At 50.1% G+C, this 121896-nt stretch overlaps 1 protein-coding gene across 2 annotated transcripts; it reads left to right on the forward strand.

Moving 5' to 3' along the window:
- The first annotated feature begins 59035 nt into the window (after positions 1-59035).
- On the forward strand, positions 59036-121588 carry NR3C1 (nuclear receptor subfamily 3 group C member 1). Of its 2 annotated transcripts, none has more exons than XM_021541285.2 (9): positions 59036-59137; positions 60765-61953; positions 95599-95762; positions 99594-99710; positions 104968-105246; positions 107679-107823; positions 113214-113344; positions 116424-116581; positions 117434-121588. In XM_021541285.2, exons 2-9 carry the CDS (start codon positions 60779-60781, stop codon positions 117584-117586), a joined length of 2322 nt encoding a protein of 773 aa, XP_021396960.1. In that variant the 5' UTR covers positions 59036-59137; positions 60765-60778; the 3' UTR covers positions 117587-121588. The 2 variants fall into 2 exon arrangements, with proteins under 2 accessions (XP_021396960.1, XP_021396961.1); XM_021541286.2 differs by lacking the exon at positions 59036-59137 and adding an exon at positions 60009-60025.
- The last annotated feature ends 308 nt before the right edge of the window (positions 121589-121896 follow it).

Raw genomic sequence — 121896 nt, forward strand, 5'->3', positions numbered from 1 at the left:
TCCTGCTCCTGCTCCTGCTCCTGCTCCTGCTCCTTCTCCTTCTCCTGCTCCTGCTCCTTCTCCTGCTCCTGTTCCTGCCCCTGCTCCTGCTCCTGTTCCTGCTCCTTCTCCTGCTCCTGTTCCTGTTCCTGCTCCTCCTGTTCCTGATCCTGCTCCTGCTCCTGCTCCTGTTCCTGCTCCTGCTCCTTCTCCTGCTCCTTCTCCTGCTCCTGTTCCTTCTCCTTCTCCTGCTCCTGTTCCTGCTCCTGCTCCTGCTCCTGCTCCTTCTCCTGCTCCTGTTCCTGCTCCTGCTACTGCTCCTGCTCCTGCTCCTGCTCCTGCTCCTGCTCCTGCTCCTGCTCCTGCTCCTGCTCCTGCTCCTTCTCCTGCTCCTGTCCCTATTCCTGCTCCTTATCCTGCCCCTACTCCTGCTCCTGCTCCTGCTCCTCTCCTGCTCCTGGACACTGGGAGCTGCTGGGGTGGGACAGCCCTGCCCCGCTGGAGCCCTGCACAGCTCCTGCCACCCAAAGGCAGCTCTTGAATGAAACTTTGCATTTTGTGCCGCTCATACTTGAGAGGGATCAACATTATCGAGGCTAATTAGAATTCAGAGAGAACTGATTGTTCACCAGAGAGGGGGGAAAATGTTCCGCGGAGCCCCGGGTTCGGTAGAACTATTTCACATAATTAAGCAATTCCGCATCTTGGCATTTTATTGCTCTTGTTATCGTCGCACTTTGTTAATAAGTTTTTAATTGCAAATCATCTCTGTGACACAAATTACACTGTGTTTACTGATCAGCAAAAATGCCATGAAAACCAGCCTGGGGGCCAAGCCTTCCGAAGGATTGGCTGCCAGGGCCTCTCTCTTACATGGTCTGGCATCAAAATCTCTTCAGGCTACCTAAAAGAAGTCGATTCCTGGTTTCAAGTGTTCTGAGCAGCACAGATCCTTGGCTAAGGCTCTGGGAGCAGGGGAAGAAAGGCTCCCAAGGCCAAAAGGAGTTTATTTGTGCGCTGTAGAGCAGTTTATCTGTGTCCTGCAGATGCTGTTTATATCCTGCCCTGCTGTGTGTACCTCAGGCTGGGGAAAGGTGGCTCTTCATGCCATTATTTAGGAGTTAAAGTCACAATTGCCTGTGCAGAATTCATGTCAGGCTGAGCGATAACCATATATCCTAAAATTGATATTATTTGTTTGTCTTCAATGGAGTGTCCAGGATGAACTTCTGAAAAACATCTGCTTTGTGCTGACAAGGCTCAAAAAGCTGAAGTGGGAAAGGTCCTTCCTTGCTTTTAAAATCCCTAATTATCGCCCTCCAAGACAAATGGACAAGCCTAAATGAATTTTTTACTGATTTCTTCTATAATATATGAAGGATATATGTGAATATCTATTAAATTTCAAGTGGGAAGTTCCTATTCAAGAGAATAAAACCTGTTTGGGACTTAAGCTAGCAATTATTTTCATTTTTAAAAAAGGGGGATAAAACTTTCAGAAAACCTCAATGAGGCTTTTATTTGTTTTAGAGAGGGGTTTAGCATTTGAGATTTAAAAAGATGCAGAAATATATTTGAAAATTGTTTATTTCCAGAGTTTATATGGATTTAGCTATCAATCAGCACCTGAAAAGAAAAATCCAACATTTGATGTCAAATGAAGTATTTCATTCAAATGAAAATAAAATTCATTACCCAGTAGTGGTAGGAATTCCAAAGGCAGGAAAGCAGAGGTGCCCCTGTGTCAGATTATAGGATTACAGTTATATTTTGTAGATATATATATTTTGTATACCTGTGTCAGTGTCCAGGTGGGGGGTCCCTGCCTTTCTGAGATCGATCCAGCACAGCCCAAACCTGGGAGCTGGGAGCAGCAGCCCGGGCTGGGATCACTCTGATCCCAGAGCTGACCACAGGGCAGTCAGGGAGACCTGGATCTTTGTCCTGAGCTCTCGACTTTTTCCTGAGATCCGGAGCAAACATTTATCCCTCCTGGCTAAGTGACTGCAGCTGTGCAATGTTCAACACCGCTCCACCAGCCACGGACAGGCTTTGGTGGCTCTTCTCCAGGTTCATCTTCCTCTTCTGCTCGTGGCTGGGTTAGACGGGCACCCTCTGATACCTCCCCTTTAACTTGTACCTCGCCTTTAAAGCCTTTAAAAGCAAATGAAATCACTCCAGCTTTAGGTAACCTTAACGTGCCTCTTTCTGTCAGGTTTGGAAACACTTCTTGTGCTTCTTTTTACCATTTGTGCTTCTTTTTACTGTGGCCATTGTGCTCCAAGTGCCCCCTCAGCCCCTGGGGTGCACTGCAGCCCCTGAAGTCATTTCCAGCTGTGCTTGGCTGCACAGCTCCTCTACCTGAAGCTGCCTTATCAGCAATCTCTTGGCTCCAAGAGAGAGCAGATACAAAAACTCTGCACCACTCCTTGTCCATTCTGTGCCTTCTCCCTGGGCTCTGAGGCTGGGTGGTCCCAGGGGTGCTCCCAGGGGATGTGGCTGTGGGTGATCCCAGGGGTGCTCCCAGGGGATGTGGCTGTGGGTGCTCCCAGGGGTGCTCCCAGGGGTGATCCCAGGGGATGTGGCTGTCCCCTCCTGCCCACAGGGACACCCTTTCCTCTGGCCCAAGGACAGACTGCCCCAGCAGCCTCCCTCAAGCCCTTCCGTGAGAGTGGAGGGTGAGCCAAGCTCTGAACACGCAGGGCTTGGCTCCAGCTGGGGCTCAGTTTGGTTGGGAGCTTGTTTCAAACACTCCTCCCTGCTAGAACTCCCCCAGATCCCCCTTTTGGGGCTGGTTCCTCTGGAGAACACCCAGGTCACTGAGCTCTGGTCCCACATGCCCATTTCACTCCTCCTCATCCTTCAGCAGCTTTTCTGCTGCCCTGGTTCAGAGGAAACTGCTCTGTCCATTTGGGCTTTGCTGCACTTTCCCAGTTCACAGCTGCTCAAAAGCACGTGAAAAGAAGCACTGGAGTTACCTGAGCCCTGCAGAGGCCGAGTGTGCTTTGGCTCTGATACCCAGGCAGCAGGGAGAGCTCCACAAGGCACCACTGCCTCCATGTCACCCCAAATTTCCTCTGGGTCACTGCACAGAGGGGTTTCCCTGGTCAGGGCTGAAAACTTCCCCTTAGGAAATGTCATTTCCCAAAGATGTGTGCATGTAAACTGAGCACAGATTGTTCCAAAATCTAATTGTAATCCATTGAACACCAGGGGCAACAAAATGAATACAGATACAGTATCACCTCACTTACAAATAAATAATGTCTCTGAGTCCTCAGGCTGCAATTATTCCCCACGGGTAATTCCTTTGAAATCCAGACTTTGAAATCCCAACCACAGCTCCATGGCAGGTACAGACAACCAGCTTAACATTCCTAGAAGGCAGAATAACTAAAAAGTACTGCTACGGGGTTTGAGGTCCATTTAACTGGGTGTAGCTAATTGGACCAGAAGTGAGAACAGTGACTGAAGCCCGGGCTGTGGAGGAGGGAGAACTCCCCAGGCCATCAGCACTGCCCATGAGAATTCCTGAGCAGTGTCCCTGTAAGAGCTGTCAGCAGTGCGAGTGACACATCAGTCACTGCTGCTCAGAAATTCTGTGTTTGCAGCAGCAGAGGACACTGTCCATAACCCATCTTAGAGGACAGCCTTGATCTCTCTGTTCTGGGGGGAGCAGGAGGAAAGCAAAGGGAATGAAACAGCAAAAACCTTTAGAGAGTCAAAACTGGGGAATGTGACTGTTCAGAGGAGAGGAGAGGAGAGGAGAGGAGAGGAGAGGAGAGGAGAGGAGAGGAGAGGAGAGGAGAGGAGAGGAGAGGAGAGGAGAGGAGAGGAGAGGAGAGGAGAGGAGAGGAGAGGAGAGGAGAGGAGAGGAGAGGAGAGGAGAGGAGAGGAGAGGAGAGGAGAGGAGAGGAGAGGAGAGGAGAGGAGAGGAGAGGAGAGGAGAGGAGAGGAGAGGAGGATCAAAATGTCTTTCTTGGGGGCTGTGTTGTACCCCTGGAGTACAAATAACGTGACTTCTGCAAACGTATCTCCTTGCACTGGTAACTCAGCTTAGAACAAGTGTAGCAGACAAAGCTTCTGCAGGGCACCTCTCTTAGGAGAAGGTGAAGGTCTGCATTTCCCAGCATGAATGGCAGCGTTCTTTTGCCTGTGTTAACAGAGACAGCAATTATTGTTGGCACCAGGCTTGTTGTAGTTCCTGCAGGATTTTCCTCGCTGCCCTGGATGGATTGTCAGCTGGGAGGCAGCGAACAGAACAGAGGCTGGAGCATAAAGCGTGGCAGCAGAGGTGCTCAGAACAGAGCTCCTGGGGCAGCTTTGGTGGCTGCTCAGCACTCAGAGAGGTTTCCAGCAGAAATTCCCTGCGTGGTCACTGCCGTGGGACCCTCTGGCCCGGGACCCTCCCCGAGGGCTGGAGGGGTGCCAGCTCCCCCAGGAGCCACTTTCTCCTGGAGGCAGGGCAAAGCTCATGCCTTGGCTGCAGATGCTGTATTTTCTCTGGATCCATTGGCTTGCCGAGGCATGGAAATTTCAGAATGTTTCACCGCGATGCAGTTGAAAGGAAAACGTTTTCTGCCTGCTCAGGCACAAGGATACAGGTACAGGGTGTTTCTTCAAGGAATGTTCTGGACTGAAATATTGAGTGAGTACAGGCTCCCAGAGCCTTCCACTGCTCAGGCTCTTGATTTTTTTGAATCTGCAGAATTTTTCTGCCCAGTCCGACTGCGAATGGAGCAGCACAAGCAGATGGTTCCATATGTGAATCAGGGCTGTTGCAATGCAAAATCTTGCTCCATGCAGAGAGGAGAAGAGCTAACTTCAAATGGAAGTTAATAGCAACAATACGTGGAAAGAATTTATTAATTAGTATTTAATGATGCATTAGTATTTATTTAAAATTTTGCATAGGGATTGTAACCATAAACTGAAGCTTTAAATAACTGTGCTGTAACGAGAAGTGGAAGAAAAGCAGCAGTAGAGAGATTAAAAAATTAATGTCATGCAAAAGGAAATGAGTTCACCTGAGAAAGTCTCTTAAATAAAATATTTTCTGTTATTTTTCATGCACTAGCACCTTATCTCCATCCAAGGCACGTAGCCATTGTGATAATGAAAGCTGCTGCCATTTATGCGTGAGAACCACGGGGAGCTGCACTTCTATTCCTGCTCTTCCTGAGAGAGCAGAGCTGTGCACAAAGCCCAGGTCCTGTTTCATTTCGTGCACACTCAGCTTGGTTTCCCCCTTGATTTCCCAGCTCATTTCACTCAGCTTGTTTAAGCATGACACAATTATGAAGGCCTTGGAAAGCCCTCAATCCTTCCCTCCAGTCCCTGCTTTCCCTGCGTTTGGAGGACCCCCCTGCAGGGCCACCCACCCTGAAACATCCCCGATTTTCAGTGAACGGACACCAGGAGCTGCTCACCAGAGGCTGGGAGCACTGATCAAACCGAGCCTTAGCATGAAATGCAAAATCTTCATTAATTTTCAAAGGAGTGAAGCCATTTCTTCTAACTTCTCTCATAAAATTCTGAGGCTCCAGCTTCAAAGGCAGTTCCTGGAGCTGGAGGGTGCCCGTGCAGGATTCAGTGAGAATGAGATGCAGATGTACCTCGTGCTCACCACAGGCTGCTGTTCGGAGAGCTTGCCAGGGAGAGGTGACAAACCCGGGCCAGAGCCGCTGGTGGCACTGCCCCTTCTGCCCCCAAACGGTGCCACGGGGAGGAGATGCCCCTCTGCACCCAAAACAAGGCTGAGGGACCCTGCAGGGGACAGAGGGAAGGCTTTGGGTGGTTTAAATGAAGCTGCACCACGTGGGGCTGCACAGAGCAGCGCATTAGATCATCCCTCCTTCTGCAAAATTGATGCTGTGCCCATTTATCACCTCCTACATTCACACTCAGCTCGTTCCATTTGCCTTTTCTTATTCTTCAGATGTGCATTTTGCACCATTCAAGAGATGCAGCGCTGGGGAAAATGAATAAACATTTCAGTAAATCCCAAGGGTTTAACTCACAGCCCTGAAGCCAGGGGATGAAAGAGGAGAAGGAAAATGGGGCTCAAACCCTCTGGCTGTGTAAATTGACATCTCTGGAGTTGGACGTGCTCCATTTTCCTCTTTCCTAAGAATGCAGGGATTTCTCTGCAGAAACCAATGGAGCTTGGTCAAAGTAAAAATGGAAACAGCCTGTCTGAGTTATAAATGGCACTTGCTGCCAGCAGGATAAAAATCGTGAGGAATGGAGCTCCTGCCATGGGGAGCCAGGAGAGAGGAGCCTGTGACGTGAGAATGGGGAACAGCAATGGCTCTGCCATCACACAGATGTGACCTACGGCATGTTTATCGAACAATAATCCATTTCTGATCACTTCCCAAAATGCCAGCGGGGCTTTATGAGAAGACCATTTCCAGCCCTGGCACACGTGGGCAGGGGACGCCTCTGGGGTGGCCCTGGGTGGGTGAGTGTGGCCCGGGGCTGCTCCTGGGTGCTGCAGCTCAGGGGAGACCTTGGGTGCCCTCTCCTGAGGACTGGCACCGCGGTGTGCAGAGCTGAAGGACAGGTCCCAGGGGCCCAGGGCAGCGGGACCAAGCTGCTCCTTCTTCCTCCTCTTCCTCCTCCTCCTCCTGCCACTGCAAGGGAAATGATCAGCCCTCTGGAAGTATCTAAGGGCTGTCCTGACTGCATTTCCATGATGTAGGAATGGCTTCTTTTGCCTGCTCAAAGAAGAAATCTGCACAAGCTGGCACTGAAAGGCTTTTAGGGAAGAAATGCATTTAGAAAAGACAAGTTCTGACTTTGACAGAGCTTCAAGTTAACAAAAAATAGCTGTTTACTTTTTTTTGGAGAAAAGCCTGTTTCATTTGTACTTCAATTACCTCCCCTCCTGTGAACATGCACAATTAAGATCTTAAAGTCCATTCCCTACCACACTGGTTAATTATGGATGGAAGGTGTTAAGCTAATTAAAGAACAATTGTAGTTAGCTGCCAGATCTGCCTCAGCAGCTGAACATGTCCCGTTCCTTCAGCACGGCGTGGGCAGGGTAGGGCAGGGCAGGGCAGGTGGCAGTGCTGGCCATGGTGGCCGTGGTGGCCGTGGTGGCCCTTCAGGCTCTTGAGCACGTGTCCTGCCTATTAGTCCCAAATAAATGGAAGCAGTAGTGAAAGGAAAAGTGGAATTCCTGGGATGGTTTGAAAGCTGCAGCCTCCAGGGCTCTGGCACAGCGTGGGCTGAGGGGCTCTGCAGGGCTGGAACCCCTGGGGTGCTCTGGGTCCCAGACCACAGGCTGCACCCCAGTGCCCAGCAAATAAAGAGTTGGAACCACTGCAGGAAATAATATTTTGCTGTCATATATCTAAGTTCAGGTATAAGGGAGTGGAACAAGATGATCTTTAAGGTCCCTTCCAACCCAAACCACTTGGGATTCTAAGAGGTGCCTCAAATGAGGAAACCTTTAGGGAAGGGTTAAAGGGATGGTCCCGTCCCCGCTGAGCTCCGGGCTGGGGCTGGAGCCCTGCTGGGCTCCACTGGTGGTGACTGGAGTGAAAGTCCCTGTGAGATGTGAGGGAGCCTCTGTTGTAGCAGCAGCTCTTAGCAACAGCCTCTCCAGGAGGGTTTATTTGAAGTTTTAGAGGTGGTTTAGTGAAGCCACATGAGGGGCAGCGATGCTGGTATATTTGCATCCATGTGGGATGTCTCCTGTTTTTAAAACTGCTGACATTTCCGTGGCTCCAGAACACTCAGTGTAAATGGAAACTCCATTTCCAGGGCTGACTGGAACTAACACCAGGCCGTGACCAGACATTTGCCTGCTAGAAAAGCACGTTTTACCCAGCCTGCAGTGAAAACCCTTCCAAACGGCCCAGATATGGTTATCAGACATGAAAACAGAGCAAGAAGTTGCTAAGATAAAATAGACCTGAGGGGGCCCACAAAGCTGTTCTGTTTTGGGAAAAAGCCTCCATTTCATCATCCTGTGGCAGTAAAAGTGGCATTTTTCAGTAATAGCTCTGAGCTGTGGTCTCCCTCCTCTGAAGGGAGGCAGAGCCTGCCCAGTGTGAGCCTGCCTGCAGAACCCAGCACAGTTGTTGTTCAGAGCTCTGGTTAATGCAGAGCTGTTAATTGTCTGACCATTAAATTACTTGGCTTCTACTTAGTCCCCACTGGGGACTAATTTTAAATTCAATTAGCACAGAATTTAAGGGATATAGTTGAGGGATTCCAGAAAGCTGTGGAGATATGAAATCGTGTTTGATAAGATGCAGCCGGGAAAGGGAAGCTTTAATCTCCATTTCAAGCTTTTAAACCAGGAGAAACTCCAAAAGAGAAATTAAATTCTCTTTGAATACATGTGCACAAGTGACATTCCTTTATGTTAACGTGCTATAATTTCTACTTATTTTGTTCTTTCTGTCCAACTGTAAATCAGCCAGAATGTGAACCAGCCAAGGAAGCCTTTGGGAATTGAAGCCACAGGGGAGTATTTGTAAGCTCACACCTTGTTGGATTCTTTAGGTACTGGCTGGGACTTCAAAGTGTCAAACACCATTCCATTATTTTCACTCCATCAAAATCAAGAGGGATGAGAAATCCCACTTGGTGCTTGGGCTGTGGGTGCTGTGCTGGCCATGGGCTGTGGGTGCTGGCCATGGGGTGTGGGTGCTGTAGGGCAGCAGGGACCCCACCTCAGCCCATCCCATGGGACCCCAGAGAAGGCCCCAGGGCTCTCCAGCCTCTCCCTCCAAACCTTTCTGGTCCTGGGGGCAGTGCTGTGCCCGGGCTCTGGGTCCCTGCAGTGCCAGGGCTCCGAGGAGGAGGAAGGAGCCTTCCTCCTGCTGCAGCAGCTCCCCAGCTGCAGGGAGGGAGCCACAGCTGGGGTGGCACAGCCGGGGTGGCACAGATGGAGCACACCCAGAGCACACCCTGGCACTGCCCAAGGCAAGCAGAGCTCCCTGGGTGCCCTGCATGGGGACTCAGTCCCTGCCCTGCTGCTCTGGCAGGACTCTGGGCATTCCCATTGTAGGGTAAATGTTGGCACAGAGCTGCCCTGCTCAGAGCTGTGTGCTGGGATGGCTTTCCTGGGATGGAGCCTGTGCCCGGGCGGACAGCAGGGACAGTCCCCGCCCTGTGCCAGGGCAGCTCCTCAGGGATGGGCCTCATTCTCCTGCCTTTATTCTCCTTAACTCCTCTCCATTCCATATTACTTGTGCTGTCCACTTTTTTTTCCTATTTTGATGTCTGCGTATATTTTTGGGAATAGAGCCCTATATAAAAATAGCTTTAATCAAAAATAAATAGTTTTTAATAGTACATTAAAAAAAATCAAAAACCAAACCGCAGAATAATTAAAATTCAATTTAAAACTTTTTAAAGGATGGCAAGTTTATTTTTCTTCACTTTTCCGGCACAAATCCATTCAGAAACAGAGCCTGACAACCCATCTTAATTTTGGATAATTACATTTTTGCAATTTCTAATTTGCTAATCTATAGTAATTCTCCTGTGATTTTTCAAAGGCAGAAGGGGGAGTATGGAAAGCTGATTTCTGATCAGAGTTCTCCCTGCTATAATTAACTCCATCTAAAAAACCATAATTGATGCCTATATAGCTCCCCAACAGCATCTCTTGAATTGGAACACGCTGCATTGTAAACTGTGCTTTCTGCTCTGAAAAGATTGATTTGCAGCCACTACCAATCTGTTGCTAAGCACTCGGTGACGGCACACGCCGAAGTCCTCAAGGACAATACAGAACAGCCAGAATGTTTTTCTCAGTATCAAACCATTTCCCCCCGTCTCCCGAAATATTGCATCAGTTGCTCCTTAATCAAAGCATGAGAAACGTTGCCAAGGCGATGCCAGAGCCGCAGCCGGGCCGGGCTGGCAGCGGCACAGCCGGGCTGGGGCACGGCAGAGAGCAGGGGCTGGCCCTGGGCCGGGGCCCAGCTGGGGTGGGATGTGGGGTGGGAGCTGGGCTGGGCCCTGCTGGGCTGCACTTCCTCAGCTGAGGCTGGAGACCAGAGCTCGAGAGCCAGGCAGGCTCCTTGGGAATGATCAGGCAGGTTGCTTGGAGAGCCGGGGAGGTTCCTTGGGAATGATCAGGCAGGTTCCTTGGAGAGCCAGGCAGGCTCCTTGGGAATGATCAGGCAGGTTCCTTGGAGAGCCAGGCAGGCTCCTTGGGAATGATCAGGCAGGTTCCTCCAGAAGGACCTGGCGGGTTCCTTTGGAGGCCAGGCAGGTTCCTCCAGAAGGACCTGGCGGGTTCCTTTGGAGGCCAGGCAGGTTCCTCCAGAAGGACCAGGCAGGTTTCTCCAGGAGTGTCTGTGCTCAGCAGCAATATCCATTTCAAACAGCCCAGAAACACAGAATTCTCCCCCAGTCCTGCTGTTCCTTTGGGTCCATGGGGGAGAGACAGTGGCAATGTGCATCTGCAGCAGAGAAGTGATTCCTGCACACCAAAAACCCAAATAATGCCCCAAACCAAATCACAGTGCCCATCCATCTGTGCAATTTATTTATGTACAGATGCAAATTGAAAAGCAGTCCTTAAAAAGAGATCCTAAACATCCGGTCAGGAAGGGTTCCAAATGCTGAACTCTCTGCTTGCCTGTTCTACTTTGTTACGAGATTTTAATAAAAAGGCAGAGAAGAATGCCAACTGAGCTGGCACATCTGACATTTTGATAACCTCGTCAATAAAAGTTATTTTATTTTAAGCAGCTGCAGAACTCTGCCTTATTGTTTAGCTGTCTGTTCATTCTATTCCTGTCTTGTTGATAACAGTAAAAGGATGATGAGTAACGGTGGCAATCAATAGAAAGGCATGTTTCTTCCTCTATGACCATGAACCCAACTCTCCAAATTGCATCTTCAGATTCCAGGGTCTCTATTTCATCATAAAGAGATACACAGGGGGAAAACATCTGAGTTTCTAGATGGTTTTATGAATGTTTGTTCCCAGGTCTTCACTCTTCTGCACAACTTGAATTCTTTCAAAAGCAAAGCACAATGTTTGTTCCAAGTGGGGGAGAAGCTTTGGAGCTGCATTACAAACATCTGATGGTGGGCACGGAGTGGGCTCCCAGCAGTGCTCCAGCCCCAGCCAGGCTCTGCCCCTCTCTGCCTCTTCTGCTCAGTCCTGCCAGGACAGCTGAGGGAGCGGCTCTGGGTAAAACCATTACAGCTGCAAAAGTCCAAAGGAACTGAATGCTGCTCTCATCAACGCTTAATGGCAGCCTGAGTGCTGAGTGTGTGAAAGTGCAGCTGGGACCACAGAAATGGAGGTTCCTGAGCCACAGCAGATCTCAGCTTGGAGCAGCTCCTCCTCGGGCATACATGGTTGGATGTATTTCATGGGTATACACGTGGAAACTCTAACACCAGAACAAAATTTGAATTATTGTTTTAAAGCACTACCTTCTGCCTTATGAAAATAATTTTAATAAAGTTTAGAGCCCCCACAACATCATCAGAGATGGATAAATAATGCAGAGCTGGGGGAGCTGGGGCTGGCAACAGCAAACGGGGAAAAGCTCGTGAATGGTTCCTTTGCAAAAGTCTCCGTGCCCCTGGAGCCCTTCCCTATCCAGGAACAGACTCGGGAGCCAGAGCTGGCTGGGCAGGGGGCAGCAGGAATGCCACCTGGTGGGCAGCACCAGCTCTGGGCACACCTGGGTGAATAACTGAGGAGAGCTCTGGGCACACCTGGGGTGAATAACTGAGCGAGGCCATCCCTGGGCACAGCCAGCCCTGGGCACAGCAGGGCTCTGAGCTGCCCTGGTGCTGCCCTGTGGCTCTGGGGGCACCTCTCAGGTCCTGTGGTGGCAGAGGAGCTCCAGCACCACCTGGGTCCCTCCTTTCACCCAGCTCTTACCCTTTGAGGGACCAAGCTTCCCTGTGGGCTGCTGAAAACGACGGTTTCTGAGAAAAGATGATCATGATGCATCTCCACAGGAACATAATCTTTCAGCTCATCCTTGGGGGAATTTTTTGTCCCTGTTTGTGTGTAATTAGAAACTGAAAATACAGGCAGAAGGCTTGTTGTACATAAATTGACGTGCTCAGCTTTGGAGGCACATTTGAGTAGAACAAAAGGGACAGAAAAGATTGAAAACCGTTCACCTTGTATGGAATAGAAGCAGAATGTACTCAGTGAAGGGAGAACCTACCAAACCAGTGGGAAAGAAACCAACTGTTCCAACCTGCACTTCTGGGCCCTTTGGACTTTAACACTCTGGAAAGTGTCTTCTAGAATTAACCTATAGAACTTGATCTCTGTTGCTCTAATTTTTCCAGTTTACTCTATTTTCCTCCTCCTGTAATACCAGGATAATATTTTTTCCCTATTTTTATTTCCTTGAGTTAATTCTGAGTATTTTTCCGTGGTTATTTAATATTTGCTATTCAGACTGTGACAGTCCTGCCTGTAGTTGAAAAAGCTCATGTTGTGTTGCCAAAAGCAGCAAGAGAAGCCAGGCTGCTTGTGTTAATATTTGCATTTGAAAGTGCAAAACTGAATTTTCTCTAGTACCAGACACTTCTCTCCTGGTAAAAGTGCTGGAGAAAAACATTTGCCGGGTAGAGGGAAAGATGCAAAAAATACTTATGGAAAATACCACTTATTGAAAGGTATTTTCAAAATACAGAGTCCTTGGAAATGTCAGCAATCTGTGGAGCAGCTGAAGAAGTTATGTTGTGGTTCAATCCCCTAGCACAGTTTCCTGTTTGCCTTTAATGCCACATTCAGCTCTTAGGGAGGAAATCCCCAGCCCCACAATGGCTCTGGGGCTCGGGCCACTCGTTCCTTGGGTCTGGCTCTCAGTTTGCAGCCTTGCCGGGGGTTCGGTGATGACATTTGGTGTTTTGTCCCTGTGTCACCCTGGCTGTGCCTGGCTGTGGCTGTGTCACCTTGGCTGTGCCTGGTTGTGTCTGTGTCACCCTGGCTGTGTCTGTGTCACCCTGGCTGTCCCTGTACACCCTGGCTGTGTCTGTGTCTGTGTCACCCTGGCTGTGTCTGTGTCACCCTGTCTATCCCTGTGTCACCCTGGCTGTGCCTGTTCACCCTGACTGTGGCTGTGTCTGTGTCACCCTGGCTGTGCCTGTGTCACCCTGGCTGTGTCTGTGTCACCCTGGCTGTCCCTGTGTCACCCTGGCTGTGCCTGTGTCACCCTGGCTGTGTCTGTGTCTGTGTCTGTGTCACCCTGGCTGTCCCTGCTCACCCTGGCTGTCCCAGTGTCACTGCAGGGTCCCCTCCAGCCCCTCAGTGGCCTCTCCACCAGGTCTCACCATGGCAAAGGGGCTCTGCTGGCCTGCTCAGGGCCGAGATGTCCCTCTGAGCCTGGCCAGGGTGTCCTCTGCTGCCTGGGACACTCCTCCTGCTCTGGCTGGTTCTGGGGGATCCCTGCCACAAACAGAGCCCAGGGAGTCGGGCAGGGTCTGATGGAGAGCACCAGATCCTCCCCAGGCTGTCTCCACATCCATCATAATTGCCCCGAGTGTTTCTCACTGGGACTGCTAACATAATAATTGTTGCATGATTTGCTGAAATCCACGTTCTTTTTTAAAGGTGTCATTTATTTGACAAATGCTTCTTTGCACGCTGTCACAATAACGAGAAGAAGAGACTTGCAGGGTGAAGCTGTGCTCTGAGCAGCATTGATTTAGTGATTAGTGTCATGTTCGTCTTGGATTTTGTAATTCAGACTCATTAACCTGAAAATATTCTTGCAATTTTCTTCTCCTAGACTGGTTTGAAAGTACAAAAGCAGCCTCTATTCATTTCCAAGGAATCCAAGAGCAACTGTCTCTTGTGAGGCACTGAACAAGGAGGGGGCAGGCTGAGAGTCACAAAATGGTATTTAAAGCATTACTTCCAGCATTTGTTTCAAATCTTGATCAAAACAGTATTTATGTGCTTTGCTTCAGCAGTGAGACTAAATCACAGAGCTGGAGGAACCCAAACCCCTCTGCACTGCCTGACTGCTGGGGTCCCCACGGGGTCCTGCTGTGCCTGGGCTGTCCCAGTCCCACTGACAAACTGCTCTGTGCTTTACAGGGCTCTGGGGAAAATTCCAACGTGCTTTGCTCTCCCTCCCAACCCCTTTTGGGGCCAGGTTGTGAGCCTGTCTGTGCAAAGAGCACCCCAGAATATTCCAGAACGTGGGCTGGATCCCTCCATGTGCCACTCACGGCAGAGCAGAGTTTGACTCTCCTGTTGCTCTGGCATCACTGGTGCAGCTCCTTGGTTTTGCACCGAGCAGCTGTGAACGCTTTTCCTGATGGAACAATTTCCTACAAACGAAATCCTTAATTTGTGTGTGCAGATCCCTTTTAATATAATCAGGCTCTTTGTTCAAAGAGCAGATCTGATGAAACATCCCATTTCAGCGAGGGCAGTTTAGGCCAGACATCAGGAAAACCTTGCTAATGATTAAAATGGTGAGGCACGGCCTGGGCTGCCAGCAGAGCTTAAGGAAACTCCATCATGGGAAGTCTTTAAGAATAATTTTGGCAGTTATTATGAGGAATGATTTAAGTATAATTGATCTTGACTTGGAGCAAGAGAATGGACTGCATGATTTCTTCTTTCTTGTTTTGCATGATTTCCAAGAAATTCTCAAAAAATAGAGTTGAATTTAGATGGTTCAGTATTTCCAAATGTTCCTTCCCCTCTTTCTAGGGGAATTTTTTACTACATTTCAACTGAGCATGCAAATAGTTGGACACAATTTGTAATTTCGCACATGTCAAGGTCTGAACCTCTTGGGGATGTAGCTCCACCTCTCTAAATAAATATTTAAATATTTTTCCTTCTCCTGTCGCTTGGTGGGTTTGTTGTGTTCCAGAGTGGCCTTGAGTTGGGTTTCCCCAGAGAAGCCAAACGTGGGGCTGGGGTTGGAAGGAAGAGCTGCAGCCACTGTGCAGAGCCAGGCTGGGCCAAACCCTCAGCTCCACACAGCAGAATTAGAATAGAGAGGGCTTTAAGCAAATTCTGCTTGAGTTAAGTTAAAGGAAGAGCTGAGCATTCAGAAAATGACTCAGAGAGCAGTGAGGAGGGGGCTCTGCCTTGAGTCCTGTCTCAGGGCTGCTTTATCAACTCCTGGAGTGAAGTGACTAACAGCAGGACTGATGCACAACCTGATATGTGCTTGACCTTAAAAGCCTCCATGAAAGATATCATTTGCTCATTTTCTAATTTAAAAAAAGCAGTTCTATTATCTATTAGTCACCCTTTACATTTGCTCCTCCAGACTGTGGAGATAGATAGATACAGATACAGATACAGATACAGATACAGATACAGATACAGATACAGATACAGATGGAGATGCAGATGCAGATGGAGATGCAGATGCAGATGCAGATGCAGATGCAGATGCAGATTCACACTTCTACACTCAGAATGGGTGCTTCAGCTCTGTGTAAGGTGACGTCCCACCCTGCTGGGGCTGCCTGCCTTGTGCCTGCCTGCAGGGTGGGCAGGGGCACGCAGAGCCTGGGAGCAGCTCCCTCCCACCCAAAGCCCCTGCAGGGCACTGCCAGGGCCAGACACAGCGACCACTGCTCTGTCTCAGACACGCTGGGACTCCTCTCACACATTTCCTTCAGTCAGGCTGGAACCTCACAGTGACAGATCTGCAGCCCTGACAGCAGATACCCCAGCTCATATTCCCTGACAGAGCTGGAGCTACTTTCAAAATCCCCGTGACTTTGCAAGTTGGAATTAGAATATTTAGGCAAACCACACAAGTGATTTTGGCTTCAGGATGTGCAAAACTTGCTTGGTGAGCTTTAGCCAAATAAAACCACGCTGGGTTTTATTTCCCGGCAGCTTTTCCAGGCAAGGATGCTTTTCAGAAAATGAAACCCATTGAGCCAGGCCAGGCCAAGCAAAGAGGGAAGGGTGTGCAAAGGTTATAACCGTGGAGCACTGCAAGGGTTTTGCTCCAGGCCTCTGTGCTTTCACTGAGTCCAGCAGAACTCACTCCTGGCACTCAGGTGCAGCCAGGAACACCCGAGAGCTCATTTCCACCTCAGACTGTCTCAGCTCTGAAACACCTGAATGAGCTAAAATGTTCTGTACAAAACCATGTTGTCCTTTGTCAGTGAATGGCTGTGTACAGGTATTGCCATCCCTGGGCTGCTCCAGGGAGCAGGGGGACACGGCTGGTACCTACAAATCAGATTTCCAGAGATGTTTGTTGTCCATGGAGCTCTGTGGTTATCCAGCCAAAGCCAGGTTGGAGGGGACAGGGGAAGGTGTCCCTGCCATGGCAGGGGGTGGCACTGGGTGGACTTTAGGTCCCCTCCCACCCAAACCACTCTGGGATTCTGGGGTTTTCTGTATTCGCTTCACAACACAGGTTAGGCATGGGGAAACAGCTGATGAGGAAGCAGCTCTGCCCATGTCTGATTCAGGTGTTTAATTCAGTATTTCTGGCCAAATCAGCCTGGTTTTGGCATCAAGTGTCCCAGCCCGTCCTCCCCCAGCTTCAGAGCGTCGGAGAGTCCATCTTTGGAGAAAACCAAAGAATTGGCATCTCCTGTTGTTTCTAATTTATTATTTGCACACAGGCGACTCCCACTTCCCCAGCTGCCCTGGAGCATCTGTGTCCTGGCAGGAGGAGCTGAGCTCTGAGGCACAGCAGCACTGCCTGGTGCCTCCTCTCGAGGCTCTGTGAGCATCTCCTGAGCAGCCCAGCAGGAGAGGCTGTGCCAGGGTCACCCAGGAGCTCTGCTCCTGCCCTGGGAGAGGTGCTGGGGACCACTCTGGGTGCCTCTGCTCCCGTGGTTTGCAGAATGAGGCTTCGGCCACTCCTTCTCTTGCCAGCTGCACACAACTTCAATGTGCTATAAAAGCTTTCTGTCCCTTTGACTTCTGAACAAAAAAGGAAAGGGGACTGGACTGGACATTTCAGTCCCCCTTTCGCACTGCCGGGTGGAATGAGCAGGGGATGGCCCAGGAGCTCAGGGCAGCTCAGTGCCCTGCCTCTCGAGATGGGCCCTGGCACCCCAGCAGAGCTCAGGCACTCAGGTACGGGCAGAGAAACGCTGGCAGCAGAGGTGAGGGGGATTGAAAACTCTCCCGACTCCCACTGCTGATGGGTCCCTGCTGTCCAGCACTGTGCTTCCCTCCTGGAATCCATCCTGCTCCGTGTGTGTGGCACCTCAGCTCCAGCTGTGGGAACGATTGTGCCACTGAACCGCGTGGCTCTGGGTGAGAAATGGGCACGGGAACAAAGGGAGTCTTAAAGGACAGGTTTCAGTTCTCCCGCAGTGATCAGGGGAGAGGCAAGGAGTGAGACCCTTCGGAATCACGGACTGGCCTCAGCTGGGAGGGCCCTGGTCCCTCCTGCTCTGCGGGATCAGCTCCTGCAGGGCTTTGCCCAGAGCCAGTCCTGCCCCTGGGCTCTGTGAGCCTCCAGCAGCTCCCTGGGACACTGAGCTGCAGGGAAGAGAAGAGAGGCTCTGGAGAAGTGCTGAGCTATTCCTCCCCCCTCCTGGGCTCAGCACTGCCCAGGCAGGCAGCATCCTGCAGGAATTCTCTCTCATATGGCTTAGCTTGGCTGAAAACTTCACGAGCCTGAGCGGAGTTTGGGTTTGCAATCCCATCCAAAGTGGGAGATGTTTTGCCAGGGGGTTGCTATGAAAATTGCTCCCAGCTCCATTGACTGCCTGGGCTGCTCTGCAGCATCAATTCTATCCCTGGCTGACACCTTTGATTTTGGAATTGTCTCCATTTTCCAGAGAAAAGTATGTACATCAGCTATTTTTGGATAGCGTATATTTAATCTCCTGCAAGAAATGGAGCAAGTCTCTTGTTCCTTATTTCCAGAGCCATTACATTTCTCTTGGTGACAGCTCCAAGGAGCAGAAATCCTTATCTTGTCTAATGTCTTCATTTGGGTGATCCAAAGGCACTAAACCAAAGATTCCCTCCTGTGCCACTGTGGGGTAAATCCTCTGCAGCAGCACCCAGGTAAGGCAGCTCCTCCCTCACGCTGCTGAAAGGGAATATTCAAAAGCAGCCAGGCTCTGGATGGTTCTTGTGTCTGCCTGGAAGCCAATTGAAAATGCTGTGGCTGTTCATCATCTTCTCTGGTCATTCTTTTCTTTTCTGCCTAGCTGAGGATAAGCTGTGGTCTTTGCACCATGTAAAGTGTGTTTGGACTCTGTGCTGGAGTGAAAAACGAGCTGTTATCTGTGCCAGCAGTGAGGAGAGAGGGAGAAATCTGGGACAGTCACAGGGGCTGCCAACGGAAACAAGTGTGGAAGATGTGACTGGTTTAATAGAAAACACAGAGCAGAGGCGCTCACTGCGGGCTGCTCGCGTGGAAACGCGCCCCAAAGTCCCAGCAGCCTCACAGGGGCTGGAGGACACGGCCTGGGGGAGTCTCTGGGCTGGCTGAGTAAATTTTGGCTAATTTTACTCACATAACTTCTCCTGCAGCCTCCCTGCAGCTGTCCCAACGTGGTGGTGGTGAGGCAGGAGCAGATCCTGCTCAGAGAATCAGTTGGATCACAGACACTTTAATTGGTGCTTTGCCAGAGGGCCATGGAGGGGTTCCACGGCCACTCTGACCTTCAAGTGAAGAATTTTGGCCCAGCAATGAACGTTAAGCAGGAGGAAAGGCTGGCTCTGAAGTAGGGGTGATCTGCACAGGAGGCGAGGTCTGCCCCTGCCTGGAATGGTGATTTCTGATTTCTGGGGTGCAGAGAAGAGCAGTGCCCAGCCTGAGGGAGATCAGTGCAGGGAAAGGGCCAGCCTGGCTCAGAGCTGCTCTGCTCTGCTGTGGAGGGCACAGGCTTCTCTCTCTCAGGATTTTTCATAGAGCAGCACAGAGGGAAGAAAGAGAAAACAATTTCTATTTCTGCACCTTGTTTTTCCCATGTGGAATGTGTGTGGAGAATAGTTCACCTGGGGTGATGCTTGGCTGGATTCTGGTGAGGATTGTTTGAGCTGGTGGCCAATCCAACCCAGCTGGGGCTGGGCTCTCAGAGAGGGGCACGAGCTGTGAGTCAGATATGGGAGTTAGAACAAGTAGGTTTGTAGTTTGAGTATCTCCTTTCAATAGCATATTAATGTATTACAGCATAGTTCTAATAAAGAAATCATTCAGCCTCTGAGCTGGAGTCAGACACCATCAATTCTTCCCACTGATTCACCTGATTTCCAATTCTCTGCCCCCAGCAGCTCGGGGTGCCAGAGATGTCCTGCTCCTCCCTGGGCACCACCTGGGCACCAAGGCAGCACCTGGAACACGCAGCCATGGTTCCATCCTCTGCAACTGCTGCCATTCATACACAAAGGTCAAATTAACAGCACCAGCATCTCCCAGCCTCTGCTTCTACTTAATTAAAAAGAATCAGATACTAATTAGCATTCTTAATTGGGCTTGTCAGTCCCAAATGAACCCAATGGAAACCAACAAAATCTCAGTTCAGGCCTTCATTACCACAATGAGAAGCTGTTTATTTTTCTTACAAAATAAAGCAGCTCCTCAGAATTTCCATCTGCCTTTGCTGGAAGGAAGAGCTGTCTGTGAATCCTCCCTGATGGTTTTGGGAACCTTTAGCTGTTTTCTCCTCAAGAGTCTGAACTGGCACTTTTGGGTGCTTTTGGGGTTTGCTTTCCCATCCTCTTTTATTAGCAAATACATATTTCATATCTTTGCTGAAAAATTACTTCACAAGCGACTTCCTTGTCATTTTTGACATCGAACAATATTTGTTTCTCAGGAAAAGCTGTTCTGCTTGTCCAGACAATGTTCAGGTTCTTAAATAGATGTTTTATTCCCAAATCAATGCTTCTACCTGTTCTTGTGTGGCATAGCATAAGAGGCATGGCATAATGCTTCTACCTTTGTTGTGTGGCATGTGCAACTGGGGGACAGAGGTTCCCTTGTGTAACTATTAATCTTTAGCATGGCAAATGTCTTTTATGCCAGCAAGGCCAAGCCCTGAGCCAGCTGTCTGTCCTAGGCACCACTGGGCACTCGTGCTCAGGTGTGCTGTGGGGCAGCTGGGAGGAACCTCCCTTGGTGTTTGACCTTCATAAAGCCCTGCAGAAGCCCTTTGTTCCTGGGCCCTGCAATTCAACAGGAATTGCAAAAAAGTGGCTGTGACTGCAGGGGGGTTTGGAATGCTGCTGGGTTCAGCAGGTGCCAGGAGGGTGCTGGGCCAAGGCAAGCTGTGCCCTGTGCTCTCTGTGAGCTGCAGCAGCCCGGGGACCAGCTCCCCTCCCTGCCAGCACCTCCCCGTGCCCCCAGCCCCACGGCTGTGGGCAGCAGGACAGGGATGCCCCTCTCTGTGCCAGGCAGGGCTGGCACGGGCTGCAGCGTGGGGAAGAGCACAGAGATGTGCAGAGGAGGAAAATGCCTGCACCCTGAGCACCCTGCCAGGGAGCTTCGGGTGCCAGAGCTCTGGGGGCTCGGGCACAGCCAGGGGGCAGAGCCAAGGTCCTCACTGCCCCCACAGAAACCTGGAGCTGCTGGAAGTCACCTTTCCCTCCAGCCACATCTGCAAGTCCTGGGGAGTAAGGGAAGAGGAAAAGATTAACTGACTGTTGAATAAGGGTTTCTGTTCACCCTTTCTACTTCAGACTCACACTCAAGGCTCAGGTGAGCTCTGCGGGCACCCCAAACACACAGAAACCCCTGGGCAGGGCTCTGGGCCAGGCTGGCACAGGGCTGGTGGCCCAGGCTCTCTCCCCAGCAGAGCTGGCCTAGCAGGAGCAGGGGTTTTTGAAAATATGGAAGAAGGAATTGACTTTTATTTTCATTGGAATCCCCTAAGTGTCTTTGACAAGCATGGCCATAATGTTGTTTATACAAGCAGAGGTACCAATATCTGAAGTATGGAAATATTGCCACAGTATAAACACAGGGCTGGGCTGAGCTGAGATCTCTCCAGTATCGATGGGACGCTGCCATCCTCCTGACATATGGTAATGGTTTCTCCCAATCATCTCCTGCAGAAGGAGTTCTGGGCCAACCACTCATACGTTCAAATTCCATAAAATATATAGCAGAGTTTATAAAGTTATTAGAACAGAAACGGGTTTGGAGCTCTCATTTCATTGTACAATGTGCGGCTTCAGCAGAAGAAATCTGTAAACAGCTATTTTAGCTGAATGCAAAATTCTCTTTAATATTTACTCTGACAATCTTAATGGTGGAGCTCAGCCAACGTGTTTATGCAGCCCCATGCCTGAAGGTTCTGCCTCAGCTTCACAGCTGAATGTTTTCCTGTGTGTGGACGATGATTTCAAACTGCTGCTCTCCCAGCCTTCAAATGCAAGAGAGTTTTTGTTGTCATTTCAGTGTGGAGGCAGATTCCACACGGATTTCGTGTCAGTGTTTGTACATGAGGAGCAGAGCTTGGAGGTTCCCTCTGCAAAAGTACCAGAGGAACAGGATCAGGTCCTCCAGGGCTCAGTTAAAGGGTAATAAATAACATTGATGTGCATCCTCGAAATAATTATGTTTGCTAAACAAGCAAACAGAACACTATACCAGTATCTTTATGGCAGTTACAATTCAACATTAAAATTGCTTTTTACAGTTGTTGCCTGGACACCCAGCACTGGGTCAAGCCTGGGTAAAAGTCAAATGCAAACAGCTTTGGTTGGCTCTGAGTACTTGTTACTGTCTCCCAAACCCAAGGGATGCTTCAGGAGAGAGACACAAACAATTCCCCAGTAACTGGCTCGTCGATGCAGAGCTAATCAATGCAATTAGCTGGACTTGGCTGAGTGATTAGTCTCAGCTTTGAGCAAACCCCTGTCACAGGCTGTGTTTGCAGCCCTGTGCCATCAGCAAAGTCATAACACCCACAGCTCTTGCCCAACCTTTGATGCCAGTATTAAATTACCTTCCCTTCCATCTGCACAAGCCAGGCTCATATAAAATGATGTGAGAAGTGTGCAAAGAAATAGGTTTGTAAAGGTAATTTAAACAGAGTACCCTGTGAAAGGCCTAAGGAAATGCTACTGAGCAGTGGGGAGCAGTGGTGTGATAATGGAATAGAGGCAAAATTATGGAAATTGCACTTCATTGAGCATTTATTCTGAATATAAGCCAGCACTCTGCCCATCTGTAAGAGGTGTAATGCAGAGTTCAGAGTGGCTGGAGCACCTGTACTGCTCCAGTTGCTTTAGTGACTGATGGTGAATTTATACTGAGGCTGGAATTTCAAAAGGGCTCTCTTCCATTTCCTTGTTTATATTTAGTGTAAATCTAAATAGAGAAGCAATCAAATGATGAGATTAATACAAATTTTGGTGTACTTTTACTGATTGCCACTGTATGACCTTCTAATTATTCTGTGCCTCCAGCTTAGGCACCCTGGAAAATCCATGGTTTTATTTATGGGGATTCTTCTCCTTTCAGAACATCATTCCCTGAACTCCTCCTCAGTTTCCTCCCAGTTCTCCAGCCCTTGGTGCTTGGCAGCTTGTGCTCAGTGCCAGTAAAGGTGACATGAGGGACAGCAAGGGCACTACATGGGAAATGATGGCCTGGGGAGGAGACCCTCAGGGGAGTCACACACCCCTCTGTGCAGAGCCTGCAGAAATCAGGAGGGAATAAAAAACCCAATTATGTCACGAATTCTCAGCTCTGCAACTCAAATGTCAGTAGCTGCAATTTGACTGTAAGCATCAAACTGCTCTGCATGGAGTTTTGCCTCCATGCCATTGTAGGGCTGCTGTAATTTTGGGCATTTGGACTGGACAAGTGAAGGGCTCAGGTGGGCACAGGTGGTCCTGGTGCCTGGGCTGGCCGAGGGGGTGGCACAGGGCTGAGGGCTTGGGAAAGGTGTCAGGAGAATGGGGCTCCAGGGGCTTTTCCCTGCCACGACTGAACACACTTTGTGTTCAGTAAATATCTTCATGTGCTTTATTCCAGCCTCTGTAACCAAACCTCAGCTAAATCAATGTGACCTTGCCCAAGAACATGTATTTTGGTTTGGTGCCTAATTTTAACTTCTAGATAAAACTGAAGAGATTTGGCTTTTCCCATGGCTCCTCATTCCGAGCTGGCATCTACCCTCAGTGAGTGAGAGCAGCCTGGCTGCTCTCCAGGAGCTCCCTGAGCTGGGCCAGGCTGAAACATCTGATTATTATTATGTGGCCTTATTGCCACTCCGCTTCCAGAGCCCCTGAACTGAATTGGAAGAGACAGCTTTAATATCCTCTGCAGGAAGATTTTCCAGGAACAGAGGTGTGTGTTTGGCACAGGGAGGCTCTGCACATCACCCTGCAGGAGGCTGCCAGGCTGAGCCCAGGGCAGTCCTTGCTGAGCAGAGTGCTCCGTGCCCCGGGGCACAACCCTGGGGGAGCCGTGGGCTCCTGCCAGGGCTGGCGTGGGCACGGCAGCTGCCCTGAGCTCCAGCCCACAGCTCCTGTGCTCGCCTGCCCGTGTCCCTCTGGGGACGGGGCTGGGGGCAGCAGCAGCCCGTGTGCACTGTGAAACGCAGCTCGTGGCTCCAGACATCTGAGCTGGAAATGTATTCACTCATGATATCCTGGCTTTCCTAAGTCTGAGGCTTTCTGATGTTTTGGGGCTGTTGTCATCTTGATTTATTTTCTGGGCTTGAAAGGCTTGAACTTGGATATCCATCTTTAGGTTTGTGCCTGTCTGCTCAGCACTTCCCTGAGCTGCTCTGGTATTTTATCGTCCTAGAAGATTACTCTGCTGGAGTAAATGTAAGGATGGCAAAACCCTCTGGAGGCAGTTTGGGCTGGTTTATTTAGAAAGAAAAATGTGGCAGATTTTCAAAAACGCTGCTGTGGGAAAGAAGGGAACAGTCTCTTTTGGAAACCTCCTGCTCAGGTTGTCTGAAGGATCCCGTGGTGCCCTGCTCCCCTGGACCTGCCCTGAGGACAGGCTGGCTGTGGAGGTCAGGCACTGGCAGTGAGCTGGTTTTAAAGGCGGGGAGGGACCCGTGCACTCCATTTCCACATCTGTTTTCTCCATTTCCGAATGGTTTGCTCTGGAAACAGGCCAGGAGCGGTGACACGAGGGGGACACGGCCCCGTGGGGACAGGGCCTGCAGCTGGACACGTCCCTGTGCAGCCTCCCCCAGCCCCAGCTCAGCCTGCCCGCCCTGCTCGGGGCACACAGAAGGTTCTGGAAGATGAGGGCTGTGAAGGTTCTGGAAGCTCTGGGCCATGAGGGCTGTGAAGGTTCTGGAAGCTGAGGGCTGTGAAGGTTCTGGAAGCTCTGGGCCACGAGGGCTGTGAAGGTTCTGGAAGCTCTGGGCCATGAGGGCTGGCCCAGTGCCGACGTGCTGCCGCTGCCATCACTGGCAGGGCAAGTTTTAAGCACAGACCTTGGGGCCTGGTTTGAATCTTTTGCAACTGTCAGATTTGCTTTAATCCCCATCTCCTCTGAGCAGCAAGGACTGTAGAAAAGAATTTCTTTCCTAGTCTCTTCGCGCCGTGGTTGCGATGCTGCTCCAGCACGGAGCGACTCAGAGCCGGGCTGGGCGGGGAGAGCCGCGTGTCCCTCCTCGTCTTTGCGGGCGCGATTCGGGGTCAGCTCCTCCGCCTGCAGAAACCAGCTCAGGAGCTCTGCCCGTTCCTCCTGCCAGCACAGCTTTGTGGCAGCCGCTTCAGAGAGCTGAGGGAACTTTTTTCTGAGATAAATCACCACCACCTCTTTGACAGCAAATATCCATCTTCAGCCCGGAGCGCTTAATGGCCATGAGCTAATCTTCGTCATAAATACCAGTTCCAATTTTGCTTCCAACAGGTGGAATGGCAAATGGAGAGTGTTGGCCAGCTGAAATTAGCTTGATCTTGATCAGAACTACAGTGGGAGCTCTGGCTCTGAGGGCAAACACAAAGATTAAGTGTCACCCTGCAGAAAAATGATGGATTTGCTGTGGGGGAAGAAAGAAACCGAACTCCTCATTTCCAAGCCCCCTTGCTGGAATTGTTCCAAGCAAACTTTGCCTGCTCTGTGCTCCAAGCACACAGGTTCTGAGGTGTGAAATTCAGACAGATGAGAGAGGGACTGGCAGCTGCAGGGAGGCAGAGTGGGTGCCCAGCTCCTTGGCCCAGCCCTGGAGCCGCCGCTGGCTCTGTGGGCACAGGCTGGGCACGGCTGTCCGGCACTCAGGGTGCTCAGTGCCACCAGCAGCCCCTCTGCTCTGCCCCCCACCCAAAGGAGACATAGCTCCTGCTGCCCACCCTCAGGCACTCCCTTGGCTGCTGCCTCAGTTTCCCAGCTGTGCCAGCAGCACAAGGAGGCCGGGGCAGCTTCTCAGGGCTCCCATTCCAGCATGGGGGGAGCAGAGGCTCCCCTGCCCACGGAGCTCACGGGGCACAGCCGGGGTCCCCAGGGCTGTGCTGGGCAGGGGCTGTGGATGTGGGGACAGAAATCCCCTGTGCCACCCGGCTGGGGAGGTGCTGCAGCTCCCCCAGCTCAGCTCCAGCTCTGTGCCATTCCATCTTTTATATCCTTTGCCCAGTTCCCTGTGAACTCCTCCAAAATTAACGGGCTCTGTGTTTCCCAGCCTTTACCAGCTATCAGAATGGCTTTCTTTGATTACTAAAAGAGACTTCCGAGCTTCCCAAGCATCATCAGGCACTAAAAGCAGAAAGGAAGGTGCAGGCTGTGCTAGGGGGACTTCACAGGCTGATGTCTTTGTAGCAGTGAAACGCTTTGAATCGAGCTGTGATTGAGCAGTGACTAATACTGAGCGCAGACATTTCTTCTCTTATTTAGATCTCGTGCATCACTTTTATAACAATGCTGAATAAAATCACCAGTGCTGTGTTGCGGCTTCTCCAAGGATTTCAGTTCGTTTATTAAAATTGCTGCACCGATCTGTACGGGCTCTTAGGAAGGCAGAATGCTTTGGGAGATCAGCGTTCAGATCGGGATTAAACCGTGTAAGGGAGAGACAGCGGGACAGAGGGACAGGGAGAGAGAGGGACAGAGGGACAGCAGGACAGGGGGACAGAGGGAAAGCAGGACAGAGGGACAGGGGGACAGAGGGATGCTAGCCGGACAGGCAGCTGTGCCCCTCCCCTGCCTGCTGTGCCCAGGTGCGCACCCCCAGCACCCCGGGCAAGCCCCCCGAGCCCCTGGGAAGGGAAGGGGGGCAGAGAGGGGAGCGGGGGGCCAGAGCGGGAGAGGAGGGCTCCCGAGACCTCCTCAGCAGAGCGAGGGGGCTCTGCTTCCTGCAGCTGTGTTGTTTAGAAATACGTGCTGTACTTAGGAAAGTGCCGCTCAATTTACCAATAGCGCCGGGTTTCTTTTCCCCAGTTGTCTCCAGTCGCTGAGCCGGAGCCGCGCAGCGCATTGGCCGCCTGCGATGGTTTCTCAGGAAACTGGCAATTAAGGAGCAGGAAAATCGTCCGTGAGCCACGGACACTCAGCAACGGGCCGGGGGATTGATTGGGCTGCGGCGGGGCCGCGGCAGGGCTCGGGGCGCGCAGCACCGCTGGCACCGCTGGCACCGCTGGCACCGCTGGCACCGCTGGCACCGCTGGCACCGCTGGCACAGCTGGCACCACTGGCACAGCTGGCGCAGCTGCACCGCTGGCACCGCTGGCACCGCTGGCACAGCCCGGGCAGCCCTGGCACACCATCCCTGGCTCCAGGCACGCCTTCTCCTCCCTCCAGCCTGCTCGGTCCCCAGGGAGGGCAGGAGCAAAGCCGGGGCCTGGCAGCAAATGCCAAAGGAGAGGGCACAAACAGAGGGGAGACCCGTGCGGAGCCTGCCAGGGCCATGGTGGGCAGCCCACTGCTGCGGTGCCCACTGCTGCGGTGCCCACTGCCACCTGGCCGGGGTGGCCACAGGCACCCGCTGGGTGGGACCTTTGGCACCACTGGTGGTGGCCACCGGGGCCGTGGGGTGGCCACTGGCACTGGTGGGGCTGCGCTGGGCCCGTGGCACCCTGCGAGCACGAGGCTCTGCAGAGGTGACAGCCAGCCAGGGCTGCTCACAGCTCCTCTGCTATTTATTCCCTAGCCACTGGAAAAGCGACTGTGTCCTGAAATAATTCCCCTGCTGTCATACGGGGAGTTGATGATAGAACCAGAAATAGCTTCCCCCACGGTAATGCCTCGTGGTGTGCTGCAGCACAGCCCTGCTCTCTTTTCTCCTCTCTTATCCCCCAGAAATATTCTGAAATTTCTCCTTTTTCCCAGAAATATTGGGAAATTTCTCCTTTTCGTTCTGAGCCTGTCTCTCAGAGCCACACAAAACTCCTGGCAGGGCTCCCGTTATCGGTTTCGTACATTCTGACATACATTAGTCTGGAATATAAAAATCTTCTTTCGTATTAAAGCTAATCTAGAATTTTGATTTAATAAATTGGATCATGCTCAAGGAAATCAGAGTGAAATATCAGCTTGTTAAGTTTCATATCACCAGCTCTCTGATAGGTATAATACGGCAATTTCTGGCGAATAAATTATCAAAAAGTTTTATGTGCTGTGTCTAATCTCAATTTCCATCAGAGAGAAATTACCACCTACCTCTCAAAGGATTTTTTATTATTATTCTTCTGTACAACAGCAAAATTAATTATGCTGTTTGGGGTGGGAGTTTAGGAAAAAGACACAGAGGGTGGTTCTTAGGGAATTATCTTATTAATGTTACTTCAGCCATGCAAATAAACACGAGGGATCCACTTGAGAGGGAGGCAGAGTCATCAACTGCTTCGATTCAGTGGATCAACTCTGCCCCACTTCAAAGTCTTACCTTCATTATTTGGCACCGGCTCTCAGCTTTATCAGTTTTTAAATGCCCTCCTCTGCTCAGCACTTTGGAGATATTTTCCTGAGCGGGTTGTTTTTTCCACAGCCCTGCTTGAGCTGCATCATTATTCCACATCTTAACGGCACTCTAATCTTCCTCCTAATTACATGTAATGAGTATTTTGGAGTTGACAGAAGTACATCAAGACATAATAATAAAGAAAATTACTAAATTGAGTCTTCCAATTACATTCTATTAGCTCAGATGGTTGGCATCTAGTAGAAATAAAAATAGACATTATTAAAACCCCTGCATTTCCCCTTGGTATTTTATCCCGGCCCCACATGGTGCTTCCACAGTCACAGCAACAGCAGGTTCTGTGCCCAAGCCAAAGCCCTGCAGAGGCAGAGCAGGGCAGGGCAGGCTCCTGGCTGTGCTGCAGAGGCCAGAGCACAGCTGGCTGCCCTGGGAGCAGCCCCATCCCTCAGCTGGGAAGCCCCGGGGCCAAGAAATGCCCCCAGCGTCTGAGGCTGCTCTAAGTGGTGCCCTTGGCACGGGAGCAGTGAGGGCACTCTGCCCCTCTTAGGATAAACTCCACTTTTTTCCTGTTGCTTATTGGAGGAAGCAAATTTTGTTCATTCTCTGACTGAAGGGTGGAGGCTTTGCTCTTGTTTTCTTACCACATCTCGTATTATTTACGGCCTCTTTCCACAGTGCTGATTTTAGCATAAATAAAGGAAATGTCTTAATTACCACAGCCCTTCCATCCACGGAGCCCACTGAGTTTTGTCACCTGGTGGTGCAGCCGTGGGTGATGCAGGGTGAGCACTGCAGCATCTGCCACTGGGGCCTGGACAAACTCTGCAGCACCTTCATCTCCTGCCTTTGATCTGGTGTCCAGGCACAGCAGCTGCACCCAAACCCTCTCAGGGTCGGTGGTTTGTGTTGAAGCTCCTCTGCCTTTGGGATGTAAATGCAGACATTGTTCCCAGGGTCTGTGTCACCCCAGGGTTACCTTGTCCTCACCTTTTTCTTCTCTTTTTGCTTCTCTTTTGTGCATCCCACAAGACAGCCTTTTGTTTCTCTTCATGTGTATCCCACTACAGAGGGGTTGAAGTTTCAGAAAAGCCCCTCCCAACAAAGAGAACAGCTGGAGAAGAAGATTTAAATATTTGATCATGTCCACAGCTGTCTTCAGGGAGTCTCAGGGTCTCTAGTCCCTTCCTAGGCAGGGGAAAGTCCTGCCAGGCTGCTTTCCCTGCTCCCCCCTCAGTGTGGCCTCAGCTCCGGCTTGGAAGGGAATTTTAAACTCAGAATTCAGCACGAGTCAGGCGCAGCTCTCTGTGTCTCCTGGGCCAGCAAACCACGCAGACGTGCCGAGGTCTGACCCCCTCCGCTGCCTGCGCTGCTCCCACCAGGAGCTGCCAGCTGAGCAGCTGAGCCCACCTTGTTTTCTTGGCTCCCAGCTGTTTGCCACAGAGAGCCACGGGCTGTGCTTGCCATTGCCAGCACCCAGGAGTGCCAGCCACGGGCTGTGCTTGCCATTGCCCTCACTCAGGAGTGGAACAAGAAGAAAAAATGTGCCTTCAGAGCTACAGGTGTTTCAATGCAATGGGATCAGAGTCATTTGCCACTTCCCGGTGCCAGCGGTGCCATCCTCCCCCTCCCTCTGCCCACCCAGCACTAACCCTGTCCCCCAGCCCCATTTTCTGCATTCCCAGCCACCTCTCAGCCTGGACTTGGCGTGGCCTTACGGGATGAGGTGGCTTTGCCTCTCCACCTCCGCAGGGCAGGGGCAGTGAAATGCCACCGAGGCAGTGAAATGCCACCGAGGCAGTGAAATGCCACCGTTTGTGGCCATTGTCAGGAGCTGGGTGTGGAAGCCAGACCTGAAGGGGCAGCGTGTGAGTGACTCCTCTGCTGCTGCAGAAAACCACGGCCCCCCCAGAGCCATCCCTGGCCTTTGGCAGTGGCCATCCTCCCTCCTCCTCCTCCTCCTCCTCCTCCTCCCCAGCCCTGGGGCCGGCAGCCAGGCCAGGGCTGGGGCTGAGCGCTGCCTCAGCCTCGGAGCTAGCCACATCAGGCAGGCCGTGATTTACACATCCTGTCCCGAGAAATGGCTCCAGCAGAAGAAAAGCACCGACTGAAATTGCTGCTGTCACTTCTGCTTCCTGTTGATGGGCAGGATTGGGTTACGCAGATGTCGGCGGTGGCACCCGAGCGCCGCATCTGCCCTGGCTCAGGTACGGGAAGAGAAGGGAACATGAGCTCTCAAATCACATTTTGGTGCCAATATCTTCCTTAGCAATAAGGGAAAGAAGGAAAACAATTTCAGCAGAAGGCAGTATATAAGGCACGGTGGCTGCTGGAGCAGAACAATTATTGCTGCTATAAAGGAACCTGTGATGCATCATCTGCTCCTTAACAACCCCTGCGAGAGAGGAGGGTTAGCGGGGGACTCGGGGGCAAATCTCTAACCCCAGTCTTTAATAAAGAGCTGGAAAGAAATCAGGAAATTATACACTTGTAGGCTTGATCTCAATGGTAAATGCGAGTCTACAGAAATTAATAAAGGATGAGGTCACCCAACAGCTGGAGGAGTTCGTGTTGGTTTGAAAAAAGTACTCCAGATGGCTTTTCTAATTTATTTTTTAAAGGAATAAGGCCTTACCTGACAAAGCTGTAAGAATGCTCTCAGCAGCAGACAGAGGAAGCAAGCTGAGATGGGCAGTGAGAGCACCTGGATGCAAAGATACCTCAATATTCCTGCAGGCTCGGGCAGAGGGGGCATCCCCACGGGAGGGGCACAGCTCAGAGTCAGGGTGCCCTGCTCGAGCACTGCCACGGAGGTTCAACCAGCCAGGGGCCAGTTACACACGAGGAAAAACCCTTCAGCCATGCTTGTGGGGAGAAACCCTCCTTCCTCTCCCTGTGGCAGCCAGCCCAGGCCGTGGTGGGCAGGGCAGAGGGGTCCCCATCCCTCTGCAGAGCTGCTGGGCAGGGCAGAGGGGTCCCCATCCCTCTGCAGAGCTGCTGGGCAGGGCAGAGGGGTCTCCATCCCTCTGCAGAGCTGGTGAGCACAGCAGAGGGGTCCCCATCCCTCTGCAGAGCTGGTGAGCACAGCAGAGGGGTCCCCATCCCTCTGCAGGGCTGGTGAGCACAGCAGAGGGGTCCCCATCCCTCTGCAGAGCTGGTGAGCACAGCAGAGGTGTCCCCATCCCTCTGCAGGGCTGGTGAGCACAGCAGAGGGGTCCCCATCCCTCTGCAGAGCTCCCAGGGGCTCTGTCCCTGGTCACCCGGGGGTTCCTGCCAGGCCGGGGGACACGAGAGCCCTCCCAGCCGTGCTGAGGAGCTCCTGGCTGGCTGGCAGAGCGGTGCTGATCCCAAACCCAGCCCTCTCTGCACCCCAGCACGGGCTGGCCTTTGGGGCTGGAGCCAGCCGGGCTGGGAGCTGCAGCCAGCCCCAGCTCAGGGAGAGAACAGCGCTGGGGCTGAGCTCAGGGCTCTGCCTGCTGCCTGGGGGGAGCACTGGGACCCCGCGGGGCTCTTTGGGGCACAGGGCTGGGTTTGGGATCAGCAGTGCAGGGCTTGGGAGAGACAGGACCTGCCTGGGACCCTCAAAGTCACTGCTTCATTCTGAGCACGGAGAGGAAATGCTGAAGGTGAAGGTGCCTGACCACATGGCTTCATGCCCTGTGACATCCCCCAGGATGTTCTACAGGGACAGGGAACTCTCAGCACGCAGGACAGGATCTGCCCCACGGAGAGGCCCCACTGAGAGCAGAGCTGTGCCCGGGGCTGAGCAGGGCTGGTGCCTCCAGCTGGGGAGGTTTGGCAGCAAGGTGCACCTCTGCTCTCCAGCCCGGCACCGACCACGCTCAGCCTGGGGATGGCCAGCCTGGGAGATTTTATCAGGAATTTCATGGCAGTGTTTCCTTAGCTGACAACACTTTCCTCAGCTCCACTGCCAAGACTCATGCAGTACAGGGATTTATTTTGGTTTTACTACAACGTACCATTTTAACCCATTACTTCAGCCCCCAAATTGCAATGAAACCCCCGTGAGTGAGAAAGGCACGGAAAAGAACCTGCGGGAAGTTTGCCCAGCTGGGTGGTCTGTCCGTCAGTCCTGCAGCTCCCACATTTTCCACAGAGAACTTCTGGTGAACTTTTAGCACTGAGCTAATCCTGAGCTGGTGTGAGCAAGCTCTGTGGATGAGAACAAGGCTTTACAAGCCAGGGATTCTCTCACAGCAGTCTGCTGACCTTTCTCGGCTGAAGGACCATCTGACTGTTCGGGGGACAAAAGTGGGTCACCCTCAGACTCCTTCTTGCTCAGCTATTGAAAGAGATGTCCTAAGTAAATAAACATTTCAGCAGTGAGTGAACAAGATGTTTCTGTGCTGAGGAATCCTAGCAGCCTGTGGTAACTGCAGAGGCTGTAATTAGTCAGCAGGAACCACTGGAAACCAACACCTGACCCTCGTTGCAGGCCCTGACACGCTTCTGCCCACCCAGCTCTGCTGCTTTTGGAAAAAACATGTTGTTTTTCAGCTGGTTTTTAATGCCTTATTAACTTCTGCATCTCTGATGTGTGGGGAATGGACTTCACCCTCTGGCTTTGCTTGTCTCACTGTGGCAGAGCTCTGAGCCACCAGCCCCACGCGCTGACAGATTTCCTGGGCCCCGTACACCAACACATTTACTCATCTGTTTACTAATCCATTCTCAACACGTTTGCTAACATATTTACTAATTTATTAACTACGTATTAGTAAATATTCAGACTGATTAGCTGGAAACTCCTTCTGCTGGGCTCTTTCTCAGTTCCAGAGTGCTCCAGCAGCAGCCAGAGCTGGGGACCAACAGCCCAGGAGCCCCCCAGGCCTGGGACACCTCGGGTCCCTTGATGGATGAGATTTCAGACTGTGTCCATGTCATGTTCTACAATCAAAACCATAATTTTGGCCTTTCTTTTGGTCTTTTGCTCCTAATGCCTGATAATGGATACATGGGGTGAAAAAAGGAGAAAACCTCAACATTTGACCAGTCCCAGAGATTTCAAATCAGTGCAACTTTGATGCTAATACAAAGAACCTCATTTAAGATTTTTTTCACTTTGATTTCCATTAAAAAGCTGAGACAGGTTCATGTACCCACCCATTGTCATCTTTCATGTCTTGGCCCGTTTTGATTTCCCTTTTATTTTTACCCCTGCTTTTATTCTTTCTCTCCTTTATTCAACAGTGACAATTAAACCACCTTTTTTAAGACACATTTCCAGGTCAGTAAATCACAATACACACTTTTTAAAGTTAGGCTGCAATGTGCACGGCCATAAACAGCCAATAAATAAATGTATTGGCATCTAAAGGTGTCCTCTCCCAACAGACTTTCTTACAGTCATTTCCTAATTTTCCTGATGAGTGACTTACCAAAGTCGTTCTTTCTGTCCTGAGGAGGAAAAGAAAAACTTCTTTAGAATTTCTTCCCAGTGGCATCATGTGTTTCTGCTAAATCAGTGGCAGGTCACGTTGGCTCAGGAAGAGCTCTCCTCATCCTCCCAGCCAAAATGAACCTTCGCTATGAAAAGCAGCATGGTTACCGTGTGATTTGGGAATGTTGTTAAAAATAAACAGGGATCAGGGCAAGGTGGAGCCAGAGATGTGGCTCATCCCCCTTCGTGTGGCTGCAAATGCCTTTTTCTCCACCATTCTGGAGAAGATGGAACAAGGCAGGAATTATTACAGTAATGTCCCTGTCACTCTGAATAAAACATGAACAAAATGAGTTACTCTTGCCTCAGATTGAAGCAATTATTTCATGTCTCCTTGCACGAGGCCATGTGTAACCAATTGCCAGGCGCTGCAGACAAGGCTGTAAAGGATGGAGAAATAACAGCTGGGTCTGATTGGAATTGTGGCCGGCTTGATTCACTCCATTAATTAATTTATTTATTTATTTGTGCGTGTGCAGGGCGGGGAGGGAAGTTTCCCTCAGCGTGCAGAATATTTAAAGGGAAAAGAGCCGGGCAGGTCTGCCGGTGAGCTTGGCTGCTGTAATTCACCTTTCCACACTTCCTTCCATTCCCCAGCTTACCACCTCCTTAACACCCGCTCTGTGCCCTCCCTGTCCTGCCCACCCTGCACCAGGCTGGCACTGCCAGCGAGATGGGCACAGGGGCATCGCTGGTGCTGCCAGCCTGAGCCAGGGGCTGTTCCCAGGGAAAGCCTGTTCCTGGGCAAACAGAGCCTCCTGCACTCTTCATCCTTCTGACTCTGGTTATTCTGGGCATGAGGAGGCTCTGAGGATATTCAGGTAGCTCAGCTGCACCAGTGCAGAGCCTCCTGCACTCTTCATCCTTCTGACTCTGGTTATTCTGGGCATGAGGAGGCTCTGAGGATATCCAGGTAGCTCAGCTGCACTAGTGCAGAGCCTCCTGCACTCTTCATCCTTCTGACTCTGGTTATTCTGGGCATGAGGAGACTCTCAGGATATTCGGGTAGCTCAGGCTGAAAATTCCAGGTGCAGCCCCATGCCCAGCCAGGCTTGGGGAGCTCAGGGGGGATCCCGTTCCCAGGGGAGCTCAGGAGAGGGGAAATGGCTGAGGAGCTCTGGAGAATGTCTCGAACCCAGGCTCCTCCAGCCTGTCTGGGCTCTGACCAAGGGATGTTTTCAGCCCAAACTGCGTCGTTCGTCTCATCCCCCAGCCTTGGGATCCCCGAGGGCCACTCTGGGTCCATCATGGTGGGACCTGGGGTCTCTGGGGTCTCTGGGGTCTCTGGGGTCTCTGGGAACCAATCCCACAGTCTGAAAACAGCAAAGTGGTACTTGGCAGCACTGGGGGAGCGCAGAGCCTGAGGGTTTGCAGGGTGTTTCAGAAATGCTGTAACCTCCTGGCTATAGATAGGTACAGAACCCACCGAGGCCGTTGGGAGCAGAGCACAGCTCATTTTGGGACATTGTGGGTTAATCTGGTGGTTTTTCTGCCCTACTTTTTTTTTTTTTCTTAAGATGTGGCAGGATGCTGCTGAAAATGTGTAACTCAGGGCACTGGAAAGAATCCTGTGAGCTGCAGTGAATAAATGCAGAGCAGGGACTATAAAATATATATGTTTTTTAATATTTAGTCATAGATTAAAAAGCCAATATGGTGGCTGAGATGAATGCTAAAAACTTTAATTAAAACCAAAACAACAACGCTTTCTTTCAGTTGCCGTAGCAGCAGAGAAAAAGTAGGTAAACATCCTTCTTTCTGAAAAATGATCCTGTTCCTAGCAGAGCCCACCACCTCCCTTTCCCAACAGAATGTATCACCCTGCTGAACTGAGCCGTGAAATGACACCGTGCAAAGTCCTCGGAAGCCAGCGCGAGGCTTTCTGCTGATCTTGCTGGACGCCGGATCAGGAGGCGGAAAATTATCTCATTTCATTAATTAGCCAGGAGAAAATTAATCATCTTCTGGTGCATGAAATGCTGAATGCTGATTTCCCCTCTCCTGGGCTGTCTGTGCCAGGGTTTGGGGAGCCGTGGCTGCCTGAGGCCGAGCTCAGCTCAGCCTGTGCCAGGGCCCGAGGGCTGGGACCCAGCCTGGGCCCAGAGACCAGAGCTTGAACCCTGGCTGTGCTCCACGTGGAACCAGGGCACACCAGTGGAGACCAGAGCTTGAACCCTGGCTGTGCTCCACATGGAACCAGGGCACACCAGTGGAGACCAGAGCTTGAACCCTGGCTGTGCTCCACATGGAACCAGGGCACACCAGTGGAGACCAGAGCTTGAACCCTGGCTGTGCTCCACATGGAACCAGGGCACACCAGTGGAGACCAGAGCTTGAACCCTGGCTGTGCTCCACATGGAACCAGGGCACACCAGTGGAGACCAGAGCTTGAACCCTGGAACCCTGGCTGTGCTCCACGTGGAACCAGGGCACACCAGTGGAGACCAGAGCTTGAACCCTGGCTGTGCTCCACGTGGAACCAGGGCACACCAAATCCCTCTCACCAAAACCACATTGCACCAAACTGCAACACCCAAACAGAAATAACGGATTCAAGATGGGGACGAGCACTGAGCGTGGTCTGCTCATTTGGGTTCCACTGCTGGGAGCTTCTCCCCCTGCCCATGTCCATCTCCCAGAGGGACGAATGGATGGATGATGGATGGATGGAAGATGGATGGATGGATGGATGGATGGATGGATGGATGGATGGATGGATGGATGGAAGGATGGATGGATGGATGGATGGATGGATGGATGGATGGATGGATGGAAGGATGGATGGATGGATGGATGGATGGATGGATGATGGATGATGGATGGATGGATGGAAGGATGGATGGATGGATGGAAGGATGGATGTTGGTTGGTTGATGGAAGGATGATGGATGGATGATGGATAGATGGATGATGGATGGATGATAGATGGATGCAGGGATGGATGAAGCTCCCTGCAGAGCTGACCCCCAGCCCAGCTGATGCCTCTGGCTGCCCCCATCCCGTTTGTCCCCACTTTGGGCACTTCCAGGGATGGGGATCCACAGCTTCTCTGGGCAGCCGGTGCCAGGATCCAAAACAGGAACTCCACTAGAACTTCTACCAGCCTGTCCAGTGTCCCCAGGCCCTGTCACGGTGAGCCCTGCCCATGCCGAGGGTGCAGGCTGTAACTCACACCTGCATTTCAACATGTTTTATGAGCTGTAGGGGAGACCTGAGCTCCTGCATGTCAGAATTAGAAACCATTACTGCAACGTTTGACAAAAATCAACTCAGCCTTGACTGTTCATAAACATGGCCTGACATTTCCCTCGCTGCCTGTACACAGTGGGCAGGCTTTTAAAGACTCAACCCTGTATAAAGGCTCACTGTTATGAAAAATAATTTACATTGGTTCCTTTCCCAAATGCATCAATTACAACCTCAATAAGAGCACACGGTGTTTGCATTTCCACTTCCCACCACGTGCTCTTGTGAGAGTGCACTGCAATAGCTGGAACGCTTTATTCCATCCACAGACCTTGATAATCCAAGGTCCACGGGGCCCTCCTTATGGAAAAATCAGTTTCAAAATCAGTTTTCCTTCCCAAGAGGAGACAATACAAATAAAATAGTTCATACAATGCCAATATCACCCAGGACATTGGCAGCTAGAATGGAATAACAGATCCACAGGATGGTAAGGGACCTTAAAGCCCACCCAGTGCCACCCCTGCCATGGCAGGGACACTCCCACTGTCCCAGGAGCTCCCAGCCCCAGTGTCCAGCCTGGCCTTGGGCACTGCCAGGGATCCAGGGGCAGCCCCAGCTGCTCTGGGTAATATAATACAGTAATAATACAATAATTTAGCTTTAGGTTGCATTACATATCAGCAGGTGAAATACCTATTTGCTCATTTTGCCTTCAAGTCATGAAGAAACGAGCACTTAATTCACTTCCTTCATTTACTTGTCAGCTCTATTCATTATAGATGCACATTTTCTAAGTTAAGTATCCAGATTTCACTTCTACATTATAATCAGGACTGGGAAAATGTAATGGGTGCAGGTATCATTCAGCCCTCCTACTCAAATTACTCCTATTTTCAGCCAGTGGTTCAGGAGGGGCATTTCCAGGAGCATCCAAGTTGCTGCATTTTCCTGCATCCCCTGTAATGATGCTAAAAGACATTTGCCCTTCTGCCTTCCACAGGCAACAGAAACGTGGCTGGCTAAAGCAAAAACCCCTTAGGGCTCAGGTGTGTCCTGCTCTGGGAGGAGCTGGGGCTGCTGGAGCTGTGACTGCAAGGAGCAATTCCCAAATAGTCGTGGTGGAGGTGGGGGTGACACTGTGGGGGTGACAGGATGGGGGTAAAGGTGGCAGTGGGGAGTTGGAAGTGGAAGAGTGGAGGTGACACTGTGGAGGTGACACAGGTGAGTTCAGGTGATGTTCAGTGAGTGAGATGATGCTCAGGTGAATGAAATGATGCTCAGGTGGGTGAGATGATGCTCGGGTGGGTGAGATGATGCTCGGGTGGGTGGATGATATTCAGGTGGGTGGATGATGCTCAGGTGAGTGAGATGATGCTCAGGTGATGCTCAGGTGAGTGAAATGATGCTCAGGTGGGTGGGTGATGTTCAGGTGTGTAAGATGATGTTCAGGTGGGTGAGATGATGTTCAGGTGAGTGAAATGATGCTCAGGTGAGTGAAATAATGCTCAGGTGGGTGAGATGATGCTCAGGTGGGTGAGATGATGTTCAGGTGGGTGAGATGATGCTCAGGTGAATGAAATGATGCTCAGGTGGGTGAGATGATGCTCGGGTGGGTGGATGATATTCAGGTGGGTGGATGATGCTCAGGTGAGTGAGATGATGCTCAGGTGATGCTCTGGTGAGTGAAATGATGCTCAGGTGGGTGAGATGATGTTCAGGTGGGTGAGATGATGTTCAGGTGAGTGAAATGATGCTCAGGTAATGTTCAGGTGGGTGAGATGATGCTCAGGTGGGTGAGATGATGCTCAGGTGAGTGAGATGATGCCCAGGCTGTTTGGGTGGAGCAGCTTTGCTGCCGTTGCTCCAAGGGCTGCCTGAGGAGTTGCTTGTGCAGCCAAGCACAGTGTGGTGCTGTTTGCAGGGGCGGGAGCATTCCCAGCCCACCCTGGCGGGGATGGATGTGGGATAAGCTGTGTGTGGCACAAGCACCGGCTCTGCTGCCCCTCCCTGCCCAGCAGGCAGCACCTGTGCTTTCTATCAAATCCTGCACGCAGCTCAATTGCCCCAAATGATGCTGATAAGAAATAGGGAATATCAAAGGAAAAATGGGATAGCATCCCTGAAATTATGTAAATATCTGACTGAGGAGTGTGGTGAAGATGAACTTCTTCCATGTGGGTATATTGAGGATTTTATTGTATTTGGAATCACAGCCTCTCCTGGGGCTTTTCTAACGCTGTGGTTTGTATGTGCTGCACTCCAGCCTAACCAGCTGTCTGCATGCCAGGGACATTTTTTTTCCCGTTATAAATGACAAGATTTTGATTTCACACCACAGTTATATCAATATTCCAGTCTCCCGAGAGCCTCTAAATGCGATGACAATCGCAATATTAGTTCAGGCTGTTAATCCCAGGGCTCCTGTATTTCAGCATCTTCCAGTCTCATCAGAATTATATTCTTTCAAGAATATATTGTTGTGTTTACCTTCATATGTATCCCATAAATAATGCTGATGAGCATCCAAGCCATAGCCAGAAGTTTCCAGGGGATGCGAGGAGCTGTGGTGGCACATTTGGCATCCTGCATCCATCCAGGACCGGCTGTTTCACAGGCCACCCTGCTCTGCTTCCCGTGTGGATTTTGGTTCTTGTACAGAGAGGAGCTGCTGGGTGTTCTTTGCAGTCTCCAGAGGGAGCCTGAGGGGAAAATCCACCCTGTGCTGCAGCCCCTCGGCAGGGAAGGGTTTGGATCCCCCCTGAGAATTCCTGGGCAAAGCAAAAGCGTCCCCGAGTTATAAAACGTGGGCGTTACTTTGGTGCCGTCCTTGCTGTGCTTTGGGGTTTCCCAAAAGTGCTTCCTGTGAATACTTTGTGTAATTGTGAGTCTGCTCAAGGTGGGTTTGTGCTGGGGGAGGCTGAGCCTGCAGAGGCTGAGTGCGAGGTGGAGAAGGGTTGGTGGATTCTTTCTCACAGGAATGGCTGTGATTTTATCATTAACCAGATAAAGTGCTGATGCCTGAAGCTCTATGAATAATCTCACCTACCTTGCAGTGTCTTCTTGTCTGCTGTTTAATTAGCCTGGGTTTTTTTATGCTTCAGGCAGAGTACAGATCTGGCTGTAACTTCAGGAATATTGTGTGTAACCCCAGGAATAACACTGCTGAGTCTGTCAGGGATGGTCCTGTGCCACAGCTCCTCTGTGCTGCTGGGAATTTCCCCTCGACCTCATGAATTAGGCAACAGCTGAGGGAAGGTAGAGTAGATATTGCAGCATGATGGCAAATCAGAACCAGCACGCACAGCTGTCACTTCGTGCTGTCTTCATTTTCTGGCTTCACATCACTTGTTGCTTAGCAGAAAAGAGGGAATGTCCCCGGAGGAGCAGGGTGGGCAGGAGCTGGCACGTCCCCTCTGTGCAGCTCGGGTCCTCCCAGCTGGGCTGGGTAATCCAGGGGTGCTCCTTCCTCCCTGCCACTGCTCATTCTGCAGCTGGGCCCCTGCAGCCGGGGCTGGAGTCCCTCCCTGGCTGCTCCTGTGCCACCCCAGCTCCCCCACACCCCTGCCCACGTCCCCCTGCCCACGTCCCCCTGCCCATCTCCCCCTGCCCATGTCCCCCTGCAGCACCCAGGGAAGCACAAAGCCCCCCTCCTGCACAGACCGTGCCTCAGAGAGCTTCACTGTGCCTGTGCCAGAGCAGGAGTGCTCCCTGAAGGGTCTGCTCCTCATGCTGGAAATGCTCTTGCACAGCAAGAAACAACTTTATTATATATATCTATATACATATATATATACACACACACACACATGTGCATACATAGGTTTAAAGAAGACTGAAAAACTTCTCCCATACTACTGCCTAGGTCTGGCAGAAACTCAAAATATTAACCATGCCCAGGGCCAGTGGAGCTTCCAGGGCTTCCCCAGCTGGATGTGGGGGCCCTGCAGGCTGGGGTCCCTCTCCTGGGCAGGAATTTCACTGTATTTACAGCTCTGCACTGGGAACAGCCCCTGGCTGCTTGTCCTGAGCCCATGCACAGGCAGTGCCTCCCGTTCCCTGTCTGCACAGAAGGAATGCTGCAGCCTCCTGCTCAGACTGGAGTCTGCACCACAGAACTGCATCTCTGGGGTTTAGAAAAGGGACTCCACCTCCACCAGAATGGTGATGCAGCAAAGCCTTTTGTCTGCAGAAAACCCCACAGAAATACTTGCAAAGCTCTTCAGAAATTCTGCAAGTGGCCCGGAGCTTGCTTTGTCAAAGAATTTAAACATGTAGTCTTGACATGTAAATATTTCCAGAAATATTTCCTGAATAAATAGGATTCCTTCCAGGATGACCTCAGCCCTTGGCAGCGGTGGGAGCTGTGCTGGGCATCTTCCAGAAGGATTCATCTGCTGTGCTGGGCCGTGCAGCCCCTGGAGCTGCTGCCAGGAGCTTGGCACCTCTGCTGGGCTGGGCCAGGGGGCCTGCAGTGTGTCACCCTGCTCTAAATCCTCCTTTTCTCTCCTCACCCCATCCTCCGCCAGGTCTGCAGCACCTCTGATCCCCGCCATGTATAGTCAGACGTGGGGAGGCAGAACTGAGCATCCCTGGGCTTTGTGGACCATAAATCTTTTGGGTTTTATGGTCTCTATAACTCATCTGGCGCTGCAGATAAGCAGGGCTGGAAGCTGGTTTGCCTCCAGTTCCTGGGGGCTCTGCAGAGCTGCTCCCACTGATCTGACCTTCCAAACCTCATGTGGGCTCCTCTCCATGTTATTTTTGGAGTTTTCCTTCAGGATGAGCATCTGTCTCTGCAGCCTGTGCCAGCTCCCCCCGGTGTGAGTGTTCACAGGTCCCTGAGGGACAGGGACAGCGTTTCCCCTCCAAACCTGCTGGGATGGGCACTCCCTGGGGATGTGGGGACACAGCAGCCAAAAATAACTAAATAAATGCTCATCACAGCCCTCTCGTACTGCCTAGAGCCATTTCCCACTTCTGCATCTGGGAATTTCCCCTGCCCCTTCCCTCTGCCAATCCATCTCCTCCCCAGTCCTTGGATTTCCTCACACCCTGGTGTGTGGCTCCACCTCACCTCTCTCCCTGCCTCGACATCTGGGACCTGCAGCCAATTTCTTGCTGAGCTGAGCAAAGCACGAACTATTCCTGCCAATTAAATCTTTATCCAATGATCTTCAGTTACTTTTCAGCTGCCCAGAGATCTGCAAAGTCTCAGTTCCCCTCCTGTTGGTGAAGGAGCTCTGAGGGGAGCAGTTCTGCCTCCATAAAACACTGGTTTTTCTCTCTGCTTGTCTAAAGTTGTAAAAGTGATAAAAAACTCAACTCATTTCTTCAAGTTTGAGGAGACTGTAAAGAGTTTCCCAAAGGGCATCTCTTCAGAAAGGGGATTTTAAAATCTGTTTCATTTCTTGGCCAATTTGTTGCTCAGCCCTCACTGTGTTATCAAAATACTGAATTTGCAGAAGTGAGCAGGGCTGGCTGGAGCACAAGAATGTCATTTTTTGGAAAGCTTTTAGGCTGAAATTTGTTTGCGATGCACGTTGAACACAACCAAATGCTTTTGGGGGGGAAAAGGAAAATACACAAAGTGTGCCTCCTGGACAGGCACAGTCACCCCAAACACCAGCAGCTGGTGCTGCTGTGCCCTGGCTGAGTGAGAGCTGCTCAGCCTGGCCCCAGCCCATGGCCAGGTGACCCTGGGGTGTGCCAGGGGCTGCACTGCACATCTGGGACACTGCACATCTGGGCAAGGCTGGCAGACCCTGGGGTGTGCCAGGGGCTGGGGGCACTGCACATCTGGAACACAGAGCCTCTGGGCAGTCTCTGGGGTCTGCCAGGGGCTGGGGGCACTGCACATCTGGGACACAGAGCCTCTGGCAGGGCTGCTGGAGCCCTGCAGGGGGGTGGCACGGGCTGGGCTGTGACCCCGGGGACGTGGGCAGGGACCCTCCCTGAGCTCCGTGTTGACCCAGTGACCACACAGGACCTGGCCACGTCTGAGCCCATCCCTGTGGGCAGTGCTGGGCCCTGCCTGCTGCTCCTGCAGCTGCTTTCCACCCGTGCCTCCGTGGCTGCTTCCCCTCCTGGCTAATTAGTGCCGTTCTTTTTAAATGATGCATTTGCTATTGAACTATGGATTTTAAAAAAGATTTTTCTGCTTGTCGTAGTTGGAAATATGTTCTGGCCTGGCTTGTAATTCCCTCTGCAGCCTCGTTGGAGTCAGGTAATATACCTCAGATATGAAGTCAATAAAATTGTACTGTAAGTCACTGCAGATTTAAAATTCTTTTTTTGTTTCCTTTTAATGAACAAGAATCCCAGGCAGCCAGAAATAATTTCAAAAAATTCCAAGCTCTAATTAAGAAAATAATTTAAGAATATCTTGGGATGTAAAAATATGCCAAGGGCTTTGCCTGCACAGGGCTGTGATGGGCAGGGGGCTCTGGCCCCTCGTCCTGCTGGGGTGGGAGTGGAGCGAGGGCAGAGCTGAAACTGCTCTGGGCAGCAGTCAGTGGGTGCAGGGGATTTTCCTGCCAGCAGGAAAACAGAGGGGGAGCATCCATCCCTGTGCCTGGGAGCCCAGTGAGCCCTGGGTGAGCTCTGGGGGAGCCCAGTGAGCCCTGGGTGAGCTCTGGGGGAGCCCAGTGAGCCCTGGGTGAGCTCTGGGTGAGCTCTGGGTGAGCCCTGGGTGAGCTCTGGGTGAGCTCTGGGTGAGCTCTGGGTGAGCTCTGGGTGAGCCCTGTCAGAAGCACCTTCCTGAAAAGCCATGGTGGGACACTTCAGAAATAATATTTGTGTTTTGCGATTCGTTCCACCTAACTCAGAGTCCCACTGAGCTCAAGCACAGGAAAATCCTTCCTCAGGAAAGGAAGCCTTGGCTGTGCTTGGAAGCATCTGTTTCGTTGTGTGCAACCCGGAAGTGTTTCATTTTGGAGATCATTTGAAATCGTGTATTTTGCTTTGGAGATAACTTGGAAGGAGTAATTCCAGTAGAAGGATCTGTGGTCATAGCGTTAGGCTTGTTCCTGCAGAGCTGGTAACACTGATGGAGTCAAAGCCTGTGCACTCTCATAAAGCAAATGAATGATTCACAGGCTCTGTCTCTATTTATATGATCCCAGAAATGATATAAATACTGTGTTCAGCATACCTCTGCATTCCCTTTGATGGCAAGGCAATTATTTCTCCCTAGCACAGTCCCGTTCAGCAACTTCCTAACGCTCCAGAGATTATTTATTCCAGAAAAAAATGCTACATCCACTTTAAGTGGTCAACAAGGTATTGCCCAAGGTGTCTCCAGGCAGGGACAGGCGTGTCTCTGCAGATGGTGCTGCCAGGGGCTGGCACCTCCGGGTTCTGCAGGGGCTGGCACCTCCAGTCCTGGCTCTCCTCGTTCACCGTGCTGGGCTCTTGCCCCTTGCCAGGATTCATCCCAGCTCCATTTCCTGGGAAAGATCTCTGCAGGAGTGGCACCAGGGCTGGGCTCCCCATCACGGCTGATTTACTGACAACATCCTGCTGTGGCAAACAGGGATTTCAGTCATTGTAGCTCCTTAAAGGAAAAAGAGCCGACACCTAGGCCAAATATCTAGATTCTATCAAATATTAAGGTTGTTCAGGTACTAGTTTAAATTACTTAATCTTTATTTCTTTTTAATTTTTTTTTCCCAGCACTAATTAATATCTCCCTAAACCCTTGGAATTCATACAATTTCATATCTATCTTAGCCAGGCAAAAGCCTTTAAAAATATTCTACTGTATTAGGGGAAGAAAAAAATAAAAAGAAAAAAAAGAAGAAAAACAATCCACCAAAGGAAGGCTGTTGTTAGGTTACTTCTGCAGCCAGAGACCATCTTGCTCTTAAACCCTACGAGAAGCCCCCTGTGACCTGTGTACATCCTGTCCCCAGAGATCTCAGGGCAGCAGTGACCTCAGAGGGTCTCTGGGAGAGAAGCTCTTCATGTCTGAATGGGTGTCCTGACATGTGATGAAGAGATTGCCATGGCAAATCTGCATTTCTTGCTGTAATCAGGGAAAATGAGTGAATAAACCACATAAGTCTGAGTCACAGTTACTGCTGCTCAAGGCTCTAGCAAGCCCTCGCTCCTGTTGCGTGCCCAGAGCTTTTCTAATTTAAAAAAATAATAATAATACATTGTTAAATTCAAATAAGGCCATTTAAATCCAGTTGTGCTCCCTTTGCCTTGCAGATTTAGAAATGTTCAATTACAGCACAAAGGAGCCCAGCCCCAAGAAGCTGCTCCTGCAGGTCCCAGCACACACAGAGCGACGGGGCCCTGGTGCTGAACCCCATTTCCAGGGGGAATAATCCCCTGGTGCTGAACCCCATTTCCAGGGGGAACAATCCCCTGGTGCTGAACCCCATTTCCAGGAGGAACAATCCCCTAGTGCTGAACCCCTTTTTCAGGAGGATCAATCCCCTTTGTCCTGAGCCCCCATCCCAGGAGGGTCAATCCAGGAGGATCAATCCCCTTTCCCAATCCCCTCTCTCCCAAGCCCCATCCCAGGAGGGTCAATCCAGGTGGGTCAATCCCCTCTCAGGAGCACTTTGCCTTTGGCTCTGGGTGTGATCACACCCGCAGCAATCTCCTGGTGCTGTCCCCACAGCACAGCCTGCTCAGAAATTCGCCCTCTCTGGGCTGAGCCCCCACAGAGCTGCCAAAAACTGCTTAACCCTTGGAAGCCTGGGGCAGCAGGTGGAGAGAATCCTCGTTGTTTTATCTCAAATTCTGGAGTTTTAGTCCGTTCTAATGGTCCAGTCCCAGGAAATGCTAAATCCTCAAGGCACTCTGTAAAAGAAAGTGAATTTCTGATCCTGCCACTGGGCTGTGACTGCTGCCGTGTGGATCTGGGTTAGCAAAGTCCCAAGTCACTGAGAGGAGAATGATCCCATGATTGTCTAATGTGAGACCTGCCTCCACAAGGAGAAAAAACAGGATCAGGCATTAAATCAGTAGATTTTTCAGTCTATAATTGCAAAAGTGAGGAGAGTTTTGATGAACAAAGTGGGCAAGAAAATCCTTTTTTTTTTTTTTTGGCTCTCGGGGCATTCCTAGGGTTTCCCTGTGCAGAGCAAGGAGCTGGATTTCGAGAGCCCTGGTGGGTCCCAGTTCATCCTGGCTGTCCCTCCCATCCCTGGGCTGGGTGTCCCTGGTGTCCCTGCTGCATCCCTGCAGGATTCCAGCTTCGCCCATCCCCGGATGGCTCCAGCCAGGACAGGAGCGAGGGATGGGGACGTGGGCAGGGGCTGGGCCAGGCCAGAGGAGCAGTTTGACCTCGTGCAGGAGCTGGGAAGGTCCCAGAGAGCACAAACACCCCAGGTACCAGGCAAAAGGCAGCTCAGCAGAGTGACTGGAAGCCTCTGGGTAGTGGCAGATTGTTTCTGGAAGCGGAGAAATGGCAGAGTAATGGGAATGGCAGGCTTTCCTGGAATTCTGGATCTTGTACAAAAACAGCTCTTTCTAGACCCAGCAGACAGAAGCAGAATAAAATAGGGGTTTTTGAGTGGAAAACTGCCAATTATTCCAGATTGTTGTGATAGTTTAGTGATTCACACAAGACTTTCGTGGATTGCTGGAGAGAACTCCTTCTCCAAATGCTCTTCAGGCTGTTTGGGAATAATGCACCCTTGGGAAGAACTCTTCCATGCAGTTTTGCTGCTTCCTGAGGCCTTTCAGGGTCTCAGCAGGGTGGGCAGGGGGTTCCACCAGCCCCATGGGTAACCCCTGGACAGGGACGGGTGGGGCTGTGAACAGCCCAGGTGTGCTGCTCACACCCAAGGCAGGCTGGGAGGAGTTTTACCTGCAGCTCTGTGCCTAAATGAGGATAGTAGCAAAAAAAAAAAAAAAAAAAAAAAACAACAAAAAAAAAAACCCACTATACTGATTAATTTTTACCTTACCTAAACTTCTCACTCAAATATGTGAGTGATATAACGTGCATGTGGCATCAATTCTGTTATAAATGCCAAAAAAATTTTGTGCAGTTTATAGAAACCACAACAGATCTTTAAAACAAATGATTTTGGTGGTTTTTTTTCTTTACAATTTTGCAGTGTTGGCAGTTTAAGGAATCTGAAAATTGAATCCATCCATCTGGCACTGGGAAAACAAACAACATATTTGTCTCTGTTCTCTCTTCACTCCAAAGCTGAAAGATGTGAAACACAAGCAAGTAAATATGACATGGGAGGGGAAGGGAAGCTGAAATCCCTTACCCCTCAGGCTGTTAGCTTGAACAGGTTCTAAAGACAAGATTTGACTCATTTACCAAAATTCCTCCTTGCAACTGAGACACTTCAGAAGTTACAGAAGATCTGAGAAGTGCAGAGGGTGTAAAATCCCAGGAGCGGAGCCGGGGTCGGGCAGGGCTGCGTTCCCTGGCACGGGGCACACAGGGACCCCCTGGCAGCCCTGGCCTCCACGGAGGCTCCTCCAAGGCTGCCCAAGCAGCAACCTGGTCGTAGTTTGGAGCACAGTGACCGGGAGCTGCTGGCTGGGGTGCCCCAGGTGCTCCAGGGTGATGCTCTCACCTGCAGCATCCCCCACTCCCCTCCACCACGCTCCTCAGCCCTCTCAGGGGCTGATGGAGAGCTGCTGCCATCACTTTGTCATCTTCTGGACACGGGAGGAATGACAGAAGAGTGATGGTGTCTCACCAGCGAGTCCAGCTGGTCCCTCCACAAGCTGTGCTTATCAGGAAATCCCAAGGAGCCACAGATTCTCTTCTCCCATGTGCAGAATTCCAGCAATTCAGCCCCCCTGCAGTGGCAGATTCCCTCAGGGCATCGTGCACTTGGCTGTCCCTGCTTCCAGAGGTGATGTCTTTAATTTTTCTGCGCTGGGCTCTAACAGTTGAAGTCCATCAGGAAAGCTTTGCTGTGGAGAGCAGGTCCTGGGGCTGTGTGTGCCCTGAGCCTGTGAGCTGGAAACCTCCTGGAAACGGGGCTGAAGATGCTCTCAGAGTGAAGGGTAGCCCCGATAGTGCTTCCCTCCGGGAGGTGTTCTGGCCTTCCACAGGAGGAATCACTTTGTTCAGACACTGATTGCACTCCGAGGACAGCAGGAGGAAACTGAGGCCGTCAATTTTCCCTCCTGGGTTCAGGTCAGTTGGGAATGGATCACTGGGCACTGCTCAATGAGAGAAACTGCAAAGAGTTAATCTTTATCAGAAAAGCATAAGCACACATAATGGCCACATTATTTCCATTAAACTCCCTCCTCCCATCTATAACCTTGGTCACATAATCAGGAATGAAAATCATTATCTATTTCATTCACATCTGTTAGTAATTTTTTTGAAACCTCCTTTTAATCTGATTAGAACGTCTCCTCTAAACCAAACAAATTCTAAACTCAAGGCTAAAATATCAGCTCAGCTTAGTATTCCACGTAATATTTTCATTTTCTCTTCCTAATTGAATTTGTACGTTGATCCACGTTACTGTTCTCTGGCCATTGTTATCAGCTGTTTCCAAACGCTGAGTGTGGGATGCACTGGGAGCACACTGGGAGCGCACTGGGAGTGCACTGGGAGTGCACTGGGGGCACACTGGGAGTGCACTGGGAGCACACTGGGGGTGCACTGGGGGCACACTGGGAGTGCACTGGGGGCGCACTGGGAGTGCACTGGGGGCGCACTGGGAGCACACTGGGTGTGCACTGGGAGCGCACTGGGTGTGCACTGGGAGCGCACTGGGAGCGCACTGGGAGTGCACTGGGGGCGCACTGGGAGCACACTGGGTGTGCACTGGGAGCGCACTGGGTGTGCACTGGGAGCGCACTGGAGGCACACTGGGAGCACACTGGGAGCGCACTGGGAGCGCACTGGGTGTGCACTGGGAGCACACTGGGAGTGCACTGGGTGTGCACTGGGAGCGCACTGGGTGTGCACTGGGAGCGCACTGGGAGCGCACTGGGTGTGCACTGGGAGCGCACTGGGAGCGCACTGGGAGCGCACTGGGTGTGCACTGGGAGCGCACTGGGAGCGCACTGGAGGCACACTGGGAGTGCACTGGGAGCGCACTGGGAGTGCACTGGGAGCGCACTGGGAGCGCACTGGGAGCGCACTGGGAGCGCACTGGGAGCGCACTGCCTGCCAGCACACTGCTTTTCCAGCTCCTGCATCCCTGGTCGTGCCCAGCCCATCCCCCTGCATTGTCTGAAGGGTGAGAATTGGAAATGCAGGTGAACCTGGTGGGAAGAAACGATGATGTCTGACTCCAGTTCAGGAGGCTGAATGATTTCTTTATTGTAAATAAACTACAATACATTCATATAATATTTAAAGGATATACTAAAAGTACAAACCTACTTTTTCTAACTCCCATATCTGACTCACTCCCAACTCGTGCCCCTCTCTCTGAGCCCAGCCCCAGGTGGGTTGGATTGGCCATCAGCTCAAACAATCCTCACCAGAATCCAACCAAGCATCACCCCAGGTGAATAATTCTCCAAACACATTCCACATGGGAAAACAGGGAGCAGAAATAGAAATTGTTTTCACTTTCATTTCTCTCTGTGCTCCTCCATGAAAAATCCTGAGAGAGAGAAGCATGAGTCTGCCACAGGTGAGCTCTGGAGGTGAGCCTGGCCAGGGCTCTGAGGGGACATCCCACCCCTGGTGGTGCCAGGGCCGGGCTGGACAGGGCTTTGCCACCCGGGACAGCGGCAGGAGTGGGACAGGGTGGGCTCCAAGGTCCCTCCAGCCACAGCACCCTGGGGTTCTGTGATTCTGAGGGAATGCCCTGCCTGGCAGCAGCAGCGCAGGGCATTGTCCTCGCTCCTCCCGAGGGTCCCCATTGCTCAGCAGGGTTTGAGGTGCAGCAGGACACTGTGGGGAAGGAGCGGGCATGGGGGACGTGCACATCCTCTGCAGGGCTGTGCTTTCTGTGCTGCTTATTCAGAGGGGTCTCTGTCTGAAAACAGCCCCTGGTCCATCTCTGCAGGGCTGTGCTTTCTGTGCTGCTTATTCAGAGGGGTCTCTGTCTGAAAACAGCCCCTGGTCCATCTCTGCAGGGCTGTGCTTTCTGTGCTGCTTATTCAGAGGGGTCTCTGTCTGAAAACAGCCCCTGGTCCATCTCTGCAGGGCTGTGCTTTCTGTGCTGCTTATTCAGAGGGGTCTCTGTCTGAAAACAGCCCCTGGTCCATCTCTGCAGGGCTGTGCTTTCCTGCATTCTGTGCTGCTTATTCAAAGGGGTCTCTCACTGAAACAGCCCCCGGTGCCTCCGCTGAGCCCAGCACCCCGAGCCGAGCCGGGCCGGGCACCGCGGGTCCCGGGCCGTGCCAGGGGCTGGGGGCACGGGCAGGAATCACCTGCGGAGGTTCACTTTCCGTTGTGCCGGGGAGAGCAGAAGCCCCGGGCAGGTTCTCGTGGCAGAACCCCTCTGCAGCAGCTCCGAACCCCCCGAGCCCCCCGAGCCCCCGCTCCCGGCCGGAGCCGCGCTGCAATTCGCTCCCATCCAAATTTCCGCCTCTATCTCAGCCCTTCTGGGGCTGCAGGCATAGCGGAGTTTTGGCAGGGAGACCCGCTGTAAAGCTTTTATTTGCCTTTTGCAGTTGTTCCAGGTCCTGTTCCTTGTTAAACAGTAATGGAAGAAGTCAAACGCTGACCTTTGTCTAAGCACAAAAGAGCCTTTTGGGGCACCGTAACAACCCCTGAGGACCCCCGTGGTTCTTTACAAGTCTGGTTAAAAGTTACTGTTCATAATCTGCTTTTTCCCTCCTCTCTGATGACGACTGAGTTGTTTTAAATTCGTATTTATCGGTTTATTAGTAATTATTTCTCAGTCCCATCCATTCATTAGGGAGTATCCTCTGACACTGCTCATTTAAGGTGTGCAGGTGTCCCTGCCCATGGCCGGAGGTTGGATCAAAATCATCTTTTCTGGCCTCCCAGCCCAAACCAGGCTAGGATTCCCTAACTCTCGGAACACTTCCTTTGGCTTTCCCAAAAAGAAATGCCCGCTGTGAGCACCGAGGAGGCTGTGCCCGTGGACCTGGCAGCTGTGCCCGCGGATGCAGGGATGCTGATGCCCCACAGACCCTCTCCTGCAGACAAATGATGCAGCAAGGCTCAACGCTGGGCTGCTCACAGCACCCAGGAGCTCCTGAGAGACGTGAGGAACCTTTGCAATAATTCCCAGCGAGTGCCGAGCCTGGAGTTCTCTTCATCTCTGCTAAAGCCGATAAATCATCGCAGCTGCAGCGCCTCTGCCACCAGCAGCCCCTTCGGCTGTGACAGCAGGGGTGTGGCTGCTCTTACCTGCAAATTAACCACGAGTTCCACACCGTACCTGAAAAACCAGAGAAGACTTGTTTTCACAGGAGAAACATTTTTTTGGGGGAAGTTTCGCATTGATACAGGAGAGTCCAAACCTGCAGCTTCGTTAGTGCCTCTAAGCCAATTAACCTCGCTCAGGTTCTCTTGGGGAGAAGTTTGCAAACGGGGGAGTTTAAATCCTGCCAGCGAGTCTGTGCTCGGGCAAAGGCTCCGGCTGCTCCTCGTGCTGCAGCCGGGGTTTGTGTCTGCAGGTGAGGCAGGCTCCTGCTCCTCTCGGATCTCTGATCTCCTTGTGCTGACACCCACGGACAGCTGGGCCCTCGTCCCTCTTGGCCGGCCTTTAATAAAAGGTCAGGCTCCTTTTCTCGCCCCTTCAAGGCAGCTTTCATGTCAGACAAATTGAGCTGCCCAGGGAAACGGAGAGCATCCTTTAGAGGGTCAAAGAGTGCTTGAAATGTGGAAGAAAAAGGTAGGAAGAAATAGATCATTTCACAGCTAAGTGGAGTCCCACAGAGATCTCTGCCATTCCAAATACTCATAAATGACTTGGAAAAGGAGAGGAGGTGGCAGGAAGTGACAAAGAGATCTGCTGAAAATAAATTATTCAAAGCAGTAAACCCAAAATCTAACTGTAAAGAGCTGCAGAAGTACCTGATCAGTGCCCAGCCTGAGAGTGAACAGGTGATCAAATGCCAGGCTGAATTTCTAATGCACAGGAGATTATAATGCACACAGGGGAAGTAAGAAAAACAAATGAGTGTGCGCCATGACAAGCTGTAAATTAAATATTGCACTGGAGAGATGGAGTTCTTCTGAAACAAACTCCCCTCTGGGCTTTCAGAAAAATCAACTGGACTGTCGAATGGTGAGGGAAGGGAGAGAAAAGAGCTTTGTGTGACCATGTCTGTGTGCTGTGTGTGCTTCTGGTCACCCCTCTCTGCGAGTGTATCTAGAATGAAAAGGTGCAGAAAAGATCCAGAAATAGGATTAGGGCAAAACAGCAGCTTTGGAGAGCTCCCAGTCCTGCTTGGCTCCGTGTGCTGGAGGCAGGGATGAGGCTCTGGCAGTGAGCATCTGCCCCGGGGAGCTCGGTGACACCAGGCGTGACCTGGGACACAGGAGGGTGACATGGGACATGTGAGGGTGACATGGGACATGTGAGATGGGACACACCAGGTATGACATGGGACACAGAGGTGTGACATGGGACACACGTTCCCTCTGCTCCCATGCCCTGGGAGCACTGCCCCAGCCCCAGGCAGGGATGCAGGCAGGGCAGGAGCTGCAGGTGCTGCCTCCGGGCTGGTTTTGGGCAGCAGGGGTGGAATCCCTGCTCCCTGGGATGCTTTAGGTGAGGCTGTTTTTGGGCAGCAGGGGTGGAATCCCTGCTCCCTGGGATGCTTTAGGTGAGGCTGTTTTTGGGCAGCAGGGGTGGAATCCCTGCTCCCTGGGATGCTTTAGGTGAGGCTGTTTTTGGGCAGCAGGGGTGGAATCCCTGCTCCCTGGGATGTTTTAGGTGAGGCCGTTTTCGGGCAGCAGGGGTGGAATCCCTGCTCCCTGGGATGTTTTAGGTGAGGCTGTTTTTGGGCAGCAGGGGTGGAATCCCTGCTCCCTGGGATGTTTTAGGTGAGGCCGTTTTTGGGCAGCAGGGGACAGGCCCTGCTCCCTGGGGTGTTTTAGGTGAGGCCGTTTTTGGGCAGCAGGGGACAGGCCCTGCTCCCTGGGGTGTTTTAGGTGAGGCTGTTTCTGACAGAGCTGCTGCTCTCTCACACTGAAGTGCTTCAGAGCCTCTCGCAAGGCTGGGTTTCAATGCTGCTGGCAATGCAGGAACACTCAGGTGGCAAAAGAACAACCTGTTCTGGAGAGCTTTGTGGTACCAGAATGTTTAGGCTGTCTCTAAACTCATCTTTAAGATAAGACAATATGATTTTCTTTTTATTTGTTTTCTCTTTTCAGCACCGATTTCTGTGATGTCAGTCTGATGCCAAGCACAATCCCACGGAGGAAATACCTTGGTAAGTCTTCTGTTTTTCTAAAAGATCTCCCAACTAAATCATGTTTAAATCAGCAGTGCTTTGAAAGTTATATCCATGTAAATACTGGAACAACAAAACACAGGGAGTAAAGAGGATGGAGCTCAAAGGATAAGGACAATTAAGCACTTTTTCCATAAGAAATTAAAAGATCAAGACCTTGCATCAAATTAATTTCTACTGTATTCCCTTCTTGTCTCCAGAAAAAGCATTGTAATTTTTTATGTCCCAGCTCCTCACCTAATTCCCTTTGAATCCTCTCATTTTGGATATGTGATATTTAGGAAAAGGTTTAAAAGTCCTTTCTTCATATGGACTCATACTGCAAATCCAAGCATCCTTCCCCTTGGCCCCTGGGGTTGCCTCAGGCTCTAATTTAGGACCCATGCAGGGTAGCAAACATGGCAGAGTTTGGAATTATGCTTTCAGTTTGAAGAGGTACTATATCTCTTGCTCTAAAGGCAGGTGTTTTAAAAGGCACCTGGCATTACATAGAACACGCTTTTAGTGGTAACATTTTTGTTTTGTTCATACCTTTACTTACATTTTTCACTCCTGAGTCCGAGCTGAAAGCTCTGCCAGTGTCACAGTTGAATTTGGTTCATTAGTGAGCCCAGCTGCACATAACTCTGCGTTATTGCTGACAAGCCCTGGATTTATAGAATTGGTTTGAAATCACCAGCATGGGGACCTAGGACTTGCTTTAAAACAAAATGGGTGTCAGCCTGCTGTGTGGTGCACTTCTGCAATGGGTCTGCCGTGGTGGCATCACGAGGGAACACAGCTCCAGAGCCCTTGGGAATACAGAGGAGCCCTTGGGAATACAGAGGAGCCCTTGGGAATGCCCAGCTGTGCCCACTCTGCTCCCAGCCCTGCATTGGCAGCGCTGTTCGTTTGCCCCTTTGCAGCAGCACCACCACAACATTCCAAAACAAACAAAGAACTCCCTGCACTGTTGTTCATCATTTCTGCTCGCTTGGCTCCTTGCACGTGGCAGTTCATGGGAGTGGTGGGCCAGGTCAGGCCTTCACTGATTCACCTGTCCAGGTAACTTCTCCCTGTCCCCGAGGACAGCTGAGCCAAGGTGGCCTGGGGTCTCTGTGACACGGGGAGCCCCTACAGCCCCTTGCCCGTGGAGGGGCTGCCTTGGCACTGCCACGGAGCCAGACTCCACTCAAACCTGTGTGCCACTGGTGCTGGATTCCAGCAGGCATTGTGCTGCAGGAAAAAATACGGCTGCAATCAAAGGTGGTTCTCTCCTTGCAGGCATCCTGTAATTAGCTCAAGTTTTCTTTTTTCATAGAGAGGTCTTGATGCATAAACCAAAGGTTTCCTCTTCCTTGCATGTTGTTGCCAGATGTTTCTGCAGAGCTTCAGAACAACAAAGTTGTTTGTGTGTACTTGCATATGACTTCACCCCATGCCTGTCACAGAGTGCTCCTCCTCCTCCTCCTCCTCGTCAATTAACCCAATTAATTCCTCTCCCATTCTCCCCTCCATTTCTGACCACTGCATTTCGCTGTCTGTCTGTCCCAGCACCGTGGACTTTCAGCCCTTTGTCACAGCTCCCACAGGAATGGGTTGAGCTCCAAGGTCCCTTCCAAACCATTCCATGATCCTTTAGGGGAAGGAACAAAGGGATTGGGGATGAAGCAGATCAATACTTTGAGAGAGGAAGAAGCTGGGAAGGAGAATGTCTCAGAGGGAGAACTACAGAGTGATTCATGTAGAGGTGAAAGATCTGGTGGGAAATCAAAGCACAAAATAGACCACAACAGACAAGGGCTACCCTGGGAAATACAGGGGAAAACATGGTAAAAATAGGAAAAATACCAGGAGTCATCGATGCAAGGAGGATTTAGGAGGGCATGGCCCAGCCCCTCTGTGCCTCACTCGGTGTCTGACCACAGCTAATGGCAAAAGCACACTTGCAGGGAGCTCGGAGCCAGGAGCCTCCCCTGACAAGCACGTGGAGGATGCTGCGATGTCCTGCTGGTAAAGCAGCAGCTCTGAGAGTGGGACCACAGCTGGGGAACATCCTTATCCCCTCCTGGCTTCCCTGCAAAGCTATTGACAGGCTGCAGGCACTGCCTCAGAGACTTTGATGTATGCTCAAGAATTAAGCAGAATTAGTCTCAAGCTGATAGGAAACAAAACACAGCTCCTTACAAGGCAATCAAGATCTTCAAAGATTTGGGCTTGGGAAGAGCCTTAGACACTGGGCATGCCACTGCCCTTTTGGGAGAGAGCAGACTGCAGAGGGAGGAGCAGTATGAAACTATAAAACTATAAAACTCTGCTTTATATGAGCTGTCTGAAGCACAGCTACACAACTGGCATTTCATTGGGAAAGGCAACACAACCCTTACTTTTTGGAAGTTCTTCCAAGTAGGCTTAAGGACTTTAGGAGTTATGTGTGGAGTCCATACAGCCTTCATTCTGTAAGTGCAAATGCTGATCTTTCCCCGTGTGACTCCGAGGTGCTTCCTGTGGCCCACGTTCTGCACGCTCCCTTCTCTCACATGTGACAGGAGCTGCTTATCTCCAGGTGCCCCCATTGTCCGTGCTGACCCCAGGCAGATTTATGTCAGCATCTGGCAGCCACAGGAGTTCCCTTCACATGTTCTTTCTGACCTTTGGAACGCTCCACACAAAGCTCCAAGTGGCTCCTGCTTCCATGAATTGCCTGATCTCCTCAACGAGAGCCATAATTATGTTTTAATGATTTAATAATATTCTCCACTTCTATATTTTAAAGTCTATATTTAGTGTTTGTTAAGGTCAAGGCTCATTTTCTCTGCAATATTATTACATTATGGTGTAGGAATGTGCAGCCATTTATAGATTTTTGAAATTTGTAGTATGACAATTGGCACCACTCTCCCTGTGGCTCCCCAAAATTCCTGGGACTCTGGGCTCCCACCAGATCAGCACTTACTTGAAAAAAAAAAAAATCACAAGTTTTTTAAAGCCTAACTTACTCTATGCATTTGTATAAACGAACAAAAATGAGTTGTATTTCACCCTGACCATCATCACAGAACACATTTGAAGTTGTCCTGTAGTGGAGACACGTTGGTGTTGTAAAACAGCCAGAACACGCAGCTGATCAGCTTTTACATTACCTTTATTTTCACAGCGCAGGAGTGTCCGAGGGCACACTCCAGTCTGCAGGGGAGGTGCTTGCAGGGTGGCCGGGCCCCGGAGGGCTGCGGAGAAGTTTGTGCAGCTCCGGGAGCCTCGGGCTCGGAGCATCCCCGGCCCCGCCCGAGGCGCGCCTGGACCAGGGCGAGCTGGGACATTCTTCTCCCGGTTTTATAGAGAGAGGCAGAAAACATCTGCTGGTTCTTTATCTGCTCCATTCAATAGAAAACCTCCTAGAGGGAACAGCGGATCTCGGGGCAGGACGCGGAGCAGCGCGGGCGGAGCTGCGGGGACAGGCGGCAGTGCCACAAAAGGGCTGGCACCGGGCGCTGCTGCGGCCAGCGAGGAGCGGCAGCCCCGGGCACAGGGCAGGGAGAGCTGCAGCTGGAACGGACCTGAAACACCTCAGTGCCACCCGAGCCATGGCACGGACACCTCCCGCTGTGCCAGGCTGCTCCCGGCCCCATCCAACCCTCCCGGGACATCTCCACTGCCCCAGGTGCTCCCAACCCCAGTGTCCAACCCTCCCGGGACATCTTCCACTGCCCCAGGTGCTCCCTGCCCCATCCAACCCTCCCGGGACATCTCCACTGCCCCAGGTGCTCCCGGCCCCATCCAACCCTCCCGGGACATCTCCATTGCCCCAGGTGCTCCCAACCCCAGTGTCCAACCCGGCCGGGACACCTCCACTGCCCCAGGTGCTCCCGGCCCCATCCAGCCCTCCCGGGACATCTCCACTGCCCCAGGTGCTCCCGGCCCCATCCAGCCCTCCCGGGACATCTCCACTGCCCCAGGTGCTCCCTGCCCCAGTGTCCAACCCTCCCGGGACATCTCCACTGCCCCAGGTGCTCCCGGCCCCATCCAACCCTCCCGGGACATCTCCACTGCCCCAGGTGCTCCCAGCCCCATCCAACCCTCCCGGGACATCTCCACTGCCCCAGGTGCTCCCAGCCCCATCCAACCCTCCCGGGACATCTCCACTGCCCCAGGTGTTCCCAGCCCCATCCAACCCAGCCCTGGGCACTGCCAGGGATCCAGGGGCAGCCCCAGCTGCTCTGGGCACCTGTACCAGGGCTGCCCACCCTCCAAAGGTACAGTAACATTCTGTATAATAACTAAAATCAGCTTCTTTCGGATCAAAGGTGACATTAAGATAAAGAATTATTCATTAGAGGAATGTCCTCCACATTACTGCACAAAGCCAGCTGTAATTAAGCATCTGAGCGGGTGTTTATAAACAGATGTTCTCATCTAAATGTCTTAGAAATAAACAGCTTTGTTATTCCAGCTTCCCCAGACTGCAGAAGGAGCTACAGCTCTCCTCCAGGCTGATGTTCTCCCCCATGTACCCAAATATTTGAGTTCCCCAAATTGCAGGAGCGAGAGGCGTCCCCAAATGCAGGACAGTTTCTACAGCAGAACATTCACAGAGCAATAGCCTAAATTTCCCAGGGGCAGTCCCAGCAGCACTTTAGGATTTCATGCTTGGAGAGACGTCATTGCCTTTATTGAACAACCAGGACCTCTGCAACAGCCCTGCAGTGGTGACAGAGGTTTCACCGCCTCTGTGAACACTCGAACTTCTGCTATTCCAATTCCCTCACATGGGAAGAAGCGTTTCCTGAGAGCTGTAAATCCATTGCATCATTCAAAATGCACCACAAGACAGTTCTGAGGTCTGCTTTAAACACATCTTTCAAAAATGGGGAAGAGCTACCATTTTTAGAACCATTTTTCATAACTTCTGGGGTAAAAAAATAACGTTAATGTAACATTGTGCGCATGTGTTTTGTATTTTAAAAGTAAAACAACAGCTTCTAAAAGTCCATGTGGCCTGAAAAAAAACTTATAACTTAAAAAAACAAGAGGACATATAATTGTGCTGTAAATCTCATCATCTTGTCCAACCCTCTCCCAAGGCAGGGTCACTTGGAGGTGACACGGGAACGTGTCCAGGTGGGTTTGGGATGTCTCTAGAGAGGGAAACTCCAGCCCCTCCCTGGGCAGCTGTTCCAGGGCCTGCCACCCTCCATGGGAAGGAAGTTCTTTGTGCTGAGGTGGAACTCGCTGTGTTTGAGTTTATTGCTCCGTGTCCTGTCACTGGCACCACTGAGCAGGGCCTGGCACCAGCTCTGCCAGCCCTTGGAGATGTGTGGATTGATGGGATCCCTCCCAGCCTCCCCAGACCAACCCAGCCCAGCTCCCCCAGTCCCTCCTCCGTGAGAAAGATGCTCCAGACCCCTCAACATCTTCTTGGCCTCCACTGGACCTTCTCCAGGAGCTCCTTGTGTCTCCGGTAGAGCAGAACCCAGAGCTGGACACAGCCGTGCCTCGCCAGGGCCGAGCGAGAGCATCTCCTCCTGACCCGCTCTGCCCTGCCCTGCCTGCTCTGCCCAGCCCTGGCCAACTCTGCCCACTCTGGTCCAGTCCTGTCTGCTCTGCCCTGTCCGCTGTGCTGTGCACAATTCTGCCCTGCTCTGCCCACTCTTGCTATGCCCCGCTCTGCCCAGCCCTGTCTGTTCTGCCGTGCCCAATTTTGCCCCGCTGTGCCCAGCCCTGTCTGTTCTGCTGTGCCCAATTTTGCCCATTCTGCCCCGCTGTGCCCAGCCCTGTCTGTTCTGCTGTGCCCAATTTTGCCCCGCTCTGCCCAGCCCTGTCCACTCTGCCCGTCCCGCTCTGCCCAGCTGCTCTCTGCCCGTCCCGCTGTGCCGTGCCCGCTGTGCCGTGCCCGCTGTGCCGTGCCCGCTCCGCCCGTCCCGCTGCACTTTCCCGGCTCGGCCAACAGGTCGCACCGTTCCCCCTCGGCTGCGGCTGCCCCCGGCGCCGGGCGGCGGGGCCGGGCACGGCGGGGCCGGGGCGAGCGGGGCGCGGAGCAGCTCCGGCCGCGGCCGCCCCTCGCCGAGCCGGCTGTCTCCACTCCCTCTCCACGTCGGGGAGGCGGAGGGAGGGACGGAGGGAGGGAGGGGAAGGGGAGGAGGCGGCCGCCGCCGTCCTCCATTTTGTGGCGGGGGCAGAACCGCCGAGCGCGGCGCTGCCCGGCGGAGCGGCGGGGCGGGGAGCGCGGGGGGGCGAGCTCCGCGGGGGCAATTAGCGCTAATTAGCGGAGGGGGCGCCGCGGCGGCGGGCGGGGCCGGGTCAGGGGCCGGGGCCCGCGGGAGGAGCGGCGGCAGCGGCCCCGAGGGGCGGCTGCTGACCCCGCAGCGGTGCCGCCCCCGCCCGGGGCGCCATGGCCGTGGGCGGCTGAAGGAGCCCCAGCGCCCTGCCCCGGACGAGGTAAGGGCGGCGGGGGTCCCGGGGGGCTGCGCTTCGCCCCGGGAGCTTGCCGAGGGGTGCGGCGGTCCCGCAGGAATGCCCGGGGCGGGGGGAGCCGCCCCCGGAGGAGCCCGGGCGGCGGCGGGGCGCGGGGACCCCCGGCCGGGCCCCGCTGTCCGCGTCCCGGGGGAGCGGGGGGCGCGGGCGGGGAGCGCGGGGAGCTTCGGCACGAGTGGGTGTGCCAGGAGACTCAACAGGTCCCGACACATTTCTCCGAAAACTGTACTTTGCAAAGGCGATTTTATTGCAATCCGGCGGTTTTAAGTATTTGCAGCGCTTTCCGCCCTTGGGCAGACTCTCGCAGCTGATTTCTGACACGTTTCCTACGCTGGATGATTCGCTGCCTTGTTTTTTTTGGGGCGTTGGGGGGATTGTCAAATGAAAATAACTACCTTTTCCCTCCCCTTCGCGTTAAAAAGGAAGAAGGCAGCGCTGGAGGTATTCTTGTGTTTTCTCTCTTTTTTCCGGTCGCTGCTGGGTGTCCGCCGTAAGCAGTGCGGGTGCCCGCTGCCGCTGGGAGCCGGGCAGCGCGGCCGGGACCCCGCCGCTCCCGGCTCGCCCGGGCCACCTTAAGGCTTGACCCGTGCGGCCTTTTGTGGCTGGCAGCCCCAGCTTCGCACGCAGAGCCAGCCGCGGGGCCGAGCCGGTGTCGCCGTGCCCGGCACACCGGCGGGGACAGGCTGGCGGTGCCCCCGGACTGCGGCAGGCGGGCTGGGCGCTGCCCGGGGGAGGCCGGACACCGTGTCGGAAGTTTGCCGAAGAATTTACAGTGTTTCTCCAAATATTTATGCTCTCCGCTGGAAAAAAAAAATAATAATGTAGCAAATACAAACATCTGAAACTTATGAGGTTTGTTTTCAGTGTCGGGTGTGTTTGGAGAGTAGCCGTGAACTGGTAGAGTGCTGGAAGCTGATAAAAATCCTGCTTTATTTTTAGCTAGATTTTATTTATAAATTTGAGATGTATTTAAAGAATTAAGCGGAGTTTACTGCGAAGTGGGTGGGTTTCGAGACTGAAGCCGAGCAAAGGTGGCAAACGCTGTGTTTTGTGGTGGGGAGGTCAGGTCCTGGGGAATGCCAGACCATGGCGGTGCCGCCTCTGGGAGCTCCGGACCTGCTCTGCGAGGGGAGGGCTTACTGGGAAAGGTGGCAAATGTCCTTTCCCCCTGCTCAAGGTGTAGTTAAATACCAGGGAAATATACCTGTGAGCTGGGTCCTTTACCAATTCTTACAGTTTCTTATTGCGGGGATGGGTGACAGAGCTGGAGAGTGTGCGCACAGATGTCACGTGCTGTAGCTTGATTCTGAGTTGTAGGCAGGCAGATTACTCCTTCATCCAGGTTTAATAAAGCTTTAAAATACATCGTTCCTCCTCATTAGACAGAACCCAAAACCTAAAAGCCCCCAAAAACAAGTGCAGTGTTTCTGAGCGACGTGGCACGTGTCAGCCCAGAGCGTGGTGTGCCGTGCCTTCGCTCTCACAGCAGCTGAGCCAGGTTTGCCAGGCGAAGGACCTAGACTTTTGTTTTAAAACTGTTGTTAATATGTGTTTGCTGTGCTGACTTTGACTGCTTCTCATCTTTTTATAGTTAATGGTAAAGTAATGGATTCCAAAGAACTGCTTAACCCGTTGGATCAAGACGAAACCAGGAAAAATGCACTCATCAGTACCAAAGGAGGGATCGTGATGGACTTCCATCCACCCTTCAGGGGTGGAGCTACTGTCCAAGCCCCTGTGTCTACATCTCCTCTCCCTGCATCTTCTCAGTCAGATCCCAGTCAGCAACCTGCTTTGGCTGACTTTCCAAAAGGATTAGGAAACAATGTGCCTCAGCCAGACCTTTCCAAGGCAGTGTCGCTCTCGATGGGACTGTACATGGGTGAAACAGACGCGAAAGTGATGGGAAACGACCTTGGATTTTCGCACCAGGGCCAAATCGGCATCTCTTCTGGAGAAACGGACTTCAGGCTCCTGGAGGAAAGCATTGCGAGCTTGAACAAGTCCTCGAGCCTGGCCGAGGACGCGAAGGGAACCGCGTCTTCGGAGGTGCCGCTCGAGCCGGATTTCCCAGGCATGGCCGGGCGCAGCGTCCCCGCGGAGTCGGGAGCTGCAGTCCAGAGCCAGGTGGGCTCGAATGGTGGCAACTTGAAGTTGTTCTCTGAAGACCAAAGCACCCTGGATATCCTCCAGGATTTGGAATTGCCGCCGGTGTCGCCGGGCAAGGAGCCCAACGGGAGCCCGTGGCGGCTGGACCCGTTGCTCGATGACGGTGGCTTGCTCTCCCCCATATCCGCGGAGGACGCCTTTCTTCTGGAAGGAAGTCTCGGCGAAGACTGCAAGCCTCCTCTTTTATCTGACACTAAGCCTAAAATTAATGACTGTGGTGACCTTTTACCCAGTTCCAAAATGCCAATGCCTCAAGTGAAAACAGAAAAGGAAGACTTCATTGAACTGTGTACTCCCGGCATCAAGCAGGAAAACATGGGCCCGCTTTACTGCCAGGCCAGCTTCTCCGGGCCGAACCTGCTGGGTACGAAAGTCTCGGCCATCTCCATCCACGGGGTCAGCACCTCTGGGGGACAGATGTACCACTATGACTTAAATACTGCGTCGCTCTCTCAGCAGCAGGATCAGAAACCAATTTTTAATATCATTCCGTCTCTTCCTGCCGGGTCAGAAAATTGGAATAGGTGCCAGGGATCGGGGGACGAGGCATTGGCTCCGCTGGGAACGCTCAACCTCTCTGGCAGACCTGCTTTCTCTAATGGCTATTCAAGGTGATTAGTTTGTGTTGCTCTTTATTTAAACGCTTACAAGTGTGTTTAGCATAACTCCATGCATGCTGGTTTGTTGCTCGGGCTTTTTTTCCTTTTTTTTTTTTTTTTTTTTTTTTCTTTTCTGTTTGGTATGTGTGGCTGATCAGACATCACTGGGGAGTGTTTATCCTGCAGTACAACATCAGCTTTAAGCGACTACTCAGTTATTGGTATTAAAGGGAAGAAAACTGGAAGGGAGTTGGCATGCTCTAAAAAGTAAATAATTAAAAATAAAACTTCCAAGATACAGCCTAGAGAAAAAATGGAGTATGTGGTAGCAGGATCCATACACAGGCAGTATGGAAGGAAATATTTAAATGTATACAAAAGCTCCTTCGTTTCCAGGGGTTAGAGGATCAATCACTGTGGGCTTTTTTTTTCCTTCCTAGCATTACTTAAAATGTTATGCACAAAAATAACTTGGTTGCTGGGTAAATTTCTAGAATTACATTTAAGCTGAACTCAAGTTTTCACTGTGCTCGGTATCGCATTTACCTTACATGGACAAGAAGATTCCGAGTGGGAAATACTCAGCAGCTTGTTCAATAACTGCCTTTAAAGAGATAAGAGTATTTGCAGTCAGGCTTAAACACACCTGGAATTTAACTCCAAGTAGAACGGCAGGAGGGCTGCTGGGAGGGGGTGTGGGTGGCTGGTTCCTACCTGTGGCCAGTGCCTTGGTGGTTGTGATTCCTGGAGTAATGCAGAGGTGCAGCTGTTGCAGGGGTAATGCAGAGGTGCAGCTGTTGCAGGGGTAATGCAGAGGTGCAGCTGTTGCAGGGAAGTGCTGCTGGAGGAGCAGCATGGCTGGGACAGCTCTGGGGCAGAGGAGAATTTGTGTAATCTCTTAGAAAATGGCCCTGCAAGTGCCTATACAGAAACCCGGTATTTGTAGGCTTTTAATCTGGTTTAGCATTCTGGGTTTTATTGCTCTGCTGACAATTGGATCCCCAGGAGTTCCCGCCAGTCCCGGGGCTCTCCCTGCACGATATTTGCTCCATTTTCCCATGGCTGGAATGAAGTGTGCGAGGATTCCTTCTTTGTTTCAATTAGACAGCTTTTAGCTTGCTTTCATTCTCAGTGTCTTTCATAGATTTTGATTTCTGTTGTAAATGTTGGGTTTTTTCTCTTTGAAGTGTTTAAAGCAATTTGTAATGTAAGAGATCCAGAAAAGAAATCGGAATCTGTGGCTAGACTCCACCTTGATAGGTGAATACTGAGTGTGTCTCACCATTTATTTCGACAGACTAGAAATGCTTTGTGCTCACCTTTTGCATGATTAGTCCCGTTCTGTGTTGTGTTCAGTTTGTTTTGTGGGGGCTTTTTTGGAAGTTTATTTCCTCTGTTCTCACTGTATCTTCAATAATAATCATAAATTTTGTGTCAAAGCAAGAAATGTTTCTGCACTGGGGAGGAGGCTTTCAGGGACAGTTTAAATAAGCAGATTGCCCCGAGGTAATGCCAGTGTCACTTTTGAGGGTGATTCGAGGAGGAACAGGTAGGCAGAGCTGGGTCGGGCGGGCAGCAGGAGATGTGTGCCCGGCCTGGGGAGCTCAGACACCGGCGCCGTGTCCTGTGTGTGATCCCGGAGGGATGGGAGCTCCTCTGGGCTGGAACGTGGCAGAGCTGCTCCTGGAGGGAAGGGGCAGGCACGGGGAGATGGTTTGGGCTGCCTGGAGCAGTTGGGGCAGGGCTGGCAGTGCCAGGACAGCGCAGGGACCGTCCCGGAGCATCCTGGCACCGCTGCCTCCTGCACTGCCCGGGGTTATCCACGCCGGGGCTTCAGCAGTGACGTTCTTGCTTCCTGCAAGGTCATCTTACACTTTATTGCTTCCTTTTTGCTGTAAGATAATGGATTTTTTTTTCTTTATGGAATGTGTAAAGAATTTCAAAGTGGCTCGTAGTTGAGCTTTGCATAAAAATGCGTTATTCACAACTTTGTGGAAGCTGTTCTTGCTTTCCAAGGATTTTTATACACTTCAGCTACAAAGTCCAGTTCTAAAAACAGCATTGTTTGGGTTTGCTTTATTATTTTTATTCTATAACATTCAAGCAAGTCCATCTTCCTTTTACAGTGTTTGAGGTATTAATGAACCCTGGGTTTGAAGCAGGAGTTTTATTTCTTCTTGAACCTTGCCAGAAATATTTGGTCTAAACTGGGTTAGTTTAAGGTGATGTATTGTGGATTTGTTTGTTTTTCTTGCAGAAGACTTAACAAAATTGGCATTTGTTTTAGAAACAAAGGAAGGACTCTCTTGCCAGGTTCCCGTGGTCTGGTATTTTTAGGTACTAAATGTGAGAGGTGGAGGCTGGGATTTTGAGAAGCTTCAGTTTCCAGGAGGAAATACTTTTTGGTGTTTGTAGAATTACTTGTCTACTAATAACATATTAATTGTAGACTGAACATAGGGGAAGAAAAGCTGCAGTTTAGCCCTGGTGTTCAGGTTGTATTTAATCTGCCTGTTCAATGGGAAACTGGGAAATGTCCCTTTCTATCCGCTCGGGCTGGAATTGATGTCATGCCGTTTGTGAGTGCTTTTGCTCCTCCAAGTAGCCCAGCACGCTGGCTTTAATGAGAGAAGTGATAATTGGGCCCAAGAAAACCAATCAATTAGCGGCGAACTGCAGGAGGGATCCGGAAGTTAACAAGCAGAATGCAAACTTGAGGAATTTGATGAATGGGAATGAATTGGCAATAATCAATAAGCTGCTGTCTGCGGAAGAGCCAGCACTGAGCTGCAGCTCCTCAGGCTCCAGATCTGGGCAGGGGGAGGCTCAGGGGGCTTTGTCTGGGATCGCTCGGGGTCTCTGAGCGAGTGCAGCCCGTGAAGAAGGACAGAATGAAAGGGAGGAAGAGGTAGCCTGACATTCATTTTACCTTAGATTTCCTCAGTGGCAGTGAGACAGCAGCTGGAAGAGGAGCACTGGCGCTGCAGTGCTTCACTGGAGGGCTGGAGGATTTGCTGGCGTCCGTCTCCGACGGGATGCTGCTGTGATTTATTCCACAAACCCAGGGAAAACCGTTCTGTTTCAAGGAAATGCTTTTAGCAACGCACTCGCGGGGCCTTTGCGTGGTATATACATTAAATCCTTCACTCAGCTCCTGTTGCTCTGACTTCCTGGAGATGTGGCTTGTTGTGGGGGGGAGTGAAGGATGCCGAGAACCAGCCCAGCAATGCAGGGTTTGCTCTCACAGCCAGAATTCACAGAAACAGGGCCCCACTGGCAGTGTTATGGCTTCTCTTGTTACAGTTGAAATCATTCCTAGTACTTAAGCTTGTGGGGGATAAGGATCATTAAGGAAGTTTAAGAAAGGGCAAGAGCTGAGAGAAGCCATTAAAGAGGAGGAGAGTCTGGAAGGAGCAAGAGTTTCGCTGGTCAGTCCCAGTCCAAAGCCTTGCTTCCAAAATGACCCTTCTGCCCTTCCAGCCTTGACTCTTCAGCTGGGATTCTTCTTGGGCTCAGGTGCTGTGAGAAGGAAGGGGAGGAGGGGGATTGTTTGCCAGCAGTGGTAAAGGTCAGCTGTCCGTTTGTCTTGCTGCTCTGTTTCCCTCGGCTGCGGGTCAAGGCTGGTGGTGATGCAGGGCTGGGTGCAGGGCTGGATGCAGGGGTGGATGAAAGGCTGGGTGCAGGGCTGGATGCAGGGGTGGGTACAGTGCTTGGATGCAGGGCTGGATGCAGGGCTGGGTACAGTGCTTGGATGCAGGGCTGCGTGCAGGGCTGGGTACAGTGCTTGGATGCAGGGCTGCATGCAGGGCTGGGTGCAGTGCTTGCAGTGCTGCCTGACTCAGCAGAGTGTAGTGTGTGGGACATCCACAATCGGGCTTTTTTCATCATCCTGGTTTGATATAAAACCCAGCCCTGGTGTTTGGAGTGCTGGGGCTTCCAGTGGTCTGTGTTGTGATTTGTCAGCTCCATGTGATGCTGCCCTCGGGGTTTGGACTCTGGAGGTGCATGGCCAAAAACCCAGTTGTTTTGGCAGAAAGGGGGAAATCAGGAATGGCCTGCAGAATGTGCTCTGAGGTGCTGTGAAAAGGTAACTGGATAAATGAGAGGTCATGCAAGATGTAATCCACTTTTCCCAGTTTTGGCTGATCCTTCCATTGAGTTCATAGCCAAGGCGGTTGCTGTAAGTCCAGTCCAAATGGTTAACTTCTGCAAATTTATTTCTCCTGACGACGATCTCTACTATAAACTTAATTCTGGTTATAAAACAACTTTATTTTTGTTGTCTGTATAATCTTTTTTAATTTATCTCCATGGTTAAACCCCTTGTGCTTTCCTGCTGCCAGTGAAGGCAAAGCTGTGGTTGAATGAGTCCTACTCACGAATCTTCCCAGAAATGTGAAATATGGGAATATTCCAACTCCTACATTGTATATTTACCATGCTAACGATTACTTTTACAGTGGGAGCAGTTTATCTTTGGAGAAGCAAATTTCCCTTCTTCCTTTGATTATTGCTGCTCATTCTGGAAATGAACAAGTGGTGCATAGTCTGCGTGTATATGTAACTGCAAACTGGAACTATTTCTGCATTTTAAAAGGTTCCCAAGGCCTCTTTGGACTAGCATTTATTTTTGGGGTAGCTGGAGCCAGCCCGAGCTGCTGTCCCACCCCGGGGTGCTGCTGTAGTGTCATGTGTGCATTCTGCAAACAGTCCCCATGGCATCAGTGGGGAGGAAAACGACATCCCAGTAAAATCCTCTTTTCAGTCCAAGTTACGAGCAATGGGAAAAGCTTTGTAGAGCTGTAGTTACAATTACCTTGGGTTTGTGCTGTTAAAATAACTGAGTGTCACCTCTGTGTAGAGCAATGAACTTGGAAATGCCTTTGTAAAGTGATCAGCTTGATTTCAGGAGCACAGAAGTGTGTGTGCAAGGTGGTTTCTGGGCAGAGCACTTTGGTTGCTGAGTGCTGTGCACCAGACCCTGGGAGTTTGGGTTAAGCTCTCTTTGGTTTCTCAGCCTTTGTCTCCCAGAGTCTCAAGTATACAGAGATTTTAATCTTATTTACTGAAGAATTACTGTGTGGCACTGTTGCGTGTACAGATGATTGTTCTCATCCCAGGGGTTTTCCGTCTGATTCACTGTAGTGTGAGATCCATTGATAACCATTTGCAGCAGCCCGTGGTGTGAGATCCACTGATGCCCTTCTGTAACACAGCCTCTGCTGAAATGGCCGAGGCCCTGGCAGAGCAGGAGTTAATGCTGTTCTCAGTGCTGGCTTCTGGAAATACTGGTCAGATGCTGTCAGTGGATGGCCCCGTCCCCCTGGGACAGGAGTGAACCAGTACAGCTGGAACAGATGACACACGCAAAAAAAGAATCATTTCATCTCATTGTCTTGGCTCTGACTCCAGAGCAGCTCTTTTGGGCTATCTGTGGGAAAAAACCAAAACACACAGTCGATGGTTTCTTTGTGAGGGTGTGGCCAGCTGTGGCATTGGTCACCTGCAGAGGGACAGCAGCAGAGGGTGAGCTGCTGCAGTGAGCTCCATCCGTGGGCTGGAGCACTTGGTACCCCAAGAGGGGCACCTGGAAGGCTCTGGCCGTGCACTCCAGCTGCCTGTGGGCAGGAGAAGCAGCAGTGTGGGGTGTCCCCGTGTATAACCAGTCCAGCACTCGGGTCCTTACTGGGCTGTGAGTAACTCTGTCCCCAGCACTGCAGCGCTGGGCTGGGAGGACAAGCCAGCACAATTACTGTGCCTCTCCTGAGGGTTTTCCTCCTTACCTCACCTTCACTCCAAAGAAGCTGTCGTGCCTGTGTCTCCCACATCCTGGCCTGACTCAGCTCCCACAGAGCTGTGCCATGATGTTTCCTGCTGGGATTCCATCCCTGCGTGGAGCAGTGTCTCCCTGTGCTCAAGCTCTGCCTGGATTGTGTGGCATGGAACCTCTGAGCGCCCTGGCAGAGGATTTTCCTCCCTCTGCTGTGGTCACCTCCGTGTCCCAGAGGTGCCTGGCAGGAGCAGGAGGAGCAGCTGCAGCTCCTCTGGCTCGGGGAGCTGCTGTGGAATGCAGGGGATGGAGATGAGGTCAGGTTTTCTCAGTGCTCCTGTGTGAAAGGCGAGTTTGGACTCCAGGACGTGCTGTTACTTACCCAGGATATCATGTAGAGTTCTGTAATCCTGGTGCCTTAAATCAATAATCACCACAATTGTCTGGATTTCTGGAGGAAGTTGTGCTCTTCAGAAGTCGTCTCGGCATCGTGTGTGGGGAATGTTTCTGTACCAGCCCATGCCTCTTTAATCCAGCCAGTGCCAGTGGGTCACCATTAAACCTCCAGCTTCCAGCTCGACCTGTGGAGCTCCCATGCTGAATCTCCCTAGAAAATGACAATCCTGATGTATTTTGGAAATTAATATCCCACAGACTGCCGGCACTTTGCTGTGGGGATGCAGTATCATACATAACTTCCCCTTTTTGACCAAATATCTTGGGTTTTGTGACGTTGGAAATGCAAAAGTACTGTTGGGGTAGGAATTCTAAAATAATGATCATGTCTTTCTTAAATTCAGCTCACTGCTACTGTAATTTAGTAAAGAAAACTAGTTTCATATTGGATTTTACAGTAATACATTCTTCCTACTATTTGTAATATGTTTGTACAGTTACTGTGTGTCAGAAAGCAGCTGGAGATCGTCAAATTTCTGCACCACGGTCACACAAGATTTAATATGAAACTTGTGAGCAGCATGGTGCCATTTACTCTTGTAGCTTTATTCAGATACTTCTTATTTTGTATTTGTGTAGCTGAGTTTTAAGTTAGCAAGTGTTGCTCAGGATGGGACTTTTTATAAGGAAATGAGGGCACAAATGAGTAGTTTGTCTGAAAATACTACTTGAGAAACTCAGAAATGGGCTGCAGAGTCAAGGAGGAGCAAATCATGAAGTATCATTGAAATCTGTCATCTATTCTAGAAGCAAATAATGGAAGTGATTTCATAGCTCCCTGGCTTGGTTTCCTTTTTTCCAAGAAACCTGGACAAGGTCCTGTCATTGTCCTTACCCAGAAGATCCCTTGTGGAGCACTTCTGGGTGCAGCAGGGACTTCAGTCTTTTCTTACTAGAAGCTTTGCAGGCAGGGGTGTTTTGGGGGGTTTTTGGTGTGCCTTCCTGCCCCTGAATGTTTGAATCCCTTGAACCCCTGTTCCTGCTGGCAGTTCTCGTGGAGGAGAGGGGCTGCAAGGCTGCTGACGAGTACGCAGCAGCCTGGCTGTGTTTCACTGGTGAGAGGGATGTGAAAATAGCAGATCTGGGGTTAGAAATTCGGTGTCATTTTTACAAAGTGAAAACGGGGTTAACTCGTGACTTTTCCAAGCTTTTTGAAGCACCACAGCTTCTGAAATACGAGAAGTAGCAGCAGCAGTGGAAGCTGGTGGGTCTGCTCTCGTTGTATTCTCATTTATTGTGTTTCTCTCACGGTGCTCCCTGGGTTTTTCTTAGCTGAGGGTCCTGCAGGCATTGCACAGCTCCTTCCCAGCTGTGTGAGTTGGGTATGACAGGGGAGGGCTTCCCTGGGTCTCCTCCTTCCCAGCTGGCAGTGGGAACATTTTATTTGTGATTTTGGTCACTTTTTGGCTGGTCAGATGCTGTGAGTTCAGAATGATGTATTTTAAACGAGCACACCTATCCACAGGCACGCTGCCCATTGCTGTGTACCCAAATACCTTTTCCCCTTGCTTGGTTTTTTCCCTGCCCTAAGAGTTTGTGTCACCTTTCTGAAGCAGTAACTTCCTAAAGCCATCAGCACGGTTTTGAATGAATCCGTGCTGAAAACGTGCACGTTCTGCATGCACATGTGTGGATTTGTTGTGCAAGAATGCAGTGCAGGCTTGTTAACTCCAAAAACAAAAACCAAAACTAAACAAAGAAAAGAACTGGCAGACTTGATAGTTTCATGTGGATCTCAGTTTGCATGTCGATTGCAGTTTCCTACTACCCGGCTGTTGTTTTCTCTCTTGTGTTTTTTTTCTGTGGGTTACTTTTGCTACCAGGGCCTTTGATGGTTTATTTTGCCTGTTAATTTCTGTTAATCTTGTGTTCTGTATGAATTTTTCTCAAATCAATTGTGCTGTCCCCATATGAAGGTGATGTAGGTATAATTAGACTTTTTTTATAAAGGACTCTGCATCTTGGTTCTCTTAAAACATGGATTAGATTAGAACATAAGCCAATATGAGAAAAACAGTTATATCTGAAAACTGACTTTTAAACCAGCTTTAACAATTAGAAATCTTAAACTTCATATGCAGGATAGTTTTTGGATGCTGAAGATGTATGGAATTTAATTTCACTCCACACTGTAATTTTATAAGATAATACATGTTTATCACCTGTTTATTGGAACAATAGCATAGTGGGGGTGTCCTGCCTGTTGCTAAGGATTGGCACTGACACAGTGATGGCATTTGGGGTTCCCCAGACCTGGCTTTTATTAAAGAATCATTTTCAAACAGAACCATTTTGGTTGGAAAAGCCCTGCTGGACCCTCGAGTCCAAGCTATGCCCAATCCCCCCTTGTCACCAGCCCAGAGCACCGAGTGCCATGTTTGGGTTGTTTTCAGTACCTCACTGGGATTTCCAGGCATGAATTAAAATTACTTTGTAGGGAACGATCTTCCATCTTTGCCTTTTGATTAAAAAGTGATGTAATCCCATTTGGGGGAAGAGGAAGATGTGTAATGCTTTTGGGGTTATTTGCTTTGACCAAACAATCCTGATAAGCTGCAGGTTTAAAAGAAAACTGAAGGTTAAATTTCTGCTCTCGTTTGAAGCAGCACAAAGTGCAGCTGTGATCCTGGATCACAGATAGGCTCTTTAATCCATATTTCAGCAAAGGCTTTGTCTCTGACCTACTTGGTCCTAGCCCAGCCCAGGTTTTTGGGAGGTCCCTTGGCCACCCTGCCTGTGGGGGCAGTTCTCTGGTGTAGGGTCCGAGTCCTGCTCTGGTGTGGGTTCCCTTGGTTTCATTTTCACGTCGCTTTATGAATTCTGCCCTTCCTGGACACGTGTTTCTGCTAAGCCCCGCACATCTGCCATTTTCTGATCTGAAAAGGAAGCTTCTCTGACACCTTCTTTTTCAACAAAACCCATCTAACAAGTTCTGTGCTGACTTGGTTTCCCTAGCTGGAGAAGACAAGTCTGTTCTCATGCAATGCCAGGTGATTTGCAAGTTCTGTGCATGATTTGATAAAAAAATCTAGTGCTGAAACTCCCTCATCTAAAATGTAAGTGTTGTAAGAACCTGAGTGCTTGGAATTCTGTATTATGAGTAGCAGAGCATTCCTTTTTCAGCTCTTATTGAAGGCAGCAGTTAATATTAGGATGCCTGCGCGACAACATCCTGAGTCATCGAGATACTTGACAGCTACTTTCCAACCAGAGCAACTGGTTTGACAAATGAGCTTGGACTTATTTTATCACTTTAAAGATAAATCTTTAAAGACTCTTTTAACACGTTAAAGGTTGGGAGATGTGCTATTTTATTAAATAACAATCTGGAGGTTTCCAAGTCCACTTATTTTAGTGGCTGAGCTGGTTCCGTGTGGCAGATCAAAGCTGGCGGAGTCGCACGGCATAGCAGTGGGGAGGAGGAAGTGACTGGGTTTCTATTCCTGGCTGACCCCAGCCTCGGAACCGAGGAAGAGCTTTAAAGGAAATGCAGCATTCAGCTCTCTGAATCTTTCCAAGTATTCACAAGTGCTACCAGCACTGGCTTCCTGCTTGCGACGTTTCGAGGCGTGGACATCTTAAAGCTGTCCTGATTTCACGATGAAACAGGGGTAACAGGGGAAGCCCTAAAATTCATGGAAATAGCAAAACTTGCAATTCCAGATTTTATCAAAAACATGCAGACCATCCTATTTTTACCTGGCAGGCAGCTCTGCAAGGCCAGGTGTGGTGGGAGGAGGTGGGTGGGAAGGGGTGGCCCGAGCCCAGTGGGGCTGCTGGCACACGGCTGGGCAGGGAGAGCTCCCTGGGATGGGTGCAGAGCCAGCGATGCCCTGGGCTGGGTGGCTTTGCCCAGCAGACCTGGAGGAGCTGCCAGCCCGTGGACCAGCTCCGTGCTGGGGCTCCTGGAGCACCTGCAGTGTCCCAGGACCTGGAGCAGTGGGTTGGGAGCCCAGCTCTGGCCCTTGGCAGCGGGGGAGGCTGTAAACCTGTAAGGTCACCGAGCACGTGGAGGCTCTTGCGAAAGAGCTGTCCTTGCTCCTGGAAGGAAAACATCCCCTCATCCAGTGCCCTGGGCTTCTCTGAGGCTGCGGGTGAGCTGGAAGTCCAGCCGACCCCAACAGGTTGGAATCGCTTTGTCTCCTTCCTTCAAGGCTTGGACACGATTCCTTGCCAGAGGCCATTCCAAAAGAAAGAGGCCAGCAACTGCCCAGGCTGTGCTGGAGCTGGAAGAGCAGTTTTTGGAGAGCTGGAGGGCTGGGCAGTGGGGCAGGGTCTGGGGGGTGGCTCCCTGTGGGTCAGCATGGGGCTGGGCAGGGAGTGTGCACGGAGGTGTCTCCTTAGCTGATCTGAGCTCTGCTGGGTGCCAGGCTGGAACGCTCTGCCAGCGCAGAGCCGGGCAGAGAGGGAGCTGCAGCTGGAGATGCAGGGCTGGGAGCCTCTGGAATGCCAGGACAGAGCTTGGAGCTGGCGTGGGGGCTCGGGAAGGGCTCTGGGCTGTCACTGATCCTCCTGGGACACCCCCGGCTCGGTGGGAGGGTGCATGAGGGTGTCTGGCAGCAGGAGGGATGGAGGAGCAGCTGTGGCTGTGCTCCCATCCCAGCACTGCCCCTTCCTTCCCTGCTGCCCGCTCCTGAGTGGCACCAGAGCTCCTGACTGGCACCAGAGCTCCTGACAGGTACCAGAGCGCTGCTCTGGAGGGGTTTGGCTCCAGGGCTTTAGGGATTGTCCCCAGATCCACCAGGTAAGCAGCCAGAATGGAGGGGGGCCAGTGGCAAAGCCAGGGTGGTTGCAGTGATGTCTTCCTGCACAGCACTTCTTTCCTTTCCTCCTTTCTGATACTGGGATATTCACATGTTTGTGTATTCCCCCCACCCCACGTGTTAAATCGCATGCTTCATTTTGTCTTTAAAATTTCAAATAAATCAAGGTGATTATAGAAAACAAGCTCTGCCAGATGCTGCTGAGGGAAAATTCCTAAGGGCTTGAAAGCCATCCTTCACTTCTTCCATGCTGTACTCATTGTTGCAGAGACATCTAGGAAATTAAAATCTTCTATGATAAAGATGGGTTACTCTGTCATGCATATTGCCATCAGTAGTTTCCCTGGCTGTATCTGTCGCCCCACACGCTTTGGATTGCTGTACCAGCACTGAGGAATGTTCTTTTACTCCTGTGCTGCTGCCACGGATGTGTCACCAAAAGCAGCCAGACTCCAGTTTGGCAAAAATCAATTTTTTTCACTAGTTTAACTGCAGGGAGATTGCAGTGAATAGAATAAATAATAATTTAATAGAATTAATACAAATTTATAACTGAAATGTTATATTTTGAAGTATTTTCTACAAACAAAGCAAGAAAGAACATTAATTGTTCAAGAAAAATGAGAACTTAACCATGTTCTAGCCATTCCAGTAGTTTATTTTATTTTATTTTCCAGCTGTCAGGGATAGAACTCGGTGCTCTCCTCTCTCTAATCATTCTTTCCCAGTGATTGTTGTTGCTGTGTTGACAATGTGCTGTGGTTGTGATGCTGGTTGTGAAGGTGCAATTAATCCAGGGGGTGAGCGATGGGGCTGCAGGCAGGAGCTGCCTTTTGGGGTGTGCTGGGAGCAGGCTGGGGTCTGGGGGATCCCAGGGCAGCTCAGATCCCTGCTCAGGCACTCCGTGTGTGCAGCACATTGTGTTACTGCTGTACATTTCCCAGGGTGATGATGAATCTCAACGGTTTTCCCAGAATTGTAGTTTTAGTGAATAAAGCTGTTCTCGACGCCGGAGCGGGGAATGGTGTTGGGAATCCTTGGTGTGTTTCTGCCCTGAGGGGGTTTCTAATTCTTTCCAGTAGAAAGTCGTCATGCAGATACTGCAGAGCATTAATTGCTCGGACTTAGCCTCGCACAACATGTGAAAATTAACAATAACACAAACAAGCTGGTGATGAGACACTGCCCTGGGAGGCGTTGTGTTCAAATGCAGTTGTTGGCTTCTCCAGCCCCTGTTTTGAAGACCTTTCTGAGCCCGTGGGTGAGACCAGGCTGGGAGCAGCCAATGGCTCTGTCCTCCGTGGCTGCTGCCCTGCTCCGGGCCACGCTGCTCTGCTCTTATTTCTGGAGCTCGGTCAGGCTTTCGGATCGCTTCCAGAGCAGTACTTTTTTGGTGTCAGTCAGTCTTTGGGCAGGGTGTCCTCGCTGTAGGGGGGCACAGTTTGTGCCCAGAAGCAGCAGAGCAGAGCTGTGTCCCTGCACGCTGGAGTTTCTCCGGGGAGAGCTGCCCCTGTCTCACTGCCCTGCCCTACCTGAGATGCTCCTTCTCACAGCCTCTCTCTTGGCCTGGGCACTTGGATTTCTCTGGAGCTGTTCTAACCAAGCCTGTTGCCTGTTGCTGTTATTTTCCATTCACGGAAGATCTGCAGATCGTTATTACTTTCCTCTTTCTGCAGGTGGCTGAGCTGCCACCTGCCTTTATTAATTCCTTTGCAGCATCACGCTCATCAAGCTGCTGCTGTCTGGGCAGGGGCTGTGTCTCTTACCATCCTCCATCTGAAAAAGTGGAGTCAAATATTTGATGATAATTTTGTAGCACTCCAGCACTGGCACATTCACCTTTTATTTTGGATCCCTGAGTTGGTGGAGTCTCTACTTTCTTATTTTTATTATTGCTGGCACAGTGAAGACAGGATCATAGAATGGCTTGGGTTGGGAAGGACCTTAAAGCCCATCCAGTGCCACCTCTGCCATGGCAGCGACACCCTCCACTGTCCCAGGCTGCTCCAAGCCCTGTCCAGCCTGGCCTTGGGCACTGCCAGGGCAGCCACAGCTTCTCTGGGCACCCTGTCCCAGGCACTCACCCAAAATCCCATCTAACCCTTCCCTCTGTTTAAAGCCTTTCCCCAGTCCCATGTAAAAAAGGACAGCACTTTTGGTCTCCTTCTAAGTAACCTTTTGCCAGTCCAAGTTTCAGTTTTCAGGCCAGTCAGTCTGGATTTTGCAATTGCCTTTGATAAATAAGCAGTGTCTGGGTTTGCATTTGACAGGACAGGCGTGTTGGAATTCACTTGGTGAATCCTTTTGGCCTGTGAAAACTGCTTCTTCACCCTAGTGATGCCTTTTTCTGTTAAATCCCCAGCTATGATTATATCTCTTACCATATGCAAGTGCATTTTAAATTTTCTGTTACGAAATTTGTATCTACTTAGATTAGAAGGCAAATATAGAAGGTCTGTGTTTGATATTTAATATTTTTAGAGAAGTAGCGTGCCGGTTTTGTGTCGGGGTAGACATGCAAATGTAAGACAAGCACTTTAAGTCACAGGTTGGAAGGCTGTTGGTCAGTCCCAGCCTGTGGGACAAGATTAGAGTGTCTGGTTGTGAGAGATGGCCGAGGACCGAGTCTTTTTCTTAACAAACCACGGGTTTTGTGACTGTCCACGTAAAGGCAGGGGAGAGCTCAGCCACTGTCCCCTGCCAGCTCCTGAGCAGCTCTGCTGCAGCCTGTGCCTCTGGAATCACGGGGCAGGATTAGCTGGGGCTGGCATGCAGCTGCAGACCCAGCCCAGCAGCACCTGGGATCCGGGACCCTGTCCCTGTGTGGGATCAGGGACCCTGTCCTTGTTTGGGATCGGGGACCCTGTCCTTGTTTGGGATCGGGGACCCTGTCCTTGTGTGGGATTGGGGACCCTGTCCTTGTTTGGGATCAGGGACCCTGTCCCAGTGTGGGATCAGGGACCCTGTCCCTGTTTGGGATCGGGGACCCTGTCCTTGTTTGGGATCGGGGACCCTGTCCTTGTTTGGGATCGGGGACCCTGTCCTTGTTTGGGATCGGGGACCCTGTCCCTATTTGGGATCGGGGACCCTGTCCCTGTGTGGGATCGGGGACCCTGTCCCTGTGTGGGATCGGGGACCCTGTCCCTGTTTGGGATCGGGGACCCTGTCCTTGTTTGGGATCAGGCACCCTGTCCCTGTGTGGGATCGGGGACCCTGTCCCTGTTTGGGATCGGGGACCCTGTCCCAGTGTGGGATCGGGCACCCTGTCCCTGTGTGGGATCGGGGACCCTGTCCCTGTGTGGGATCGGGGACCCTGTCCCTGTGTGGGATCGGGGACCCCTGGGCTGTGTGCAGTGAGCTGAGTTGGGCTCAGCCTGCCAGGGGTGCTGGTGCAGAGGGTGGCAGGGTGCTGGTGGCAGAGCCCCTGCTGTCCCTGCAGCTCCCAGAGCAGCCTTGGCTGCCTTTGGCTCCCACAGTGCTCGGGGTCAAGGGGCTCAGCCCAAAGCTTTGTGCTTTCCGTGGCTACAAGGGAGGAGAAACTGCTTGGGAAAGCCACTGCTCCCTGTGGCAGGCACATTCTTCTCTCTCTCAGGATTTTTTCATAGAGAGACACAGAGGGAAGAAAGAGAAAACAATTTCTATTTCTGCTCCTTGTTCTTCCTATGTGGAATGTGTTTGGAGAATTGTCTACCTGGGGTGTTGCTTGGTTGGATTCTGGTGAGGATTGTTTGAGCCTGGTGGCCAATCCAACCCACCTGGGGCTGGACTCTCAGAGAGGGTCATGAGCTGTGAGTTAGATATGGAAGTTAGAAAAAGTAGGTGTGTAGTTTTATTATCTCCTTTAAATAGAATATTAATGTATTATAGTACAGTTATAATAAAGAAATCATTCAGCCTTCTGAGCTGGAGTCAGACCTCAGCATTCTTCCCACCAGGCTCACCTGCATTTGCAATAGCTCCCTGCTCGTGAGGGTCAGAGGCCCTTCCCAAAGCCTTGCCAAGGCTCCAGCTCCTCTGGCATGTGGCTGCTGAAGCTGTGACTCCCAATGGTATGAGTGGTGAAGGTGCCATGTTCTCTGTACACTACGGGACTTGGCTTGTGGAATACTTGTCAGACCTCATCAGCAGGGTTTTTCACTTGAATCACAAGATTAAGATAAGTCTTAAATAACTGAGAGCTCCTGGAAAGAAGCACACATCTGTGTTGTGTGTCTGCTTCAGGTCTGCATGTGCTCTGTACGTGTGCTTGCTCTTGTCAAAGCAGCACGGAATCCTGAGAGCTGGAGAGTTACATGGGGGACATGGACATAGCAGCATTATTTCTCTGGAATAATATCATTCCTGCTTGTTCCTAAATGCTCTTGCTGGTTTGATATGTAAGAGTTTGAATTTGACACTGGATTCTTTAGTCACTGTAGATATTCTGAAGTGAGTGTAGGAGCCATCAGCGGTGAATATTTTTATTCTGCTTTGTTCTTCCTTCCTCTCTGACCAGAAAACTTGGTTCTTTTCTGGATTTGGGGATGCACTCTGGAGTTATCAGTGCTTAGACAACAAGTAAACACGTACTGTACATGGGCTGCTGGCCAGCTGGCCCTGGCAGCCAGCAGCTCGGGACTTGCTTTCAGCCCCAGAAGAATGCCTGTTTGCTTGGTCATTTCCTTTCCTTTCAAAGACAAAAAATAAAACTTTTTTCCTCCAATTAAATTGCTTTCCTGGCCTAAATATTGAAATTAAGGAGAGAGGTCCTCAGATATTTGAGCTCGGGCAATCTGGGAGGAAGCTTTTGAGTTTGCAGAGTCGCTGGGCTGGGAAGTGACTGGGCTTGAAATTCATGGGTTTTTTCTCCTTTCTTTGTGGTGGAGTTCAACACTGAATTTCTCTCCCTGGCTGAGGCCTGCATTGTCTGTGGCAGCTGTGCTTGCCCCCAGAGTGGTGTTGGGGCAGTGCTCTGAGCACCCATGGGCTGTGTCCCTGAGGCTGAGATTTTTCTCTGCTTGGAAAATCCCCTTTCCTGCATGTTTCCAAATCCAGGGTGGGGAAGGCAACTCAGAACATGACCTGAAGCACCCTGGGACATACCTGGCCACAGTATCCTGGTGTTTCAACCACTGTGACTAGTTTCCATACAGTATTTGAGCGATCACATTTCTGTAATGTGGAGTTAAAAATGTCTGTGCTGTAAGCTGGAGAATAGTTAGACTGAATGCATGCCTGTAATTGATCTTTTTTGATGGTTATTATACTAAAGACCTGCCAGGAAATTTGCTTCCTTTCCCGTATCCCTTTCCTTCTCCCCTCAAAATGTGCTCAGAAACTCCAAAACAAAGGGAAAGCCTCAGCACATGACTCGGGGCTCGTGGTGGTGGCTCCTTTGACCTGAGGAGGATTTTTTCAGGGGCACCAACACAATGTGTGTATTATTGCCTCCAGCTCTTGGGTTCTTCAGCCTGGGATAAGGTAGGGGCAGGTTTGGGAAGAGATGCCCAGGGAGGTTTGGGGGTGTCCCAGGAAGGGCTGGAGGTGGCACTCGGTGCTCTGGGTGGGGACAAGGTGGGGACTGAGCACAGCTCAGTGACCTTGGAGGTCTTCTCCTGTTTGAAGGATGCTGTGATTTTGCTGGCATCCTTTCACCAGTGTTACATAGACCAAGGAGTTATGTTGGGTGCTGGAGCAAATCTGCTTTTGCAGGGGACTTCACGGTAATTGTTTCTTACACAGCAGTCTCAGGTATCATCTCTCTTCTTGACTCTAGTTTGAGGTGAAAAAGAAATCAGAGGGTGCCTTGGCAGTGGGATTGAAACAGCAGCACAGGTGATCTTGGGGTTAATTTACTTATTCGGCAGAACCCTGTTTCCAGCTTCGTTTTATCTCTCCTCTGATCTGCAGTCTCTGTCCACGCAATGCTGTTTTGCAATAGCAGTTGCATTTCTGGCAACTCCCGGGCTGGTTTTGCCTCCTTGGGGTGGCGGAGCTGCCTCTGCACAGCTGCAGCTGCCCCTGCTCGGGGTGCAGAGCTCAGGGGGACCTTGGGGCACAGGGACGTGTCTGCTGAGCTTCCTGAGAGGCTGCAGAAAGCCTGAGCAGACATCCAGCATTCTGCATCTTGGGAAATCAAAACAGCTTGCAGGAGAGTGAAGGCTGATGACAGGAGCCACCTTCTTTTCCAGCTGCCTCCAATCAGTGTCAAGTAAAATGCTTATTTTATACAGCAAGGGTGTGAGGGAGTTTGCCTTTAAAAAGTGTGTAAAAAAACTTCCTTTTCATATTGTAATACAAGACTGAATTTAAAGGCTGGTTTTGAAATCAGTAATACTTAGTGGAAACTGGGTTTGAGTATTTTGAATAGTTTTCTTCATTATTAATTTCCATTTGAGCACTTTGAAGCCTATCAAGTCCATTTCCTGTCTCCATGATCGCATTGAGATTACTTGGTGGTTTCTCTGATCTTCTCGAGGCCTTGCTTTCTGTAAATGACAGTCCCTGTGGTATTTATAAAACTGTTTTTTACTTGGTGGTGTTATTAAAAAATGTCGAGCAGAAAAAGTGAATATGGGAGGAATGAATTTGGCTATTTCTGACTTTGCAGCACTCTTGGGTGGCTCTCGCTGCGGGGAGGAGGAGGCTGGTACTGAGCAGGAGAGCAGTAACGTGGGTTTATTCCGTGTCCTGGGAGCACATTCCTGGCTGCAGTAAAGGCTGTAACGAGCCCTCTGCAGATGGAGCTGGGATTTGTCACCTGGTGTTAGCACTGAGACATGGAATTCGTTCCTTGCTTCATCAAACTCCATAAAATATTTCAAGTTTTTCTTACAAAGCTTAAAAACGCTACCAGGTCATGGTTTGAGGTTCAACCTAATAGTGAGATTTAGTTGGTAATTTCCTTTATTTCCAAATACAAAAAGTCAATTTTTTTTTCTCCAATTAAATTGCTTTCCTGGCCTAAATATTAGAATTAGGGGAAGACCTTCTCAGATATTGGGGCTTGGGCAATTTGGAAGGAAGCTTTTGAGGTCTTTGAGAAAAGGCTGTGCAGATCACAGAATTCCAGAGTCACTGAGGTGAGGAAACAGCCCCAACACCACCGAGTCCTGCCGTGCCCCATCCCCACCCTGTCCCCAGCCCAGAGCCCCGAGTGCCACCTCCAGCCCTTCCTGGGACACCTCCAAGGGGACTTGGATGGGGACTCCAACCCTCCCTGGGCAGCTCCTTCCAAACCTGTCCACACCTTACCCCAGGCTGAGGCATGCAGGAGCTGGGAGCAGGAATGTTTGCTTTTCTTTCCTTTGTGCAGCAGTTGAAGCCCATTTTCTCTCCCTGGTTGAAATAGAAACCCTGCTTTGTTCTTTAGCTCTTCTGCATGTACATTTCTCAGCCCAGAACAGATTTTCTGAGAAAAGACAGATTCTCTTCATTGTCGGCCCTTAAGTGAAGCTGAAGGAGAAGTGCCAGATGCTGCAGGATTTGTGATGAAAGTTGCAGGAATAAAAAGTCCAGGGGACACTCATCATTGTCTCTTTGGAAAGGCCGACCTGCTTATCTCTTACCTCCAGCAGTGGCTCCAGCTGAGGTGAGGAGCTGCAGCCTTTTGCCTGCATCTGATATTTCCTTGTGGATTATTGCAGGGGAAAATGGGGTTAACTCGTGACTTTTCCAAGCTTTTTGAAGCACCACAGCTTCTGAAATACGAGAAGTGGCAGCAGTAGTGGAAGTTGGTGGGTCTGCTCTTGTTGTATTCTCATTTACTGTGTTTCTCTCACAGTGCTCCCTGGGTTTTCCTTCCAGAACCAGCTGTGGGTTCCACATACAGAATAGGGTAAGAGGAAAATCTGTGTTACAGGTAGGAAAAGCTGTTGGTAATGATGGCGTGTTCAGCATCACCAATAAGAAAATACAAAACTTAAGACATTCCTTCCTGTCACTTTGATGATAAATTATATTCAGGCGTTGGTTAATCTCATCTAAATTCAGACATGCTGAGGATTCAAATTTAAGAGCATAATTATCCTTAGTTTAGTTTTCTCTATGAGGCAGTGGGGAGGAGAAACAGGCTTGGATTGTTCTTGGCTATTCAGTGTTTCTTTGTATTGCCAGGTGAGTGTTCATTATAGCCATACTTCTAAAATTAGTACCTCTTTTGGTTCCTGGAGTGAGATGAAATTAATTTGGTGGGGCAAAAATGACTCTAGTTTTTTTTTTATATCTTGTTCCTAGGAGGTGTTAGTTCTTTCATTTTTTATTTTCTGTGGTGGTGGTTTATTTGTTGATTGTCTCAATTATACTTTACAGATTGGACGTTGAGACACTGAAATGTTATGGCTGTATCCATCCTGCATGATCCAGATGTTGTCTTAACTTTTAACCTGGCTTGTCTCTCAGCCAGATCCTTTATTACCTTGCCACGAGTAGATTGAGTGGTGGAAACTTCCCTAGGCAGGGTGGAGAGGAGCAGCCTCATGTGTGGTGGGATGGCTCCATGAAAATCAGGAGCTCCTCCTCTCCTGGGAGGGGCAGTGGGGTGACTCCATGAAAGCAGAGGGGCTGCTGGTCTCCTGGGAATCAGTGGGGTGGTCCCACAGCACCAGGAACTCCTGTTCTCCTGGGAATCACTGGGATGGCCCCACAGCACCAGGAGCTCCTGGGAATCAGTGGGATGGTCCCACAGCACCAGGAGCTCCTGGGAACCACTGGGGTGGTCCCACAGCACCAGAAGCTCCTGTTCTCCTGGGAATCACTGGGATGGCCCCACAGCAGCAGGAGCTCCTGGGAATCAGTGGGGTGGTCCCACAGCACCAGGAGCTCCTGGGAACCACTGGGGTGGTCCCACAGCACCAGGAGCTCCTGTTCTCCTGGGAATCACTGGGATGGCCCCACAGCAGCAGGAGCTCCTGGGAACCACTGGGGTGGTCCCACAGCACCAGGAGCTCCTGATCTCCTGGGAATCACTGGGATGGCCCCACAGCAGCAGGAGCTCCTGGGAATCAGTGGGGTGGCTCTTTGTCTCCCAGGAAGGACCAGCACAGCACATCCCACCTGGCACCCTGCAGGTCCTGCTGCAGCCCTGCACCTGCATTCACAAACCTGTGCCAGGTGAATCCCTGTCCAAAGGAGGCTTTATCTGCAGGCTCAAGCAGAGCCCTCTCCTCACAAAGAGTTCAGTGTGCAGTCAGAGCTGGGTTTGTTCCCGTTGCAAACGTGTTGGTCAGCGTGACCTTTGTTGAATGTTTCTCAGACAGAACATTTAAGTGACATAAGAGCAGTTGGATGCTGTCAGACAGATTTGAGCCTGGAAATGCGGCGAGGCTTTGCTCATACATGTATTTATTGCACCTCAGAAATACTCCTGGGGTGGCTGCACCTTCTGGGGGTGTTCAGAGCTGTGCTGGGGAGCCAGGCTGCTGCAGCCTCGGCTCTCGGAGCCCTGGCCATGCTGACCCATGTGGGGTCTCACCTGCTGCTTCATCCTGAACCACTGTTAAAAACAGGGAAAAATTAACCACTTCGCTGTTTCCTAAAGGTGGTTTTGGGTTAATTTCTCTAAAGCCCCATGAATCTGAGAGAAGCTTTTCAAGGGCAGAAAAGCTGTTTTTCTGAAGGAATCTCATTCCAGCATTGGAGTTGGCTGAGCCATTGGATCAGAGTCTCTCAAAGATGCAGTAGCAGTTGAAGTTATTGTACTGTTAAAGCAAGACAGAAATGTGTGCTGAAACCAGGATGTTGTGTTTTAGATAAAAGCACCTCCATGTGCTTTCCATTTGTAAACTGAAGGCTTTGTGAGTGTCAGCATCCCCTGTTATTTGGAAGCTTGTTTGGTGTGTGTGATTGCACCTGTATGGGGTCTGCACCCTGGGAGTGTCAATGCTGCTTTGGTTTGTTTCTCTGGTACTTGCTGCTGAAAAAGCTGATTATAAAGCTGAGACTGAGGTAAATGAAGTTGTACCCCCAGTGAGGTCTTCTCAGTAATGTCTGATTGAAATGGATCTTTTTTTTCTCCTTTGATTTATGTTAATATTTTTTTAATGGTGAGATTGTTGGATTGACTTATCACCTGGTGGGTTGAAGGAATTGCCTGATGAACTTTCATTTTTTCCTCCCCTATCCCGAGTCTGTCTGTGTCAGATTTTTGTTTCTGATACGCTCTTCAGGTGCCCATAGCTTTGACACCTTTCCTAGCTGCAGCTCAAGAAGCATTTTTTGATATTTTTATATAGTTTGATTTCATCAATTATATGGGAAACACATTGCCATACCTGTTCTGTCACCTCCTGTGTAATTATGCTTATGTAAGGATACAAGGACTTAGGCACTAATACATAGTTTTAAAATTGAATTAAACACCTGTTTTCTTCAGGTGCTGAGTAGAGTGAGCTCACCTCCCAAACCCAGCATGCAGTGAATTCTGCCTTTCCCACATTTCAGTAGTAAGAGCCCAGTAATTTTTCTGTGAGGAATACAACAGCTCTCTTACGGGAACAGTCTTTAGATGACTTCCAAACCTGTTGCAGCTGTGAATGCAATATATACTCCATTGAGTAAATCTTGAGTAATGACCACAGTTAAAATGCTTGAGCTGAGCTGTTGTGACATGTTCTAACTCAGGAAAAGAAAAGAGTTTCCCAGCAGGAAAGTTTTTAATGCTTTTCAGAAGGAATGTTGGGATTGCTGCTGTTGGACACGTGCAGTAGGTTCATCCCTCGGAGGAGAGGGATGGTGTGGAGGACTCGGGGTCTGTCCGTCCCTGTCGTGGTGGCTGTGTGAGGGAGGTAAACAGCCCATTAATGAAGTTTACAGATGGAGTTTAATTGGGAGGGGTTCCCAGTGCTGCTCAGGAAGAGAAAATACACAAAGAGGCAGAGACGAACAATGTGGCCAGGAAACAGCGCGAGGTTCAGCGAGGAAGGAATAGAGCTTCCTTCAGCTGACAGGGAGGGCAGAGGACAGAGCAAAGGGGATAAAATAATCCCAGAAGCCCAGGAGGGGGACAGAAGGCAAGAGCTAAAAGTACCATGGGGGAAAAAAGCTCACCACAAAGGAGCCCAGAGCCCCAAGGTGAGAATTGCCCGTGAAGGCGTGGGCAGCATGAGGGATGTGGTGAAACATCTTCATAGTCTTGAGCGTGTGACGTGGTTGCCAAGTGGAAATGAAAGCAGGTAATAACCTACTGTGTGTGCATGTTATAGCAGAAATTGTATCTGTAATTGCTTAACAGTGTTGACAAAAGTCATTACAGCACTCTACCGGATAATTCAATAAAGTTGACTTAAAAGTGCCTTGGAAATTACATACTATCTACATGTCATACAGGTCTGGGGTGCTACTCCTTGCTTGGCCTTCTGAGAATATTACACAAGTTTCTGTGGCTGATTTTGTGTCAATAAGCAAACTTAGGACGTGCTTTTCTTCCTGTTCATGCGGGGAAGAGTGGTTTCGTATTTGTTCTTTGCATCCACTGTGTCAGGGGCCAGTTAACATGAAATTAAACTGTGTTCTGAAGGGTGGTAAAACTCATTGTGAGCGTTTGGGAAATGGTCTTTAAACAGATTCACTCAGTTTTAAGCTCTGTTATGTAGACACACTGATCTAGAGATGAAAGATAAAATGCACCAAGAACCAAATGTGAAACAGGAAAGAAAAGCTTTTTGTAGGGCTTGGGGGGAAGCCTTGGCCTCTCCCTCAGGGCCCTGAGTCATCACTGTGCTTGTCCGTCAGCAGCTCTCTGATTTTTAAATCACCAGGAATTCTGAATTTGCTCCTTGTCTTTCCTGCAAGAATTCCTGTTCCCTCTGTGAGACGGTAAAAAAGAATCTCTACCCTTTCAAGTGACGCTAGTGCTCATGACTAAATGGGGAACATAATCCACACGAGCTGGCGCTGCACCTCGGCTCGGGCCCGTGGCACCGACAGCAGCGCACAGTCGTCATCCTTGTGACTAACATCTCAAAATCATCACAAGTATTTTTGTCTTCCAGCAAAGTACCCAGGATATGATGTTTTTATTGCTTTTTGTTTGTTTTTCTTGCTCTTGGAAGCCGTCACGAAAGCTGATTCTGTCCTGGCGGGTTTATTGCAGCAAAGCCCAGTCTCCCTTCCCACTGCTCTTCTCATTAAAGGCAGCTCAAGCTCCTCCTCGGCGATTGCTTTAGCTGATGATGAAAATAAGTGGATGTAACAATGAATTTCCCTCTCGGGGGATGAAAACACACTATTCATACCTGAAATTAGAGTGGAAACACAGTGAGTTTAGTAAACAGTTTGAAAACAACAGGAATGAACCTTCAGTACAAATTCCTGTTGGTAAATGCAAATTATCTGTGTAACAAGTTCATTTTATGTCACATCCATGTGGAAACAAACCAGTACAGTTCATGGGCTTCTCTTCTGCCAAACAGAAGGGTGTCTTCCATGCTGAGGGGGTTAAAACTTTTCATTTTCAGTTGTAGGTTGAGCATTGGCTGAAGCAAATGACCAGTGTGTCCAATGCCCATCCAAAATTTCAGGAATATTCTGCTGTTAAAAATACAGTTCTCATTCGCTGGTTGATTTATTTTGGGGGAAAATGTTTGCTTTCCTTCCTACAGATATTTGGAATATATGGAAATAAACCATGAGGTGGATTTTGATTTTGAGTTTTAGTCGTTTCTGCTAAAAGCAAATGTCATTTAAGGAGAGTATTTTTCTTGCTTACAGGCTTTGTTTAAGCTCTGTTTTGGCCGCTTTCTTTTTGGTCCACTGGTGTTTTTTGAGCTTCTGGACTTCTGTTCAAAGTTTAAAGAACAATAACCAGTCAAATGTGAAATAATGTCAATTGAACCAACCGATGACTCAACAGTCGACCGAGTCATCCTGGCCCTGCACCAAATGGACCCAGGCCAAAACCTAAAGTTGGCACCGGTCCCCGTCCCTTTCTCCATGGATTTGCAGTGAAGCAGAGCCCAGAGTGCAGCACGTTGGTTGATATTCCATAATGAAGTGCTGCACGTGTCAGTGTGTGCCTCCATTGAGAGAGCCCGAGCGGGGGAGGACCCCTCGTGTCCTGCAGGGCTCCAGACAGGGAGACAGGGAAATGGGGTTTGTGCTCCGAGGAATTCAGCAGCCTCAGTTCTTCAGTATCACTTCCCCTCTGAGCAGAGCTTTCTGGAAGGGCTGGAGGAGGAATGAAGGAAAAAGCATTCCTTTCTGCTTCTCTTGCCCTCTCTTCGTTTTTCCCTTCACTTCTTCTTCCTGTTCAGAGTTAAGATGTTATTTCTGCTGTTATTTGTGTTTGAGTTACATTACTTTTAGTTTCTTTCTTTATATTTCTTCTGATTTTTGTTGTTGTAAAGCAGGAATTATCTGTGCAGTGCAGATGAAACCATGAGCTGGTGAATAAGTCTGTGTGTCCACATTGGTACAATTCCAGGTCCAGAGCACTGTTCCACTGGCAGCAGAAGAGTCTTGATTTTATTGTGTTTTGTCAGAATAGAAGAAATGAACTTCCAAATTACAAGTCTAAATTTATTTATATCTTGATGGTTATGTGACTGTGGAAAGACTGTACTGCAGCTTTGAGACTTTTCAGCCAGGAGAAGAGATGGCTCCAAGGGACCTTGAAACCCCTTCCAGTGCCTAGAGGGGCTCCAAGAGAGCTGGAGAGGGACTTTGGACGAGGGGAATGGCTTCCCACTGCCAGGGAGAAGAGCTAGATGGGACATTGAGGTGGGCAGGCATTGGCACAGGTACCCAGAGCAGCTGGGGCTGCCCCTGGATCCCTGGAGGTGTCCAAGGCCAGGCTGGACAGGGCTTGGAGCACCTTGGGACACTGGAAGGTGTCCCTGCCATGGCATGGGGTCTTTAAGATCCTTTAAAATCCAGACCATTCTGGGATTCTGTGATTCTACTGCAGTTTAGTTTAATTTATTGCCTTTCTTTCTGTATCATTAATATTTTTCCATGTATGTTAGAATCAGCTTTCCAGATGTGTCTCTCCTTTCCTAGCAGCATCACTTTGGCAGCCTGCACACAGTCCTGTGATTGACACGAGCACTGGACACGGCTCACGCTGAGGTCATTAATGGAACAAGTCCTGTTTAATATTTTAAGTTCAGTTCCTCTGGTGCAACATTAATGTGTGCTGGAATAAGGGGTCAGATCCGATCTATGTTGACTGTGGAGGAAGAGCCAAAATGCTGTGGCTGCTCTGAGCTCACGAATCTCTTGTGATCACTGCAGAATGTCTCAGTGCAGACCTGCTGCTGTTGAATTCCAAGTGCTGGCCCATGGAATTGGTGTGTTAAAGGGTCAGTGTTAACACAACTCATTTTTGGGCAGTATCTTGGCTCTTGGGGAGTTTGCAAGGTTCAGAAAATTAAAAACCTGATTCCAAGAAAGGTAAAGCAGCTCTGGGGATGCTGAGATCTGAACCCACAGAAGCTGGAAGAGACTTTTAATGTTATCGAGTCCAAGCTGTGACCAATGCTTACCTTGTCCCCAGCCCAGAGCACCGAGTGTCACCTCCAGCCCTTCCTTGGACACTCCAGGGATGGGGATCCAAACCTCCCTGGGCAGTTCCAAGGCCTGAGCACCCTTTCCATGGGGAAATTCCTGCTGATGTCCAACCTGAGCCTGCCCTGGCCCAGATTCAGCACATTTCCTCTCATGCTGTCCCTGTTCCCTGGGAGCAGATGCCAAATCCCACCTGGCTGCTCCCTCCTGTCAGGGAGTTGTGCTGAACCAGAAGGTCCCTCTGGAGCCTCCTTTTCTCCAGGCTGAGACATTTCTTGGGATGCACTGAAAATTTTTTAAAAATCTAATTCTACTCAGACTTTTGCACTTTATTGTAGAGTGCATTGTTTTGCAGCTGTCCTGGTCCTGGCTCACCTCAGTCTGTGAGCACGGAGTGTGTCCCTGTGCCTTCAGGTTTGAGGTGATCCACAGGCAGGTAGATCAAATAGCTGTTTTGTCATCCAGCAAAGCATAAGCAATTTGTATGGCCCAGGATAATTTGATTCCATATTTTTATGTAAAGTTTATATTTCAGTATAGAGATGCTGGCTTCTGTCTGGGTCTTTTTTTTGCTGCCTCTTTATTTAGGGCAGGAAGGGTGCACAATGAAATTTAAAAAAAACAGCACAAAGCTTTGGAAAAGTATGCCTAAATTGATTCATATAGAAATGAATTCTACCCTTGAAGGTAAGACTTTTTGGCTGCTTTACTGGAGCACTGTAATAAATATAGAAGTTTAGAACATATAATTTAATTATCATATTCTGGCCATAAATGCTTTAGGTCTGTAGTACATTTGAAATCCCAGGAGCTCTGGCTGAGGTTGCAGCTGCAACATCAATTACCATTTATCCATTCCAAGAAAGCTTTGCCTGTGCCCTTGAAACCTTGACGTTCTGGAGAGGCTCCAGCGGGAGCGCGGCCGCTCCGGCGGCGCTCCCGGTGATGCCAAGATGGGCGCGGGCGCCATTTCACAGCAGGGCCAGGGCTGGCCTGGGGGCCGGTGCCTGTGGCACTGCCAGCAGCTCCTGGGCACCCACAGAGAGCTGAGAGCCCTGGTGGGATGCCCTTGGGATTGGGAATGCCGCGGTGCGGGAGAGGGCTGGCGGTGCCGGGCTGCCCCAGCGCCTTCGCCGCGCGTGTCGTGTTGGCAATCTGCTGATTCCTCCTCTGCTGCCCTGCTGTTGGCATTTGCCAGCGGTCTTTGTTGGGCTGTGCCAGCCCACAAGTCCTGCAGCCAGCTTTAGGTGTGTGAAGGGATGGTAAAAGGGGTGTTCTGCAGACGGGGGGTGCTCCCGAGGCTTTGCTGCTTGGGGGATCTCTCACATTTTAAACGTTTCTGTCAGAACTGTGGCAGTGCCCTAGCAATATTTCCTGTGGCAGGCTCAGAGGAGGGACAGCTCTGCCCCTCTGAGTGCACTCCAGGAGTTTGTGTGCCATGAGTTTCTGGCCCCGGCGGTGAAGGAAATTTGGCCGTGGCCTTCCGGAGTGACACATCCCTCACGGTGGCATTATCTTGGCCATGTCAGAGGCATGTTGCACGAAACGAGGCCGTTAGTTCAGAATCTGATTTCCTGGCTTATCAGGGGTTTTTAATACAGTGTTTATCTGGATGTGCGATAAAGGAAACCGTGTTAATCATCCTGCTTCTCAGAGCAGCTGGAAACCAGAAGTGCTGGGGGCTTTTATTTACAGGCTTTGGTTGAATACTCCAGAGTAGATTTTTCATTTGTTACAGCATCACTGTGGACATGCTTGTCGTCAAGACCTGCACTCCCACCAACACCATCCAGGCCTCCATTTTAAACAGAAAATAGGAAAGAGAACTGAAGAATGGGTGGGTCTGTAAGGAAGTTGTGTGAGGAGGATTTGTGGCACCCCAGGCCACCTCGGCTTGGGCTCTGTCACCATGTGGTTTGTGCCTCCACAGTGGCTCCGTGCCCCCTCTGTGGCTCCCAGTCCGCCAGGGCTGCCTCTGTGTCTGCAGGGTTCAGGCAGCCTGGGAGGAAAACCTGGGTTCTTACCAATTCTCAGTCTCTCCAAAATGAAGTGAAAACATTTCAAGAGACAGAAGAAACTAATGGTTCAGGTTCTCAGCAAAATGCCTTTCTGGAATTATTTCAAATTGGCAAACACAGTTCTATTTTAATAGTCATGACGAGTCTAATGTCAACAGCCTTGGATTATAACTTCTTCCTGCTTGAACTCAAGACTACTTCCCTACCTAAGAGAATATAAAAATATTTAATAGTTTCTCTGGTTAATGAAGAAATAAATAAACAATTCAAAAAATGTAATCAGGCAGTGTCCACAGCCTAGTGTTTACATTGTTCTCATTGCTGGAAGATAAGGGGGAGGCTCAGATGGCAATGACATTGAAAATGGTTTTGTTATTAGTTTGGTGGTACTACTTAGACCAGTAAGTAACTTGCTTTTAGGAATCCATTGATGTTTGGTGGGCCACGTTTTGGTGTCTGGGTGTGTCAGCAGTACCTGTTTGGACAGAATGTGGTCCAGGCTGGCCATCCCTTTCACACACTGGTGAAAAGGGGTGCAGGCTGTAAGCTGGAAATGAGCAGTAATTTTGGTTTCTGAAAGTGTTCCCCTTGCCATTGTCTCACTAGAGTTGTTTATCATAGGATTGGAGAATCATGCAATGGTTTGGGTTGGAAGGGACCTTAAGGGTCACCCAGTGCCACCCCTGCCGTGGCAGGGACAGCTGCCACTGCCCCAGGCTGCTCCCAACCCCATCCAGCCTGGCCTTGGGCACTGCCAGGGATCCAGGGGCACCCTGTGCCAGGGCTGCCCACCCTCCCAGGGAGGGATTTCTTCCCAACATCTAATGTAAATGCTCTTGAAAGTTCAGGACTTCTGTGATTTTCATAGGGCGCTGTATTTCTTAGGCTCTGTTACAGTGGTGGTAGGTTGAGCGTGTGGGGCTGTGCCCATCTGCGTGTTGGGGCTTTCTGTCCTTCACAGCAAAGAGCAAAAGGAGAGACACCAGCAGATGTTCTCCTCAGCCCTGGGAGGAGGTGGTTTCTTCATCCCTCCTCCCCTGCATCTGCTCTGTCTATGGCTGGTGGCAGGCCAGAGCCTGGCGCTTCCTGTCCCCGTGTCCCTGTCCGTGTCTGTGTGTCCCTGTCCCCGTGTCCCTGTCCGTGTCTGTGTGTCCCTGTCCCTGTGTCCCTTTCCATGTCAATGTGTCCCTGTCCCCATGTCCCTGTCCGCGTGCCCTGCTGCCCAGGCCGTGGCTGTGTGTCTCTGTTCCCGTGTCCATGTCCGTGTGTCCCTGTTCCCGTGTCCATGTGTCCCTGTCCCCATGTCCCTGTGTCCATGTCCGTGTGTCCCTGCCCCCGTGTCCGTGTCCGTGTGTCCCTGTCCCCGTGTCCATGTGTCCATGTCCGTGTGTCCTGTCCCCGTGTCCCTGTCCGTGTCTGTGTGTCCCTGTCCCCATGTCCCTTGTGCCCTGCTGCCCAGGCTGTGGCTGTGTGTCTCTGTTCCCGTGTCCCTGTCCGTGTCTGTGTGTCCCTGTCCCCATGTCCCTGTCCCCGTGTCCCTGTCCCTGTTCCCATGTCCCTGTCCCCGTGTCCCTGTCCGTGTCTGTGTGTCCCTGTCCCCATGTCCCTGTCCCCGTGTCCCTGTCCGTGTCTGTGTGTCCCTGTCCCCATGTCCCTGTCCCCGTGTCCCTGTCCGTGTCTGTGTGTCCCTGTCCCCATGTCCCTGTGTCCATGTCCGTGTGTCCTGTCCCCGTGTCCCTGTCCGTGTCTGTGTGTCCCTGTCCCCATGTCCCTGTCCCCGTGTCCCTGTCCGTGTCTGTGTGTCCCTGTCCCCATGTCCCTTGTGCCCTGCTGCCCAGGCCGTGGCTGTGTGTCTCTGTTCCCGTGTCCATGTCCATGTGTCCCTGTCCCCATGTCCCTGTCCCCATGTCCCTGTCCCCGTGTCCCTGTCCGTGTCTGTGTGTCCCTGTCCCCATGTCCCTTGTGCCCTGCTGCCCAGGCCGTGGCTGTGTGTCTCTGTTCCCGTGTCCATGTCCATGTGTCCCTGTCCCCATGTCCCTGTCCCCATGTCCCTGTCCCCGTGTCCCTGTCCGTGTCTGTGTGTCCCTGTCCCCATGTCCCTTGTGCCCTGCTGCCAGGCCGTGGCTGTGGCCGTGCCCAGCAGAGCCCGGCTCAGGACGCTGCCCAGCGCCGTTGCCACACCCGGGGTGCAGCGGGTGACCCTTGAGCCGGGGTAGAAGTCTCTGCTAATGATTAACCCCGCCTGGCTTTGGTTAAACACCTTGATTTCTGCAGAGCTCGTTGCTTCGTTAAGCTGCTCCATTTTGCCCGCTTCATTAAAATTGCCTGTTTCACCCCCTTCATTAAGGGTTCCCATTTTGCCCCCTTTTGTTCCATTGACTGGCGATGATAAACACATCTATGCAAAGAAATAAAATCAGATTATATATGAAAAATTTCTGAAAAATACATGGGAATGTACTAAGTTTAGTACCCCTTACCAATACCCTGACTCCCAAAATTAAATTTAATCAAACTTTTTACCGATTTGGAATCCTGAAAATTGGGATGTTTTTCCCTCTCTCATTATGCTGCTTGATTTTTCTTTTATCTAGATAAGACTCATAGTTTATTAGGATTTTGTTGACTTGAAAGCAATTTCTATAAATACTGAAAGGTATTCCATTATTATATTATCTCAGAGTGTAATTTCTGTGCCTTACCTCTTCCTTAGGAAGTGGTCATTTGCCTTTTACTGCGTATGGCTTTATAGGTGAGAGATTTATGTTAAATGTCAGCCTGGTTAGCTGTGGCTCCTGCCGGAGTTCTGCAAGCGGGGCTGTCTGGCAGCTCTCCACACGGTTCGTAAATATTGCCCTTATCTGATACAGCCAGGCTGGGAAGATATGCCTGCAGCCCGGATTAGATTGCTGGCTACTGCTGTATTAATCAATGTAATCATTTATTTTTAGTTTTAGAAGTCATATCATCTGTTTTCTTTCTCATGTTACATTTTCTGTGGTGCTGGTGCAGAAAATGAGCCCTGTTTAAAAATTAAAGGTGACTGAAAAGTTTCAGTGGAATATGTTTGGCGCTGTCATGGTTTCCCTGACAGCTGATGAATGTTTCCTTAAAAATGCTTTTGTCAGAAATTCGAGAGGTATAAAGAGTTTTATTTTTGTATCAAAATTAGCTGTCTTCAAAACTGTACTATCTTTTTAATAATTTAATGAAGTGAAGTTCTCGAGTTATATATTCCTTATTTAAATTCATAGCTCCTAGCCTGTACTTCATTGTTTAATCTGAGATATTTAGTCTTAGAAAAGGATCTATTGGGCCTAAACTTTTAGAGAAAATAAGACATCTTAGAGTAGCCAGACAGTGACTGTTGCTTGTAGAAGGGGTATTGCTTGGATTTGAAGTAAGTGTTGGGTTTTTTATTTGGCTTTTTTTATTTTTTTTGCGTATGATAGTCTAAAAGTAGAGAAATAAATTTCTTTTTCCAAATGTATCAATAAGCTGGGAAGAGAAGAAAAAAACTGAAAGAAGAAAGTAATACGTGTATCACATGAAAGGAAGCAAAGCTTTGAGGTCAGAATTCCTTGTCAGCTGATCAGACAGGAAAGTTGTGAGAGGGCAAAGGACCAGGGGCAGCTCTCAAGCCTGAGGTTCTCCTCTGGTCTCTGGGCTCCTTGTGAGATCTCCACGGAGCAGCAGAGGCAGAGCCAGCCCGGCAGGCAGAAAGGTGAATCCTCAGCTGCCTTTCATGGGCTCCATGGCAGGAGCTGCAGCCAGGCAGTTCCGTGCCCCTCCATCCTGGCAGAGCTGCTCCTAGAGCTGTGTGCCCCGGGGCAGGCTGGCACAGGGCAGGTGAGCACCTAAAGGTGCGTGTTCCTGCAGACATGGGGTGCTGGGCTTCCTTAGATCCCGCTCTGCCGTGCTGGGCTGCTGAGGGCTCGCTGTGCAGCCACAGGGCTGTGTCAGAGCTGCTCTTGAAGAGAAGACCACTGCCAGGAGAAGCCAGGGAAGCCGTGCCAGGGCTGATGGGCAGCGATGCCATCCCTGGGTGAGCGCTGCTCCGCTGACAGACACGCTGTGGGGGCTGGCAGCCTCGTGGCACAGCCACGGAGGAGACGTGTTGAGCATTCCACGGATGCTTCTCAACGCAGAGGAGCGATGTGACAGATTCGAGTTCTTTTCCAAGTTCTGGAAAGAAGCATTCTTCCCTTTGGGAAAAGAGGGGCCTTTTTCTTCCCCTTTTCCTCCAGTTTGACTCATTCTCTTCCATTCCTGCTGCCAGCCTTTCCTGCTGAGGGCTTTGCACCACCCTTGTTCTGCTCTTTCTCTGCTCTGCTCTTCCCACCACTCTTGCAGCACGCTGAAGCTGTTGCTGTGCTCCTGTGTGGTGTTTTCTCTTCTGCCCCAGCCCTCTCTGCTCTGAGGCACAGCTCAGCATCTCCCCTGAACTGCTTTTAGAGGGTCTGCACATCCCTTAGCTCTTTGCCTGCCTGTGCTGTCTCATTTTTCCCCCTAATGCAAGTAATTTTCGCTTCTCTCTGCCTTCTGGTTCCATTTTTGTCTAAGTGAGAACTTCATTGACACATTTATTGTGGTTTGACTTTGATCCCTCTGTGTTTGAATGGGAGGATCCTGTTCCTTGTCTTTTGATTGCCTCAATTTCTGTAGGAAAGGACAAACACAATGGCAAAGTCCTTTGGCTCGCTGATGGGACGTTTCTCAGGTGCACTCTAGAGATGAGACATACGGACCTGTGCAAAAGCAGAGCTCCCAGGTGCTGGAATGTTTAATTTGGGATGAAATTTTAGGGTTTGCGTGAGCGTGTTGGAGCTGTGGGTTTTTTTAAATGTGTGACCAAATCTGGTCAGACTTCCTTGAGGAGGGGAAAAGGAATTTTCCATGCAAAAGCCATCCCACATACAAATGCTAAGCCCACATCAGGGAACGTGGATGGTCTGGAGAGCTTCCAAAGAGAGGCACCAAAACCTTAAATAAAAGTGTCGTTTTTCTAGCTTCATCTGGAGAGTGGCTGGAACCCTGGTGAACAGGATTTTCTGTGAAAATCAGTTTCAAGTGAAGCAGGCAGTATAGAAATCATGTTTTAGGAGTTTCAGACTTAGTTGGAAATCACAGAATAGCTGAGGTTGGAAGGGACCTCTGGAGATGTCCAATCCTACCTCCTGCCAAGGCCTCACCCAGACCAGGGGACACAGGAACATGTTGAGGTGGCTTTGGGATGTGTCCAGAGAGGAACACTCCATGACCTGCTGGGCAGCTGCTCCAGCCTCTGCCACCCTCCATGGAAGGAGGTTCTTCCTCATGTGGAGGTGGATGAACTCAACAGCTGGGCCTTTCCAGGGCTGTGAGGCAGTGCCTGGATGGTCTGGGAGGTCATGGTTGGTCTATAAGATCAAGGTTGGTCTCTAAGATCATGGTTGGTCTATAGGGTCGTGGTTGGTCTGTAAGATCACGGTTGGTCTGTGAGATCCCAGTTGTTCTGTGAGAGTGCCATGGAGTTCTATATTATCAGCCCCTGAGCTCTGGCCCAGCGCTGCTGGGTCAGCCCTGAGGATTAGGAGCAGCTCCAAGGTGATTAGGATGGATTGTTTGTTGTTCTAAGAGGGATTTGGGTTTTTTCCTTAATGAACCAGTCCTTCGTTTGTAGCTGGGCTGGGTGTTTACATCCAGATCCTGAAATGAGGAATATTTCTCACTCTTCTCCTAAACTGCTGGGGTGAAAAGATCACTTGTTACTGTGAATATTTGTTGCTATATGGCCCAATTTGCACAGCTTCTTGCATAACAGCATCCCAGAAGAAAAGCCTTTGGTGGTGCTGGGAAGGGAGCCCTTGTGCAGCCTGCAGGGACTGTGGCAGTAATGGAAACAATATGGAGTAAGAGCGTGTTTAAAGAGTCAATTTTAAAGGCTGGGATAATTGTGCAAGAAACTTGGCTTCAGAAACGTGTAAGGGAAGGAATCTTGATGCAGCCAAATAGGCTGTGAAAAATCCATACAGCTTTAGTGGGGTTTTACAGAAGTCCTTGTTTAACTGTTTTTGGTGCACTTTGTGTGCAGAACTGCCCCACCGAGGGTGGGGACCAGGTTCCTGGCAAGTACGAGCCCTGTGCTCGCCTCTGTCCCAATTAAAGGTGTTTTTCTGCTTTGTTTCAGCCCTGGAATGAGGTCAGATGTAAGCTCTTCTCCATCCACAACCTCAACAACTACGGGACCACCTCCCAAGCTCTGCCTGGTGTGCTCCGACGAGGCCTCTGGGTGCCACTACGGTGTCCTGACATGTGGCAGCTGCAAAGTGTTCTTCAAAAGGGCAGTGGAAGGTAGGCCCTGCTTGGATGAGTTTGCTGCTTATAAATATACACATCATCCATTTTCAAACCCAGCATCCATGGTTTTGCCAGAATCTCACTGAACATCCCATCCATTAGATCACTGATCTTGTCATAGTAAATCACATTGATAATGGTGCATTATCCAAAGCACAGATTCCATTCACATTGATAAAATGCTCCCATTCACTCTGTGTAAAAGAATTTATTGTTTTGGCTTTTGTCTCTTTCATTTTCTTTCACTGTTGTTTTTGTTTATTTGTCCCATTTTTATGCAGATATTTGTCTGTGTGCAATAGATCTGTAAAGTTTGTGATTTTTCAATTTAAGGTTAGTTGGTTTGTGTAGAAGCTTACATAGAACTTGGTAAATCTGTTGTGTGTGAGGTTATAGTAATTTTCCTGTAAACAAAGTTGGTTTAATTACATCCATGTCCCTGGCTGTTACTTGCAAGGACACTGGGTACCAGGGACGTGTGTGGGATTGGATCACTGAGATTCCTGTCTAGTTGTGATTAGAGAAAATCATTCTGGAAAACAGAGATGATGGAAAACTAACATGAATAAGGGCTGTGTGATTTTTGGGTGCATCAGTAGCCATTTTGTAAGGGACTAGGTTGTACCTCAGGATCTGACTGTGCTTCAGTATCACGTGCAGAAAAACTGGAGCATATTCCCAGTGTTTCTGAGAAGATGGTGATTCCTTGGGTCTGAAGAGCATCATTCTTAGTTCTGGCCCTCGGGGTTTCCTGTCTTGTGCCTTCCTCGTGCAGCCCTCGCTGAGCCAGGCTCTTCCTGCTGACATTTCTGCAGGCTGGGGTCACTGCAGGAGAGGGGGGCTGCTGGACAGAGACAAGCCACCATTCAGTGCTCAGAGGCAGCACTTCCCCCAGTTCCTGGCTCCCCATGGGGAGCTCCATGGCAGGGCAGAGCCCCTCAGAGGGATCAGGAAAGTCAAGCTCATGTCATGGATTCTGCTGGTCACAAAGGGGTGCTGGCTGTGGCAGCTGAAGTATAACAAGGCAGTATGAGCTCAGGTGCAAAGCAAAAAATCATCTGTACCTTTGATTAAAACATGGTCACCAGAGATCCCTCAGAAGACAATTTATAAGGCAGCTGGACATATGCCATAGCCATGGGTTTGCCTGTTTTCAAGCTTAAATAAATCACAAACGTATTGATACTGGAAGGAATCACCCCGGTGATTCCTTTTGGGTTTGGCACACCATAAATCAGCTCTCTTGATATTAAAAATGTAAGCAGGCTTGTGGCAATCAGTTCCTCGAGGCTCAGCTCTGCTTCCATTTTCACTGTGCCACAAATTATCCCACTTTTCACAGAACCCCAGGATCATTGAGGTTGGAGAAGACCTCCACATTCATGAAGTCGAGCCTTTGATCGATCATCGCAGCACCAAGGACTGAGCACCCTAAACGCTTCCATTCAATGACATGGGTGTTTGCAGGGCTGCTTCCAGGATCTGTTAGTCCTAGTCCTCACTTTGAGGAACAAATAGTTTGGTTTTATCTTTTATAGGCATTTTTCTTATTAGGAACACATGTAAAAAGAATTTGTTTCTGCAATATCCTTTTTATTAGTGGCTGCCAGGCACCTGTTAGTGCTCAGATCAAGCTGACTCTGCACACTCATTATCCGGCCTTTAGCCAAAGCCCTTTTTTCCACCTTTGCCTCCAGGCCTGTGTACTGTGACAGAAATGGTCACAGAAACTGGAAGTGTCAGTGTCTAGGAAGTCAATATAAGGTGCATTTTTTCAGCAAAAAGTTGAACCAGAGGAGAAGAGGATGGGTGAAGGTGGGACAGCAGCTGTCGATTTATGTGCAGTTCATCAGGCAGACAGGTCTTTCTTCAGGAGCCCAGCCTGGCCAGATCTCTCTGGCATTTTCTAGTTCTGATTTTGTGGTTTTTCAGAGCCCAGAGCCCTCATGACTGAGTTTCTCCAGCCCCAGCCCTGCTCAGCTCCCAGCCCTTCACCCAGTGTCCCAGCCTGGATCCTCCCCAGCTCCTCACAGCTCCTCACTCCTCCCTCCCTCCCTGCAGACTCCCCAGCACCTCGCCCTCCTGCTCTGCTCCAGATCAGCCTTGTTCGTCAGCACTTTCCATTCCATCTTCCAAAGTCCTTTGTCTGCAATTCCCAGCCTTTTTCTGGGCTGCTGTGCTGAAGTGGGCACAGAGCCGTTGGTGCTGCAGTGCATCAGAGCCCTGGTGCCAGCAGGGCTGTGGGCAGCATGGGGATGGGGATGGGGTTGGCCAGCTCTGAAAAATGCCCCTGTGTGCCCCAGAGCCCCTGGAAGCTGCTGCACTGGCTCACTCCTGGCTTTTAGCAGAGTGTTTGTGGAGTGCCTGGGTTTGAGCAGCACAGAGAACCGCAGCACGTTCCTTTGATCACTGGCACGTCCCCGGGCAGGCAGGGAGCACCAGCTGCCCTTCGTTCTCCCCAAAAGGGTCGTGGGACAAGAGGCTTTGCTGTGCTGCAATACAAAGAAATAGTGTAGCTTGGTCCTAGAAAAGGCCAGAATAGGCGAGCAGTAGATACAAGAAACAAAGCATTTGTGGAGAGGAAGCTCTTGATTAGGAACGGGATGGAGCAGCTCAGGAGCATCCTCAGCTGAAGTGCCCGTGCTGAGTGTGAAACCGTGGTCTCATCAAACAGCACGGAGGCACTGGAGCTGTTGTCTCTGCTCCTCTGCAGTGCTGGCACGTGGGCATCAGTTCATGTTCCCCGTGTGTTTCTGTGTGTCAGCGTGCTAATGGCAGCCAGAACGGGGAGTGGAGGACCTGTTGTCTGAATTAACACAAAGCTGGCACAAGGGTCAGCAAGGCTTCTCTTCCCCGAGTGGAAGAGGTGGGAGGGTCATTCAGAGAAACATTCCTTGGAGTATCAGCTTGAGATGCTTCACAGGAGAAGTTTGGCCAAAGCCATAGGAATGAACTCTGCACGCCCATAATTTTCACAGCTGACTTGTAAGGAATTCCTTCTCCAAACTGTTTTCCTGTGAGAAAACTCTTGGACTCTGTTGTTAATAACTCAGTATTTGGAAAATCTGTTTGTTTCTCACTATATTGTACTGTCAGTACTTAGCAATACAGAGTAAAAGCCCAGGCTGCAGCTTTCTGCCTTCTGGAAAAACATGCTCCTTGACCTCTGTCTGGGAGAAGGATCTATTCTTTGGTAATACCTTTCCGTAAATAAGTTACATTCAGACATTCATTCACATAACTCATATCATTAAGAATAGATACTTCTGTTGCCCTCCTCTAAACAGCTAAGAAATACAGTTATTTTAATTTATGTACTTAAACTTGTGATGTTTTCAGGGCCAGTTATGCTCTGAATCTGCCGATCCATAAAAATGTCAGAGAATTTGGTGTGTCCAGGTCAGGCTGTAAGTTGCAGGAAAGTTTCATGACTGTCCAGCTGATGAAGCTGTGTCTGTGCTCTGTAGATATGTTTACAAGTGTTTTCTCAGAACGTGTTTGTGCACATTATTTATGTCTCGTGTCAAACTATTTAGGGAAATGGGAAACCTGCTGTAGAAGACAGTTTTGGTAAATGCAAGGGGAAATAGTTTTAAAAACAGAAGTTGCCTGGTGTTAACAAATAGAAAATAATATTTTCACCTAAATGTATTGGCTTTGAGGCGCAAACATGAGAGGTGGGTTGGGGTTGCTGAAGCCAGGTGGGCGCTGCTGTCCTGCAAGGCACGCGGGGCAGCGAGGGGAGGTTTGCCTGGTCCTGCTGGGGCTGGGGAAGGGCTGAGCGCGGGGAACTGACGTCTGTCTGTCTGTCTGTGTTTGTGCCAGGGCAGCACAACTACCTGTGTGCCGGCAGGAACGACTGCATCATCGACAAGATCCGCAGGAAGAACTGCCCCGCCTGCCGCTACCGCAAGTGTCTGCAGGCGGGCATGAACCTGGAAGGTAACGGCGGGGCAGTGCTGGGGCAACTGCTGGGGCAGTGCCAGGGTAACTGCTGGGACAGTGCCAGGGCAGTGCCAGGGTAACTGCTGGGGTAACTGCTGGGGCAGTGCCAGGGCAGTGCTGGGGCAGTGCCAGGGTAACTGCTGGGGCAACTGCTGGGGTAACTGCTGGGGCAGTGCCAGGGTAACTGCTGGGGTAACTGCCGGGGCAGTGCTGGGGCAACTGCTGGGGCAGTGCCAGGGTAACTGCTGGGGCAACTGCTGGGGCAGTGCCAGGGCAGTGCTGGGGCAGTGCCAGGGCAGTGCCAGGGCAGTGCCAGGGTAACTGCTGGGGCAGTGCCAGGGCAGTGCCAGGGCAGTGCCAGGGTAACTGCTGGGGCAGTGCCAGGGCAGTGCCAGGGTAACTGCTGGGGCAGTGCTGGGGCACTGCTGGGGCAGTGCTGGGGCAGTGCCAGGGTAACTGCTGGGGCAGTGCTGGGGCAACTGCTGGGGCAGTGCCGGGGCAGTGCCAGGGTAGTGCCAGGGTAACTGCTGGGGCAGTGCTGGGGCACTGTTGGGGCAATGCTGGGGCAGTGCCAGGGTAACTGCTGGGTAACTGCTGGGGTAACTGCCGGGGCAGTGCCAGGGCAATGCCGGGGCAGTGCTGGGGGTAACTGCCAGGGCAGTGCTGGGGCAATGCCGGGGCACCTTCAGTCTGCATTGTGTTCTGTGGGCATTGTAAGGAGACACGGCAGGGTTGGTGCTGCAGCTTCTCCTGTCTGGGCTGGCTTGCTGGCTCTGTGTGTTCAGCAGTGAGTGATGCACACAGGCAGGGGCTGCTCCTCCTTCCTCTCAGCACATCCATCTCACGGCTTTTTCATGGAGTGTGGGGCAGCAGAACTCTTGGAGAACACCTAGAGGGAGGTGGAACACCTGTAGGAGGGTGTGCTGTCTGAGTGACCTGACACAGGCCATGGAGGACAGGGATGGGAATGGGGATTACATCTTCTAGCTGAGGAAAATTAAAGTACTTTTGTTTGTGCTGTGGATACTTCTTAAATATCTGTCAAAATTTCTCTAGAAAATGTTGGTTAAATTAAACATACCACTTCATGATTCTTTGCTGAGTCCTGAATGACTCCTGAGAATCTGAAGGCCATATCAACCAGAGATTTATCAGCAGTTGTAAAATGGCATAAAACACTTTTATTAGTGTCAGCTTCATTTTATGTTTGCTGTTTTTCCCTGAGCAGCAGAGATTAACGCAGCACTTACTAGTGCAGTTATCCTGGTGGTACGTGTATAATCAAAATTGTCAGATAAAATAAAAATGTCAAAGATGTATTTGTCAGCTCCGAGGATGAACAGAATTTCATTTCAGTCAGTGCTAACATCCTTGTGAGGTGTGATAAGTTAAAGAGATCAGTGAGGCACAGACTGGTGCCTGTGTTAGCACATCCTTCCTCTTGTGCTGCCAGCCTCCCTCGGGAGGGCACAGCACCACTTCTGCTGGGCTGCAGGGCACTGGACCTGCCCTTCCAGGCACATCCCCTCCTCAGGGGAGGCTGCTGCTCCCTTTGCTGGGCTGTGGTCATCATCTAGGAGGCTACAGCCAAAACCTGCACTAGTGGGTTCTGAAATAAATCCCTAAAGGCCGTGCATGGTCAGTGTCCCCCGGGAGCTGGATTTGGGTTATGACACTCCCAGTGGGCTGGAGCTCATCCTTCAGAGGTCAGGGCAGGACAGGCCTCCTGCCTGTCCTGGTGTCCATGGGGACAGGTCACTGCCCTGCCAGTGTGGCTGGGAGCAAGGACATGTAACAGCAGAGCCTAAGGGCAGCTTCAATAATGCCCAACACCACAGGGTTGGTTTTGAGGTGGGAAAGAATGTATTTTGGTTAAGGTTGATTTCTGTTTTTTTTCTCTTCAAAGTGGTTCTCAAAGTACATCTGTGATATTCCTGTATTTATCTTTGTGAAAAAGTGTGCTCTCATAGTAAAGAATAGTTCTTTAACACTCAGGTTTAACATCCCATTGTGAGCTTCTCCCTCCCACATCACTTCCCATGGGCACCAGCGTTGCTGCCTGTGGCTCTGGGAGGTGGGACTGGGGAATTGTGGTGAGCTCTGGGCTGGGCAGGTCTGAGAGCTGGGGCCCTTCCAGCCTGGTTTGTCTGAATTTTGGCACCGAGATTCCTGGAGAATAGGGAGGTTTTGGAGCGTTTGCCTGAATTTTGGCACCGAGATTCCTGGAGAATAGGGAGGTTTTGGAGGGTTTGCCTGAATTTTGGCACAGAGATTCCTGGAGAATAGGGAGGTTTTGGAGGGTTTGTCTGAATTTTGGCACAGAGATTCCTGGAGAATAGGGAGGTTTTGGAGGGTTTGTCTGAATTTTGGCACCGAGATTCCTGGAGAATAGGGAGGTTTTGGAGGGTTTGTCTGAATTTTGGCACTGAGATTCCTGGAGAATAGGGAGGTTTTGGAGGGTGGGTTTTGTTATATAAGTTGTTGGAGAAGGTGGGGAAAGGGAAGCTTTTACGGCTGAGAGGGAAGAGGAATCTAGAAACTCAGAAGCACAAAATGGAAGAACCCAGAGTAGTGTGAAAGGGTGAGAAACACCCTGAAAACAAGGATTTTTGGGACAGATCTGAACAGATGGAGAAGTGGTCATGCAGAAAAGCAAACTGGGAGGCAGCAAAAAGTGCAGAACAGACTAAAATCCAGTTTATCTTGTCTGTTTTAGGGTCGCAGTTCAGGAATGACTGTTGCTCAAAAGATAATTAAATTTGCATGTTTTTTAGACAGTAATTTCTTTTTGAGAAGTCCCCAGCTGCATCCTCAGGGCATGAACAATGGTTGTAGCAAACCAGTGAATGGTCAGAAGAGATCCCAGTGTCCAGCCCATCAATCCTTGGGCCCCCTGCACTCACCTGGCTTCCTGCTGGACTTTTTCCAGGAGCCTGCCCTGTTTTGGGTATCTCTCAGTTTCTGGTACCTACACTGGATTTCACGGTTAGGCATTGGGTAGAAAACAAATTTATTTTTAAATTAATGAATTCATTTGTTCATTCTATCCTGCAGTATTTTAATTGACCCATTCTTGTCCTGAGTTAAAAGTGGCTCTTTGTAGTCCCATGATAATTTTCTATTAGTCTTCTTTACCACAAAATCATTAAGGTTGGAAAAGACCTCAAGTCCAGCAGTCATCCTTTTGGCCCTGCATATCTTAATTTTCTGGCACTTTCTTTTTTCCTAGTGCATATTTTTGGGGGCGTAGGGGACTGGAAAAACCTCAAACTATCAAGCTGCAGGTACCAGAGATTTACACAGCACAATGATGATATTTTGTACTCCAGCCTTTATTTCCTTGAGTTCTCATTTCCGCTCCCACTGTTAATTGGTGTTCCTTGGCACCCTCTCTCTTTGTGATGTGCTGGAAGAAAAGATTTATTGTTAGGTTTTATGCCTGTAAAAAAAAGTCTCATCATTTTTTTGGCTTTTCATGCCGCATTTTACAGTTAAACTTAGCAATTAATTAGTCTTTTTTGCAGGATTCACTTGGAATTTATTTCAATTTTTTGAGGAATCTTTATTTTTTCTAATTCTTTGCCCTGCTCTGCCTGCAGCGGGCTGGTTCTGGTTGCCAGCTGAGGGGGGCAGTGCCCGGTGGCCGTGGGAGTGGTGGCAGGTCCCTCGCCCACCTGGCTCAGGTGCTCTGCCATCTGCCCCCGGGCAGGGAGGAGGAAGGCTCTGCAGCCCAGTGGATGCCAGGCTGCAGGAGGCTGGGGCTTGGGGGTTTTGTTTGTTTTGAACAGAAAATCTTGGACGCTTTTCTCTCCATGCTGAGTTTATCTGTGGGGGTTATCTCCTGTAACGAGCCCTGAGGAGCTGGCTTTAAATTAGTGGTCTTTTTTTATTATTTGAAAATTAATTGCAAAAAAATACATTATCTCAATTTTCTCCTTTTTTTGTGAGGTACAACTATATATCAAAGTCAGGGCTGGTAACAGCCTAATAAAAATTCTTGCATAATAATTTGTCTTATCAGATCTGTTTATTTTGATTATAATTTTATCAGGCTCTCTGGGCTGGAAATACTCCATCCAGGTGTCTCTAGGAAGCTGAAGGCATGTGCTTCTAAATTTAAGTCAAAGCAGCTCATTTGCTCTTCAGAACACGGATAACGGGGCAAAAAAATGCCAGAATATGAAAGGATTTTGAAGCAGCCATTTCAAAATTGAGACAAGAATAACAAGAAGCTCTTTGCTCCAAGGAAACAACTCTTGCTATTCCCTCATGGCAGGCTTGGCACATGTGGCCAGTCTACAAAACTCTGGGAAAATGCAGTTTGTCCAAGGTCTGTGGAGGATTCCTTGTCTTTGGCAGTTGATTTCCGCAGGCTCGGCTGCAGCCAGAGGCAGAAGGTCCAGGAGGGGTTTTGTGTGCTGGCACTGCAGGCTCGGTGAATTTTGGGTGCTCAGGGATTCTGAACAGCTCAGGAGGAGCTGGAATGCACCACCACATTACGTGATGCTTTTACAGGCCACAGATTTAGCTGGGAAGTTGCAGAGCAGAAATCAATGAATTAACTGAGCAGCCAGGGAAGGAGCTGGGCTGCTCTGGGCTCCGTGAGCAGCGAGGTCTGTGTGGCCGCCTGCATCCGGGAGCGCCAGAGCCAAGCAGGAGACTCCATTAGGGACAAGATGCTAATAAAATCCTTGCTCCAGCTTTTTGTAGTTTACAGTTAACATCTCTGTGTGATGTTTTATTTATTTGGCGAATGAGTTTTATGGTTTAATTACGCAGCAGTGATTTATGTGCAAGAGAGCTGGCAAGAGAAAAAGCTCCTCCTGCCCAGCATTTAAAAAAAAAAACAACATTTTCCCTGGCTCAAGAGATCCAGTAACTTCTTACCCATTAAATATATTTTTTTCCTTTCTTTTGCCTAGTTTCTATGTTTTCTATTTAAAGTAACTTTTAAAGTGTGCAACTATTTCCAGCAATGGGATTGAGCCTTGTGTTTTAGGGTCAGCCTCATAAGGTACCTGCAGATATTAGTAAGCATTTTGAAGCGCTGGCATAAATGTGACTTTTATTAAAACATGAAGTATTATTTTCCGTGGAAGCTTGCTTGGGATGAATGTGAAGCCCTGGGACATCGTGCAGGTTTGGCTGCCCCGCTGCCAGCCGCGGGGGGAGGATGGGAGCAGCGATTCCTCTGCCCCGTTTATCTCCGTGTGGTCATTTCCAGCCTCACCTGCGGCTTCCCCACCCTTTGCAGCCCGCAAGACGAAGAAGAAGATCAAGGGGCTGCAGCAGGGCGGCGCGGCGGGCGCGCGCGAGGCGCCGGAGGCAGCTGGCAGCAAGAGCATCGTGCCCGCCTCGCTGCCGCAGCTGACGCCCACCCTGGTGTCCCTGCTGGAGGTCATCGAGCCCGAGGTGCTCTACTCGGGCTACGACAGCTCCCTGCCCGACTCCAGCTGGAGGATCCTCTCCACGCTCAACATGCTGGGCGGCCGCCAGGTGGTCGCTGCCGTCAAGTGGGCAAAGGCAATCCCAGGTGAGGCACGGCCACGGGGGATGCGGAACCTCAGGCTGCCCTTGTTCCTTCACACACGGCAAGTGTTGCTAGTGTCGGGGCTTCTTCGTGGCTCAGGTACTGCCAGAGCAGAAAAGCAGAAAAAATTGCAGATGCAAACGTTTATTTACCACAAATTAGGTCGTTTTGCTCGAACGCTTTGACCACTGAATATTGAAATTCTAATTTAAATGGGTATTTGTTGTAAAAGTATTACGAAGAAATCTTTGTGTTAGCTCTGTCTTTACCTCTGTGTGGATTTACCTCAGATTCACAGAATGCCAGAATGGTTTGGGTTGGAAGGGACCCCAAAGCTCACCCAGTGCCACCCCTGCCATGGCAGGGACACCTTCCACTGTCCCAGGCTGCTTCCAGCCGTGTCCAGCCTGGCCTTGGGCACTGCCAGGGATCCAGGGGCAGCCACAGCTGCTCTGGGCACTAAACTTGAATATTTTTAGCAATGAGAGTCTCTTGACTCCTGAGCCCAGCCTCACTGTGCTGGCTCACTGGGTCTGCATTCATGGGTGGATCTTTCCCGACTCCCCCTCACTGCCCAGCTCCAGGGTGGCAATCAAGGTGTTCTTTTCCCTCCTGCTCTATTCAAACTGACTCTTACCTGGGCAGAGAGGGAGTTTGGTGCTGTTCTGCTCCCACCTAAAGACACGGTGAGACACAGAAGTGATGTCACATCTCAGCCTTGGGCATCTGTCTTGGAGAGGCCAGGACCGAGGGGAGCTGAAGATGTTTGTTCCTACAGGACAAAGCCCAGTGTTTATCTCCCTCTCACCCCTGTCAGTGCTGTTCACTACCTGTTCTCAAAATCCCTGGCAAAAACACCTCCATGACGCATAGGTTGCCCAAAAATAACATCACAGAACAGGTCTGCCAAAAAAAAAAAGAAAAAAGCCTGATAATGAGATTTATGAGTCATAACTGTGTCTCTTTGAGCAGGGGAAGTAAATTAACAGTGGGAAAGAAAGGCTGGAAAACTCAAATGCATCTGTGTCCAGCAGAGATGTGACAGGAGAGGTTTGTGTGGGGTCTGGTGGGCAAGGTGGGGCAGGTTGGACCAGTGGCCTCAGTGATCTTGGGGGATTTTTCCAACCTCAGTGATTCTGGCATTCTGTGTCAGGGCTCTTTGCACTGGGCACTTGTGCTGAATTAGCTCAGTCTGCTTGAGGAGAGGCTCACATGCACAGACTTCCTTCTGGGACAGGTTTTTGGGAGACCATCTGGTGTTCCCAGATCCAGATTTAGATTCCATTTTCTAAAACACTTCTCTGTTCATCATCTCTGCTCAGCAGAGATGTTTGTAATTAGCCAAACCCTTTAGGTTAGAGCTTATGCTCTCAATGAAAATGCCAATCTTCTCTTTAATAGCTACATTAATAGCAACTATTCTTATCATTTTTATCTCCTTTCTTTTGTTTGCTGAGGTGGTTCCTCATGAGTGTTTAATTTGTATATCCTGCTCCTGTTGTAGCCCATCAGCCCTGCTGACAGCACGCCAGCATTCCTTGCCAAACCCTTTAGCTGGGATTTCAGAATAACCTTTTCCTGGGAAGAGTTTGAGCACAGATTTCAAGGTTTGACCCAGAAAGACTGAAATCACTTTGAAACCCCTTCTTTGTAATTTAGAGGCAGAAGCTGCTCATTGTGGGTGGCTCCAAAGCCAGGGGCTGTGTTTGGACCCACCAAGTTTGTTGCACGTTCATCCACTGGCTCTGTCTGCTGGCACAGCTTCAGGAAGCAGCTTTTAGATGTTATGAGCTCTTTAGATGTCAGATGCTTAATAAAAATAGATAAAATCAGCTTGTATTCAGGCTCTAATAATGCTCCGTATGGCACGATGGTTTCTTGGTAAGTGTAGGCTGGATCTGATATGAGCTGGTGCTGCAAATCCAAAGCTGGTAGCATTTTCAGACTCTTTGAGGGACCAGTTGTCAGGTTTTACTCATTTCCTCCCTGTTCAGTTGGCTCTGTTCATGCTGCATGAGAGATTAGAAGCAGTTCATGCTGGTAACTAGTGCAGTATTTATTTTGTGGGTTCAGTGTGCAATTGTTGTTGGATAAGAGCAACATTTGATATTAAACCATTTATTGTCTAGCAGACTGCTCTCATGAAAAGGAGCTAACCCTGTTATTTTTGGAAGGCAGCCCAGTGAATTACAGTGTATGTGAACTATAATTGTTGCCTTTTGTGATGTATCTGACTGACCATCAGTTACAGATAACCACACACATATCTACTGTGATTTTTTTTAATATTACATCTCTTTTACTCCCTGTAGTACCTGTGCACTGCTAACACAGCAGTTGTGCTGCTCATAACCCTGCTCCTTTTCCAAGCCGTGCAACTTTTTTGTTGCTTTTGTGCAACTGACACCATCCCCCTGTAACTTTTGCTTCTCCAGGTTTCCGAAATCTGCACCTGGATGACCAAATGACCCTTCTGCAGTACTCCTGGATGTTCCTGATGGCTTTTGCTCTAGGCTGGAGATCCTACAAGCAGTCCAACGGCAACCTGCTGTGCTTTGCTCCAGACCTGATCATTAACGAGTGAGTAGGGGCTGCCAGGGCTGGGCTGGATCCGGGGCTGCTGAACCCTCCACAGCCCCTCTGCTTCCCCACTGCTCTCCCTTGCTCAGCGATTTCCACTGAGTCAAAGGGAAGGTAATTGAGATATTAAGTGTATTTATATCCAGGAGTTTTTGTGGGAGGTGTTTGTGCTTTAACATTCCATATTGTGACTGTTCCTGCACCATTCACTAGAATCATTCATTTTATCAGAGCCAACACAGTCACAGCTAAAAATATGCCTGGGGTGGAGAGAAAAGTTTGGCAAATTGCATAATGTTCTGTCTGTTTAGTGTATCAAAGTGGCAATATGGCCCTAGGAGTTTGCCAGAGTGAAACATTTCTGTCTGCTCTGATGAAATTAGGGCTGAAAAGACAAGGTTAAAGATGGAGCAGCCTGCCTGATGTATATTTGAACTTCGTTTTCAGCTTTTGAGCAGAGTTGAATTTGGTGGAATGTTTGAATATATATTTTCTTGCACCACACGTAGTTTTCCTTGTATTGTTCCAGCTTTGTGTTGCGCAGTATTTCTGTGTTGTAGAAGAGGGAATTTGAGATTATTGAGATGATTGGATCTTATTCGTGTGTCTCTTTTCTGGTTTTGATATGGAGGCAATACTTTTAGCCTGTTTTGGCACAGTTTAATATTTTTGGTCCTATTTCACTTCAAAATCAGATCTCCCAAATATTTTCTGTGTCTTAAAAAAATACAGTAATTGGTACATTTTCTGTGGGATCAGCGATTTATAGTTCATGTTTATTTATTCCCTTGCTTGTTTTTTTTTCATTGTAAATATTTATCCAGGCTTTTATAAACTGTAATCATTGCCTCATAATAATATTTTTTTTTAAAAGGCTGAGGAGGAGATGGCAGGTGAGGGCCCATCTGTGTCCTTGTGTTTATTAAAGTGCTAAGAATGTGTCCCTGGAGCAGAATAGTTTCTATGTGGTGGAATTGAAATAATTGGTGTTGTCACTAGGTGTAATAGCATCTAATTTGCTGTAAGTCAGAGATCTCCTGCTGTTTTATCAGTGGGTCAAAAACACAGAGCTTCTCTGCTAGGTGTTGGAACTCTTGAAAACCCCCAGAAATGAAAGAGTAATGCTGTTACAGCAAAGAGTAATTCCCAAATTCCTTCCAGATACACTTTGGTGAATCGTAGATCAGAGTGACATTTGTTTTCAATAAAACCCTGAGCTGACTGAGAGCACTGCAGCTCCTTCCAGTGAGCTACAGGTTCTCCATAAAACTCTCTGCTCGTAACTTTTTATGTCCCATCCCTCAATAAAACAGAGCCACCTCGGGGTGGAGGCTGACAGACACCAAGGGAGACGGGAGAGCCCCGGTGGAGGAAAATGAGCACCCTTGGGTGCGGGTGATCAGCTGTGCCCTCGTGGGGAGCTGAGCTGGGGCTGCAGTGGTGCTGAGCTCCTGGGGCAGGGCCACTGCAGCTGCAGGGAGGGGCAGCTGCTCCTGCTTCGTTTTACACGGGCTTTACAAACCACTTACTCTGCCTGTGAGCGTTCAGGACTTCCCCTCATGCTGAGTGCAGTTCAGTGTCTTCAGCTTCACAGAGGGAAACTCCATCTCTCCAGACTCAGAGGTTCAGTTGGACATGGCTGCAGTCATTGATTGATTTCTTTATGGGATTAATTAGACTTTCTTTAGCCTCGTGTTTCTGCCCAAGCATCTGAGCAGCATCAGTCCTTCATGCATTTATCCTTGTGCCAGCCCTGTCCAGTGTGTTCCTGTGTATTTACTGCTGCTTACATGGAGTAGCAGCATCCAGTAGCTCACAGTCTGTGGTAGGAAAGAGGATTAAATTCTCTTCTTATGGTTTAAACTGGCATATTAGTCATTTGCTCAGTCTTCTCCTAAAAAATTTAATACTTACTGAATATTTTATGTCTGTACTCCTGTAATTTATTTATTTTTTATGGAGGTATGTCTATCCTAGCTGGCAATTTTATATATATTATATGTGTTTTCATACACATCCACATGAAACTTGATTCGAGCTGTTGAAAAGTTTGGCAGCTGAATAAATCTTAGGCTTTAGGCCATTATTTAGTACTTGGAAAGGGTTTAAACCTGTGATTTTGCAGTATTGTATAACTGTTTCCCCAGTTTGTGATTGAAAACATGCCCTGCTGGAACTGGCACTGGTTCTGTCTCAGCTTTCGTCCTCTGGGTATGTCACAGGGTGCCCAAAATTACAGTGAGCACAGTGACAGTGCACAGTGGTGTTCTTCGAGTGGCAGATGCCATTTAATTGCTGTCCAGCTGGAGACAGGAGTTCCTGGAAGTGCTGGGCCCCAGGATTCTGTTTCTGGTTCCGTGCTCGTCGCTGCTGGGGGAGCGAGGTCCCGCGTTGGTGCTGCTGAGCTCGTGTGCTGTGCAGGGTGGCTGTGCTGCTGGCTCTGAGCAGCAAAACAAGCAGTGAGGCCAGTTCTGTGAGCCAGGCTTTGTCAGTTCCCTTTTTCCCCGGATTTTTCCCCCAGCATTTTTTGTGACTCCTTGTGTGGAGTCGGTGCCATCTGGTTTTCAGAAGAGCAGCATCTTGTTTGCTGGGCTTTGGTGCTGTGCAGCTCTGCTGAGCTGGGTAACTCGGAGCAGTGCAGAAGCCCTGCTGTGCTTCCCTCGCCAGCATGCCCATCCCCATGTCCACTGCTGTGCCCAGTGCTGTACCCATCCCTGGACCACTGCTGTGCCCATCTTCATGGCCATCCTTGTGCCTATTACTGTGCCTGTCCCCATGTCCATCTCCCTATGCATCCCTGTGCCCATCCCAGTGTCCATCCCTGTACCCATCCCCGTGTGCATCCCCATGTCCATTCCCTGTCCATCCCTGTGCCAGTCCCCGTGCCCATCCCCATGTTTATCTCAATGCCCATCCCCATGTATATCCCTGTCCCCATGCCCATCCCAATGCCCATGCCCATCCCCGTGCCCATCCCCGTGCCCATGTCCATCCCCATGTCCATCCCCATGTCCATGTCCATCCCCATCCCCGTGCCCATCCCCGTGCCCATCCCCGTGCCCATCCCCGTGCCCATCCCCGTGCCCATCCCTGTGCCCATCCCCATGCCCATCCCAATGCCCCACGCCCTGCCAGGCCTGCGCTGGGGCCCAGGGTGGGTGTGAGGGCCCAAGGAGGGCTCAGCTGGAGCAGCCTGCTGATGCCAGGGCGGCAGGAAGGGCACGTGTGTGCTGCCCTCCCCGGGCGCTGTGTCTGTGCCAGGAGCTGGGTGCAGCACCCCGTGGAGGGCTCCCCTGCTTTGTGCGGGGTGAGAGGAGCCGTGGCACTGCTGAATGCCCCGTGCAGGGAGGGCAGCTCCATCCCGAGCAGGCAGAGCCCTGAGCCCTGCCCTTGTCCCCTCTGTGTCCCCAGGCCAGCTCCCCGTGCCAGCTGAGATCATCTGATGTGCCCTGGCCGGGACGGGCCTGGCCGGAGCTGTTCCCAGAGCTGTGCCAGCGCTGGGAGCTGGCACAGGCTGGTGAATCAGCCTCCCTGTGCTCTGGCAGCGGGCACGGGGCAGGGCCTGGCTGAGCACGGCGCCGTGGCTGCTCCCCTGCCCCAGGAACTGCAGCTGGTGGAGCCTTGGCCCTGCCCAAAACCTGTGTCTGCATCCTCAGCCTCCTGGACGGGGCTGCATTCCCAGCAGGCACAAACAAACTGGCTGACCCCTTTCCTAATGTTTATTTTAACCTTCTGCCCAGAAATGGGCACAGTTTTACATGAAGAGGACTGCTGAGCCCTGGCAGAGAATGGGTTTAAATTACTCAATTTGAAATACGTGAGCTGCTCTTTGGTACAGCCCAGAGGGGCAGGGACAGTGTTTGCCACCTGGCCAAGAGCTGGTTTTGTGCCAAGTGCCCTGAGAAACGTGCCACAGCCCCTACTCCTGTCCCATGCAGCATCACCTCGTGTGCACTTGGTGCTCCTTGTGGTGGAATCCTGAGTGAAGCTGAGCTGGGCTGGGCTGGGCTGCTGGGAGTGTCACAGCTGGAGCTGCAGCTGTGGGGCAGTGCCACACACGGCCAGTGCCACACACGCCCCAGGGCCATGTGGAAGGAATTGTCCTTTGGAAATGCTGGGGTTTTGCACCTGTGCTTGCTCTGCTTTAATACAGTTTCAGTAGTTTGTGTCTCTGCCTTCCAAAAGCTATCAGAATCCCCCCTGGTTTTTGCACCTTGAGAAGGGGATGTTCCCGGTTTCCACTCAGGGTTTCCCAGGGTGATAGTGAGAGAAAATTGTGTAATCCTCCTTAAGGGCTGAGGCAGGGAGAATGGCAAAGTGATCAGCTTTGGAGGAATTGTTGTTTCATAACCAAATCTTACTCGTAGCTGCCACAGGGATCCCATTTTGTCTCTGTGTAGATTATAATGCTGGATAGGTGGTACCAAGGAAAGGTGACACGTTATTAATAAAAAATGAAGTGCTGGTATCACTGCAGAGAGATTGTGTACTCATTGCATAGAGTTGTTTTGCTTGTCTTTCTCTCTAGAAAGAAAACCCATGGAAAATCATAAATCTGTCTTACTTCAGAATTAGTCTGTTCTTCATTTCCCACTCAAAACTAATTCTGCAATATTCACAGTAACCATCTGTAAGAGCACAGATAAGCAAGATTGCTGCCTCAGATAAGGCATTAGATAAAAGCAGTTCCTGTCTTGATGCAAGGCTTCATTGAAATAGGAAAAAAATATAAAAACCATTATGTTTGTTATTCTGATTCCAAGATTTGCCTTTGCTTGTCAACATGACTTTCCATTTATGGTTAGAAACAAGTTTATTACAGTACAAAGATTATGAAGTTTAATTGCAGTGCTGGTCATTGCTTCAGGAACATAGACAGGCACAAGTATAAAGTCACTTTGAAAACTGAGAAGTCACAGGAAGATACTCCTAAATATATAAATTAGGTGCACTTCTCAAAGGTACTGAAAGAATTAGAGAAATCCCAGCTGTAGTGTGGCACTCCATGGTGTTTCCCTGGGAAGATGAGAGGAACCACCAGGCTGGAGGAACTTGGACTGAACTCGATCTCTGTTGGTGCTGGGGCTGCTAGAGCAGAGCTTGCTGCTGAGTCCTGGGTGCAGACAGGCTCCCTTTGTGCAGGCACTGGCACTCAGGGTGGCACAGGGCTCCTCTGCCCTCAGGGGGGGTTTGCCTGTGCCACCTCAGTTTACCTGTGCCACCTCAGTTTACCTGTGCCACCAAGGCAGCCTCAGGGGCGCCCTGGGAAGTGGAGCCTCCTTTGCTGTGCCATGGCTCACGTGCAGCTCCTCATGTGCAGCGTGCAAAAACACACCCAGAGCGTGCAGCTAGCCAGGCATTGCACTGATCCCTGTGCTTTTGCTCCCCAGGCAGAGGATGAATCTCCCATGTATGTATGAACAATGCAAACACATGCTCATGGTGGCCCGAGAGCTGTCCCGGCTCCAAGTCTCCTATGAGGAATATCTCTGCATGAAGACGTTGCTTCTCCTCTCTACGAGTAAGTGACCAGCTCAATACCAAGCTTTTTACTTCTACAGAAGTATGGGGTGGATTTGCAATAGATATTGTGGGACAGATTTATACAATATGCTACATGCTGGTTTTTATCTTTAGGTAAACAAGTCACAGCTTAGTAAATTCTGTGTGCACTGCATGAAAGTTCAAAGTGCAGTGTCAAAAATGGTCCTTTTAGAATATATAGAAATAAACGAACCTAAAATAAGTGATGATGTGTAAATACCTTTTACAGTGTTGATTTTCCCCTCTGTTGGTATCACTGGCAGCCAGTGACTTTGTTCTCCCCTGCTCCATGGGGCTGGAGCTTCTTGAGGGTCTGAGCTCAGCCCAGGCTTAGCTGCAATCCAGGGACTCAGAGAGCAATGAGAGGGAGAGAAAGAGTGTGTGAGTGTGTGTGAGTGTGCTGGGGTGGGTGTGAGCGTGCTGGGGTGGGTGTGAGCGTGCTGGGGTGTGTGTGAGTGTGCTGGGCTGGGTGTGAGCCGGGCACTTCACTCCAGCACAGCCTCTGTCCTGGGAAATCCCATCCCCTCCCATCCCAGGCTCACAGGATCCCGAGGGAGCTGCCTCAGGCAGGGACTGGCGTGTTCCTGCTCCTGCCTGGCACGAGGGGTTTGCTTCAGAGCAGTGACAGAGGTGCCAACGTGTTTGAAAGGTAGCAGCAGAGCAAGTGAAAATTTGTTAACAGACTTCAGTACTTGTGCATCGTCCTCATCAGGTGCCTGGGCTTGGAGAGGACCTGAAATGTGATGAAAAGTAAATATTATTAACTTTATTACACTGCAGGTGTAAACATTCCTTATCTTTAATGTTTCCAGTGAATAACGGCATTGATGCTTATACAGAATGAGAATTTGTTCACCTTGGGCTGTTTCCGGATAGGAGCAGGAGGGCTGGGAATGCCAGCACTGCTCCCATGCCAGGGTGATGGCTGATGGGTGTGGGGGTGCCATGGCCAGTGCCCCACCAGCCTGGCAGTGCCCAGCCCTGCCTCGCTGCCAAGCCCAGAACTGGGACAAGGGCTCTTTTCAGATGAAACTTTCAGCCTCTCACGGCCGTGGGCTTTGTAGGAACTTAAAACTTCCCTGAAGCTGCAGATTTCAAACAGTTCCTGTTTGATTCTCAAATCTCTCCCAAAAATTCCTCAAGTGTTTCGGGTGTGGTGTAGGCCAACTTTCCTCACAGGAGCTGGAAATTTCCACGGAGAAATTTCCATGGCAGAGGTGGTGAGGAGGCAGCAGTGGCAGGACTCAGCCCCTCCAGCAGCGGGGCTGGCACTGCCCAGAGAGACCTCTCCACTCCATTTCCAGAGGGAGACAATTGATCCTCCTTTTGCTGAGTACTTACATTGTGTGAGTGCTACATCAGGGAACTTCTGCAATTGAAGAGCTGAGATTTCTACAGCTCTTTAATCCACGACGTGACAGTTTGAATTTGTTTATTGTGTTCCTGTGTTAAGTTTTCCAAGAGAAGAGGAGGAGGAGTAAAACAGGAATCTCACACAGGTCTAGACTTGCAGCTCACACACAGACATAGCTCAGAGACCTTCTCCATGTGAAATACTGAAACAGTTGACAGGTTTCATCTCCTGTGTAGGCAAGACAGACAAAAGACTTCATTCCAGAATCTCTCAGGTGCTGACAGTGCAGGGAAGGTTGGATTTCCTAAGGAAGAGAACGTGCTCTATGGTCTCTGTCCTCCTGTCTGAAAGGTGCTTTCAGTCACCTCTGTCTCAGCTCTTTCTCTTCTCTGTCTTCAACTCTTTCACTTCCCCGAGGTGATCAGAGGCCTCAAAAGGAAGCACCTTAAGGACCTCTGGCGTCCACGTGCTCTGTTTTTCCAGGTTGGTCCTTGGCCTGTGGAGGGACCATCCCCATAGGAGGAGACGGGCACAGGGACCTGGATTTGAATCCCCAGGCCCTGGGTTTCTGTCCCAGCTCCTCTGCCCAGCCCTGTCTCGGTGTCCCAGCCCTGTCCCACACAAGCTGTGTCCCTGCCCAGACTCCCCATGGCCAGTGCAGTCTGTTGTTGTCCAGTCTCTCACTGCCTTGCCTGGGCCCGTTACCTGATCCATGTCAGGAGGCTCAGAACCAGATGATCTTTCGAGATCCTTTCCAAGCCAAGCCATCCTGTGATCCTGCCCTTGCTGTTCCCTGGGCACATGGAATTCTTCAGGAACCTTCCTAATGTCACATTTCCCCAGGGCTGGAGAGCACAGGAGCTCCAGCCCTGGTGCTTCTCCATCAAGGTGTCTTGTTGTTGAGGTAGGGATGGGAATGACTTTATGTTCAGAATGAACTTTATGTTCAGAAGGTAAAGAATGAATGTTTATTTAAAGTACATCTCTCTTTTATAGAGAACATTGTGAAGACTAATTTTATTGGTTTTAAAGTAAAAACATCTCATACTGTTGGTGCACTATGAATAGTGCACAGTGGTAGAACATGTCTATAAACAATATGAATAGAAAGAGATAATAGATAGTTTACATTCCTCATGGACTTTTTTCTAGGCTTAGCTTGGTAGAAATCTTTCTCCTTTTCTCTCTGACTGACCTGAGAATATCTATAAGGTGCTTTCAGAGCTTGATGTTGTTGCCTCCATGGTCCAGTTCCCTTCCCACTATTTTTTAGTGGAATACCTTTGGAGTTTTTTTTTTTTTTATTTTGCAGCAAGCCTCTGCCTTGTATTCAGCTGGTCACTGTCCAGTTCTGCTCTCTCCTGCTGTCATTTCAGTCAGTCCTTTTCCTTTTGCTCATTTTCACAGAATTACAGAATGGTTTGGGTTGGAAGGGACCTTAAAGCTCATCTTATTCCAACCTGGCCTTGGGCACTTCCAGGGATTCAGGGGGAGCCACAGCTGCTCTAGGCACCTGTGCCAGGGCCTGCCCACCCTCACGGGGAAGAATTCCCTGTTTTAACGAAAATTTCCCCTCTTGCTCCTTGTCCTGTCACTGAAGCTCCTGATGGAGATCCCCTCTCTGTGTAACTGCTGTCAGAGAACTTCAGCCGTGTCAGAGTTCAGTGTGGCAGTGCTTTAAAGCTTGGTGTGCATGTTGCAGTTCCCAAGGAGGGCCTGAAGAGCCAGTCCCTGTTCGAGGAGATCCGCATGACGTACATCAAGGAGCTGGGCAAGGCCATCGTCAAGAGGGAAGGGAACTCCAGCCAGAACTGGCAGCGATTTTACCAACTGACGAAACTGCTGGACTCTATGCATGATGTAAGTCCTGACAGGAATGCTGCAGGCCTTCCAGAGAAATGCGTTTGGGGCGGGCACAGCGAGCTCCTCCAGCTCTGTATTTAAAGGGACAGATAGCAGGGAGGAGGAAGAGGAGGAGGAGGAGGAGGTCGTGCTCCTCTGCTGTCTCACGGAAGGCAAATTGACAGCCTTAAACGTGGTCCTCTCAGGCTGCCTCTGCAGTGCAGTCCACAGCAATTAACTGTATAATTAATCTCATTTCCAGCCTCTCCAGTTTTTTAAAATTACGTTGCTTTAAAAAGGAGAAGCTCAGGAACTATAACTGACTTTGCAGTAGAAGCAGAACAGTGACATTTAAAAGCAGTCTTATATCAGAGCCCAAGAAATAAAGAGTTTATGGAATAGTTTGTCATTCCATGAAAACAATGCCTCAGCACTATGTGTGGTGTTAGCAGTGATCTAATTTTGAAGGAATTTCCAATTCAGACCGTCTCCTTTGGCAGTTTAATTCTAATTACACATGTAGCACTGAGCAGTCTTTAAGACAAGGGTAACTTTGAGACCTCAGAATTACTGTTTTTTCTTGTTGCTGTACCAAGCACCTGGAAATGTCTCATTTAGCTTATCCATGTGTGTGTTATTTATCTGCTGGAGTGGGAATTGGTGCTGAATCTCCTCAGTTTGTAAAGCCTTGCTCAGTCTGTTTGTTTGGTGCATATCAGAGTGCCATGGACAATAATTAACAAACTAAACGAGGATTCCTGTGCACGTCTTGCCTGAGCCCCATCCTGTGGGCAGGAGCTGGGGAGGAGGGAGGTGAATGTTCTCTGAACATCTTCATGTGCAAGTAATTCTTTGTCTTGTCACTCGTAGGTGGTTGAAAATCTTCTGAGCTTTTGCTTCCAGACATTTTTGGATAAATCCATGAGTATTGAGTTCCCAGAAATGTTGGCAGAAATCATCAGCAATCAGATACCAAAATATTCCAATGGAAATATCAAGAAGCTCTTGTTTCATCAGAAGTGACTGCCTTAACACAAAGGGTTGCCTTAAGAAACCGTCACACGATAGCTTTGTTTTGTAAAGAGAAAACCTACAGAACTTGTTCCTTTTGTCCTCGCAGGTGTTTCTTTTGTAATTATGCACTACATGTGGTTTACAGAGGGCCAAGAGTTAGGCTGGAGAAGCAGCGGATTTCTCGCGTTGGGAAAGGATTGGGGAGAAAGGAAAGGAAAAGAAATCGGTTTTGGCAGAAATTTTCTCTCTCCCCTCGTGCACCATCCCTGGATGCATCAAACCACCAGTGACAAGCTCTGAGGCTGTTACGAACATTCTGCTAATTGATTAATTAATTGCTGCAGTTGGCTGGAGACAATTTTTTAGGCTTTTTTTTTTTTATTTTAGTAAAGTGTTTTGGATTTTTTTTTTTTTTTTTAAAGTTAAGGTAGTATTTTGGTTTATGCATGTAACCTGAAGAAAGTTTACAAGTGTATATCAGAAAAGGGAAGTTGTGCCTTTTATAGCTATTACTGTCTGGTTTTAGCAATTTCCTTTAACTTTATATACCGTGAACTCGGCTTGTTCATTTTTTCTTACATAATTTTTTTGTAATACTTCAAGATGCCTATTGTACAGCTGGTTTTTTAAGGTGGGGCAGCTCGTAGCTTTCCTAAATGACCTCTAGACAGTAAATACTCCAGTAGACTCCTGTGAAACTGGGTTGGGCTTTTCTAACCTAATGCTTTCAACCAGCAAAATGGCCATGAAAATTGGGCTTTTTCTAAGGGCCAGGGTGGGTGGGAGAACACTCTCAAATCTCATTTCAGTAGATCCAGATGAAACAAATCCTTTTGGTACATTGCAAAAGTGTTGGATATGCAGATTCATAGAAAATTTACCCAGTCCTAACTGGATGTAAATGAGCAGGTTATTTTATATATTGAAAAAAAAAAAAAAAAGAAGCCTGATTTTTGCATATGATGCAACAGCCATAACGCAAAGAGTCACGGGCTGCATTGATGCCAAGAAGATCAGTCCTGACTGCCCATCAGGAAATTTTCAGGAAAATATGCATAGCTTCAGAAAAGTTTACTTCTGTGTGGAGAAACTCGGTTTTCTATACACGTAAAGCTGCCATCACACAAGTATTTGTGGAGACCCCGCGGACGGGGGGGACGCGCTTTGCCCCCGTGGCCGGGGCTGTTCTCCTGTGGGACTCCAGGATCCTCCCAGCGGGGACTTGTCCAGCAGCTGGGACTGGATCTCCCAGCTCCGAACTCGCCTGGTTGGAGCCCCAATTCCACATCTGCACCCTTCGCTGACTGCTCCAGCCTCTTTCCTGGGGAGCAGGAGAGCTCCGCTACCGAGTTCGTGGTCTTAGAGTTGTCCGTCAAACTTTCTGTCTTTGTAAGGCTGCAGCCCTTCACATTGAATTCCTGGCGTGCCATAAATTCCCATAGGCCTTGTGGATTTCTCCTTGTTGCCATCGATGAGGATATTTTCGACATTTAGAAGCTGTAGTAGCCTTTTCTACATGCACCTTATCAATTTTCTGTATCTCAAAACTGAAATATTTACTATGCCACTCTAAAATTTGATTTTTACTCGAAGTGGCCAGATTGTTTGTGTAATAGAAATGAGAAAGATCGTCTGCGAAAATACAAAACCTAATATATTTTTATATTTAGTTATAGTTTCAAATATGTATAATCGGTATATTCGCTGATCCAAGAAAAAAAGGGAAGGGCTACTGCAGCTTTAAAAGCAATTTATTAAATGATTGTAAAATAGCTTGTATAGTGTATAATAAGGATGATTTTTAGATGACAGATTGCTTTATCATGATACATGTAATTATATTTTTTGTAGGGGTCACAGATAAGCTGAGTGGAAGCGCGTGGTTTGGCCGGAGGCAGCACCGGGGCCGTCGGTGTTGGTATCCAAAGAAGTGCTCTGTTCCAGGGGGAAACCTGTGCTCCGTGGGTGTGTCTGGGGTTGGGTTGTGTTCACTGAATCACTGTGTAAAATTCCCGTTGGTTTTGGGGGGGATACTCCTATCTGTATGGTCGGGAGGCACGGCTGAACCAGCCCCCGCTGCAAAAACTGTCACAGCAAAAACAGCTTAGAAATTGGGCAATAATCCACATCCAGGTGCCAGCAATATGTAAATACCGAGCGTGGGGTGTTCACAGCACATTTCTACATTGAGCAGACCTTGGTTTCCAACTGAAATAGGAAACTCAATTCTCATCCTTTCTTAAAGCTCTTTTTGAATGTTATACCTATTAAAAAAGATCCTATATTCAGTACTTTGGAGTAAAATAGAATCTTTAATAAAAGAAAATAATCACTCTCTTCTTTGATCTGTAAGGAATATGTAGATTTTGTAATAGGTAAAGGTCAGGATTTTAATTACGACTTCCAGCCCAAGTCATTGGGAATCCTCCCGCGCCCGTTTGCGATACAGATAGGAGTTTGTACTGGTGGGGTTGGGGCTCCTGGGTCGGGGAAACCTGCTCTTACTTTGGAGAATGTTTTCTAAACTTGCATCCCCAGAGCCCTCGGTGGGAGCCTGGGGCCGGCGTGTGCGGGTCGGGGTGCAGGGACCCCAAATTGTCCTTTTTGCCAGCAGAAGCAAGTGCAGTGAACTCCAGCAGGTGGTGGAGTCGGCGGTTGGAACTGGATGAGCTTTAGGATCCCTTCCAACCCAAATTCTGGGGCTCTGTGATCCCCCTGTGAGAGAATAGGAGGAGAGGCTCTCTGCCCCTCGTGTCTTTTGCCTGTATATTCATTTGTAGTCTGTGGATTTAAGGAAAAAGCAGAGGAAACTGTGATGGTAGCGGAAGAATCGTCCTGTACGTGCTGTTCAGTTTCAGTTCTCCGGTGAGACTCCGTAGCGCTGTAGCCAGCAGCGAGAAGTCCGTGTCCTGTTTTCGTGGTCCGTGTAGCAGTGGGGAGTCCCTGCACTCTGGATAAAGCAGGGAGAACTCGGCCTTGGCCCTTCAGTGCCTTATCACAAAGTGCACGGATCCGCCCGCACGGCGGGGGCAGCTCAGGACTCGCAATGGCCTTAGGGGGACGCGGGGCGGGGGGCTGGGGACTGGTGCCAATCGATGCCGAAAAACGAAAAAATGACCTCGCCGTTTCCACAGGAAAAGGTAGGAAAGGAGGAAGTGCCTGGATGAACGTGGGCTGTGGGAAACGCCCCGCAGCCGAACTCCAGAGAGGGAGGACTTCAGGGACATGACTTAGAGTGAGATTTTATAGAGATTGTATTATTATATCCCTGCAAGTGTTGGAGGCCTGCTTGGATGGGGCTCGGAGCAGCCTGGTCTGGTGCAAGGTGTCCCTGCCCGTGGCAGGGGGATAGATGAGCTTTAGGGTCCCTTCCGACCCAGTCCAGGCTGGCATTCCCTGCTGGCAGGCCGGGCACGCTCTGCCTGATCCCAGCCAGGCTTGCTGAGCCTTCGATGTCTCATAGGAACCAAATTTCCCGTGAAGGTCGAGGGCCTCTCCAGCCAGGGGCCTCGTGTCCGAGGGAAGGCTGGGAGCGTGTGGGAACGCCCCACCTCCAGCCCCCTGCCCACAGCAGAGGCAGCGATGGGTCATTACTCTATTTTGTATATTAAACAAAAAGATATATACTGGGGACAAATCCTATATCATACCAGTGTATGGCATTATTAAAAAAAATCATTATTTTTATCACAGCAATTTTAAACAGCATTAAAAAAAAAATAAACCAGTGACTCCTGTTTAAAAATAAAAGTTGTAGTTTTTTATTCATGCTGAATAATTCTGTAGTAACAAGTCTGTAGTTTTCACCTACTCAGTGAAATGTTGGACTGTAAAAGCTTGTGTGGAATTGTTGAACATTTATTTTTTCATTTAAATTTGCTGTTCTGGTAATACAAAGCCACACATCTGTACAGAAGTTGCAGTAAATGTGAGCCATTTACAGCAATGCTGAATAATGGACAGAAACCATATAATAAAATTCTGCTTTTTTCATTAAATGGCTCTAAAATGCTTTTGTGGAATTATTTGTTGTGGTCTTGGAGAGGGTTGGGTCTGACATGGCAGGGGAGGGACTCTGTGAGTTTATGGTCCCTTCCAACCTCAATGCCTCCTGAATTCTATGGTTTTAAATGTATTTTGTCACTGCGGTGGTTCCCAACTGTCTGATACTCCCCAGAATGTGATAAAAGCTCCCTCCCGAATTAAAACGTGCTGAACAGCCTCGGGGCTCCCCAGGTGTGGGCTGGGCAGGGGACGGGTGGTGGGTCCTGTGCAGAGACAGAATTGAACCCAGCAAAAAGGACTTGGTAGATCAGCAG

This window comes from Lonchura striata, chromosome 15 (assembly GCF_046129695.1).
Source record: "Lonchura striata isolate bLonStr1 chromosome 15, bLonStr1.mat, whole genome shotgun sequence".
Taxonomy (NCBI): Eukaryota; Metazoa; Chordata; class Aves; order Passeriformes; family Estrildidae; genus Lonchura; species Lonchura striata.

What these genes read in the sequence shown, in the direction of transcription:
- NR3C1 (XM_021541285.2), top strand. Translation starts at nt 60,779, where the DNA reads ATGGATTCCAAAGAACTGCTTAACCCGTTGGATCAAGACGAAACCAGG. An exon ending in GGCGGGCATGAACCTGGAAG is followed by an intron (nt 99,711 to 104,967) that starts GTAACGGCGGGG and finishes CACCCTTTGCAG; the next exon opens with CCCGCAAGACGAAGAAGAAG. An exon ending in GTTGCTTCTCCTCTCTACGA is followed by an intron (nt 113,345 to 116,423) that starts GTAAGTGACCAG and finishes TGCATGTTGCAG; the next exon opens with TTCCCAAGGAGGGCCTGAAG.